The sequence below is a fragment of the Carcharhinus amblyrhynchos genome, chromosome 15, assembly GCF_965287045.1.
Source record: "Carcharhinus amblyrhynchos chromosome 15, sCarAmb.v2.hapA, whole genome shotgun sequence".
Taxonomy (NCBI): Eukaryota; Metazoa; Chordata; class Chondrichthyes; order Carcharhiniformes; family Carcharhinidae; genus Carcharhinus; species Carcharhinus amblyrhynchos.
Window position 1 is genome coordinate 61,160,159 of NC_137338.1, and position 144,179 is coordinate 61,304,337.

The window sequence follows — 144,179 nt, forward strand, 5'->3', positions numbered from 1 at the left end:
TCATCTATTCCCTAGTTTTGTCAGATCTCTGGCATCTGGTCACCATCCTTCTTGTCAGGGCAGCAGGTTCTCCTTGTTTACTCAGTCAAAGACCATCATTTTGCACTAAATCTGTCTTTACACTTTGTTGCTTGAAGTAAAAGGGTGTCAGTTGCACAAACCTTTCCACATTACTGAAATTCAGTCCTGGTGCTAATCCAGAAAATCTCAACACTCTCTCTAAGACATTGGCAATCTTCATAAAGTCTGGTGCCCAGGACTAGACACAACTGAACCCCAACCTGTTATTTACAATTATCTAGTATCACTTTGGGGAGTGAAATTGCAGGGGATAAAAACTGACAATAGTCAGCCCTATTTTCTTTGGCACCTTTTACGCATTCCATTCTCCACCTGACAATAAAAGTTAGAATGACCCCTGCTGCCATCTGTAAGATTTAACCTTTCATCATTTTATTCCAGTGTCTGAACACAAATAATTATTTTGGTAGATGTAGGGACAGCATGTGGGAACACATGAATATTTCTATTTCAAATGCCTGTCTTTTTCTGACTGTTTGTACTGTGGTCGTTCCATAGCAAATAACAGTTTGGACAAGAGAGCAAGGAATACATGAAAAACATTACTTTGATGGCGTAGACATCCTGGAGTATCCACATGAGATAGTAGACAACCGTCATTTACCAGAGATGTAGCTTTAAAGTGACTATGACTTGCAGGGAACTGCTTTTACAGTTGATAAAATACATGTATTGTGATAACTGGTGTAATTATCTTCATAAATGTTAACCAGTTAAATACTGAATGTGCATGTCTAATGCTAAAATGGCTCACTTTAATTCCATAAGACCATAAGAAATAGGAACAAATGTAGGCTATTATATCCCTTGAGCCTGTTTGACCATTCAATACTATCATGGCTGATCTGACATTCCTCACATTCACTTTCCTGTCTTTTCCCCATAATCCTTGATTCCCTTTCTGGTTAAAATTCTATCTATCTCAGCCTTAGATATACACCGGAACTTGCCCCCACAGCTCTCTGTGGTAAGGAGTTCCAAAGACTCACAACTCTCCAGGAGAAGAAATTCCCCTTCATCTCAGTTTTAAATTGGTGCCCCATTATTCTGAGACTATGCCCTCTGGTCCTAGACTCTCCTAAAAGAGGAAATATCCTCTCAGCATTTACCCTATCAAGCCCCTTAAGAATCCTATATGTTTCAATGAGATGACCTCTTATGCTTTTAAATTCCAATGAGTAGAGTCCCAATCTGTTTAACGTTTCCTCATAAGTCAATCCCTCCATACCAGGGATCATCCTAATGAACCTTCTCTGAACTGCCTCCAATGAAATAATACATTTCCTTAAATAAGAAAACCAAAACTGCTCAGAGTTCTCCAGATGTGGTCTCACTAGCATCTTGTACAGTTGCAGCAAGACTTCTCTACTCTTAGCCCATTAGCCAATTCTCTATCCATGTCAATATAATACCTCTGATACCATGAGCTCTTATCTTATGACTTAACCTTTTGTGAGGTACCTTATTGAATACCTTCTGGAAGTCCAAATACAACAAACATATCTGCTGGTTCCCCTCTATCCACTCTGTTTCAGACTTCCTTCAAAAACGTGAATAAATTAGTCAGATATGATTTCCCTTTTATGAAGCCATGCTGACTCTGCTTGATTAGATTGTGATTTTCCAAATATGCTGCTATTACTTCCTTAAAAATTTATTTCAACGTTTTTCCAACAATAGATGTTAGGCTAATCGGCCTACAGTTACCTACTTTTTGCCACTCTCCAGTTTTCAATCTAGGTGTCACAATTTCAGTTTTCTAATCATCTGGTACTTCTCCAGAGTCCAAGGATTTTTGGAAAATTACAACCAATGCATCCAATATCTCTGTAGCAATTCTTTTTGGATCCTAGGATGCAAGCCATTGGGGCGAGGGGACTTATCTCCTTTCGTCTCCTATGCAATCCAGCAATGTTGCTGGTACGCCATAAATGAGCCTCTTCTACTGCGGCTGGAGTAAAGGAAGATCTTGCATTTTAAATGAAACCATTCTAAACTTTTGGATGCCTCAGCTAATGAAGGACTACTTCAAGCGCATTGACTCTTGTAAAGGTAGGAAATTCAACAGACAATTTCCACTATGCAAACTCCCACAAAGAGCAATGTAATGATGATAAGTAATGTGTCTCAGTTGCAACTATATTTGGTATTGGTGTGACCACATCTGGAGTACAGTCATCAGTTTTGATCTCCATATTTAAGGAAATACATTATTTCATTGGAGGCAGTTCAGAGAAGGTTCACTTGGCTGAATGATGCTGTTCAGGACACCAGGAATTTTTTTTTTGAAGTAGCCTCATGAGATCTTTCTGGATTTGTGTTCAGGTATCTGAGTGGGACACAAGCTTCTGATTTACAGATGAGAATGCGATGGCTAAGCCACAGCTAACACCATTAAGTGAGAGGGTTTCCCACGGTTGCCTCAGAAACAAAAGCAGTGTCAATTTCTCATTTGATTTGGTTGCCCAAAAGCTGAAAATCTCAGTTGTCATATCGCTTGAACAGTTTCTTTGTTGTTGCCATCATTGCTGCAAATGTGTAATGTGTTAGCAAATGCAGGGACAGATAATGCTTATCTGAAAGGACTGCAAACACAACACCAATGTTTATGTAGCAGCTTTAATTTGAGTACCATGACCTAAGCTGCTGCAGAAGAGCTTTTTTTTTAATTCATTCATGAGGTGTGGCCACCAGTGGAAAAGCTAACTTTTCAACTTCTCAATCCGAATTGCCCTCAAGAAGACAGCTGTGAGTCACCTTCTTGAATTCCTACCATCCCTGTGGTGTAAATACATTTGCAGTACTGTCGTAGGAGAGTAGGGGGAGTGGGGAGGAAGAAGGTTTGACACTGGGTGACATGAGGAGGCATTAGGACAGGTGACCAAAACGTTAGTAAAAGCAGCAAGTTTTAAGCAATGTCTTAAAAGAGTGAATTTCAAAGCTTTGGGACAAGACAGCTGAAGGCACACACTTCAGTGGTGATGCAATAAAAATTGAGATTGGGCAAAGAGGCCAAATTGGAGGTGGCCAGATATCACAGAGGGTTGAAGAAGATGTTGCAGAAATGGCAAGGAACAGCAAAGATGAGAATTTTAAAATTGGAGCATTTGGCAGATCAGAGGCTAATGTAGAGAACAGGAGTTCAGCATTAATTGGGAATAGGTTTCAAAGGTTGTGTTAGCCAATAAATGGAGAAGGATTAGCAGATTGGATTTTAATATGGTGCCCATATTCAAAAAGGATGACAAAACAGACACCAGCAGTTCTGTGCAGTAATTTTACATCAACTGCACGTAAAATAATGTTAATAATAATCAGGAGTAAAGTTGAGCATTATCAGCACAATACTAACTTAATCAATTGTATTGTCATTAATATTCATCAGGGAGTGGGAGATGCAGCCTCACAAATCTTCTTGAACCTTTTAAAGGGTAATAAATCAATCAAATTGTTGTATGCCACATGGCATGTTCCTTCTAAGCATCTAAATAACTTTCAACAAGATTTCACGTGGAAGGCTCAAAATTGTGGAATTTAGAAAAACATCTTGGGAATAGATAAGAAATTGGCTGCAGAGTAGAAAGCAACAGAAAAGTTATGTTGTGGAGGAAATGGTGGTGAATGCAACAGCCTGGGTTTATTGTTGCAATCATCACAGCTTCTCGTTTACAGCAATGATCTGGATTCAAAAACTAAAGATAAACAAGCGACATTTGCAAGTGATACCAAGTGATAGAGGAATAGTGGAATTTGGGAAGTCAACTCAGAAGTTTACAAAAGGAATTCAACAAAATTTGGGTTGAAAAATCGCGAGTAAGCTTAATGATGAGTGGATCGAATTTCTGGAATGTGGGTGTCGCTGGCTGGGCCAGCACTTATTGCACTCGAGTGACTTGCTAGGCCATTTCAGCCACATTACTGTGGGTCTGATCAGGTGAGGACGGCAGATTTCCTTCCCTAAAAGAACATTAGTGAAGCAGGGACTTTTTTTTAAACGACAAAAGTTTTAGGGTCATTATTAGACCCCTAATTCCAGATTCTTTTTTATTTAATTCAAAATAAACCATCTACCGTGGTGGGATTCGAAGCCTGGTCCCCTGAGCATTAACCTAGACCTTTGAATTGCTAGTCCAGTGATAATTGCTTCTCTTTAAAGTGGAATAATGGCGGAGGAGGATCATGGACTGGAATAAGATTGGGTCCAGATGGTTCAAGTTTGCTGGTTGCTGTTGTCTTTGACAGTCCTTCTCTGCCTCTGCTTAATTGATGTTGCTGCACCAAATGCCAAAGGTGGGTATGGAACACAAAGAGAAGCTTCTAATTGTAACGAAGGCTCTGGCAGCAGAGATTCAGTGATTCATCAGCTTCTGAATTCCAGCATGCGAGAACCTGCTTCAGTTCCTCACTCGCACATCACTCATATGAAATGTGAAGATTAGCATTTTTGTGCTCACTGTATGGCATTCTACACCCCCAGCAATGGCCTTGAAAATGATGAACATGAAAGGTTATGCACACGATCAACGCAAAAGTGCATTACAAACTGAAAACTACAGTAGCAATTCTAGGACAGGCAGAAACTTGGCAGAAATGCCAGACTGTGCAAATTGATGGCAACTAACTCTCAATTCCTGGTGGCATTAACCTTTACACTGACAGCAATTTCTAACGCACCACTTGAAACATGCACCATGCTGACTGAAGATTAAATACATTCAGCCATAGGCAAAGTGATTGTAAACTAATTTGAGTACGTGAAATTTTTGCTGTTGGCTTTATTCTCTTGAATTATTCACTGCTATCCCCTTAGCATTCAACTCCTATTTATCTTTAACTTTCAATTTGCTTTCTCTGTTAGGCATTCAAACTGCTATTAGGTGCAACACGATTTCTTTCTGCAATTAGTTATATCAGATCTATGGTTCCCTTTCTTAAATATCATGAGGCTCTTTCGGTATTTAAAATTATATTTCAAATACAACGGTCAATGGTTTAAATAAGACAGTGGCCAAATAAAGTCTGAATGCAATAAAAATAGAATAGAATTCCTACAGCGCAGGAGGATGTCATTCAGCCCATTCAGTCTGCACTGACTCTCCGACAAAGCATCCATCCAAACTCTATCCCCGTAATCCTACATATTTATCCCTCTAACCTCCCTAACCTACACATCTTGAGACACTAAGGGGCAACTGAGCATGGTCCATCTACCTAAGCTGCACATCTTTGGACTATGGGAGGAATCCAGAGCACTTGGAGAAAAACAGACATGGGGAGAACGTGCAAACTCCACAAGACAATCACCTAAGACCGGAATTGAAATCTGGTCCTTGGTGCTGCGATACAGCAGTGTCCTACTGGAATTCACAAAATCATGGTTTCATCAAGAGTAAGTCATTTACTTATTTATACTAATAAGCATTGACTTCAAGTGAAATTAAATAGACAAATTTCACCATTAATCAAATATGTTCCAATTATTAAGAAGTGCCAGGCACATCCAGTAATACTGAACTGAACAAAAACAAAGGGAAATTAGAAAGATCAGATTTCTGTTGCACTGAAAATAATGATGTTGTCAAGCGAAATAATCATGCCAATGGTTGGCTCTGATTAAGATGGAACTTTGAAAGAAGAGGCTGAGTGCAGCAATTCTTCTAATCAAAACTGTAATTTCAACACTACAAGTACAAACACCACACAAGAAAGTTGGAAGTTTCCCAAGTGGCATGTCAAATATTTATTTTTATTGAGATTGGGTCACTGACTACCATTACAATCATATTATCCTAATTTGGGTTTCAGAGGATCATATGAAATCAAATCACCCTAGTTAGGTGGGGGAATGGAACTACTGCTGATAAGCATTCATGAAAAATTATTCACAGGAAGACTTTCTCCTCCTGCTCCATAATGTGCATTGCATTCACAAAATCGGTTCACTGCTCTGACCAATTGTGGGCACCAGCACACTTCAGGAAGAACATGAAGAGTTTGGAGAAATTTACAAGAATAGTTCTGGAGTGAGGGGTCACAGTCAGTTGGATAAGCTGAGCTAATTCTCCTTAGGACAGAGGAGGCTAAGACAGAATTAAATGAAGATGATTAAAAATCACGAAGGGCTCAGATTGAGTAAATAAAGAAAAGCTGCTTGCAGAGACTGAGGATTGATATTTAAGATGCTTGGGGAAAGAACAAGAGGTGACATAACGAAAAGCTTTATTTTAACACAAAGAACAGTTAGACTTGTAATGTACTGTCTGGTGGTAGGAACTGATTCAACAACAGGTTTCAAAGGAAATTGGATAAATACTCGAAGGTTAAAAAAGTGAAAATAAGAGGGAGGTGCAACTAATGGGACTGCTCTTTGGAAGCGCCAATACAGACTTGGTGGGTTGATTGGCCTCCTTTTTGATTCAATGAAGGCCTCGTGAGCATTTTCCTATTATATAGAATTTCTGTATAATACAGTGCCATAGATGCTGAAATTCCACAACAGAAGCAGAAACTATAACAGATGCTCAGGAGGTTGGGCAGCATCTATCAAGTGAACACAAGCCAGTTGATGCTTTCGTATAGACCCCTCCTGAGAACTGAAAGATAGCTCATTATATTGAATACTCGCTTCAATAGGAAGAGAGATAAGAGGGGATATCATTGCATAATCAGCACATATACTCACACTCAAAAAGGAAAACCTCTTGACTGCTAACATCACTATCGTTTTTATACTTCAAAAAAACCCCCAAAGACTTGAGGGAACACAACATATGAAAGGACAAAGGTCAAAAAGACAGCAGGAGGGGTTGACTAGCTGATGTGAAGCTACCCTCAGTAACTAACGTTCTTGCTTCTTGGGATAAAAGGTTGTGGGTTCATAGTCCAGTGCAGAGACACAAAAAGGTAGATGGACATTTCAATGCAGTATAGAGGATATACAGTTTTTTGGATGTGTTAAACTGAAGCCTTCTCTGCTTTCTCAAACAATTGCTTTCCCATGGTATTTTATCAGGAAGATCAAGGGAAAACGTTAGCTAATATATCTCCCATGGTCAATTGTATAAATACAAGTTTTATTTCATAGGCGCCATTACTTAAACCTATGTTGAAAGACAAAGGAAAAGTGGTTGTCTATGACTATGATTTTGGATGGGATAATATTGATTTTGTGCGAGAGTGTAAAATGGATGATAATGAATTGGCAGTCTGTTTTACGTCACTCATCAGTTTTATTTCTACTGAGGGAGACATAAAACAGGCAGCCAATTTGCTAGCACTCATTTTGTACATTGTATCCAAACATTGGGGAATTCATTGATTTGGCTATAATTCCAGGAGCACTGACCAGCTAAATATAAGTCATGCAGATACTCGTAAAGAACTTATTGAAGAATGCTTTATGAAATCTGACTTTGTAACAGGGTTTTACGTGGATAACCATAACAAGACTAGTCATACATTTCTGCAAGTAAAGCCATTCACGTATCGTCAGCATTCTGCCCAAGAGCTGGGTTAGTCATATGGAGCCAATGACAGTTAGGCCCTGTGGGCTCCATTTTAACCTTTAATGCCTGTACTTGAGGAAATCCAACAGTGCATTAGAAATAGCTAGCAATGTCACATTTCTACTGCTGTCACAGTTGTGAGAGGGGAGATGGAAGAGTAGGCCCTGCTAAGTGTTGCATTTCCCACCTACGAAAAAGATCAGCAAATTAGTTGATACTCCAGACATGTTTGGCTAGCCTGAAAGAAGTTGAAGCCATACCTTTGAGGACCACGATTGCCTTGGTTCCTAGCAGCTGTATCATTCCTGTGATGGAGGCTGTCTGCAGATATATTAGAAGCTTACGTAACTGACTGAGCCAGACCCTGCAGAGGCAATAATTCTCCATCAGCCAAGTGGCACGGCCTTCACATTGTAGCTGTTAGTTTAATGGAAGGTGCAGACAGTGTGCCTAAGGTGCTGTCTGGTCAGCCTTATTCATTCCTCGTCACCTTCTTCCAATATTTGCAATGAATCACTGCAAGGAATCTCAATAACTTGGTGATGATGCAGCCTCTGCTCTCCACCAGCAGACATGGAAGGTGGCACTGCTAAAGGTGCACCGATGCCACAGTAAAGGCAACAGTGAAATGGAGTAGCAGGTGTGTGAAGTGACCTCCAAGAAGTCGGCAATCACTATTAAAGCAATGAAGGCACTCTCTAAGAGAGGAAGTGCTTTGAACATTATTTGGCCATGGCTGGAGCTCTTCACTTTCACTGACCAAAGCCTATACAGGTTGTCATCTGCAATGAAGAAGCTCTTCCCACTCTTCATTCACCTTGTAGACCCTGATAGGATGTGCACACAGCAATGGAAGTTGTTTACAGCTGGAAAATAATTCATGGTTTTAAAAAAAAAGGCTCTTAATTGGCATTTTATTCATTCTATTTGCTTTCCTGCCAGACCTACGAAGATTAGGCTGATGCCGGAGTTGAGGGGGTTGAGCTATGAGGAGAGGCTGAATAAATTAGGCTTGTACTCGTTAGAGTTTAGAAGAATGAGGGGAGATCTCATTGAGACGGATAAGATGATGAATGGGATGGATAGGATAGAGGTGGAGAGACTCTTCCCGCTCAGAAAGGATAGTAGGACTAGGGGGCACAGCCTCAAGATAAAGGGGGGGCGGTTTAGAACGGAGTTGAGGAGGAACTTCTTCACTCAAAGGGTGGTGAATCTCTGGAATTCTCTGTCTGTTGACGTGGTGGAGGCTGCCTCGCTAAATATTTTTAAGACGCGGGTTGATGGGTTTTTGATAAGAGAGGGGATTAAGAGTTATGGGGAGAGGGCGGGAATGTGGAACTGAGCCACGACAGATCAGCCATGATCTTATTGAATGGTGGGGCAGGCTCGAAGGGCTAGATGGCCTACTCCTGCTCCTATTTCTTATGTTCTTATTCCCGCCAGCCTCAGAACTGCCCCAGTATCACCACTAATGTACCTTCACCATGCTGACCGCAACGGTTCAAGAAGGTGGCTCACCACCATTTTCTCAGGAGCAATTAAGGATGGACAATACATATCTTTACTCATCAGCAATTTCCAAGGTCCATGAATGAATTTTAAAAATCTCTACGTATATTGAGATATCTTCCAACCTTTTGCCTCTGTGTAGACCAATAACCTGAAAGGAGAAAACTTCCCAAATAATCTCAGTGGAAGGAACTGATGGACAAGATTCCATTCCTTAAAAGTATAATTTAAGCATGAATTAACAGGAACATTGTATTCAAAAAACCATAAATCACATTTTACAAAGCAGGGGAAGCAGTGACAATATAGTATTGGCATTGAACAAAGAACAACACAGCACGGGATACAGGCCCTTCGGCCCAACAAGCCCATGCCGCCATTTTAACATTATGATTCCCCCCTCCACTCAAAGGGTGGTGAATCTCTGGAATTCTCTGCCCGTTGAAGTGGTGGAGGCTACCTCGCTAAATATTTTTAAGACGCGGGTTGATGGGTTTTTGATAAGAGAGGGGATTAAGGGTTATGGGGAGAGGGCGGGAATGTGGAACTGAGCCACGACAGATCAGCCATGATCTTATTGAATGGCGGGGCAGGCTCGAAGGGCTAGATGGCCTACCCCTGCTCCTATTTCTTATGTTCTTATGTTCCACCCGTGACCCTTGTCTATGCTTATGGCATTCCATATTGAGGGAAGACTAATTTAGGGACAATTTGTTACACCAATCAGCCTAACAGCACATCTTTGGGGTGTGGGAGGAAACCGGAGCACCCGGAGAAGACCCATGCAAGTACAGGGAGAATGCGCAAACTCCCACAGACACTGGCCCAAATCCATGTATCTGCACAGCAAACAGTGATAGTCACTGAGCTGTCGTGTTGCCCACGACATTAGCCCAATGGATTTACGTTGGGCTAATAATCTAGAGACCCAGGATAATACTCTGGATACCCGGTTTCAAATCCCAGTATGGCAGATGGTGACATTTGAATTCAATAAAAATCTAGAATTGAAAGTCTAATGTTGACAATGAAACTATTATGAATTGTTATAAAAACTCATCTGGCTCACTAATGTCCTCCAGGTAAGGAAATCCTGGGCCGACCTAAATGTGACTCCAGAACAACAACAATGTGGTTGACTCTTAAAATAGGGATAGGCATTAAATGCCGGCCTAGCTAACTACACCACATCACATGAAAGAATAAGTTAAAAAAAAAAGCTCTTTTTCGCTTGCCTAACTTCCTATTCAAATGAATGCAACAACGATATGGAAGATCACTAGTAGGTAAGTATTATTTTCATTGTCCTCACATCGCTGTCCTGTGTCTCTAAACCATCGAGAATCAAGTTTACCTTAATAATAATACCTTTCTTTCTATATTTGACTATGATAAATCACAAGATTTTGGAATCACTGAGCTAATACATCTTTACATGGCTGTATGTGACTTGTTTATATTTTGCAACGAAACGCAGATTTTTCACAAATAAGTGGGGTGACTCTCCCATCACGCTGCGCTAAACAATCAGTGCAACAGGCCAGCAGAATCCTGTGGCGGCCAACGCACAAGATTCGCACATGCGTTCCTGCCACGATAGCGTCTCCCAGCGTTGGATTTCCACAGTGTCTGCTCTGCACCAGAAAGCAGTGGGAAGGTGGGTTAAGTATGTAAATCCTCATTTTAATCTAATTTAAATGCTATTAGCAGACTTGGGACTGAAGTCTCTGGGCCTGCTCGCATCTCCCCCCAACTGCCAGAGTGGTTCATTCCAGTGGAACTAGCTGCTCGACCCCACTGGAGTGGGGGTGCAAAAGAGGCGCCCCCGGGCATTGGCACCTAACCACTGCCAGCCTGTGCCCCCTTCTACAGCCCAAGGGGCAAAGTGCCAATGCCCAGGGGCACCTTAGCACTGCCCATCTGGCATGGGGCAGCCCCAAGGGGGAGTAAAGGGGTTGGGGGACTGGTGAAGCGGGGCCTAGGGGGAAATTAGTGGGATTGGGAGTTCCCACTGCCACTGTGCATAAGGACCAATGAGGGAAGGATGCAGGGCAGCAACTGGGGCAGGCTGGGGGTGGGGGGGGACAGTCAGTCTGCTGTGATGAGGGTCAAGACTGTGGGGGGAGGTCAGGTCTGTGGGGGAGGGGGGGTTACTATCAGGGGTCTGATCAGGTGAGGCTGGAAATCACAGTAGGCTGGGTGCGGGGAGGGAGGGGGCTAGCGATCGGGTCATTGTCCGGAGGTGGGGGGATGGTGGACGGAGAGCTGGACTTTCAGTGTTCACAGGGCTGCCCAGCGATTGAGCTGGCCAGAAATTGGGAGGCCATCAGTGCAGGGCCACTTGCGTGTGTCAATCTCAGCAGTGACAGATCGGCGCATGCGCAGATTTCAGCTTCTCCAGCAGGAATAGACCCCATCCCCTGAAATTTAATGATATTTCCTCTGATGGCTTCTGCAGTGCACACACCATGGGAGATTCTTCTCTGAATTCCCAGTGGAAAAAACAGCATGAATTGCTCCAGTTTTCTTGCAAATTCACAATTAGAATTTTCGGGGAGAATTCCACCCAAGATATTTGGAATTTCATTGAAAATCAACTTTTGTGAATTGTTCATGCAGTAATAGTCCCACCAAAATTCATTGACAATTTTGCCATGCGATCCGCAAGGAGAATTCATCGACTTACGAAATAGGAAATAATCTGAAATTCAAGTCAGTAAACTTGCAGCATTGACATTTTATTATGTAATACTGAAAAGACAGCATTTAAAGATTGACTTCATTTTTCACCAATGAAGGATTCCTGACAGCGAAACTGGCATATTAAAGATGCTGCCCTTGAGGGGCTGATGTCAGAAATGAAATAAAAGAAGAAAACTTTCCAGTTTGCACTCGTGGGGTCCCTCCCACAATTTTTCAGATGGCTGATAGGATATAGCTAATGGGGTGATTGCCTTCTGTCCATTCATTGTGTCCAGCATTATGAAGGGACATGATTCAAATCTCCCGCAGAGAATTTCTGAACTACTTTTAGGTGAGAGTAGATGAGATAGTTTTCTATTGTCTCCCTTGTGTTCTTGTTTTTACTTCGGGGTGACTTCTTACAGGTAAGCTCCAAGCAAGGCTAAAGGGCCCACCTCCTCTTAATAAAGTCAAGGGGTGAAAGAGGGCTGCTCGTACCGATTAGGTGTAAATGCATCTATTGGATGTCAATGCAACATTCAGATCCACTATCTGGGTTGTGTTGAACAAAGTTCTCCTTGATCCCAATCCTTCTGACTCAGAGCTGGAAATGCTATGACTTAACCAAACACTCACTCCTACAATGCAAGAATTTCTATGCAAGAAGTCAAGGTGCTTTAGAAAGTGCCAAGACACAGCAAAGTCATGCAGTCATATTCTATTCCAAGCATACATGATGCAAAGTGTGTCCCCACCACCTCTGACTCTATGTACTGTTCATCTTTCTAAAGCCATTATGTACCTTTAGAGTCCTTACAACACTTGTAGGACACAGGTTACATTGTTGAACTCTTGCCACACACTGAATTATTATAGCTGCATTAGACAGGAAATACGAGCAGTACGATATGTGAAGTGATACCTTGCTTCAGGATATAGTCATGTGATAAAATTGGACAACAATATCATCCTACTTTGAGAAAAGAGATGAAAGTGCCCTCCTAGCTGAAATACGCACTTGTCTGTTATACATATGGACTCAAAATTGGCTGAAACTGCAAATGATCCCCAAGGACAAAAAGGTAGAGGAACAAGAGTTGAAGAGATGGCTGCCACTGACAATGTCATTCCAATGGTGAAGTCTGGTGGCAGGTGTCCCTACAAAGATGTATTCTGTTACTACGCTCGTGTTCAAGAGCAATTAGAAATGGGCATCATACCCACATTCCATGAAATAATTTTTTAAAAATTTCTTTGGCATATCTTCTTTGACCTTTGAAAATTTTTAGTGGCATTTTTTTTTCAGGAAAGTTTGCTTTTACCCTCAAACAAATTAACTACAGTATATGTGAGAACTATTAATGGCAGTGCAAAGTACAGAGCAGGCAATTCACACGGTAATGGTAATTTTCATTGTGCAAAAGTGGTAAAATCAATTTGCTAGCTGTTTTACAGCTCTCCTATCAATTTCAACAGAAATGAAAATCAGGAGTCTGCCAACTTCCAGACATTGTTTCAGACAATCACACAAGGTCAAGATTACCTTTAAATTGTTTTTGTACAGGATCTAAGAACTTTAGCAAGTTATAAATTATTGTCATATCTAGTACAGGCATATTGTGAACTTTCAGTCAATACTCTTAAAAATTGAACACAAGCAAGTTATTAAGGTGGCTGCCACAAATCACATGAGTCTTTGCATTGGACTACAGACAGTACTAAATCTCTGATGAGTACAATATGAACATAGATGAGGGTACCTTACAGCCATTTCATTGTTTAAGGATAGACCAACACCTAAAGATTATGGGGTTTCCAGATTGTCTGTCTCTATGTTTCATACTAGACAAAAGGGAAGATCAAAACTCAATAGCCACTATCAATTTCCCATTGCATCATGATGGCCTCTCCTATCCAAACTAGTCTTGGTGGGCCTTATACATGTTAACCTAGCAGTTATGTGCTTGAAGCTTGCTTCAGGAACTGCACCCTTATTACCCCAGGATGCAGCAGATTCATTAATCACTAGCTGGTTTGAACACCAGACTTGTAACTGTTTGCAAGTCATCAAACAACCAAAGTCCAAAACCATTTTCCAGTTTTAAAGTTTACCCATAAACCAACCTCAAAGATGTTCAACCACAAGAAAACTCACAACCTGCTGTGAGCCCTTTGCTTTACAAAACCTTCAATTCAATTCTAAATCATTGAACCCATTCAGGAACTACCATGTGGAAATCATAAGCCAGAGATTGAATTAACTGTAAATATGCACTATCTTTACCTGTTTTCAATCTTTATGTGTGTGGTTGGTACACATATGTACTTGTATAAGACCAAATGTGTGATATTGCATTAATTCAGGATAAATATGATAGAATAAATAACCTGCATTATTTTTAAACTCATGAAATCTTGCTGCTGAGTTGATGGCTCCTGTGTAGGATTACCAGTGTACAGTGTACAGTTCAGGAGCTCTCTGAAGCCAAGTAAGCTGCCTGAAAATGCAATGGCAACACATTGTGGGAATGCTGCAAAAAGTATGCCAATGTACATTGAATAAGGGAAAGTTATAAGAACATAAGAACATAAGTTGCCTCTCGTGGGAGAGGGAAGGACAAGGGGACATAACCATGAAGTAAGAATGAGACGTATTAGGAGAAAAATAGGGAGAATTTTTTTTCTACACAAGAATTGAGTAGAAATCTGGAATTCTGTCCCCCAAAATAAGAACATAAGAACATAAGAAATAGGAGCAGGAGTAGGCCATCTAGCCCTTTGAGCCTGCTCCGCCATTCAATAAGATCATGGCTGATCTGAAGCGGATCAGTTCCACTTTCCTGCTTTCTCCCATAACCCTTAATTCCCTTGTCTGTCAAAAACCTATCTACCTGTGACTTAAATATATTTAGCAAGGTAGCCTCCACCACTTCAACGGGCAGAGAATTCCAGAGATTCACCACCCTTTGAGTGAAGAAGTTCCTCCTCAACTCCGATCTAAACTGCCCCCCCCCCTTATCTTGAGGCTGTGCCCTCTAGTCCTGCTATCCTTTCTAAGTGGGGAGAATCTCTCTACCTCTACCCTATCCATCCCTTTCATTATCTTATACATCTCAATAAGATCCCCCCTCATCCTTCTAAACTCCAATGAGTACAGACCCAGTCTATTTAGTCTCTCTTCATAATCCAACCCCCTCATCTCTGGTATCAGCCTAGTGAACCTCCTCTGCACTCCCTCCAAGGTTAGTATATCCTTGCGCAAGTGCAGCGACCAAAACTGCATACAGTACTCCAGCTGCGGCCTCACCAGTACCCTGTACAGTTGCAGCAAGACCTCCCTGCTTTTATATTCAATCCCCCTCGCTATGAAGGCCAGCATCCCATTCGTCTTCTTGATCACCTGCTGCACCTGCAGACTGGGTTTTTGAGACTTATGCACAAGGACCCCCGGGTCCCTCTGCACTGTAGCATACTGCAGCTTTTCGCCCTTTAAATAGTGATCCCTCCTACTATTATTTCTGCCAAAGTGGATAACCTCACATTTGGAAACATTATACTCCATCTGCCAGGTCCTTGCCCACTCGCTCAGCCTATCCAGATCTCTCCGCAGACTTTCCACACCCTCCGCGCAATTTGCTTTTCCACTCATCTTCGTGTCATCAGCAAATTTCGTCACCCTACACTCAGCCCCCTCCTCCAGATCATCTATATAAATGGTAAATAGCTGAGGCCTAGTGCGACAATTGGAGCATCCAAGACACAGTTTGCAAATCTATTATTTTTGCTGATGATTGCAGGCAGATCAAAGTGCAGTATTAAAGTTGTCTAGACAGGGCCATTCATTCACTTTAGCAGACCTATTGTGCCTGTGCATAGGGAGAAATGTGTTACTTTGATTGAACAATTATTCCCAACAATTTATCTACCATTATCATTATATATAAGACTCATGGCATACAGTGGTCAACTATAAGTGTTACTGATTTTAAAGAAGCAATGTAATCCAACAATTATTCTTTTCAGAGTTGTGGACTTTATAATATTAACAATAATTAAAACCATAATAGTATTGTGTAGAAACAGTTGTGTCTTTCTTTGGTAAAGTGCATAGCTGTTTCCATCTAGTAAACATTACTGCAACTGTGCCTTCAAAAATAAAGTGCTGAGTTATGTTTAATTCACATTTTATGTATCATGTCCATGCCAGCAATTATAAATCATTGCCAGTAACCCTTCAAACTCTAATCACATTGACATATGCTGAACATTGCAGATAAGTGGAGTGAAATCTGACCACTGGAATAGTTTAAGATTTGAGAATATTTTCAAAATATGTTGCATGAAGGATAAAAATGGTTTTACTCAATAGTCATTACTCATTTATCATCCTTATTAATATATTCACTTTTATCAATATCACAATAATCTCTACCATTATATATTTTAATAATACCCTGTTTCTTAACATCAATCTCTCTCCTCTGAGCTATTTATCATCTTTAGCATTTATTATCCTTTGTTTCATGCTCTTGTATCTCCTGTCTCCTGATTTGTGGTTTACATATTTTCCAATTAAAATAGATTAAATTTTCCATTACTAATCTCAAATATATTTATCTTTTGGCACATCAGATATAAACAGCCCTTTCTTCCCACAAAGTTTACCTGAACAGAAGATTGTCCCATGTCTATCAGTGGGGTAAAAACACTTCTAATTACTTGTGTCAAATGTGTTCCATTAAATACTTCTGTTTTCCTTTGTTCTGCTGATGTGCAGGGTGCTAGGCTTTGCTTCCTGCATGCTGTCACTGCACATTGGTGCTGGCATAGATCCACGGAGAACATTATTAGACCAGGCACTGGAGGGATGTATTTTAATATTAAATTTAAACCTGTATATTTTAATTTCAATCAGTCACACTTGAGTCTTGATTAAACCAGTCTTACACAGTGTCCAGTGCTGGTTAAATAGTATAATCAATGTCAAAATAGCACAATGTTAGAATGACCATTTAACATATTTTCTTTTGCTGGCATATTCATCAGCTTAACCATGCTCAGAGGCCTAGGATCAATTCAAATGAATTAAGCCCTACATGCTACCAATGGAAGCTACTGAGAAAGGTTATCCTCATCAGACATTTGAATCAAGACATTTGTTGGGACTCATTCACTGGAATGCAGCCACTGTGGTGTAAAAGCACATGTCATGCCTGGCAAGCTGGCTATCACCTATAAGTGACCACCCAGCTGATGAAGCAAAGTGTTTTCTAACAGGCCCTCTTGCTGCCTGTCCTGCATCTTCGTTGAATATATTTAAGTCACGGGGAGATAGATTTCTGATAGACAAGGGAATTAAGGGTTATGGGGAGAAGGCGGGTAAGCGGAACTGATCCACTTCAGATCAGCCATGATCTTAATTCGGGGCAGGCTCGAAGGGCTAGATGGCCTATTCCTGCTCCTATTTCTTATGTTCTTATGTTCAGGTGTTTTTGTTTAATTTGTTGATAGGATGTGAGTGTTACTGGCAGCACCTGTACTTAGATTTCCCTTGAGAAAATGTTGAACTACCTTCCTGAACACCTTGTCAGTCCAGTTCAGAGGGCAGTTAAGAATGCAATGCTGTTGTTCTGGAATCATATGTAGGACAGAGCAGGACGACTGGCTGATTTCCTTTTCTAAAGGGCACGAGTGAACCAGATGGTTTGACAGTTCATGCCCACCATTATTAATACTCGCTTTTGATTTTCAATGTATTTAATTCAATGGATTTAAACTTCAAGCTGGAGCACCTGGTGGAAACCCTTGCAGACATGTGGAGAATGTGCAAGCTCCACACAGATAGTGACTGAGGCTGGAAATGAACCTGGGTCCCTGGCTTTGTGAGGGAGCAGTGCTAACCTCTGTGCCACCCGTCCCATTTCCACCAGGCTGTTTCATTAAAATCAGGGTCACAGAGTTAGAGAACTCCAAGGAGCTATAGAGAACATTACAGAACTGTAAAGTTCACTGAAGTAAGAATCAGTTTGCAATACTTTGTGCTTATCTTGCAGAAAACTAAAATCACACCTTTTCAGGTTTGATTGTCATTCACACTTTAATTAAAAGCATCTAGGAAGCAAACAACCCTCAAAGCAACTTCTGCTAATTCTCTTCATTAACTGGTTAATCCTGTTTTCATTTCCTCGTTGGCTTTTTTTAAGTAATTGCAAATGAAGAATGAAATAAACTGAGGGAGCAATTGTAGCCTCTAATCCAATGAAGTGGGGAGATATAAGATTAAATGTAAGAGATGCAATAAAATTGAGATTTACATAGAAGATTGAGAAGTCATCATTTGAGGTAGGATGTTGAATAAATGTATAATAAAGGACCGTGAAAACAAGGCATGGCGTCAGGATTCCTGCTTATGTGACCATAAACGCCAATATGGACTGACTGATCTAAATGTACATTTTTGCACAGCAATTTGTAAGTCATTTGTAAGTCACGGTACTTAAAGAGCATTAAATTCCGCAATGTGTTTAATCATTTCTCTTTGCATTTACCCTCATAACTTTTAATCTCATTCATCACCAGATAATCATCAGAATCTTTCAACGGTTAAGAATTAACTGCTTCAGCTGAAGCCTACTCTAGATATCTGTACATCTGTGGGAGGAAACAACCAGCCCCAAGAAGGCAGCCAGCCAAAGATGAGTAATGTAAAGATTAAGTTTAAATAGATCTCCTGTAGTTTCCCCTTTTGTTTGGGAGGGAGATGAAAGAGACACTTCATAAATTGTTCCAGAGAAGATTTAATGAGCAGCATGGAATCCATGACAGAGCAGGTTGCACGTTGCCTGTGAAAGGACAAACCTATTGAGTAAAACCATCTTTATCCTTCATGCAACATATTTTGAAAATATTCTCAAATCTTAAACTATTCCAGTGGCCAGATTTCACTCCACTTATCTGCAATGTTCAGCATATGTCAATGTGATTAGAGTTTGAAGGGTTGCTGGCAATGATTTATAATTGCTGGCATGGACATGATACATAAAACGTGAATTAAACATAACTCAGCACTTTATTTTTGAAGGCACAGTTGCAGTAATGTTTACTAGATAGAAACAGCTATGCACTTTACCAAAGAAAGACACAACTGTTTCTACACAATACTATTATGGTTTTAATTATTGTTAATATTATAAAGTCCACAACTCTCAAAAGAATAGTTGTTGGATTACATTGCTTCTTTAAAATCAGTAATACTTATAGTTGACCGCTGTACGCCATGAGTCCTATATGTAATGATAATGGTAGATAAATTGTTGGGAATAATTGTTCAATCAAAGTAACACATTTCTCCCTATGCACAGGCACAATAGGTCTGCTAAAGTGAATGAATGGTCCTGTCTAGACAACTTTAATACTGCATTTTGATCTGCCTGCAATCATCAGCAAAAATAATAGATTTGCAAACTGTGTCTTGGATGCTCCAATTGTCCGCACTAGGCCTCAGCTATTTACCATTCATATAGATGATCTGGAGGAGGGGGCAGTTTAGAATGGAGTTGAGGAGGAACTTCTTCACTCAAAGGGTGGTGAATCTCTGGAATTCTCTGCCCGTTGAAGTGGTGGAGGCTACCTTGCTAAATATATTTGAGACACGGGTAGATAGGTTTTTGACAGACAAGGGAATTAAGGGTTATGGGGAAAAAGCGGGAAAGAGGAAGTGAGCCACTTCAGATCAGCCATGATCTTACTGAATGGCAGGGCAGGCTCGAAGGGCTAGATGGCCTACTCCTGCTCCTATTTCTTATGTTCTTAAACAAGATAATGAAACTTAAGGGGTTAATTGTCTATGTACAGTTTGCTAATAAGCGAGAGTGGGTATGGTTTCTATACAGTTGGATTGACATGTTCAGAAGAGATTAGGAATTGGCAATGTTGTTAATAAGAGAGGATTTGGGAGTAATGAAAATAAATTTGTACTGAGATGACAGGGCAAGTAAATCTATTTAAAATGGGAATCTGACATCGAGATAAGGACACGAACATGATGATAGACAACTAAAAATATACTACTAAAGGAAATGTCTCTCAGAAAATAAAGACCAACAGCAAATGTAGCTTCACAGAGAGTTGCTTGGTTGATCAGATTTAAGGTTTTAAAAAGTTAGAGATGTGCTGCAAACTTATGAATGAAATATCTGAAAAATTTTTTAATAGATTCATGGAGGACAATGGGCAAAGTATCTGGCAATATTTTATCATTTGTTCATTTCATTGTTAGTGGAACCTCATTGGACACAACTATACCCTTAATACTGCAAACTACTCTTGCCGTCTCCCAGACTCGAAAAGAAGCAGTCACTCCAGGAAGTGTGGAAAACATGCAGGCCTGTAGGGAGCCTGCGGTCCCAAAGCTCCACTCCCCATTTTGCTGCTTGCAAATGTCCAATCTCTGGGAAAACAAACGAGATGAACGTAGAGCTAGATTCACTTTCCAAAGAGAACTGAGGTATTGCTGTGTAATCTGCTTCACGGAGATATGGCTCACCGAACAGTACCCTACAATCAGAGGGCTTCTCAATCCATCGAATGGATTGAGCCTCAGGCAAGGGGGGTAAACCAGCACCTCGTGGTGCCTGGACGTAACAACTTCTCATATAGGTCAGAGTCACCTGACTTGAACACCTCAGATCTAGACTTCAGCAAGCAGTGGATATCCCTGTTCATCCATGGTTTCCGGTTGGGGAACACATGGATTTGCTTCTTTGGCACACAGTCTTCTACACACTTACCAATGAAGTCTGTTACTGTAGTGGTGTACTCGTTCAGGCTGGTCGCAGAGTTTTTAAATAATAACCAGTCCACTGACTCCAAGCAGCCTGGTAGGAGATTGGCTTCTGCTCCCTGGACTTAGAATACTTGATGCTAAAATGCCACCCCTACTACCTTCTGTGGGAGTTCACCTCCATTATTCTGACGGCAGTTTATATCCCACCCCATGCGGAAGTGAAGATCGCACTGTATGAAATATATACAAGAATGAATAGTCTTGAGACAAAATATTCCCACGACCTTGTTCATCGTGGCCGGGGACTTCAATCAGGCCAAGCCCAGGGGTGTACTACCAAGTTACCATCAACACATCTCCTGTTCCACCAGAGGCCCAAACATTCTTGACTACTGCTACATAAATATCAAACACGTCTACCGCGCTATCGCCCACCCACAATTTGGCAAATCAGACCACAAGGCTGTGCTCCTGCTCCCAGCCTACAAGCAAAAGCTGAAGCGGGAGAATCCATCAAGGAAATGTTGTGCAATGTTGGTCTGAGGAATCAGATGATGTCCGATGGGATTGCTTGGAGTCAGTGAACGAGTCGGTATTTAAAAAATCTGCGACCAGCTGGAACGAGTACACGCTACAGTGACAGACTTGATTAGTAAGTGTGTAGAAGACTGTACCAAAGAAGCAAATCCATGTGTCCCAACCGGAAACCATGAATGAACAGGAATATCCACTGCTTGCTGAAGTCTAGTTCAGAGGCGTTCAAGTCAGGCGACGCTGACATATACAAGAAAGCCAGATACAATCTAAGGAGATCCATCAAAGGTGCCAAAAGACAGTACCGGACCAAGCTAGAGTCCCAGGCTAGCCACACAGTCCCCCACCGATTGTGGCAACGTCTGCAAAACATAACAGGCTATAAGATGAAGGCATGTAAAATCATCGGCGCCAACGCACCCCTCCCTGATGAGCTCAATGCATTCTACACCCGTTTTGAGCAAGAAGTCAGCAAGAGCACCCACCCTGGAAGCTCTGCAGGAAGGGGTCACCATCGTAGGTGTCAGAACAGCTTTCCCGAAGATTAACCCACCAAAAGCAACTGGTCTGGATGGGGTACCTGGATGAGCACTCAGATGCTGCGCAGATCAGCTAGCAGAGGTATTTACAGACATCTTCAACCTCTCTTTACAACAATCTGAGCTCCCTATCTGCTTCAAGAAGACAACTATCATCCTGGTATCTAAGAAAAACCAAGCAGTGTGCCTTAATGACTATTGGTCAGTGGCTCTGACATTCATCATTATGAAGTGCTTCGAAAGGTTACTCACGGCACAAATCAATTCCAGCCTCCTGGACTACCTGGATTCACTACAGTTTGTCTATTGCCACAACAGGTCCACAGCAGACGCCATCTCCCTGGCCCTGCACTCAACCTTGGAACACCTAGATAACAAGGACACCGATGTCAGACCCCTATTTACTAATTACAACTCAACCTTCAACACCATTATTCCCATGAAACTCATCTCTAAACTCCTGGGCCTCGGCTCCTCCCTCTGCGATTGGATTCTAAACTTCCTAACTCACAGATCACAATCAGTAAGGATAGGCAGCAACACCTCTTCCTCAATCATCCTCAACACTGGTGCCCCACAAGGATATATTCTCAGCCCCCTATTATACCCCTTGTACATTTATGACTGTGTGGTCAACTTCCCCTCCAATTCGATTTTCAAGTTTGCTGATGACATCACCATAGGGACAGATCTCAAACAATGATGAGACAGAGATAGAGAATCTGGCAAACTGGTACGGCAACAATAACCTCTCCCTCAATGTCAACAAAATGAAGGAGATATCATCAACTTCAGGAAGTATACAGGAGAACATGCCCCTATCTACTTCAACGGGGATGAAATAGAAAGGGTCAAGAGCTTCAAGTTTTTAGGTGTCCAGATATGCAGAATAAGAGTTTCCAGGGTCTCACCCACTGCAAACATGGGCAATAACATTGCACTGTGCTATCCACAATATCATTCCTGCAGAGGACCAGGACTGAGCAGATTAGATATTAAAATATTAGAATAAGACACAATGTGCCTTAGATTTAACTTTTCTGCCACATTTAAATCTTCAGCTAAAGGAAGGGGAGGAGTTGTTTGATGAAGGTAATTGCTTTTCTCACACTGCTCATGGGCCAGGAAGAAGAATGAGCTTTCAGTTCCACAGTGATGCTGCGGGCCACTGCTGGATATGGTTTGCAACCTCCCATTCACCTCTCCCACCCACTACTATCCCAGGGCTTATCCATGTCTGGATACAAATTGGACCAGATACATTTTTCTGTGGCCTGACCAGTGAGCTGCATTGGGGTACTTGATTGGCATCTGATAATACCTGGGGACCAAATCACAGCATGGCTTAAGCCTTCATTTTTTGGTGGGAACATTGCCAATGTACCACCCATCAACTCTGCCCCAGGTTTCAATGCAAGGCTAATTTCCCAGCCAAATTCTTCTCCCATATCATGCTGAAACCTCAAAATGGCAATGACAGTGTTGCCATTGATTGAATTTGAGACATTATTCATCAGTCATTAGTTAATGCTTTCAGCTAATTTGATACCAGAAATGAAATGCTCTTTTCTCAGGAGATACTTGTGATGAAATTGTCGGCTTTATCTATGGATTATTATTTCTGAAAACTAATGCATAGAATGGATTTGTTAATTTAATATTCTTACAATGTTCAAAGGGCGTCATTTCTTAAGTTCCTTCACAAGTAGAATTTGAATCATTGTATAACACAATAAAGAGGATCTTATTTGCAGCATTATTTGAGAAGATTCTAGCCTCTTATGAAGCTTTGTTCTATCTTTAGCAACCATTTCTCCAGCTGCCTAGGCTTAACACTCTGGAATTCTTACTCCAAAACATTCTGGGCAAGATTTTCCAGCCAAGCTCGCTCCGAAACCGAAAAATCCCTCCCGAGGTCAATGGACATTCCCATGGTCTGCCCCTCACCTGCTACGATTCCCGTGACAGGCGGAACAGGAAAATTTGCGTCTCTGTGTCTCTATCCTCTTCTCCTTCCTAATGACCCCTTTTAAAACTTAACTCTTTTGCCAACTCTTCTCCTTCCTATTAAAAGCTCCTTCATTGGCTTTGTGTTTCCATCTCTTTCTGATTAAATCCCCGCTGTGAAATGCTTTGACACAAATTTTGACATTAAAGTTATTATATAAATGCCATTTAGTATTTTTGTAGTGAGAATACAATTTATTCTACCATTTTTCAATCCATTTCATCACTGCCATAAGTTACTGTGCAGATAAACAATCAATGCAAAAGCAATTAATATGAACATTAGCTTATAAGCCATCACAATAGAGGAACAACAAGCACTAGTAAAGAAAATAAGTCTTTACCCTGTGCTTTTATCAACATCACAAAATTAATTATGCCGACTGACAACCTAATTTATCCAAGCTACACCTGAGAATGCAATTCCTTTCTTAATATATCAACCGTTTTTTTTCCCTTTGTGCATACAGGATTGAGAGGGGGGAATTCATCTATGGTTGACATGAATTTTGCACAGAGAACATTCCTTGCGCCCAAAACCTAATCGAAGTTGAACACGAGGCCTAAACAATTGGGGTTAACTTCCTGCTGAAAGTGTCATGCCCAGAACTAGTCACAGTATTCCAGGTGTGATCTAACCAGTACTTTATATAAATGAAGCATAATTTCTATTCCGTGTAATTCTAGTTCTTTATATATAAAACAATCAGCGTTCCTTTAGCCTTTTTGATTATTTTTGTACCTGTACATGACATTTCAATGATTTGGGAATCAAGTAGATAAGGTTGTCAAGAAGGCGTACGGTGTCTTGGCGTTTATTGGTAGGGGGATTGAATTTAGGAGTCGCAGCGTAATGTTGCAACTATACACTACTCTGGTGCGGCCGCACTTGGAGTACTGTGTGCAGTTCTGGTCCCCACATTACAAGAAGGATGTGGAGGCTTTGGAGAGGGTGCAGAGGAGGTTTACTAGGATGTTGCCTGGTATGGTGGGGAGGTCCTATGAGGAGAGACTGAGGGATTTAGGGTTGTTTTCGTTGGAAAGAAGGCAGCTAAGAGGGGATCTTATTGAAACATATAAGATAATTAGAGGTTTAGATAGGGTGGATAGTGATAGCCTTTTTCCTCGGATGGAGGAAGCTAGCACGAGGGGGCATGGCTTTAAATTAAGGGGGGGTAGCTACAGGACGGATTTCAGGGGTAGGTTCTTTACTCAGCGGGTGGTGAGGGATTGGAATGCCCTGCCTGCTGCAGTTGTAAATGCGCCTAGTTTGGGGGCGTTTAAGAGATCTATGGATAGGTTTATGGACGAAAAGGGATTGGTATAGGATTGGTATAGGTCATTGTTTTTGTAACTGGTCGGCGCAACATCGTGGGCCGAAGGGCCTGTTCTGCGCTGTAATGTTCTATGTTCTATGTTATGTACATAAACCCACCCAAAGGTTCTTTGGGTCGCTGCTTTCTCTGACTTTTCATCATTTAACACTCTGCTCCACTTTTAAGTCCAAGTGGATAAACTCATATTTGCCCACGTTAAAATCCCTTTGTCACATTTTTGTCCAGTCACTTAATCTATCAATATCTCTTTGTAACTTTATACTTCTAGCTACACTGTCTACAATGATGCCTCTATTTGAGTCATTGACAACCTTGGAAATGTGGCTTTCTGTCCTGTCATCTAATAAATATATTGAATAGTTGAGGACCTAACACCGATCCTTGTAAGACACCAGTAGTCACATCCTGCCTCAGAATAGCTGTCCCATATCCTTACTCATTGGGTGGAATTTTCCCGTCTGCCCACCACAGGAATTGCAGTTGGGGAGTGGGATCCATGCAAAGGTCTATTGACCTCAGGCAGGATTTTCTGGTCTTGAAGTAAGCATGCCTGGAAAACCCTGCCCAAACTGACTCCTGCCACTCAGTCAACTTCCTGACAATTTGCCTTCGTATTCCATGAACATCGTGTCAACAACAGCAGTCAGGAGTGATGTGGAGAAATGAATAGATTCTGTTTCTCTCTGTGGAAAAGGGTGAATTGAGGTCCAATTGCAACCCCAAGAACTGTGTATTGAACAGGGAATGCAACACAATGCATAAGGAGTGTCACTGTCATTCCTATTTCCTAACAGTCGCTTGGAACACAAGACTGCAAAGTATCAGTCTGAAAATTACAATTTCCATCGATTGCTGCTTGTGACCCTGAAGGTTTGTGAGAATTAGTGATGCTGGAATAAGAGACATCTTCACAGGAGACAGCAGGAGGGATGATACGAATGAAAGAAAGCTTATATATTGGGAGGCAGGACATTGCAATTATATTTACTATTCAGAAGATTGAGTGAATGAATCACCAATTGTATGCTTACTGAACAAACTATTGAAGTATATTGAGCGATAAATAGTATGGCCAGTAAAATAGTTGCAACCTGGTATCAGTGTTCACAGTATGTAATTCTGTCCTACTGTGAACTTAGGGACAAGAGTCTATAACATCTCCTCAAATGCATTGACCTCAATAAAAGCAGTTCAAATGGGACAGCTACATAATTCTCCCTTATTTCAATTTATGCTGGAACTTGCTGTCTTATTGCTATCATTTATCTTATTTATGCAGGAGTAATTACATCAATTTCAAATGACAAAAATTTCCATTTTTATATTGCATTTAATGTAGTAAAAGTTAACAGTCCCAGGATATTTTATAGGAGCATTTTCAAACAGAATTGGACACAAAGACATGTAAGGAAATGTTAGGATAAAGGATCAAAAGCTTTGTCAAAAAGGCAGGTTTTAAGGAACAGCTTAAAGGATGAAATAGACGTGAAGAGACCAAGAAGTAATTCCAAAGCTCAGAATCACAGGATCTCTACGATGCAGGAGGACGCCAGTTGGCCCATTGAGCCTGCACCAACAACAAACCCATCCTATCCCTGTTAACCCCCCCGACATTAAGGGACAATTTAGCAGAACCAATCAACCTAACCTGCACATCTTTGGAGTGTCGGAGGAAACTGGAGCGCCTGGGGAAAACCCACAGAAACACGGGGAGAATGTGCAAACTCTATACAGACTGTTGCCCGTGGCCGGAATTGAACCCAGGTTCATGGCACTGTGAGGCAGAAATGCTAAACATTGTGTCACCATGCCATCCCCAGAACTTAGGCACCCGAAGACATAGCCCCTAGTGGTGGAGAGACTGAAATGAAGGATGTACAGAAGGTCAGATTTAGAGAAGTGCAGATATATATGGAAGTTTTACAAGTAGAGAAGAGATTACAGAGATTTCATGGGATGTGGGCACCGTTGGCTGGGCCAACACTTTTACTGCCCATCTCTAATTGCCTTTGAGAAGGTTGTGGTTGTAGCAACTTTAACAAGAAGTTGGCCTCTTGATGTATGAGCTTCCTGATTGAGATAACGTTTGCCTGCCCAATAATCAGGAAGTCTTACCTGTATAGAGTGTCAGAACTACTGATGCTCCGGAATCTGACTTTGTATCTGAAGCACTCTCAGAAGTGGTTTGAAAATAAAGGGATTCTGGTGAAGGGACACCGGCCTCTGAGGAGTTATTTCAGTGGAGAGCCTACTTCTTGAGCTGTCCATGTAAGTGCATCCACAGTGTTCTTAAGGAAGGAGTTCCCGGATTTTGACCCAGCAGCAGTGAAGGAACAGTGATATGTTTCCAAGTCAGGATGGTGAGTGGGCAGGCGGGGAATTAGCAGGGTGGGGGGAGGTGGTGTCCCTGTGCATCTGTTACTCTCGCTCCACCATTTTTGTGGACTCCTCGGATGTCCTAATTAGGTTAAAATTATCTATTATCTTTAAATTGAGAATTTAACTCAAGGTCCTGTCTGACCCTCCAGGTGAGTGCTAAAGATCATATGGCACCTTTCCAAAGAAGACCAATGGAGTTGTTGATTGGGCCTCAAACCATAGCTTCAAATCAGATCATCTGTTCATTCTCACACTGCTATTTGTGAGGCCGTGGTGTGTACAAATTAGCTGCTGTGCATTCTGTATGTGTCTTCCACATTACAGTCCAAAAGAAAAGTACTTAGTTGCGTATAAAGTACTCTATCATGTTGGGAAGTCTGCCAAATAAAGGCAGCTTTTTCTCATCCTTGGGAGGAATAAAGATTCGGTCAGAATAAGAGAGGGGCACAGAGGCAAAAGTTTAAGAGACGATTGAATGCTATAATGGTAAACTGTTTGTTTCTTTAGATGGTTAAGTCAATACAAGTGGTCTTCCTCATTTACCTATCTATTTTTTCCTCATTCATATTATCTAATAATGTTCTGAATGGGCTTTTCTTTTTGGCATGCAACGGCTAATGAAATTTAGAAAAAGTAATTAAGTTGATAACGCATCTTTTTTAAAATTTTTTTTGTGTGGTTCGAGTTGTTCCACTCTTGCGAAGGAAGATGAGAAACTTTCATCTCTTTAAAAGGATTTGCCTTCAGGGTGAGAGAGAAATAGCACCTCCAATCAAAGAAAGAGATGGGCAGAGAGAATGAGAAACAGGCTGGTGAAGGAAGAGAACATTGGAAAGAGCAGCTTAAAGTCAAAGTGTGATTGTGAAAGAGCCCTGGAGAACACAGCTTGTTCCCGATTCCCACCTTTGAGTTCTGCCAAAAATATAATTAATGCAGCTGTGAGAAAAACACTATTCCAAACCCTACTACAAAGTTAATTCATTTCCTGATATATTAGAAACTAAAATATGACTTACATCAGTTGGAAAGCAGACCTTCATTTTATCAGATTGGAATAGTTCCCTCAGCATGCATCTATGTCCCACTTACTGCTGGCTCAAAGGTATTTAGAATTGGTTGAGGGAGTTTGCTGCAAAATATAAACATTACAGCAGTCTATTTACATAATGTAATCATAAAGCTCCCTCACTTACTGATGGCGAAATCAATAAAGAGAAGTAAAATGTGAGACTTGTACAGTGTAGCCGCTAAGCATCCTACATCCAATCCATACTTTTAAAGTTGTATTTGAGGCAACAGAGCAAGGGGAGATGGTGGTATAATGGTGAGGTTACTGGGCTATTAATTGAGAGACACAGGCTAATGATCAGGGGATGGGGTTCAAATTCTAACATAGTAAAGTAAATTAGCAAATCTGCAATTCAAAAGCTCCTCTCTGTAATGGTGACTATGAAACAATTCTCTTAATCAACCTACTACAGATCTTTAGGGAAGGAAATCTGCCATTCTTACCTGGTCTGGCCTACATGTGATTCCTGACCTAAAGCAATGTGGTCGACTATTAACTGCCCCCTAATTGTTGTGGCAAGCCTCTCAGTTCAAAAGCACTAGGGGTGGGCAACAAATACTGGTCTTGCCAGAGATGTCTGCATCGAATGAAAAATAAAAAGAGGAATGTCTTCCACCTAACTTGTCAATGAGTTAATGTGGCCAAGGACTAGTTCATATCTAATAGCAAATATCTAGTTTTTAATTGAAATAATAAGCAATTGGAGCCCAACAATTACAGTATTATTAGAACTGAAATGCTTACCATCAGATAAGAAAGAACTACACTGACACATTAGATTTTAAAGCTGTTGACTTTCAGGGCTTATGAAACCAGTGTTATAAACAGTTAATGGAGTGCAAAAACAGTTCGGAGATTTGCATCAGAAAAAGCAAGATATTTAGTGATTGCAGGTAAGATTGCTAATAAAATTCATTAAAGAGAAAGAAAAATCTATACATTTAAATATGGATGTAGCCTTTGTGACATGAAAAGAGAGAGAAATTAGTGTTGCATATTTGATATTTCTTTGTAAATTTAGAAAAGATTCCTGAGGAGGTTGGAGATGCTACTCACAAGGAAAAATGTGGCTGCTGTTATATTTCAGGAAACCTTTAACCAGAATCAATGATTAATGGATCAGGTAAATGAAACAAAAAAGTGAAGCATTTTTGTTTGTTAGATTATTTCTCAGATTCTTTCTTGCTGGTAAGCAGATACGCAGAAGCTAAGTTAAATTATTGTCAACTATTTCTGACAGTTAAAGTTTAAAGTTTATTTATTAGTCATGAATAGGCTTACATTAACATGCAATGAAGTTACTGTGAAAATCCTCTAGTTACCACACTCCGGCCCCTGTTCAGGTACACAGAGGAAGAATTTAGCATGACCAATGCGCTTAACCAGCATGTCTTTCGGACTGTGGGAGGAAACTGGAGCACCCGGAGGAACACACACAGACACAGGCAGAACGTGCAGACTCCACGCAGACAGTGACCCAAACCGAGAATTGAACCCAGATCCCTGGCACTGTGAAGCAGCAGTGCTAACCACTGTGCCACCCATGCCACTGTGCCGCCCATGTTGGAACGAACGCAAATTAAAGTTTGACTTCTTTATACAAATACAGCAGGGTGTAGTTCAGAAAGATTTGATTGCTGTTGTTGTATTTGAATGGCACTGTTCAATGGGTCGGATTTTCCCACTGGGAAATGGGAAACAGGAGCCAGGTTTGGTTTTGCCAGAAACCCAGTGGGAAATTAACTAAAATTCTCAATGTTGAGCCTTTACTTGATATGGAGATAAGTTTCCTGTCCAACTAAAGTTACTGGGGGTCAGTTTCAGACACCCAAAGGCAGCCATCACTGAGGCTGCTACTTGCCTGGAGGGAGAGAATCTGTGCCAAATGCCTTCCATTGCACTGCAGGGATCTGAGTTGGCACTGGGGAGCTGGAGGGCAGGCACTTCAGAGGGAAAAGACAGTATTCCTGCAGGGTGACAGAAGGCCACCTAGCAGAGGGACACCTCTCTATTCAGTATCATATCCCTCTGCCTCCACTTCCACCTCCTCTCTTATTTCCAGCACCTCCCTCAAGGTCCACACCACTCTGTAGGGCCATATTATACAGGAGGCATTGCCAGTCACCTCCTGACCACACCAGACACCAAACCCAATACCCTTGGAGGCCAGATTCCATAGACTCCATTGAATCTCTATAGTGCAGAAAAAGGCCATTCAGCATCTTACCCAGGTCCACCCCCTGCCATATCCCTGTAACCCCATGCATTTGACATGGCTAATTCATCTAACCTCACATTTTTGGACTGTGTGAGGAAAGTGGAGCACCTGAAGGAAACCCACGTAGACACGGGGAAAATGTGCAAACTCCACACAGGCAGTCACCCAAGGTCGACATCGAACCCGGGCCCTTAGTCAACAGGCCACAGTGCCCCACCAGTTGGGACCCTGATGTGTTGGCAGCATTAGTAAAGAGAGTATCAGTCACCTGGGTGATGCTCCAGTGTGCCACAACCTGTGAGATGCCACAGAGGTCCACATTGATGAGGGCACAGATGTTTATGACCATATTCCAGGAGAGTCACAGATTCCTTCGGTACTGGTTCTCAGTCACCTCCAGATAACTTTATTGCTAACTGTAGATCCTATACCCAGGATAATGTCAATTTCTGCTTTGTGTCCCTTGTTCCTTTCCCCTAGTTTCTTGATGCCCAGTGTTCTGCCCTCCCTGTGTAAACTGTTGCTCCTCATCTTCAATGTGCTTGATTTCTGAGGGTGCAGCACCCATTTCCAAATGCTTTGGTACTCAAGTGGAGTCCAAACCATCCTGTACAATGTCCATGTGACCCCTGAACTGACAACCAGGCTGATCAATTATGAAGAGAAATAAGAGACAGTGACCAGGATGGTTAAGATGGTGGGTGTGGGATGCTGGTGACCATAAAAATGGTGGGAGGAGGAGTCAGGGGTGGTAATGGTGACAATCAGAGTTTGAGTGGGGATGGTGCTGGTGACCATAAAAGTGGGGACGTATCTATTGATCGTAAAGTGTGAGAGAAACACAGCCTTCTGTGGTAGAGAATTCCACAGGTTCATCACACTCTGTGTGAAAAGGTTTCTCCTCATCTTAGTCCGAAATGGCCTACTCCATATCCTGAGACATAAGAACATAAGAAATAGGAGCAGGAGTAGGCCATCTAGCCCCTCGAGCCTGCCCCGCCATTCAATAAGATCATGGCTGATCTGTCGTGGCTCAGTTCCACATTCCCGCCCTCTCCCCATAACCCTTAATCCCCTCTCTCATCAAAAACCTATCAACCCGCGTCTTAAAAATATTGAGCGAGGCAGCCTCCACCACTTCAACGGGCAGAGAATTCCAGAGATTCACCACCCTTTGAGTGAAGAAGTTCTTCCTCAACTCCGTTCTAAACCGCCCCCCCTTTATCTTGAGGCTGCGCCCCCTAGTCCTACAGTCCTTTCTGAGCGGGAAGAGCCTCTCCACCTCTATCCTATCCATCCCATTCAACATCTTATATGTCTCAATGAGATCCCCCCTCATTCTTCTAAACTCTAACGAGTTCAAGCCTAGTTTATTCAGCCTCTCCTCATAGTTCAACCCCCTCAACTCCGGATCAACTGTGATCCCTTATTCTAGATGGTCACCACCCCCATCCTCTCCACACCCCCTCCCCACCCAGCCAGAGGAAACAATATTCCTGCCTCCTATCTGTCCATCCCTATCAGAATTTTATACGCTTCAATCAGGTTCCCTCTCATTCTTCTAATTTTGGACACCAACCTATTATGTGGGACTTTATCAAAAGCCTTCTGAAAATAAAAACACATCTCCCATTTCTATTGTATTAGTTATGTCTTCAAAGAACACTAGTAGGTTTGTCAAAAATGATTTCCCTTTCATAATCCATGCTGACTTTTTCCAATCCTGTTGATGTTTTCTAAGTGCACCGTCATCACATCCTTTATAATAGACTCTAGCATTTTCCCTACTGTTGATGTTAAGCTAACTGGGCAAAAGGCACCTGGCTCTCAAGGGACATGGGACCAGTCAAAGTAAGGGACAATCTCTTAAAATATAGGAAATTGCTAACTTTATTCTTAATGCACCAACTTTAATTTCAAAGGATTAAACCCTTTAAACTTAAAATATAATTAGTTTCCCTTTTTGAACAGTTTCCACTTCAAAGATTACACCTACACATGGTCATTGCCTCCTCGGAACTGCTCTGATTCAGACAGCTGTGAAATTCTGGTAACTTTTGGGTCGATTTGAAATGTTGTAGGGGCGGGGCTTTCGATCAGTCCACAACATTGTTAGGTGGTCTCCATGTAGCCAAGTTCCAATGCCCAGTATCTCCCTGCACTCTTGAAAATTGAAAAGGGCAGAAACTGAGGTGGGACTTTCAAAAGCGCAACGTCGCAGCCACTGTTTTACTGGCCCACCTTTATTTATACCCTACTGAAGCAGGAAAATCCAGCCCAACGTGTTTGCCACAGAACAATGAAACAAGCCCTTCTATTCAATTTAAACACCAAATTCAATTCATAACAGTGCGTAACCAAGAGAAGTGAAGATCTTAATCAACTTTACTTTCCATAATATTTAACATTTTGATTGATATAATCAGGCACTAACTTTGAGCAAAAGATCTAATTCCATCAGAAGTAAAGACCTATTAAAAGCTATATGGTAGCAATTCCACACATAAAGAAATGCCAGTAGATCAAGAATCAATTGCAGTTTGAGAAAATCACATGGCAACACCTGATAAACTCCAATAAGTTGATGGACAACAGTTCTCTATTTGAATCATAGAATTACTACTTCTCAGGAGAAAGCCATTCAGCCCAACATGTCTGCACCAACCTCTGAAAGAGCAATACTAACCACTGTGCCACCATGCCAACCCTTGGGAGTCATTCTATTTAACTAGTTAATGGGCCACATGAAGCTTCATTTTGATGCTTAGCAAATGTGATGTTCACTTACGGGAATAATCAACAATGCAGAACCCAAGAAAATCTAGAGTAAAAATGTCAGAGATACCAAATGGAATGCAAAATTTGGCATTGGAGAGTAAATTAGCTGACAAGTGGCAAATAGTGTACATGCAAGGTATTGCAGGAATCAGTGTTGGAAAACTTCATGCATGCCTTCCTGCACTCTTCATTGAACAAGGATTGATCCTCTGGCTTTGGAGATGATGGTAGTGGGGCAAATATGCCACGGCATGAGATTATAGACTATACAATCTTGCTGCTGATGATGATCCAAAGTGCCTCATAGATGCCCAGTTTTGAGTTCTAGACCTGTTTGAAGTCTCTCCTAAAAATATGGTGGTAGTACCACACGACATGATAAAAGACACCATCAATTTAAAGATGGGACTTGGTCTCCACAAATGGACAATGCGATGGTCACTCCTACTGATACTGTCATGGACAGATGCATTGCGGCAGGCAAGTTGGTGGGGAAGAGGTCAAATACATTTTTCTCTCTTGTCGGTTACTTCACTCACCACATGCCACAGACCCAGTCTAGCAGATGTGCCCTTTAAGAGGATTCAGCCTGCTTGGTACTATCAAGCCACTCTTGGTAATGGACATTGAAGTTCCCGTACCCAGAGTACATTCCATGCATTTGTCACTCTCAGTATAGTGCTGTGTCATCTGCCACCTCTGGTGGGTTGTTCTGCCAATGGGACAGGACATGGTCAGGGATGGCGATGGTGGTGTCTAGGACATTGTCAGTAATATATGATTTAATGAGAATGAGGTCGTTGCTTGCCTAGTCTATGGACAGCTCTCCCAATTTTGGCACAAGCCTCCAGAGTTAGTTAAAAAAGACTTTGCAAGGTCAACAAGGTATGTCATTGTTATTTCCAATGCCTAGGTTTGTCCCAGTCGGGTGGCCCATTCATTTTTGTCCCCTTTTGAATTTTTGACACAACTGAACAGCTTTCCAGCTCATTTCAGAGGGCATTTGATAGTCAACCACATTGCTGTGGTTCTGGAGTCACATGTGGGTCAGGTCAAGTAATGACAGCATATTTCCTTCCCTAAGTGACACTGGTAAACCAGATGGATTTTTGTAGAAATCAACAATGGTCACCATTGTTGTAACATAATGTGCATGTAACTTGTAAGAAAATCTATCTTAAGCACCTATCAATCACCACAGCCCTAACAGAGAATATAACGTATAAGTCTCTGACTGACTTTGTACAGTTAACATTGTCTTAACTTCAAATAAAGAACCCGTGTTAATGTTTGATGAATTGTTGTCATGTTTACATTGTACATATTAATGTACATTTATATCAAATACAAGAACATAAGCGCCATTACTGAAACTAGATTTTTTTAAAATTCCATATTTATTAATTGAATTTAAATTCCTCCAACTGCAATGGTTGAATTTGAACCTGTATCCCCTGAGCAATAGCTTGCACCTCTCAGATTACAATACACAGAAGCTCTTTCCATTAGGTATGCTATTGTGTTCTTAATTAAATTAAACCTTCAGATAGATAGAGAATGAACAACAGAACCTTGGCCTTTGAGTTAAAGCAGGTTTCTGTAAAAATCACCTGATGCTTTCTTCCAAGTTTAGTCCTCAAAATAGTAATTATTTCAACTATTCCGCTATTCTAATGTAACAAACTGAAATAATGTTGTGTGAAATGATGTATCAAAGTCTTGCAGGAAGCATTATAAAACATGTTTTTGTCAGCTCCATCACATTTCCCAAATATGAGGGCAGTTGTGCACAATGACAATAAAACACCACAAAGTTCTTTGTGCCACCCACACCTACAGTAACAAACACTATCTTCAATCCATCCATTCGTTACAGGAAAGAGTTGGTACACATGGTGAGTGAAGAGGAACGAGGAGAAAATTGTTGTCATTCAATTAAATTCAGGACAGTTGATATCTTTTTAAACATTGATTCATACATAGGGTGTGGGCATCGCTGATGAGGTCAGCCTTTATTGTCCTTGTGGAGGTGGTGGTGAGTTGCCTTCTTGAATTGCTACAGTCTTTATGTTATAGGTGGACTCTAGTGCTGTTAGGGAAGGATTTCCTGGATCTTGAACTGGCCACAGTGAAGGAATGAAAGTAGAGTTCCAAGTCAAGATGGTGAGTGACTTGGAGGGGTTGGTGTCGCCATACATCTGCTGCCTTTAGCTTTTGAGGTAATAGCACTCGTGGGTTTGGAATCTTGTCAAAGTCGCCTTGATGAGTTGCTGCAGTGCCTCTTCCAGATGATATGCTCTGCTACTATATATCGGTGGTGACGGGAGTAACTGTTTAAGGTACTGGATGGGGTGTCAATCAAGTGGGCTGCTTTGAATTGGATAATGTTGAGTTTCTTGACTGTTTTTGAAATTGCATGCAACCAGGCAAGTGGAGAGTCTGTCATAACACTACTAACTTGTGCCTTGTAGGTGCTGTACAGGTTTGGAGGATTAGGAGGTGAGTTAATCTTCATAGAGTTCTCGATCTCTGATTTATTTATATGGTTAGTCCATTTCTGATCAATGGTAACCCCCAGAATGTTGACAGTGGGGAATTCAGCAATGGTTATGCCATTAAATGCCACAAAGAGTTGGTTAAATTCTCCCTTGTTGAAGATGGTCATTGCCTGGCACTTGTGTAACAGATGTGGTACTTGCCATTTATCAGTCCAATCCTGAATATTGTCCAGGTCTCGCTACATATGGACATGGACTGCTTCAGTATCTGAGCTGTTGCTAATTGTGCAATTATGCATGAATGTCTAACTTTTGACCTTATTATGGAGGGGAGATCATTGATGAAACAGCTGACGCTGGTTTAGTCGATGTCATAAATCTGAGAAACTCCTCACGTGATATTCTGGCACTGAGATGATTGATTTCCATTTCAAATATCACCTCTCCTTGTGCTGGCTATACCTCTAACCAGTGGAGCATCACCACTGTCTCCACTCAACTCCAGTCTCCATTCCGTTTGGTTTCATATCCATAACTGGAGAATCAGTTTGAGAGATCCTTTGTTTCAGCCAAGGGACTAAGACTTTGCAGGATCTCTCTCTTTCTCTAGCAGACCCTGAAAGCAAGCAGTCATGGAGTGCAAAGAACCCAGGGTAAGAGCCAATGCATGGAGACTATGGAAATGCCACACGGTCTGGTTGACTAGGAAATTTTCCTACTCTGGCTATCTGCAATAAGCATATCGGAAGGAGTTATGGACTGCTGCTCAAACCGTTTGACCACGTTATGATCACATTTTCCATGACTCAAGTCCTGGGGTGTGACTCAAAACTAGAATTTCTGACTCAAGGATGCTCCTTACTGTACCAGAGGACTTCACAGGATCTATCTATGCAATCAGTATGCTAGCTAAAGATCAATACTTTCTGGAAATATTTAAGAACGTGTGGAACAGCCTTTACAATTTGGTAGTCTCTCCAGGGGAATCCGCAACATGTATTTATTGGAGTTCTATGAGGATGTGTCTAGGGCGGTGGATAGAGGAGAGCCGGTGGATGTGGTCTTTCTTGATTTTCAGAAGGCGTTTGACAAGGTACCTCACAAGAGATTATTGCAGAAGGTAAGGGGGCATGGAGTTGGGGGTAGGGTGTTAGCGTGGATAGAGGATTGGTTGTCAAATAGGAGGCAGAGAGTGGGGGTTAATGGGTGCTATTCGGATTGGCGGTTGGTGACTAGTGGAGTGCCCCTGGGGCCTCAGCTATTTACTATTTATATAGATGATCTGGAGGAGGGAACCCAGTGTATGGTGTCGAAATTTGCTGATGACACCAAGATTGGTGGAATGGTAAATTGCGCGGAGGGTGTGGAGAGTCTGCAGAAGGATCTAGATAGGCTGGGCGAATGGGCCAGGAAATGGCAAATGGAATTTAATGTTGGCAAGTGTGAGGTGGTCCACTTTGGTAGGAATAATGATCGGAAGGACTATTACTTACAGGGCGAAAAACTGCAGCAGGCGACAGTGCAGAGGGACCTCGGGGTCCTTGTGCATGAGTCGCAAAAACCCAGCCTGCAGGTGCAGCAGGTGGTCAGGAAGGCGAATGGGATGCTGGCCTTCATAGCGAGGGGGATTGAATATAAAAGTAGGGAGGTCTTGCTGTGGCTGTATAGGGCATTGGTGAGGCCGCAGCTGGAGTACTGTGTGCAGTTTTGGGCGCCGTACTTACGCAAGGATATTTTGGCCTTGGAGGGAGTGCAGAGGAGGTTTACTAGGCTGATACCAGAGTTGAGGGGGTTGAGCTATGAGGAAAGGCTGAATAAACTAGGCTTGTACTCGTTAGAGTTTAGAAGAATGAGGGGAGATCTCATTGAGACGTATAAGATGATGAATGGGATGGATGGGATAGAGGTGGAGAGGCTCTTCCCGCTCAGAAAGGACAGTAGGACTAGGGGGCACAGCCTCAAGATAAAGGGGGGGCGGTTTAGAACGGAGTTGAGGAGGAACTTCTTCACTCAAAGGGTGGTGAATCTCTGGAATTCTCTGCCCGTTGAAGTGGTGGAGGCTGCCTCGCTAAATATTTTTAAGACGCGGGTTGATGGGTTTTTGATAAGAGAAGGGATTAAGGGTTATGGGGAGAGGGCGGGAATGTGGAACTGAGACACGACAGATCAGCCATGATCTTATTGAATGGCGGGGCAGGCTCGAAGGGCTGGATGGCCTACTCCTGCTCCTATTTCTTATGTTCTTATGTATTTGCACAGTGTCCCAAGTTGGTAGTGTGATGACATACTCTCCACTTGCCTCGTTGCATTCAATTCCAAAAACAGTCAAGAAACTCAACACTATCCAATTCAAAGTGGTCCACTTGATTGACACCGCATCCAGTACCTTAAACATTTACTCCCTTCACCTCCAATATATAGTAGCAGAGCGTACCATCTGGAAGAGGCACTGCAGCAACTCATCAAGGTGACTTTGACAAGATTCCAAACCCACGAGTGCTATTACCTCAAAGGTTTTGACCAAGTTGCAGAACATCACGGGAATATGGTCTCTCCGTGGCAGGACTTTAATTAGCTATGTTTCTAAACTCAATCCTAACTTCAATCATGAATCCTCTGATTCAGGATGGAGCAACTTTGCACTCTAAGGCTTTGGGTCTTGGGCCAACTTGGTTAGAAGATCAGATAACATGACATTTCACCAAGTGGTGCTGGCTAGATATCAGAGGGAATATTATGCGCAGAATGAGGAAAAGCCAAGGAGAGGTGAGATAAGTGTATCTCAATGTAACACTGCATCAGCTCCACACGCTCAAATAACTCCAGAATTATCCCTAAGGCCAGAGATCCAGCTGGGTGCCTAGGACAAGGAGATATTGGGCCGATGTTATTAGGCTGGTACCATCTCTGGAGGCAGACATAAATACTATTACACATTCAATTCATTTCCGTCACTTTTCCATAAGATGCCTTGAGATCACACTGTAAGAAAGCAAAAGATACAATCACACTCTTCCACTAAGGAGATGTGGCCAGCTTGTGGGAGGTGAAATGGGGGGAATGGCTAATCACATCTACACGCACAACCAAAGAGTTAGTTAAGCTGGTGTCCAATGTATAAATGCTATGTGTTCTGAACATTACGTTAGTCACTCAATTATATTGGTCAATTTTATTTTCTGTTTCTGCAGCTCTCTCTAAGAGATGCATGAACATAAGAACATAAGAAATAGGAGCAGGAGTAGGCCATCTAGCCCTTCGAGCCTGCCCCGCCACTCAATAAGATCATGGCTGATATGTCATGGCTCAGTTCCACATTCCCGCCCTCTCCCCATAACCCTTAATCCCCTCGCTTATCAAAAACCCATCAACCCGCGTCTTAAAAATATTTAGCGAGGCAGCCTCCACCACCTCAACGGGCAGAGAATTCCAGAGATTCACCACCCTTTGAGTGAAGAAGTTCCTCCTCAACTCTGTTCTAAACCGCCCCCCCTTTATCTTGAGGCTGTGCCCCCTAGTCCTACTGTCCTTTCTGAGCGGGAAGAGTCTCTCCACCTCTATCCTATCCATCCCATTCATCCCATTCATCATCTTATATGTCTCAATGAGATCTCCCCTCATTCTTCTAAACTCTAATGAGTACAAGCCTAGTTTATTCAGCCTCTCCTCATAGCTCAACCCCCTCAACTCTGGTATCAGCCTAGTAAACCTCCTCTGCATTCCCTCCAAGGCCAAAATATCCTTGTGTAAGTACGGCGACCAAAACTGCACACAGTACTCCAGCTGCGGCCTCACCCATGCCCTATACAGCCGCAGCAAGACCTCCCTACTGTTATATTCAATCCCCCTCGCTATGAAGAAAGGAAACACATTATTTCTGAATCCAATACAAGGTGATACGTTCATCTTATTCTAAGATCTGTTTTCTCCTCGAGCATGGTGCCATGAACTATCAACACTCCTTAGCAATCTCGAGAGTTTTGCATGTTGCAATTACTATTGGAACTGCTTCTTTAGATAGGAATCAACAAGGATGCCAAAGCTGGAATTTGTGTACTAAATTCAAAGCCAAAATCAAATTATCATTCATAACCATTGAAAATTACCAGACTTTTATCCTTAACTCACCAAGTTTGATGGGATCCTTTGGAGACCCCAAAAAGAATAGTGAGGGCTGCCACATCATGGCAGGATACACGGTGACTGCGGTTTATTCAATCACAGCACGTCAAATCCTCCCCTGATTAAGTCGGAAAGTGAAAGGAGCTGACGTGGGATTCCCAGTCGCAGCAGGAGTTCCTCAGGATAGTGTCCTAGGTCCAACCATCATCAACTACTTCATTAATGACCCTTCCTCCATCATAAAAGCAGAAGCAGGATGTTTGCTGAGGATTGCACAATGTTCAGCACCATTAGCGACTCCTCAGATACTGAAGCAGTCCATGTCTAAATGTAGCAATGAGCCGATAGGTGTAAAATCACATTTGAGTCACACACATGTCAGGTAATGACCATCTCAACAAGAGAAGATCCAACCACCTCCTCATGGCATTCAATGTTGTTACCATTGCTGAACCCCCATTATCAACAACCTAAGGGTTATCATTGATTAGAAACTGAATGGGACTTGCCAGATCAGGTGTTGGATTTGGAAGTTGGTGTGCATTTTGGTGATAGTGACCACAATTCGGTTACGTTCACCTTAGTGATGGAAAGGGATAGGCATGAACCTCGGGCCAGTGGTTTTAGCTGGGGGAAGGGTAATTATGAGGCTATTAGGAGAGAATTAGGAAACATAGGTTGGACTAGGAGATTACAGGGATTGGGAACGTCCGAAATGTGGAGTTTTTTCAAGGAGCAGCTACTGCGAGTCTGTGAAAGGTATGTCCCTGTCAGGCAAGGTGGAATTGGTAAGGCTAGGGAACCGTGGTGCACCAAAAAAGTTGATTCGTTGGTTAAAAAGAAAAAGGAGGCTTATGTTCGGACGAGACGTGAGCACTCGGATAGTGCACTAGAGAGCTTTAGATTGGCTAGGAGGGAGTTGAAGAGCGAGCTAAGAAGGGCTAAAAGAGGACATGAGAAGACTTTGGCTGATAGGGTTAAGGAGAATCCTAAGGCGTTCTATAGGTATGTCAAGAACAGAAGGTTGGTTAGGGCAAGGTTAGGGCCAGTTATAGACGGCAGAGGGAAGTTATGTGTGGAACCGGAGGAGATTGGTGAAGCATTGAACCAATATTTCTCTTCGGTGTTCACGCAGGGGGACATGGATATAGCTGAGGAGGACACTGGGTTGCAGGGGAGTAGAATTGACAGTGTTACAGTTGATAAGGAGGATGTGCTGGATATTCTGGAGGGTCTGAAAATAGATAAGTCCCCTGGTCCGGATGGGATTTACCCCAGGATTCTCTGGGAGGCAAGAGAAGTGATTGCAGAGCCTCTGGCTCTGATCTTCAGGTCGTCGTTGGCCTCTGGTATAGTACCAGATGATTGGAGGTTAGCGAATGTTGTCCCATTGTTTAAGAAGGGGAACAGAGACTTCCCCGGGAATTATAGACCGGTGAGTCTCACTTCTGTTGTGGGCAAGGTTTTGGAAAAAATTATTAGGGATAGGATTTATAGTTATTTGGAGAGTAATGAGTTGATTGGAGATAGTCAGCATGGTTTTGTGGCGGGTAGATCGTGCCTTACTAACCTTATTGAGTTTTTTGAGAAAGTGACCAAAGAGGTGGATGGGGGTAAGGCAGTGGACGTGGTGTATATGGATTTTAGTAAGGCGTTTGATAAGGTTCACCATGGTAGGCTTCTGCACAAAATGCAGATGTATGGGATTGGGGGTGATCTAGGGAACTGGATTAGGAATTGGCTAGCGGATAGGAGACAGAGGGTAGTGGTTGACGGTAAATATTCATCATGGAGTTCGGTTACAAGTGGTGTGCCTCAGGGATCTGTGTTGGGGCCACTGCTGTTTGTGATTTTTATTAATGATCTGGATGAGGGTATAGTTGGGTGGATCAGTAAATTTGCTGATGACACCAAAGTCGGAGGTGTGGTAGATAGTGAGGAAGGGTGTCATAGTTTGCAGGAAGGCTTAGACAGGTTGCAGAGCTGGGCCGAGAGGTGGCGGATGGAGTTTAATGCAGAGAAATGTGAGGTAATTCACTTTGGTAGGAATAACAGATGTGTTGAGTATAGGGCTAACGGGAAGACTTTGAATAGTGTGGAGGAGCAGAGGGATCTAGGTGTATGTGTACATAGATCCCTGAAAGTTGGGAATCAAGTAGATAAGGTTGTTAAGAAGGCATACAGTGTCTTGGCGTTTATTGGTAGGGGGATTGAATTTAGGAGTCGTAGCGTTATGTTGCAACTGTACACAACTCTGGTGCGGCCGCACTTGGAGTATTGTGTGCAGTTCTGGTCCCCACATTACAGGAAGGATGTGGAGGCTTTGGAGAGGGTGCAGAGGAGGTTTACCAGGATGTTGCCTGGTATGGAGGGGAGATCCTACGAGGAGAGGCTGAGGGATTTGGGGTTGTTTTCGCTGGAAAGAAGGCGGCTAAGAGGGGATCTTATTGAAACATATAAGATGATTAGAGGTTTAGATAGGGTGGATAGTGATAGCCTTTTTCCTCTGATGGAAAAATCTAGCACGAGGGGGCATGGCTTTAAACTAAGGGGGGGTAGTTATAGGACAGATGTCAGGGGTAGGTTCTTTACCCAGAGGGTGGTGAGGGATTGGAATGCCCTGCCTGCTGCAGTTGTAAATGCGCCTAGTTTGGGGGCGTTTAAGAGGTCTGTGGACAGGTTTATGGACGAAAAGGGATTGGTTTAGGTTAGTGGGTCATTGTTGTTGTTTTTTTTTAACTGGTCGGCGCAACATCGTGGGCCGAAGGGCCTGTTCTGCGCTGTAATGTTCTATGTTCTATGTTCTATGTTCTATATAAATACTATGACCACCAGAACAGGTCAGAGACTAGGAATTCTGTTGCAAGTATCTCACCTCCTAACTCCCCAAAAGCTTGTTCACCATCTACAAGTCATAAGTCATGAGTGTGATGAAATATTCTCTACTTGTTTGAATGAGTGCAGCTTCAACAACACTTTAGAACTTGACGGTATCTAAGGCAAAACAGCCTGCTTGACTGACTTCTCATCCACCAACTTAGACATTCACTCCCTCTATTACGGATACACAGTGGCAGCAGTCTATACCAGTTACATGATGCATTGCAGTAACTCACCAAGACTCCTTAGTCAGCACCTTGCAAACCCACAACCTCTGCCACTTAGAAAGACAAGAACAGCAGACACATGGGAATACCACCATCTGCAAGTACTCCTCCAGGCGACACACCATCCTGACTTGGAAACATATCACCATTTCTTTACTGTTTCTGGGTCAAAACTGTGGCACTCCATCCTTAAGAATACTGTGGGTGTACCTGCATCACATGGACTGCAATGGTTCCAGAAGGCAGCTCACTTTACTTTCTCAAGGGCAATTAGGGGTGGGCAATAAATGTCAACAACATCCAGTCAACAATACCCACATCCCATGAATGAATGAATAAATAAAGAATGGTAAAATAAATCTGTCAGGTAAAAGGGAAAGTTTGGCCTCTACAAATCACTCTGGTCTCTGGAGCACACATTCCCTCAACATCTGTCAAAAATAACACAGATATTTTTATGTAATATTTATTATGAAACGTCCCTAGGGGGCCTTACACGGGATTATTTGTCAAGTAAAGTTTGACATAGAGCCATATAAGGAGACATTGACTGAAAGTTTGGCCAAACAGATAAGTTTTAAGCATTGTTTTAAAAGAAGCGGAGAGAACTGGAGATTTTAAGATTAGGAATTCCGGGAGATTAGGGACGTAGGCAGCTGAAGTGGAAGGGAGGAAATCAGGGAGTTACAAGAGGCCAGAATTGGACACAGATATTTGGGAGGGTCGCGGGGCAGGAAGAGATTAGAGCGATAGACAGAAGCAAGGCGATGGAGAGGTTTGACAGACAGGCATTGCTTCGAATGTAGAGATCCTTCTCCACCCTCTGTCCACATACAACCTACTCCGAATATACTATGTCAATAATTTCTCAGATAGGTCAGCGCAGACTCCCATATGGGAGGATTAAAAGGAAGATTTAAATGTTGGGTTGGGGGAAAGGCATTGAAGGAAGAGACTGCCAGAGAGTATATTGACTATGGAGGGAGAATAACGTATCTTCAAGCTCTCCTGCAGCCTGGGACGCTGCCAGTTTAGTGTGTGTAAGGGGGAGGGTGGTGAATAGCTGGCTCCTTCGGAAGCCGGTGATTTATTTCTCCAGTAGGTGGCTGGTTGCTCCGTGCATGAGGATGAGTTTCGCTGCTCTCAGTGTCAAGTTCCTTCATGCACCCCCGATTTAAACAGCGAGAAGTGACGCCAGTGCGGTAAAGGCTTTGCACACGTCTGCTAGCCCGGGAGCTCCCAGTTTAAATGTGGCCGCGGCTACTGTCCTAGCCACACTGCAAACAACAGGAAAAAGGCGGAGAGCAGGCAATGGGAGGGGGAACGGAAAGACACCGAAAAGCTTCACCCAGTTGCTGCTGCTGACACCGGGAAACTCGTCTCAGTTGAGAGGAACACAACACCCATGAGCTTGTTTCCCAGAACTTCTGTCTATTCTCCAGCCAAGGAGCACAATGACCGAGGACAACTTCTCCCACCTGGATTGGGAGTTACTGGAGTTGAACCAGTCCCTCCTCAACGGCAGCCTGGCACTCGAGCCCGATGCCCAGGGCTTCCCCTTCCTCTATGCCGTCCCCGCCGTCTACGGGCTCATCATTCTGGTCGGGCTGGTGGGCAACGTGACGCTCATCAAGATCTTCTGCACGGTGAAATCCATGAGGAACGTGCCCAACATCTTCATCACCAGCCTGGCACTGGGAGACCTGCTCCTGCTGCTGACCTGTGCCCCGGTGGATGCCAGCAAGTACGTGTCCACCGAGTGGCTGTTCGGTCAGGTGGGCTGCAAACTGATCCCTTTCATCCAGTTAACCTCGGTGGGGGTATCCGTCTTCACCCTGACAGCGCTGAGTGCCGACAGGTAGGTTGACCTCCTCTCCACCCCACCCCATCTGAGGATGCCTTTTCAACCCTAGCTTCACCCAAGTTTGGAACACTTCGCTAGATTCAGAAGGCGGATAACTCCCCCTCCCGGGTGCTGTGTACTTTTCTGCCCTAGGTAATTTCAGTCTGGCAAAGTGTTCAGTTAAACTAAACTACCGCAAGTTTTTAGACTTCACCCCAGCTCCAGTGTTTTCTTTGTATCAAATGTTATGGTGATGTGTTGTATCATTCAGGTAGGAAGCATTGGAAGGCGGGTGCTGGGGAAACTTGCTGGAGGAGTTTGGAGAGGATCCCCAAAGATCTCCACACCTCTGGTCTGAATGAAGGCGGTGTGTGTATTTGTGTGGGAGAGTATTGTCCCGGACTGGAGTCTGGGGCCGACTGACAGTGGGTGGGTGATATTATGCTTGCGGGATAATAGGAAACCCTTCAAATCATATATTCATCTCCTGTATATTCATTTCAAAAATGGGCCAGTGGTGAAATTTCAAAGCGTTGAATGGAAAACGACCCCATGTGAATATAACTAAATCGAATTCCCTCTAAAAGATTTCCCATTCCGCTGGTGCAGTGGTCGGAAGCGGCTTGGTCACGGTTTAAACTGCTTGAATCCATGACCTGCACTCAACAACCTGATCATTCTCTGCCCACACTTCCAATTTACATTACAAACGTTTGTCGAAGTTCCACGTTGCATTATTTGCACTTTGCCATGGCAGGACAGGTGAAGCAGGCGTGTTGTTTTTTGGAGTGATGGAGCAGCAGTTCCGGCTCCCCAGCAAGTTTCCTTCAATCAACACTTGCTTGTTCACAGGAGCCACTGTGACTGCCACTCACCCCTACCACCACCCTCGCTACAACAAAACCAACCAATAAAATCAGTTATTGTGATTTAATGGTGACACCGGCTCAGTCTGATGCACATGTTTACAAAGCTGAAATATGGATCAAATCATCCATGCTTTGAAGAGAGAGAGAGGGCGATTGATGCAAACGCCTGTGTAATTACGAGGTTATGTAATTACATTGACTCAAGCTCCGGCAGCTCCAACAGGTGTTTTCATGTTGTTTTGGTTGCTGTCACTGGGCCAGATGCAGTGGACAGGTTTGCCAGGATGTTCTATCCGTCAGGAGTGGAGATTCAGGGCAAGGTGAAGTCAATGGTATGTTCCAAGGGCCAAAAGCAGACCATGCTGGAAAATCTCAGCAGGTTTGACAGCATCTGTGGAGAGAGAATACACCAAGGTTTGAGTCCGGATGACCCTTCATCAGCGTTCTGAAGAGTCATCCAGACTCGAAACGTGAGCTCTGTTCTCTCTCCACAGATACTGTCAGACCTGCTCAGATTTTCCAGCACTTTCTGATTTTGTTTCGGATTCCAGTATCCGCAGTCATTTACTTTTATTTTGGTATTCCCCAAGGGTCTGTGCGGCACCGGCTTTTATTTATCACATACTTGCACGGTTTGCCCAATAGAGTCAAATTTGCTGAGAACACAATATTCCCGTGTAGTTCTAGCTGAAATCTTACATTGGTTTAGATGCTGTGCATAATTTGATCATATAATAATGTAAACACAGTGGAAACAGTGCAGTATAGATTCATTGAGAACTTGCCGAGTGCAGATAAGCAGTGAAATCTCAGAAGCCAAGATTCTTCCCACCGGAATGAGTGAGGCGATAGCCGATAAATTTGAATGGTTATGATAAGAAAATTAGATTTTTTTAACATCGCCAGTGAGATGGTGTAAAAAGCACAACTTTTAGCTTAGACACGAATAATAAATAAACTTTAAAAATAAAGGAGGGCTGGGGGACTTTAGGGAGAGGTTATTTGCTTGGATCATTCTCTGGTCAAAGTAGAAACTGTGAGCGCTTTAACTATAAAGGGAATTAAATAGTTGCTGAAAAAAAATAGAGTATGGTACAAGAAGTAAGGACGGGCAGAGGATCTTGGCATTTTCAAGCTAACATCATCAAAGCAATCGAAGATGAGCGATAAACAGCCTTGTCTGCCCCCTCATTCAATAAGAAAGGGTTGATCTTGACTTTATGTAATGGTCCAAAATAGGCAATAGGCAAATGACTTATGTCTATCGAAGTCAATGGGACAGCTGCAAAACAGGCTGTTGGTTCCTGTTCCGCTCTCGCACGAGATCAAGATCCATCCGCTAGCTGTGACTTCCTCAGTTGTTGACAAGACTGCATTTATAATCATGATAAGCATACTTGTTCATTTTATCCACATTGATTGACACTTTAATGACATCCCTGTTTGGTCGCAATATCTTGCAAAGGACAGACAGGCTATCAAAACAAACATTCCACCCTTTCCTCATGTGATTGAAATAAAGCATCATGACAGAGTTTAATGGATTAAGTTATGCAGGCTATTCTGAACTCAACATTTGCTAAACATTTAATTCGAAACAATGCAAAAACATAACTTTGCTTCAATCAATATACTAGAGAATTCACTTTCTTTTCAAAAAACAATTAAAGTTTGTTTATTAGTATCAGAAGTAGCTTATATTTACACTGCAATAAAGTTACTGTGAAAAGCCCCTTGTCGGCATCTGTTCGGGTACACCGTGGGAGGAAACTGGAGCACCCGGAAGAAACCCATGCAGACACGCGGAAAACATGCAGACTCCGCACAGACAGTGACCCAAGCCAGGGATCGAACCCAGGTCCCTAGTGCTGTGAGGCAGCAGTGCCAGTATGCCATGTCACCAAGTAGCATCATTAGCACGTTGTTACATAAAGACATTGCTCCTCATGGCACAGATACATATTCCTGGTTTAAGCAGAGAAATACTTCAATTACACATTTAGCGTCAAAGGGTTTCAGGTTTATATATGCATTTGCGTGAAAGCAATGATCTCTCTCTAGTTGATGATCTGACTCTCCAGCAGATTAAATATCTAGTCAGGAGACTTTCTCTGGTAGGTGGTCCCCCCTCAATTTAGATGTACACTGGGCCGTTTAGCTGCCAGGAACATTACAAATGTACTTTTTCAATGCGCAATGTTTGAGAAGTGTCACTGCCATCTGTGCTATTCGGATATTCGCAATGAAGAGAGCTCTGCATGTGTGTCTTGAGCTTGCACGCAACAAGCTCCTTATCATTTAAGTTCAGCTTGAAGTGCAGTGAATTGCACAGTTTGAATTCTGTAGCTGAATCTCGCACTGCTAAGACCATGCCCACAGTTTGAGTTCCACGAAATAGGAACAGAAAACCTGGAAACACTCAGCAGGCGAGACAGCGTTTGTTTGGAAATAGAAAGTCTGATTTGCTGAGTGTTTCCAGCCTTTTCAGTTTTCAAACGATTTTCCTTTTGCTTTGTGTCTGACTTTTAAGATTTCACTCCATTGATGGCGACATGCAAACACGAAAGCTACGATTATGCGGCAAGGGGATGGTTACTTTGAACATATTTATTGGTCTGGGATGCATAATTTAATTAAGACACACACAGCAACATTGCGCACAAGACTGTGTGACTGCGCACGGCGAGGAACTGCTGAGTGAATGCAAACAACGCATGTGAAATTCATCCCGGCAGGTAGCTTCACACTGTTTTGGATATGCACTGACTGCGGTGTAACTCTGATGACAGAGGGCATCGTGCAAATTAATTTTAAATCTTTTCGTCCACTTTTCACAAATATTAAGAAAGGAGTTCGTCAGGAAGCTTGGTGCGACGTACAATCAGCAGTATAGCTTGGTTGGTTGGATATCTTGACAGATATCCATCTCAGAGTAGTATATACCTAATGGTCTTGATGATACAACAAAGGGCTTCTTGTCTTATCTGAACCCTGCTCCTCAGGCTAAGCGCTGTGGAAACTTTAGATGCTGCAATTTTTTTTGAAGCATATGCACTTATAAGAACATAATTATGAACTAGGAGCTGGAGTAAACAGTTTAGCTGTTGGAGCCTGCTCCCCCATTTAATACAATCATGGCAGATCTCATCTTGGCCTCAAGTCCACTTTCCTGTCCATTCTTCATAACCCTTCAATCTCTTACCAATTACAAATCTGTTTATCGCCTCCTTAAATTTACTTAACGTCCCAGCATCCACTGCACTCTGGGTAGTGAATTCTGTAGATTCATGACCCTTTGAAAGAAGTAATCTCTCCCCTGTTTTAAATGTGCTATCCCTTAACCTAAAACTATGATCTCGCATTCAATAATTTCCCCACAGGAGAAAGCACCTCTACATTTGTTTTGTCAATCCTCTTTGTTATCTTATATACCTCAATTAGACCTCCTCATTCTTTTAAACTCCAGAGAGTATAGGCATAAACTACTCAACCTCTCTTCAAATGATAACCCTTTCATAGAACTGTGGAATCCCCACAGTACAGGAGAGGCCATTTAGCCCCCTCAGGTCTGCACCAACTCACAGACAGAGCATCTTACTCAGGACCTCTACTCCACCCTATTCCTGTAAACCTGTGCATTTACTATGGTTAATCCCCCTAACCTGCATACTTTTGGACTATGGGAGGAAACTGGAGCACCTGGAGGAAATCCACACAGACATGGGAACAACATGCAAACTCCACATTGACAGTCACCCAAGGCCAGAATTGAACCCAGGTCTCTGGCACTGTGAGGCAGCAGTGCTAACAACCATGCCACTGTGTCACCCTCTGGAATCAATCTAGTGAACCTTCTCTGAACTACCTCCAGTGCAACTACATCTCTTCTCAAGTGTCAGGACAAAAACTGTACACAGTATTCTAAATGTGGTCTCATTAATACTTTGTACAGTTGCAGCAATACTTCCCTACTTTGATACTCAATTCTTTTAGCAATAAATGCCGAAATGCTTGATGCTCAGGTGGAAAGGGGGAAGAGAAGAACAGGATTAGTAATTGGGGATTCCATAGTTAAGGGGATAGATAGGAGAGTCTGTGGGAACGAGCGAGACTCGCAGTTGGTATGTTGCCTCCCAGGTGCCAGGGTCCATGATATCTCTGATCGAGTGTTTGAGATCCTTAAGGGGGAGGGGAACCAGCCCCAAGTTGTGGTTCATGTAGACACCCATGACGTAGGTAGGAAAAGGGACGGGGATATAAAACAGAAATTCAGAGAGTTAGGGTAGAAGCTTAGGGCTAAAACAAGCAAAGTGGTTATCTCTGGTTTGTTACCTGTGCCACGGGATAGCATGGAGAAGAATAGAGAGACAGAACATTTGAATTCGTGGCTAAAGGGATGGTGCAGGAGGGAAGGGTTCAGATACTTGGACAATTGGGGCTCATTCTGGGGTAAGTGGGACCTAATATCTTGGGGGGGAAATTTGCCAATGCTATTCAGGGGGGTTTAAACTGATTCAGAGGGGGGATGGGAACCTGAACTGTAGCTCCAATGTACAGGAGGATGAGAATAGGGAGGTCATGGATAAGGTTTCTAGGTCACAGCAGTGTATTGGCAGGCAGGAGAGTGGTTTGAAGTGCGTATACTTTAATGCAAGGAGCATACGCAATAAGGTGGACAAACTTGCAGCCTGGATTGGTGCCTGGGACTTCGATGTTGTGGCCATTACAGAGACAGGGATAAAGCAGGGACAGGAATGGTTGTTGCAGGCTCCGGGGTTCAGTTGTTTCAGTCAGAGCAGAGAAGGTGGTAGAAGAGGGGGAGGCGTGGCATTGTTAGTCAAGGACAGTATTACAGTGGCAGAAAGGACGTTGGATGTGGACCTGTCTATTGAGGCAGTATGGGCTGAGATTAGAAACAGGAAAGGAGAGATCACACTGCTGGGAGTTTTTTATAGGCCTCCAAAAAGTTCCAGAGATGTGGAGGAAAGGATTGCAAAGATGATCCTGGATAGGTGCAAAAGTAACAGGGTAGTTGTTATGAGGGACTTTAACTTTACAAATATCGATTGGAAAAGCTATAGTTCAAGCACGTTAGAGGGGTCAGTTTTTGTCCAATGTGTGCAGGGAGGTTTCATGACACAGTATGTAGATAGGCCAACAAGGGGTGAGGCTACATTGGATTTGGTACTGGGTAATGAACCAGACCAGGTGTTAGACTTGAAGGTAGGTGAGCACTTTGGTGATAGTGACCACAATTCGATTACGTTTACCTTAGTGATGGAAAGGGATAGGCACATACCAAAGGGCAGAAGTTATAGCTGGGGGAAAGGTAATTATGAGGCGATGAGATGAGATTTAGGATACGTAGGGTGGAGTAGGAAATTGCAGGGGCTGGGAACATCTGAAATGTGGAGCTTATTCAAGGAGCAGCTACTGCGAGTCCTTGATCAATATGTACCTGTCAGGCAGGAAGGAAGTGGTTGAGCAAGGGAACCGTGGTGTACTAAGGGAGTCGAATCTCTGGTGAAGAGGAAGAAGGAGGCTTATGTAAAGATGAGATGTGAAGGCTCAGTTAGGGCACTGAAATTAGCCAGGAAGGAGCTAAAGAGAGAGTTAAGAAGAGTTAGAAGAGGGCATGAGAAGACTTTGGCAGATAGGATCAAGGAAAATCCTAAAGCTTTCTACAGGTATATCAAGAATAAAAGATTGGTTAGGGCAAGATTAGGGGCCAGTCAGAGACAGCAGTGGGAAGTTGTGCGTGGAGTCTGAGAGATAGGAGAGGCACTGAATGAGTATTTTTTGTCAGTATTCATGCAGGAAAAAGTCAGTGTAGTCGAGGAGAATACTGCAATACCAGGTAGTAGACTAGACGGGATTAAGGTACATAAGGAGGTGGTGTTGGCAATTCTTAAGAGTCTGAAAATAGATAAGTCCCCTGGGCCGGATGGGATTTACCCTAGGATTCTCTGGGAGGCTAGGGAGGAGATTGCAGAGCCTTTGGCTTTGATCTTCATGTCGTCATTGGCTTCAGGTGTAGTGCCGGAAGACTGGAGGATAGCAAATGTTGTCCCCTTGTTCAAGAAGGGGAGTAGAGACCATCCTGGGAATTATAGACCAGTGAGCCTTACTTCTGTTGTGGGCAAAGTTTTGGAAAGAATTGTAAGGGATAGGATTTATAATCATCTAGAGAGAAATGAATTGATTAGGGATAGTCAACACGGTTTTGTGAAGGGTAGGTCATGCCTCACAAACCTTATTGAGTTTTTTGAAAAGGTGACCAAAGAGGTGGATAAGGGTAAGGCAGTTGACGTGGTGTATATGGATTTTAGCAAAGCGTTTGATGAGGTTCCCCATGGTAGGCTATTGCAGAAAATGCAGATGCATGGGATTGAGAGTGATTTAGCAGTTTGGAGCAGGAATCGGCTAACTGATAGAAGACAGAGGGTGGTGGTTGATGGGAAATAGTCAACCTGGAGTTCAGTTACAAGTGGTGTAGCTCAAGGATCTGTTTTGGGGCCACTGCTGTTTGTCATTTTTATAAATGACCTAGATGAGGGTGTAGAAGGATGGATTAGTAAATTTGCTGATGACACCAAAGTTGGAGGAGTTGTAGACAGTGAGGATGGATGTTACAGTTTGCAGAGGGACATAGATAAGCTGCAGAGCTAGGCCGAGAGGTGGCAGATGGAGTTTAATACGGAAAAATGTGAGCTGATTCACTTTGGTAAGAATAACAGGAGTACAGAATATAGGGCTAATGGAAGGACTCTTCGTCGTGTTGATGAGCAGAGAGATCTCGGGGTACATGTGCATAGATCCCTGAAAGTTGGCACCCAGGTTGATAAGGTTGTTAAGAAGGAATACTGTGTGTTAGCTTTTATTGGTAGAGGGATTGAATTTCGGAGCCGTGAGGTCATGTTACAACTGTACAAAACTCTGGTGCGGCTGGACTTGGCGTATTGCGTAACGTTCTGGTTGCCGCATTATAAGAACGATGTGGAGGCATTGGAAAGGGTGCAGAGGAGGTTTACCAGGATGTTGCCTGGTATGGTGGGAAGGTCTTATGAGGAAAGGCTGAGGGACTTGAGGTTATTTTCATTGGAGAGAAGAAGGTTACGAGGTGACCTGATTGAGGCACACAAGATGATCAATGGATTGGATAGGGTGGACAGTGAGAGCCTTTTACCTCAGACGGTGATGGCTAACACAAGGGGACATAGCTTTAAATTAAGGGGTGGTAATTATAGGACGGATGTCAGAGGTAGGTTCTTTACTCAGAGGGTAGTAAGGTCGTGCAATGCCCTGTCTGCAGCAGTTGTGAACTCGCCAACTTTAAGGGCGTTCAAATGGTCAGTGGATAGGCATATGGATAACATTGGAATAGTTTAGGTTAGAGGGTCATTAGATTGGTTCCACTGGTCGGCGCAACGTCGAGGGCCAAAGGGCCTGTACTGCGCTGTAATGTTCTATGTTCTATGAAATTCCATTTCCTTCATTATTACTTGCTGTACTGGTTTACAATTTTTCTGTGATTCATGCACAAGGACACCCAAATCACTTTGCACCAAAGCACTCTGAAGTTCTTCTTCATTCAGATAATAAGTTGCCTCTCCATTTACTGACCAAAATGGATAACTTCACACTTACCCACGTCAAACTCCATCTGCCACATTTTAACCCATTCACATATACTATCCATAGCCATTTTTACATTTTTTATTTCTTTATCGCAACTTAATGTTGTCTATAATTTTGGCTATAGTACCTTCTATTCCTAGATCCAAGTTATTAATATGGATTGCAATTAGCTGGGGCCTGATGATTGAACCCTGTGGCACACCACTAGTTACATCTTGCCAACCTGAAAAATAACCATTTTTCCCACCTCTCTGTTGGTTAGCCAGCTTTCAATCAAACTAACAAAATACCCCTAACCATGTGATCTTACTTGTGTATTAATTAACCTTTTATGCAGCAGCATATCTGAAAGTCCAGATACACTACATCTACAGGATTCCCATTATCCACTTGACTTGTTATATCTTTGAAGAACACTAGCAAATTAGTCAAACATGATTCCCTTCACAAAACCATGCTGACTCTGATGGACTGTGTTTTAACTTTCCAAATGTCCTGTTATTACTTCCTTCATAATGGATTCTAACAATTTCCCAACAACAGATCCGTAGTTGCCTACTTTCTGCCTCCCTCCCTTTTGAATAAGGGCATTATATTAGCATTTTCCTAATCCATTGGAACCTTTCCTGCGTCCAGGGAATTTTGGAATATTATAACCAATGAATCCATCATTTCTGCTGTCATTTCCTTAAAGACCCTAGAATGTAGGCCATTAGGCCGTGGGGACTTGTCTGCTTTCAATCCCAATAGTTTTCTCAGCACATTTTTCCTGTTGATGACAATTATTCTAAGTTCCTTCCTTTCTATTACCTTTGCATTACCTATTACTATTGGGATGGTACTAGTGTGTGCTCCACCCTGAAAACTGAGACAAAATACTGATGTAGTGTCTTTGCCATTTCCATGTTCTCCAGTGTTAACTCCTTGGTCACATCTTCCAAAGGGACCAACATTCACTTGGGCTACTCTCTTCTCTTTGACATAGCAAAGTTTGCTATCCTTCTTTATATTCTGTGCTAGTTTTCTTTCATGATTTATCACAGTTATTTTTAGTAACAATTTGTTGATCTTTAAAATGTTCCCAATCTTCCAGCTTGCCACTGGCCTGCACAATATGGTATGCCTTCATTTTTGTCTTTATGCTACCTTTAACTTCCTTGCTTAGCCATGGATGCTTCTTCCCCTTCTAACTACCTTTCTTCCTCTCTGAATAATATTTTAGTTGGGATGAATTGAATATCTCCATAAATATCTGCCACTGCCCATCAACTGTCCTATATTTTAGCATTCCTGTCTAGTCCAGAAAGGATGTCCCGAAGCATGGTACATTGGGGAGACCATGCAGACGCTACGACAACGGATGAATGAACATCGCTCGACAGTCACCAGGCAAGACTGTTCCCTTCCTGTTGGCGAACACTTCAGTGGTCACGGGCATTCAGCCTCTGACCTTCGGGTAAGCATTCTCCAAGGCGGCCTTCACGACACACGACAGCGCAGAGTCGCTGAACAGAGACTGATAGCCAAGTTCCGCACACATGAGGACGGTCTCAACAGGGATCTTGGGTTCATGTCGCACTATCTGTAACCCCCGTGACTTGCCTGGGTTTGCAAAACCTCACTTACTGTACTGTCTGGAGACAATACACATCTCTTTAAACTGTGATCAGTGCTCCTTCCACTCACATTATCAGCCACTTCAGGTCTTGAACAGCAGGTTAGGTGTAAGGATTCACATTCTAATCAGTAACCTCTAAACTGTCTGTGCTTTATATGCTCTGTCTGAGGCCAGAACTCTCCATTCACCTGACGAAGGGACTAACCCCGAAAGCTTGTGAGTATATTATCAAATAAATAGGTTGGACTAAAACCTGGTGTTGTCAGACTTTTTACTGTGTTTACGCCAGTCCAACGCCGGCATACCCACATCAGTCCAGTAGGGCCAAATCTGTACTCATGCCTATGTAATTAACTTTGTCTGGGACTCTAGTTTCTCACTCTCAAGCTGAATTTGAAATTCTCGCAAGCAATGATTGCTTTTCACTAGAGGATCCTTAACTACGATCTCATTAATTAATCCCCCCTCAATACACAATTCCAGAATAGCCTGCTGCCTGGTTGGTTCCACAACATATTGCTCTCAGAAACAATCTCTAATACATTCAATGATCTCAAAGCGATCCCTGTCAATTTGGTTAATCCAGTCTACAGGCATATTAAAATCAGCCATAATTATTGCCATACCTTTCTCACAAGCCCCCAGTATTTCCAGGTTCATAGTGTGCCCCAATGTAGAATGAATGTTTGGGGACCTATAAGTTACTCCCACCAGGGACTTCTTTCCCTTGTTATTTCTTATTTCTATTCAGAATGACCCTGCATCTTGATCTCCCTTCAAGCATCATCCCTTTTAAATATATTTAAATATATTGCCCAATTCATGTTTGTTTCTATTCTGTACTGTCTTCTATTATGTCAACCCATTTCCTTTATTGTAAATATACTAATGTAATTTGGGTAGGACATTTGCAGTTCATTATAAAGATTAATAAATTGGCTTACACATTGAAAACCTGCATAGGCAACTTCTAACAATAATCAGAGTGAAGCAATTTCAAACTAGCAATGAGAATTTGTAAAAACATACAGAAAACAAACATATTGTTACTGCAAATCCTAAGTACATTTATTACAGTGTGGAGAGTTTGTAAAAGCATGTGTAAGATATACAAGCACATTTTATTACTTCAACTATCTTTAAAGACCTGATAATATGTTAGGATTTTCTCTTATATTCAAATGCTGGTATATCTTCAGGAAAATGGGAATTTTATCTACTACAAGAATGCACCCCTGACCTCAGCTAATATTCTAGGTCATTTGTGTTGGGAGGAATACATAGATAGATAGGGACAGAGGTTGGCAGTGGCAGCTCTCGAAACCGAGCAGTTATGTAATGTCTTTTCAACAGGGTGCTAAACAAAAGGGCCATGTCTGCCCTTTCAGGGTGGGTGCAAAAGATCCCATGCTATTTTAAAGAAGAACAGAGGAGTTTTCACTCATGTCCTGGCCAATAATTAACCCTCAAACAACACTTAAAGTAGATTATCTGATCACATTTCGCATCACTGTTTCTGGGACATTACTATAGCAAATTGGCTGCCAGATTTCTTGCATTATAACTAACTACACTTCAGGTGCAAAAAAATTGCATAACCGTATATACAAAATAAAGCCAGTCGCCTTCATGCTGGTTAAAAATCTACATATTAGACTTCAGTTTTGTGGGTTTTCTAACCACTTAACTTTTAACTTCCCGATCTCCAACTTACATGCTAACTCTGGATGTTTGAGATATTCATGCATCCCTGTTAATGAAGAACTGCTCTGTTACAAATAACATAGCTCAGTCCTTCCATTCTACTGCAATGTGCTCACCCATACAAGAGCATACAAGCACCCTTTTTGTCCTACAGGAAGTCCCAAATATAGCCAAGAACCAGCAGTTCAGCTCCTGAAGAATTTCCCTGACCAGATCACTGATGTTAGATCAGGCAGATGTCTTCACTTGCATGGGAAATATCTATTAGACATCAGAGATATCAAAAGTTCAGTTGTGATCTGCCCCTTTGGTTAATAGTGCCAGTGGCCTTGTGATCTGTCCTTTCAAACTTCAACTTCTGGTTTCAGGTTTCGATACACAATACTGCCAATTGTCCACTACAGCTATAACAATAAACAGCAACTTACATTTATACAGTGCCGCTAATGTAGAAAAAATAACTTACATAGATACTTCACAGGACTGTAATCAGGCAAGAGTTAAGACTTCTTGAGATTTAAGAATCAAAAAATATGATTTCAGGGCTGTTGGCTAAATACTTGGTCGAAAAGGTAACTTAAGTGAGTATCCTAAAGGATGTCAGAAATGTGGAGGAAATCCAGGGATTAGTTAGCTGAAAACACAATCATGCGCAATGGAACAAAAAGTGGAGGATCACCATACAAGAGGTTAGTGTTGGAGAAGAGATTTCTTGAAAGCTTGTAGAGCTAAAGAAGGTAGGGAAGAACAAAGTCATGAGGTGATTTGAACGTAAGATGAGAATTTTAAATTAGAGGCCTCGGGAGACCAGCAAAGTGATGTAAATGAGCAAGCATTGGGGCAATGGCTGACAATGACTTTGTGTATATCAGTGTACAAGCATTAAGCTTGGTCTGAACATTAATACTGGACTGGATTCCAGCAGTGAAGTGTGAGTGACAACCCTTGACATAAAGCCAGCATTTTATTGTTGAAGCAAGAACTTTTAACAAAATTGAAGTCAATGGCAATCAGGAAGGGAACTCTGCAGTGGCTGAATCATGGCTAATTCAAAGGAAGATAGTTGTAGCTGTTGGAGGTCAATTATCTCAGCCCCACGATAATGCTGCAGTCGTTCCTCAGGGCAGTGTTCCAGAACCAACCATCTTCGTCCCTCCATTATAAAGTCAGCAAAAGGGATGTTCAGTGATGATTGCACAGTGTTTAATTCAATTCACAAGAACTCAGATTATGTAGCAGTGTATATCTAGTAAGGTCCAGGTTTTGGACTGATAAGTGGTAAATAACAGGCGTGTCACATAAATTTTATATACACAACAAGAGAAAGCCTGACCACCCCATAACCTCTGATGATTTTGTTGACTATAAACTCAATTGGACCAACCATACAACCTTATAAGCACTAAGCACAACAGACAATGGGAATTCAATGGCAATTTTATGTCAGTTAGGTCATCTCCTAATTTCATAATACCCCTCTATCATGTGCAAGTCATAAGTCAGAGGCACTTGGATGTGCACAACTGCAATAAAAGTCAAGGTGGCACAGTGGTTAGCATTGCTGCCTCACAGTGCCGGAGACCTGGGTTCGATTCCCAGCTTGGGCGAATGTCTGTGTGGAGTCTGCACATTCTGTGTCTGCGTGGGTTTACTCTGGGCGCTCCGGTTTCCTCTCACAGTCCAAAGATATGCGGGTTAGGTGGATTGGCCACTCTAAATTGCCCCTTAGTGTCAGGGGAACTAGCTAGGGTAAATGCATGGGATTACAGGGATAGTGTCTGATGGGGATTGTGGATGGTGTGGATTCAATGGGCCAAATGGTCTCCTTTTGCACTGTAGGATCCTTTGAAATTAAAATCTATGAAATCTATAACCCAGAACAAATCATCCCACTTGATTGGCACCTTCATTCAGCAACTTAAACATTCATTCACTCCACCATTAGCACACTGTATCAGCAGTGTGTACCATCCACAAAATGTACTGCAGCAAGACTTTCTGGGCAGCACCTCCCAAACCCATGATCTCTGACATCTAGAAGGACAAGGACAGCATATGCATGGCAATGCCATTATCTCCAAATGATAATTCAAAGCACACACCATCCTGGTTTAAAAATATATCATTGCTCATCATTGCTGGGTCAGAATCTTAAACTCCCTGCCTAACTGTATTGGGGGAATACCTTCACCACAGGGACTGCAGCAGTTCAAGAAGAAGACCTACCACAAGCCTCCTAAGGTCAATGAGGGCTGGACAGTCAATGCAGGCATCATCATCCCCACATCCTAAAAATAAATAAAGTAAAATGGCATTGGGATTAGTTTACATCTTGTTATCTATCATTACTATGCAGTGACAGATAACAAGTGAGCATTTATCTTGAAGATTCCTTGATCAAAAAGCAAATGTGATTATAAATCAGATAAATCCTTCTTTCTTACTCAAAATCATCTTTCATACTCTACATACTCACTGCCTCATAATTCTGACACAGTTTGCCTTTGGCAAATTGCAGGGATACAAGGCAAGTACTACCTGAAAAAGAGTTATGAGCTGAAGGTGATAATAGATTCATTTGTTTCGGCTAATATTAATAAACTGTTTGAATCTTGAATTTTTATTTTGTGCATCATGACAAAATGTGAGCCCTTTGCTGAATATAATGCAGTTACTCGCTCACAGTTGTTAAGCTCAGATCGTGTACCTTGCCACTGGTAAAATATAAAATTACAAATAGATAATTCAGTGATCCCGGCACACTGCGCTACACACACTTTGAAGTTTGTGGAATGCTGATTGCAGCCGTCAGCCAATCGCCATTGGACAATACTATGCAAAACATCCATTTGTTTTCATTTCTGAATATATACAAACATGTTTTCCATGCCATTAAATCACTATACAGCATACTATGCTAGGCAAATCCAAACATGAGATTTAAAATCTGTCATATTAAAACAACCATGATATGTGAGAAGTAACATCTCAACAAATTTTACATTTCCCATTCCTTGCTTTAGTGGAAATATTTTAACTGATTCTCATAAATTAGTGGAAGAGGCAATTCATACATATGCGGGTGAATATTGCGCAGTATGATCCCAAGACCCATATATTCCCTGATGAGCATGATTGTACAGGAATACACCAGGAGAGAACAATATCAAACTTTTACCTTGCTTTGTTCTTCAAAAGAATGGTTGACAATTCTCATGAAATATACATAAGCAAATGTTCCAGCGCTGATCACATTGACTGCTATGATTCCTTATGAAAGTGGTGCACATCAGAAGCATTTCATTGGCTGTAAAGAGTTTTGGAACATCCTGAGGCTACGAGATGTGTTGTATAAATGCATCTTCTTTTGTTTACTCTCAAAGTTATTTGATGTTCTAAGGTGAATGCAACAAGGAAGATTATGCTTAAACTGATAATATTCGTTGAGGAGTTGATGGTGGATGAGGAAATAAAGTGGTACATATTGAATTTCCGAAAACCTTTGACAAGATACCACACAGGATACCATTAGAGAAGATAAAGGATATGAAATTAGGAAAGACTAGCAAATTAGATTAAAATCTGTTTGGAAATGATCAAAGGAAGAATGGGAATTAGAGGGCTTTTGAAATAGAAATGAGCTGCAGTGTCCTACAGAGTTCTGTTCTCAGTCTGCCTCAATTTAATTCATTAAACTCTAGGTGCAGTAAATAATTTCAAGGACCAAAGGTAATGTTGCTAAAATGATGGATGGGCACAAAAGTGGCAGAAAGCATTCAATGTCAGTAAACGTGAGGTGGCACATTTGTTAGAAAAATAATTATACTCTGAACAGGGAAAGAGTCTGATATGGAAGAGCAGAGGGACTTGGGGTTTCATATTCACCAGATATTAAAAGCAGCATCTGAAGTGGATAAGGTTTAAAAATGCTAATGGAAATCATAGTTTAAGGGCAAGAGGTTTCAAACATTAAAGCCAAAATGTAATGGTGGATCTATGTAATTCATAATGAGATTATATTTGCAGTACTGTGTGTTTTCCAGTTCCAAACTATAGAAAGAGTATTGTAGCAATAGAGCAGTTACAAATTCATTAAAATGTTGCCTGATATGAATTCTCAGGGCTACGAGGAGATTTGATAAAGGTGTTAAGATGCAGTAGATGAAGAAAAATTGAAGAATTGATTACGAGAGAGTACAGATTTAAATTGATTGGTAAATGAACCAGAGGTGGCATGAGGAAAAACATTTTTACACAATGAGTTATCAGGATTTTGAATGCACTGCCTGCATGTGGTGGGTACCAATTGAGTAGTAGCTTCAAAAGGGAATTGGATAACTCATTGAAAAGGGGAAATTTAGGTGCTACAGGGAGAGAGTTGGGGAATCAAGTCTAACTGGAATGCTCTTCAAAAAAAATGGCACAGACTTGATGGGCCAAGTGGTCTTCCTTCACAGTGTGCTATTTTATAATTCTATGAAATACAAATTGAAAAATTAGAACAGTTTTCATGAGAAAAGAAGAGATTAGTAAGTGTCTTTATCACAGTGTTTAATAATAGGAAAGCATGGGACAGTTTTTGGCTATTGTGGGGTCTACAGCAAGGAAACATAGATAAAAAAACAAAAGTGGATGTAAGAGATTTAGCACCGTGAGCAAGAGAAACATTTTTACAGGGAGGCTTGTGTGGCTGTGAAATACACTACCAGAATTAATGATTGGAATCAAGTTGTATTCACATTTAAGAATAAGTTAAATGGACGTTGATATGAAAGAGGTATAATGGGATATGGGAACAAGGTGGATCATGTGGTGAATAAGCACCAACACAAGCTGATTGGGCTTAAAGGTCTGTTTAAGTGTGTTAATATTTTTATAATTCTAAGTAATTCAATACAGTTTTGTACAAGTCATTGTACATCAATCTTACCAATAGAACCCTACAAAATCCCAATATTTCAATGGAATGAAATTACAACCATGACGACCTTTTCTGATGACCGATATCATTTTGTTACTTATTGCCTTCAGCCTCACTGCTTTGAAGACAAATATGTGATAAAAAGTAATTGGTTGATTTTTCTGTATATGCTGTATCATAACAGCGCAGCATCACAGAATAATGTTTCATGTAAATAATGTTCTGATGAAAATAATGTTGTAAGTTTTTAACATTTGCTTTAAAATGTCAATGCATTAGCGAAATAGCCAAATTTCTTGTATTGTTCATTTATTTATGAAGGTGTAAGATGTAAACAATTTTCTGTTTCGATTTTCTGTTGTTTTGTGCTGCTGATTAATCTAGTATAGAAGATGGGTTACAGACTTAAGTATATTGCCCACACTAATCTTTAGATGCAATCATTAGTCATCAGTAACATTCAGTTGAACAGATTAGATACGTCAACTGAATTAATCTTTCTTGTACCTTTCCATTTTAAGACAAATCAATATGAGCATGTTTCCTTGCAAAGAGTTGATTAATTGTAGCTTTATTATCAGTTTAGCAAAGGCTATCACTACAGATTATTTTTCAAAAGCATTACGGGAGACAAATCACTTTCCAGGTGTCAATTTTATCCCATGTATACGCTAACATGGAGAAATTTATGAAGTTTGCATTAACCAAGTATTTGTTCCACTGTTTTCTCAAAGTTCCTCTCTTGTAGAAGCTGTGTAGCCTACAGATGCAGTTCCCAGGATAATCACTAACAGTGCCTTAGAACATTTCCCAGACATGGAATCATAGTATTATTGAACCAGACAGCACAGGAGATCATTGTTCCAGCATGCCTTTGCCAGTTCTTTGAAAAAGCCCCACTCTCCCATACTTTCTCCAAAGTCCAGGATTTTTTCCCTTTCAAGTATTTATCCAATTGTCATTAAAAGTTACCAATGCACCTGCTTCAGGGTAGTTCATTCCAAGTCATTACAGCTCACAAAAATCTCTTCATCTCTGCTCTGGTTCTTTTGCCAATGATCTTAAATCAGTGTTCTTTGGCTGCCTACCATTCCGCCACTGGAAATAGTTACTCACTATTTACTCTCACCAAAATCCCTTAGAATTTTGAACAACTCTGTTAAATCTCTCTTTGATTTTCTGTTTGTCAAGGAAAACAATTCTAACTATTCTGTTATATCCACATATGATAGTGCATGTATGGTGCATAATAATGTCTCGTGTGAGAATAATAGAACCCTACAGTGCAGAAAGAGACCCTTCGGCCCATTGAGTCTGTACCGAACACAATCCCATCCGGGCCCTACCCCCATATCCCTACATATTATACCCACTAATCCCTCTAACCTACGCATCCCTGGACACTAAGGGGCAATTTCTTAGCATGGCCAATCAACCTAACCCGCACAGCTTTGGACTGTGGGAGAAAACTGAAGTACCTGGAAGAAACCCAAGCAGACATGAGGAGAATGTGCAAACTCCACACAGACAGTGACCTGAGCCGGGAATCGAACCCAGGACCCTGGAGCTGTGAAGCAGCAGTGCTAAGCACTGTGCTACCATGCCGCCCCATGGCACATTAGTGGATTGCATCAGGAAGCCCGGTTGTCACATAGCTAGTGATGTCCATGATAAGCATGTTTTTTACATGTGTAATAACATGAGAACAACATCCAAAACTAAACCAATAGATGTCTTGCAGGAGAAGGTGGGCAAGGAACAGGGACACGTGATTTAGAGATTGGAAGGCACAGAAGACAGGAATTAATATCACCCTTATCCAGGGAATTGGCTGTCACAGAGCATCAGTGAACAGGAAGGTTGTATCTCAGCACAAAGACTGCTGTTGTAAGACTTTAAGATTAACACTTCACGATTTGTTCAGAGGAGGCAGAAAAACACCAGAACGCTGAATCTATATGCCAGACTGTCCACCTTTTGGACACCAACAGAAGACATTTCTGAGTTAGCTTGTTACGAATGGCAACTTGTGTCGGATTTATAATACAGAAAACATCCTAAGTCATTTCACGGAGGCATAATCAAACAAATGGATACCGAGCCAAAGGAAATATTGTGGGTTGGATGAATTGGTCAAAGAGGCAGATTTTAAAGAGGAGCGAGAGGTCAGTCAAGGAAGGAATTGCAAAGCATGGGACTTAGCTGGCTGAAGAAGCATCTACCAATGGGATCGTGTGGTGGTATGCCACTGGATTAAAATACTGAAAACTGACTCTGTCACTGCACAAAGTATGATACAGATTTTTGTCTTGCACAACTGCAGAAGCACAGTCGCTGATATATTTTTTTCCAATCCTGTCACCTCCATGATATAGAACATCTTGTCCTGTCTGGATATAGGCACTTATGTGTACCTGCACATAGTACCAGCAGTAGAATATACATGATAATTATTCCAATATCATGAAAGCATGTGAGTAATAGTTTATAGGATGTGTTCGTGACACTACTCTTCTTGAGTAATTATGGAAAGTTCAGTTTTTCTAAGGAGAACAAAGACTTTCATCACAAACTTTTTTTTTTAAACTTCTTTTGTTAGTGGCTGATGAAACCCCAGACTCTCTTCTTCCTGCCAGAGTAGCCATGGAAACAAACATTTCCTTTGCTGCAACCACTCCACCTCAAAACCATGGCCACTGTTATGGGTTGGGGCTCATCTAGACTGTTAGGGCGAACGCCCAGAGGAATCCCATGACAAAGTGAAAGTCCATCACTGCCACAATGGGAAATAGTTTCAGGGCAGCATGGTAGCACAGTGGTTAGCACTGCTGCTTCACAGCTCCAGGGTCCTGGGTTCGATTCCCGGCTCAGGTCATTGCCTGTGTGGGGTATGCACATACTCCTCGTGTCTGCGTGGGTTTCCTCCAGGTGCTCCTGTTTCCTCCCACAGTCCAAAGATGTGCGGGTTAGGTTGATTGGCCATGCTAAGAAATTGCCCCTTCGTGTCCAGGGATGTGTAGGTTAGAGGGATTAGTGGGTATAATATGTAGGGATATGGGGGTAAGGCCTGGGTGGAATTGTGTTCAGTACAGACTCGATGGGCCGAAGGGCCTCTTTCTGTACTGTAGGGTTCTATGATCTATGATCTAAGGCAGCTGCTGCATCAACAGCATGGGCTGCCTACCATCTCAAAAGAGTGATAGAGTTTCAATGAATGAAAACAATATTCCTTAATGATCTGAACCAATCTGAACTTATCATACAAACACTCAAACATATGAACAAGGAACTGAGGCAAGTCATTTAGTCCCTTGAGTCTATTCTGCCATTTAATAAGATCATGGCTGATCTGATAGTAACCTCTAATCTGCAAGCTGCCTACATCTATCACCCCTAACTTAACAAAAATCGATCCACCTCTGCCTTAAAAATATTCAAAGACACTGCTTCCATCGCCTTTTCTGAAAGAGTTCTAAACACTCAGATACTCCGAGCGAAACAATCATCTCCATTTTAAATGGCCGGCCCCTTTATCTTTAAGCAGTGACCCTTAGTTCCAGATTCTCCCACAAGAGGAAACACTCTCTCCACATCCACCCTTGGTCAATACCCTATAGCATCTTATATATTTCAATCAAGGGAAGGAAATAAATAACTTGCATTGATATAGACTCTTTAAGAGCATGGGATGTCAGAAATGAACTTTAAAGTATTTTGTTATCAGCAGTCAAGTGTTGGCATGCAAGAATGCCAATCAACTGTCAAACACCAAGGTATTACCAACAGCAATTAAATAAATGTGTTAGTTGAAACAGAACTGTGCCTGCTACAATATCTTTTGCATCCACCTGGCTTAAAGTCTTATCAGAAAGATAGCAACCTTCTCAGCTAGCTGAGATTATGTGCTGCAGTCTCTGAGTGGGGCTTAAACCCAAGACCTGCTAACTCGGAGATTAAAATGTTATCGCTAAGCCAAGCCTGACACCTTTTCCATTTATGATCTACTCTGATACTTCATCATTGATTCCTGGGATGGCAGGATTCAAAGAATCCCTACCACGCAGAATAAGGTCATTTGGCACATCAAGTTTGCACTGACTCTCTGACAGAACATCTTACCCAGACCCTATCCATGTATCCTCACATATTCATCCTGCTAATTCCCCCTGACCTACACATCAATCTAATTTGCATATCTTTGGATTGTGGTAAGAAACCAGAGCACCTGAAGGAAACCCACGCAGACATGCAACCTCCACACAGTCACCCAGGATTGTGATTGAACCTGGGTCTCTGGCACTGCGAGGCAGCAGTGCTAACCAGTGTGCCACCCATTGTCACGTAAGGACAGATTGTATCAATTGGGCCTATGTTCTCTGGAATTGAGAGGGGATCTAATTGAAATGTATAAAATTCTGACAGAGCTGGACAGACAGAATGCAGGGATGTTGTTTCCTCTAGATGGGGTTCCAGAACAAGGGGCCACAGTCTCACAATATAGGGTTTGTCATTTAGCACTGACAGAGGGAGAAATGTCTTCACTCAGAGTGACAAACCTGTGGAATTCTCTACCACAGAAGGCTGTGGAGGCCAAGTCATTGAATATATTTAAGAAGGAAACACAGATGATTTCTTAACCGTAAAGGCATCAAATGGTATGAGGTGGGAGCACTGGAGCGTGGCCTTGATCATGTTAAATCGCAGATCCGGCTTGAGAGACCATTCTGCTTCTATTCTCTATGTTTCACAGTGCTTTTCCTGGTTAGCATGATGCTTTATTTGGAACGTGTGGCTTGAAAAATCCTCATTGATTGTTGCCTTTACAAATCTATTTGGCCATATATATTGTCAATTTCAGCTCTCTAATGGAATCATGTATATGCTTTGTCCACAGTAACTTTTATTGCTTACTTATGATAATGTCTGCATCTGCCTGCCCGATCATTCTGATCAGCGTTCACAAAAGTGTCTTCGTCCATGTGAAGGGCTGCTTCACACTTTTCAATGTTTGCTTACATATGTTACTGAAGATCAGACAGGTTTCGGGGTACATTCATTGAACGTTCAATGCTATTTTGAACATCTTCTGTTCTCTGTCCTGACATTCCTTAAACGAGCAATGTGAAGGCGACATGACGTAGGAGCAGAAGTGGACTATTCAACTCATCGAGCCTGCTTCATCATGTGCTGAGATTGTGACTGATCTGATAATCCTCAATTCCACTTTCCCGCCTTATCCTTGTAACTCTCGATTCCCTTACTGATTATAATGATGCAGACATATAGCCTGAGGAAGTTGGCAAAGAATGTTCTGGGTCCCTAAAACAGACTTTTCTTTGCACATTATTGCATCTCTGTCACAGCTAGACTTGTCCATTGTACATGTTAATTCCAGTTAAATGGTTTGATCGATGCTTCATGAGTGGGTCAATGCATTTATTGCTATAGCATTTTAATAGGTTAATCAGTGTTACAACCACATCAATCTTGCAGGGATCAGAAGATTGCTTTCTTGTGAAGATGTGATAAGTGTGCAGTACTTTAATACGAATTTCATATACAGATACCATCCTCCTCTGACTATTTAATTGCTGTTTCAATAAAAACATCAGTGCATCATTAACTCTGTAGAGAACCTCTTATAGTGGTTTCAGCAACACATCAATGCACAGCAGAACCCTTTATAAAGCACTGACTTGGACCGAAATGGAAAATATGCTGCAGGGGATGTTTGATTTTTCCCTTCTCAGATACATATGAGCCCTCAGAGTACACATCAGAGATGGCAGATCTAGCGCACAACTTACTCTGTGTTGAAAAGATGAAATTTGGATTCGTGCTTTGAGTGGGAATGCCAACAATTCTGCTTCTGTTGGAGAAACTCAGCAGGTCTGACAGCATCTGTCGAGAGAGAGAACAGAGACAATGTTGAGTCTGGATGATCCTGCGTCACAGTTCTGACAAAGGGTCATTCTGACTTGAACCATTGGCTCGATTTTCTCTTTCTCTTCATAGCTGCTGCCAGACATTTTGGGATGAATTTTCCCATCCCATCTGGCACAGGAATCGGAGCGGGTGAGGGGCAGACCATGGAAAAGTCCACTGACCTTGGGCAGGATTTTCCAATTTTGGGGCAAACAGAAATTCCCACCCATTGAGTTTCTCCAGCATTTTCTGTTTTTATTTCCGATTCCAGCATCCACAGTATTTTGCCTTTATCCTGCTTTTGTTGTTAGCTTTGGAGTGCTGTACCTGCTGCTCACTTCCTCAATTTTCTAAGAAGTCTCACGACATCAGGTTAAAGTCTAACAGATTTATTTGGAATCATGAGCTTTTGGAGCACTGCTCCTTCATTAGGTGTTGTGAGATTTCTTACTATGCCCACTCCAGTCCAACACCGGAATCTGTACCTCAACTTTCTAATACTTGGGTATCCAGAGATTGTGGGGGTAGGGGGGGACTGAATGTACAATTACAGACTAAGAGAAAGCACTAATTTGGGAGTAATTACATTGATGTTAAGCAAAAGTGATCACCTCAGATTATTCACATTGGGCTGCACTGAATACATATATATTGTAATTTATTTGTGTAATTATTCCAATCTGCCATCAGTATTACTACATACTATTCATTTATTCATCTTGCAGGTATAAAGCTATAGTCAGACCCATGGACATCCAGACCACCAATGCCCTGATGAAAATTTGTGTGAAAGCAGCCCTTATCTGGGTGTTTTCAATGCTGCTGGCTGTTCCTGATGCTGTATTCTCTGATCTGCGTTCCTTCTACGACCCCCATATCAATAAAACATTTAAGGCATGTGCCCCATACCCGCATGGCGATGAGCTGCATCCTAAAATCCACTCCACGGCATCCTTCCTGATTCTCTACGTCATCCCACTCTTCATCATATCCGTGTACTATTTCCACATTGCCAAGAACTTGATCAGGAGTGCTTACAACATTCCAGCAGAGGGCAATCAGCACATTTTGAGACAGGTAAGCTCACAGATTTCAGACTGATGAACTCCAGAGGTGATGGTACTGTATTATAATGTGATGAAGGCCACTTCGAATCAACACTGCGAGCATGAAAGCCTGCTTGAAATCAATCATTACAGCCGAACAAATCAATTTCCATTCACTGCACTGTAAAACATAATGATCACGGCGAGTACCAATCCAGCTTACAATTAACATTTTAGACTAGAATCCTTCATGTGAACTTAAAGGATGCTCATGCTCGGAGTGATGTTTCTAATGTATTCAAATACTGGGGGCAATTCTCCCCCAAAAATTCTAAGTGTCAAACAGACATAAAGATGAATTAATCATGCTGGGTTTTTTTTCCTGTGGGATTTACAAAAGAATCTCCCACATTCTGGGCCCAATTTTACCATTTTGATTCTAAGTGCTGAATCTGGGCGCAATTCAGATTGGAAGCCTGTTCCCAGGCATCCTCATACACACTTAGCCTGAAAACAAATCGTGAGTCTGAATTACGCTGTGCGTGGGGCTTATCGCAGCCGAAACACTGCTGCTCCGATCAGAGCCTTCAACTGCGCGGGTGCAGTGAGAAAAAAACTAGAAAAGCGCTCCCCTGTCACATCACTCCTGGGCCGCAAAAAGCAGATAAAGCGGTCCTGGAGCAAAAGAGTGGGAGTGATGGCCCCCGCAGACATTGCCCCCCTTATCACCCACCCCCCTGCAATCCAGACCGATCGCAATCCCCTGCCCCCACTTTCCCTCCCTATCCATCACCTACAGAGTGGCAGTGGATTCCCCCTGCCCCTGCCTCCCCCCCCCCCCCCCCCCCCCCCACCCAACCAGAGATCTCTGGCGTCCCTCCTCCCCTCTCCCCCCAACCAGAGAGTGATCTGGTCCTCTTCTTCCCCTCCCACCCCCACCAGAGATTGATCGGGCCTCCCCTCCCCCTCCACCCCCAGAGATATATCTGACCCGTCTCCTCCTCCCTCCCCCAGCAGAGAATGATCTGGCCTCCCTCCCTCCTCCTCCTCCCCCCCTCCCCCCCCCCCCCCCCCCCCCCACCACAATCGGGCCCCAACCTACCATCAGGCCTCACACTCTTGGCACTGCCCCATGCCCGATGAACAGTGCCAAGGTGCCCCTAGGCATTTGCACTTTGCCCCTTGGGCAATGTCAGGGGCTCAGGCTGGACACTGCCAAGGTGGCAATGCCTGGGGGGGGCGGGGGGTACCCCAACTCTCTGGGGGGCCTCAATTGCCTCCCTTTCACTCCAGCAGGGTGAGGCTGCCAGCTCCCTGTTAGTGGGGAGCTACTGTAAACCCTGTTGGAGTGAAATACACCTGGTGGGGTGGGGAAAGGCTAGCAGGCCTAGAGACTTCAGTACCAGGCTTACTAATGAAATTTATATTATATGCAAATCATTGCCTGCATATGTAATGCAGCTCTGCACCAATTTCCAATGCAGAACTGATGGTGCCAGAAATCTGGTGCTGGGAGACAGGCTCAGGGCCAGACACCCAGTACAGGTCGCACAAGTCGGGTGTCAGCTGAATCTCCTGGCCCGCTGTGCGACCATCTTTAGCCAGAAATGGCGAGTAGGTGATGAATTCCAATAGCACCACCCAAGACAATTAAAGCAACCCACTCGATTGCAACCCCATGCACCATCTCAAACATTCACTCTCTTCCCCCACTGACACACAGTAACAACAGTGTGTACCATCTACAAGATGCACTGCAGTAACCCAGCAAGGATTCTTCGAAACCTTTGACCGTTGCCACTCAGAAGGACAAGGCCATTGGAAATATTATGTCATTCCTTTACTGTCATTATGTTGACTAGTTGGAACTGTCTCCCTTGTAGCACTGTGGGTGTATCTACACCACAAGGACTGTAATGGTTTAAGAAGCTCACCACCATCCTTACAAAGGCAATTAGGGGATGGGCAATAAATACAAGTCTTGCCATGGATGTTCAAATCATTTGAAGGAATAAATAAAATATTAAAGGGGGAGAAGTCTGCTGGAAAAGTTCCTTGCCTGCAACTAGTAGAATGCGGTGTATTCACGAAGAATGGTGCATTTCTATTCTGCAGTTGGAAGGATGGTTAGAATGGCCTCCCACATTATATAGTGCACAGCACGCCACTCGAAGATTTTCTGGCATATCTATTGGTGAGGAGTCAACTTCACTTGTCTAATATCCAACGAGTGATTGTCCTCCTAAGTGTGGACAATCCCTTTGGGATTGAAATAGCTCCAACATGTACATACTGGCAATGCACTTGTGAATTGGCTGCTTGAAAGAAGCCATTCCATGCTGTTGTTTCCTACACTGCAACAGTTACTACACTTCAAAAGCTGCTGAAAGAGCAAGAGAAGACTTGATTGAAACACACCCAACCCTGGGGAGTCTTGACAGGGTGGATGTTAAGAGGATGTTGCCTCCTGTGGGAGAATCTAAATTGACCATAGATGCATAGGTTAGAGGGATTAGTGGGTAAAATAAGTAGGAACATGGGGGTAGGGCCTGGGTGGGATTGTGGTCGGTGCAGACTCGATGGGCCGAAGGGCCTCTTTCTGTACTGTAGGGTTTCTATGTGTGTGTGAATCTAGAACCAAGGGTCACTGTTTAAAAATAAGGGGTTGCCCATTTCGAACAGAGATGAGGTAAAATTATTTTTCTGAGTGTTTAGAACTCTCCTCCTGAAAAGGTGATGGAAGCAGAGCCTTTGAATATCTTGTAGATGGAGATGGGCATATTCTTTGTAAGGATGGGGGTGATCAGTCACCAAGAGTAAGTGGGATGCAGACTTGAGGTTACTATCAGATCAGCAACCATCTTACTCAATGGCATAGCAGGCTCCAGGGGCTGAATTACTAACTGCTGCTCGTTATTCAATGTTGATTAAAATAATTAATTGCCTGTGAAGTGCTTTCTAATGTCCAGCGATTGTGGAGCGTATTACAATAATGCCAGTCTTTCTTTTCTTTTTATTGTCGATGACTGCTTTGCTAGACGGCTTAATAATGGGAGAGGGTAGCCAATTGGTGCAACAGCGATTCCACCCGTTTGGCTCCCAAACACTCTTGTGCCAGTCTTGTAATTGTTAGGGTGGCTATAGATGGACATGCAATTGGAAGCTCTTCAGTGTTTTATACTGATAAACAATGTGGCTTTAATGAGTTAGCTTTAAATAGTGCCATAGCGTACACTTGGGGATTGCGCAACTATGGACTTGTGAACCTGTGTTAAAGCTCATAAAAATCACAGAAACCTTACAGTGCAGAAGGAGGCCACTTGGCTCATCAGGTCTGCACTGAAAACAATCCCATCCAGGCACCACCCCCATGATGCCACACATTTACTCCACTAATCCCTCTAACCTCTGCATCCCAGGACACTAAGGAGCAATTTAGCATGGCCAATTAACCCAACCTGCACATCTTTGGATTGTGGGAGGAAACCGGAGCACTCAAAGGAAACCCACACAGACACAGGGAGAGTATGCAAACTCCACACAGACAGTGATCCAACACCAGAATCAAACGCAGGTCCCTGGAGCTGTGAGGCAGCAGTGCTAACCACGAGCCACTCTCTGGATTTGGAGAGATAAGCTCTGCCCTTATGTGGAGAGAGCATGCATTCCATTTTGGACAAACTGAAACTGTACAGGCATAGATTTCTCAATAGTTTGTTTCCAACACTCCAAATGGATTCCAGGATTCTATGTGTCAGATCAAAACAAATTGGAGGCATGCATGGGATGCTTGTTGTGGGGGGGTGGGGGGGAGGGGTGTGTGATGGGAGGGAGTGGTGCAGAGAAATGAGCAAGACTTCCCTTTGTGTATCCACATTATAATATCACCTGCACTACACATAATTGCGTGAACTGGGTTAGCCCCTTGCTACAAATCTCTTCAGTTTATTTCTATTGAAATTACTGGAACCGGAAATCAGGAGAGATTTTAAAAAAATTAGTTCATCTGACATATCCCTTTTACACTATCGCCCAATATCAAAATAACCCCTGATCTGTTTTTAAATTGTAAGTAACAGTGTGTATTGCAAAGGTGTACAAATTTAAACCACAATCAAATAAATGATGCACCAAAAAGGAATTAGCAAAAGAAAATCTAAAGTTGACAAAATATTTCTAAGTGTGATGACTGGAGATCATCAAAAGTCAGAGCAGGGAAATTGGAGGATTATTTTTAAGCTATGACCTGTGAAGAGAATTATGGAATACTGGCACTGCAGTGGTCTAAATATTAATAATGAATTCAGCACTTCGGTAACATTTTTAGATGTTCTTCTGACTAGTGCTAGTAAGAAAGCCATGAATTAGGAAGACTGGGTTATAGATTAGCCACTGAAGAGAATAAAATTGCTGGACTATGGGGAAAGGGCAGGAGAGTGCGACTAGTTGAGAGCTTCTATGAAGATCTGCTATGGACCCGAGGTCAAGTGGCATATGGTGATGTAACTATTTATGAATCTATGATTTTATGGAGACAAAGAGGGAGGAAGTGTGGAATGGGACATGTAGAGAACAAGCTTGTTGGTGAGATCTCATCTGTAGGGAACATACTCATTTTTGGATCCTATCGCATGGTAGGTTGTTGCATAAGATTAAATCTCAGGGGATCCTGGGTGAGGTAGCTAAACGGATACAAAATTGGCTTGATGACAGAAGACAGAAGTTGGTTATAGAGGGTTGCTTTTCAATCTGGAGACCTGTGACCAGCGACGTGCCTCAGTCCTGGGTCCACTGTTATTTGTCAGTTATATGAGAATATAGGAGGCATGGTTAGTAAGTTTGGAGATGACCCCAAAATTGGTGGCATATTGGACGTGAAGGTTAACTCAGATTGCAAAGGGATCTTGATCAATTGGGCCAGTGGGATGATGAATGGCAGATGGAGATTAATTTAGATAAATGCGAAGTATGCATTTTGGTAGATTGAACCAGGGCAAGACTTACTCAATTAGTGATAGGGCTTTGGGGAGAGTTACAGAACAAAGAGATCTAGGGGTACAGATTCATAGCTTCTTGAAAGTGGAGGCACAGGTGGACAGAGTGGTGAAGAAGGCATTTGGCATGCTTGGTTTCATTGGTCAGAACATTGAATACAGGAGGTTGGGATGTCTTGTTGAAGTTGTACAAGACATTGGTAAGGCCACACTTGGAATACTGTGTACAGTTCGGGTTACCCTATTATAGAAAAGATATTATTAAACTAGAAAGAGATTTACTAGTATGCTACTGGGATTTGATAGTTTGAGTTATAAGGAGAGGCTGGATAGACTAGAACCTTTTTTTCTGGATCATCGAAGGCTGAGGAGTGATCTTATAGAGGGGCATAGATCAGCTGGATAGTCAATATCTTTTCCCAAAGGTAGGGGAGTCTAAAACTAGAAAGCACAGGTTTAAGGTGAAAGGGAAGAGATACAAAAGGGTTCAAAGGGGCAATTTTTTCACACAGAGGGTGATGAGTGTCTGGAACAAACTGCCAGACGTAGTAGCAAAGGCGGTACCAATTTTGTCTTTTAAAAAGCTTTTAGACAATTACACGGGTAAAATGGGGAAAGAGGGATATGGGCCAAATGCGGACAATTCGGATTAACTTAGGGTTTAAAACAAAAGGGCAGCATGGACAATTGGGCCAAACAGCCTGATTCCTTGCTGTAAACCTCTATCACTCTAATTCAAACTCAAATCCAACCCAGTTTATTTTGGTAAAAATCTCTGCTGGCTAAGAGTTTGGATAGTTTCAATTCAGATCCTGGTGAATGTGAGCCCACAGTCATGAAGCTGCCCACAATTTGGCTTAAATTGGAGATGTTACATTGAAATCACAGGATAGCTTATGCATAAAATTGAAAACCGTGATTAGTGATGCAGCAAAGAAGATCGGATTCATGTACAAGTCCTCTTGTTCGTTATTCCAGGTTTCACTTTTACTAATATCAATATTAAAATGGCCAATAAAGAAACTTCATATGACTTATTACTGCAATTGTAAGGTCATCCGATGCAGTCACATCTCCACAATTGTTCAAAAATCACATCTGAGATCTGACCATGAATAAATTGACCAAATTTAACCAGTCATTTCTTCTCCTGATCCAGGAAAAGAACATTTAGCAGAAATCTGAGCTTTCCCAGTTGTCCCATTACTCGGTCACAATTGTTGAAACCATGTTTAATGTTGAACTTTAAATGGTTTTCCTTCATGACTGCAAGCTTTGGGCCCAGTTAACTAGATTATATGCGAATGTATGGAATGAAACGGATTAACAAGACTGCAATTGAAATAAATGGTGCTGACACACAGATACAAAACTTGTCCATGGAGAGCAATAAAATACAATCCAAACATTCTGTTCTGAGTCAAGAATATAATACTTGAGCTGTGTATCACTAAAATTTCACAATGCAGCAAAGATTCTTGATGTGCCATACCACAGTGAATTCTAATGGCAATAACAAACGTCCAAGATTATTATCTCACTGGAGCAATAGATTCCTTCAGGAATGCACAGCACACTCCCTCATAAAGTACCTTTCATGAGCATATTTGTATAAGAAAGACTTGGTGTGTGAGAAGTCACATGTTCCATTAAGCTTTACAGCAATGCCCAATACAGCACTCAGTAGGCAACAGGCCAGTGAGTTTAGGAAGTGCTGATTTCAGCATTTAATGCAACAGAAATTTCAAGATTACTGTCTTAAAACTACATTGGAGAGTGCTGGTAAAGTCTGGGGAGTGCAGTGAACAAATATTTTGTGTGCTTTGCATGTGAATCACCATTTATTCAAATATCCAAGGCAGCAAGGTTGTAAATCTGCAAAATACCACTTTTATAGTTTGAAATCTGGTGACGTTTACAAGAGCTGTCATTTGTTAAGAATGTGTGGAATAAGGTAAAGCTCATATTAATCATGCCTCTCAGAAACATCTCAAAGTGCGTCACATCCAGTAAAGCAACTAGCATGAGATGGTGCACTGACAACTGGTATGTTGAAAAAACATGGGAGCTCATTTATAGCAGGCGTCCTACAGAAAGTGATGAAATCAATGATAAGTCTAGTTGAAGAAGGAATGTGTCTGGTTTACTGGAAGTATTTCTTTCTCTTTCTTAATGTCCCATAGGGCATTTAGTATCTAACTGAAACATAGAAAATAGGAGCAGGAGTAGGCCATTCAGCTCTTCAAACCTACTCCACCTTCATTATGATCTTGGCTGATCATCCAACTCAATATCCTGATCTCACCTTCCCCTCATATCCTTTGATTTTCTCTGCCCCAAGAGCGACACCTAACACTTTCTTGAAAACATGCAATGCTTTTGGTCTCAACTGTTTCCTGTGGTAATGAATTCCATAGGTTTACTTGTGTGAAGAAATTTCTCCTCACCTCAGTCCTAAAGGGTTTACCCCGTATTCTTAGACTATGTCTCCTGGTTCTGATGCAGTAACCATCGGGAACATCCTTCCTGCACCTACCCTGTCTAGTCCTGTTAGAATTGTTGGTTTCTGTGAGATCCACCCTCATTCTTCAGAACTCCAGCAAACATAGTCCTAACTGACTCAATCTCTCTTCGTGCATCAGTCCCACCATCCCAGGAATCAGTCTGGGAAACCTTCTCTGCACTCCCTCTTGAGCGAGAACATCCTTCCTGAGATAAGGAGACCATAACTGCACACAGTGGCCTCACCAAATCCCTGTTTAATTGCAGCAAGATATCCCTGCTCCTATTACTCAAATAGTTTCACAATTCTTATTCTCATTCTCGCAATGAAGGTAAAGGTTCTCCTTTACTACCTGCTGCACCTGCATGTTTATCTTCAGCATCTGGTGTACGAGGACACCCAGGTCTCATTGCACATTGCCTTCTCTTAATTTATAGCTATTCAGAAAATAGTCTGTCTTCCTGTTTTTGCTACCCAAGTGGATAACCTCATATTTATCCACATTATACTGCGTCTGCCATGCTTTCACCCACTTACTCAACTTGTTCAATTCACACTGAAGCATCTCTGCAATTTACCATCCCGCCTCACTTCATGTCATCTACAAATTTGGAGATATTACATTTGGTTCCCTCATCTAAATCATTAATGTATTTTGTGAATAGATGGGGTCCTAGCACTAATCCCTGCAATATCTTACCAGTCACTGCCTACCATTTGGAAAATGACTCGTTTATTCCTACTCTGTTTCCTGTCTGCCAATCCATCTCAGTAGACTATCCCCGATCCCATGTGCTTTAACATGCTAATTTCTTATATGGGACTTTGTTGAAAGCCTTCTGAAAACCCAGATAAACCACACCCACTGGCTCACCCTCATCAACTCCACTAGTTATATCCTGAAGAATTCCAGTAGACTTGTCAATTATGATTCCCCTTTTGTGAATCCATACTGACCCTGTTCAATCCTGCCACTGTTTTGAGTGTTTCACTATAAAATACTTGATAATGGCTTCTAGAATTTTTCCTAGTATTGATGTCAGGCTTACTGGTCTATAATTCCCCGCTTTCTCTCTGCCTCACTTTTTAAATTGTGGGGTTATGTTAGCCACCTTCCAATGTGTAGAAACTGTTCCAGAATCTATAGAATCTTGGAAGATGACCACCGATGCATCCTCTATTTCTGGGGCCACTTCTTAAGTACTCTGAGATGTATGTTATTAGGCCCTGGGGATTTATCAGCCTTAAATCCCACCAATTTCCCCAACACTATTTCTCTACTAATACTAATCTCCTTCAGTTCCTCCTTCTCACTAAATCCTGTGTTCCCCAATATTTCTGAAATGTTATTTGTTCCTCCTTCATGAAGCCAGAACCAAAGTATGTGCTTAGTTGGTCAGCTATTTCTTTGTTTCCCATTATAAATTCCCCTGTTTCTGACTGTAAGGCACTTGGATTTGTCTTCATCAATCTTTTTCTCTTCACATAATTGTAGAAACTTTTACAGTCAATTTTTATTCCTCTGTCTCCTCCTTGTTAATCAATCCCTTGCTCCTCCTTTGCTGAATTCTAAATTGCTCCCAATCCTCAGGTCTGTTTTTTTTCCAGCCAATTTGTATGCCTCTTCCTTGGATCTAATACTATCTCTAATTTCCCTTGTAAGCTATGGTTTGGCCATCTTTCCAGTTTTACTTTTGCGCCAGACAAGAATAAACAATTTTTGCATTTCACCCATGCACTCTTTGAATGTTTGCCATTGCTTATCCACTTCAGCCCTTTAAATAACATTTCCCAATCCATCATAAAGCTGAGCCACTTAAATGGGCAAAGTTGGAGAAATAATGACTTTAATTTAGTTTTGACTTTGTAATGACTTTACTTCATTTTTTTTCTCCCATTCTTTAGTTCCCATCCAATTAAGATGGTGCATAAATTCTTGATCCTACATTTGTGTCATTGACTTTCTGTGAATATCCTCCAGGAAGCGCTCTAGAGTGAGCTCTGATTGTCCCACAACATTCTATTTAGTACCTTTCTTAAAATAAATCATTACTAACTTTTCTGTTCCTATGACTTTGCTCCTTCAGTAGCTTCAACGAAATGGGGACCCTCATGTTACTCATAGCCAGCAATCTCTGGGAACTGGAGCCTCTGAGGAGCTGGTTGTAGCAGTGATGGGTCAGTGGTCTCTGTCGGGATGGTTATATTAGTTGGGATGGTGGGTAGGATGCAAACATGCTAACATCCTACAAGAGGGCAATTCATTTACAAATGGGAAAGCATGTTTGACGAACTTTCTGGAGTTTTTTGATAACAACAGTTCTGATAAAGGAGAGGTGGCTTATCCATTCAGTGACTTATACTACCAGACCGTAGGATTGGCTAATAGGCAGAAAGCATAGAGTAGGAATAAATGTGTCATTCTCACACTTGCAGGTTGTGACAATGGGATACCACGAGGATCAGTACTTGGGTCCTATTTGTTCACAATATACGCTAATGATTTGGATTTGGGAATCAAATGCAATATTTCCAAGTTTAAGGATGATACAAAACTAGGTGGGAATGTGCGTGGTGGGAAAGATGCAAAGCAGCTCCAAGAGAATTTGGACCAATTTAGTGAGTGGCCAATAACATGGTAAATGGAATACGATGCTGAAAAATGTGATGGTATTCACTTTGGTAGGTGGAATAGATATGCAGAGTACTTCTTAAATGGTCAGAGATTAGAAAGTGTAGATGAACAAAGACTCCTGGATGTCCTCATCAGGAAGTCACTGAAAGCTAACTTGCAGGTGCTATTAGGCAGGTTAGTGGTATTTTAGCCTTTAGTACAAGATTTGAGTAAAGGAATAGTGAAACATTGCAACAATTATGTAGGAGCTTGGTTAGACCACACCTGGAGCATTGCATGTAGTTTTGGTCCCCTTACCCTAGTAAGGATATTATTGCAATAGAGAGAGTGCACCAAAGGTTCACCAGACTTGTTCCCAGGATGGCGGGACTGTTCTATAAAAAGAAATTGCGAAAACTAGCCTGTATTCTCTAGAGTTTCAAAGAATGAGAGATGATCTCTTTGAAACCTACAAAATACTTACATGGCAGATGCAAGTAAGAGTGGGGAGTCTAGAACAAGGGACCACAATTTGAAATAAGGGGTAAACCACTTATTTCAAATTGTTTGAATATGTTTAAAGTAGAACACATTTGAATATGTTTAAAGTAGAAATTGATAGATTTCTAAATGCCCATTATCTAAAAGAGTATAGAGATAGTGTGGGGAAAAAAAGGCATTGAACTGGATGATCAGCCATGATCATATTGAGTAGCAGAGCAGGCTCGATGATTTGAATTGCCTATTCCTGCCCCTATCCTCCTCTGAATAGTGTCAGTCTCTTCAATGGGGATGTTCTCTATTTCAAAGTGGAGCACATGATTGATTGAACATCCACCAGCGAGCTGTTTGAGATGCAACTCACGGATCTTCGTCTTCTGAAATATGATCCACCTCTCAGGTGCCTTTCATGAGCTGTGGCTGTTTTGAGGGATTTAGTGGAAAAAGAGAAGGGACAGAATGGTACTGAGAGACTGCAGAGTAGCAGATGACAGGGATCACAACGCAGCTTGATGTGATCAGGTTGCCTGAAAGTACATTTGACAGCAACTTAGGACATGCTGCAGGGAATGGTCAGAGACCATGGTCACAGAATTTCCCAGTGTCAAACTCTCCAATTCCTAGCCTTAAAATCTCCAATTCTGACATGTCCAGATGGACATTTGTTTCCAGTCCCTCATCCCACTATTTTAAAGGTCACCATAGTCCTAGATGACCAGAGGCTGCTCTCCCTTTTGAGGGAAAGAGCCAACTGATGTGAATTTAACCTGAAGATCACTACGCCTCAGGCAAAGGGCAAGGTTGAGAAGGCGGGGCCATCATGAGTAACCTCAGCCGGTACAGGAATTGAATCCATGCTGTTGCCGTCACTCTGAATCACTAACCAGCCATCCCGCCAACTGAGCTAACTGACCCCCTTGACATATTCGTCTCATGTCTGGTGGGCTTAGTGTTTAGGATGCTCCTGTTTGGGATGGCCTTGAAGAGAACTTGCTTGGAAGAATCCAGCTGGAATTCTCACAAGGCTTCAGAAGCCTGGGGGTGGGTTTTGCCTGGGATTCACGCTAATGTTGTTTTTCATTCTCACAGCCGAAAGTGCAATCTTCCAGTGGAAAATGCCAATTTGCTGACCTTGGACTTTATCTCAGCAAATGGGTGCATTTAACAGGTCATTAGCAAAATCTGCCTCTGAACTTGAAATCAAATCCAGATGCTAAAATACCCAGGTACTCAAAATGCATATTTTCCAAGCAGCAAATGAGTTTTAAAGTCACAGCCACCCTCTCAAAAGCTGCCCAGTGTTAAAATCTGGGGGCTGTTGTCTCTTTAAGGCAACCAGGCAATGTATTTGTTACCTGGGAGTGAGCTCAAATCAACAGCGATATTTTTGGCAGGCTAAATGAAAACTTGTGCAGTGGGATTTATGATTTGACGCAGCGGGCTGTGATCTCGAATCATTACCTTGGTTAGTATTTAAGCTCATGCTTGCTTTCTGCGTGAATTTGAACAGTTTCCGACAGAGCTGTTCAATGGATCATTTCACAGCATCAGAGCACTTTGATTCAATCTGTAAGCAAACTGCCAGCAGCACACAGTATCGGTCCACCCAAGTGGACACCCTTCCTGTTAAATAATCACTAGGGCAGCGTGGGCAGCAGCTGTCGTTGTCTAGACTCTGACTCTTCCATCTATTTGGCTGAAGACTGAAATTACTAACTACAGATCGCAGTAGGGAAGCTTGTGTTGGAAAAGAATATACACAGAAAGTCTGAGGTGATTCACACGAACACACAGTTGTAAGATAAATAGATCAGACCTAAATAGGGCACAAATAGGGCCAACGGGTTTGATGTAGTATTTATGTAAGAAAAGCCATAAATAAACCCACAATTCAGATTATTCTGAAAAAAAAATGAAGATTTCAATTATAGAAGGAGGACAGAATGGATAGTCGGAGCCTTTTTCCTAGTGTAGAAGTGTCAATTACTAGGAACAAGATTTAAGATAAAAAGGGGAAAAGTTTAAAGGAGACGTGAGAAGCAAGTTCTTTATACAGAGGGCGGTAAGTGCCTGGAATGCACTGCCAGAAGAGGTGGAGAAGCAGATATAATAGCAACTTTTAAGAGGCATCTTCAGCGATACATGGATAGGCAGGGAATAGAGGAATGTGGACCCCTAGAAGCAAAACGTCTTTCATTTAGAAAGGCGTCATATGTCAGTGCAGGCCTGGTGGAGCGAAGGGTCTGTTCCTGTGCCGTTCTTTGTTCAGCAATTATAGGGATAAATAAAGACAGATTTGATCATATACATTATGGAACGAATCATTGCAGAAAGTTACTGGAGAAAAGGTAGATATTAAGCATTTACATGTTCCTAGTATAAAGATGAAGAGCAGTAATGCAATTTTATTGCCCAGTTCTCAGATCCACACTCCTGCTCAATGCTGGGACCTTGGTAACCCTTGGTACTCCAATATATTGGAGATCAAAGGAAATTTCTGCAGACCTGTGGCTGTGTGCTAGCTGGTTCATTCCAAAACACAGCAAGAAGTCTCACAACACCAGGTTGAAGTCCAACAGGTTTATTTGGTAGCAAAAGCCACTAGTTTTCAGAGCACTGCCCCTTCGTCAGGTGAGTGGGAGTTCTGTTCACAAACAGGGCATATGAAGACACAAACTCAATTTACAGAATAATGATTGGAATGCGAGTCTTTACAGCTGATCAAGTCTTATAGGTACAGAAATGTGAGTGGAGAGAGCGTTAAGCACAGGTTAAAGAGATGTGTATTGTCTCCAGACAGGACAGTTAGTGAGATTTTGCAAGTCCATCTATATGATGACGCCAACAAGTTCCATCCCACCATCAGACTCATCACGGACTACGCTCCGGAATTGGTTGCATTCTTGGACACACGCATCTCCATTAAGGACAGTCACCTCAGCACTTCACTGTACCATAAGCTCACGGATAACCTCACGATGATCGACTTCTCCAGTTTCCACCCTAAACAGGTTAAAGAAGCCATCCCCTATGGACAAGCCCTCCGTATACATAGGATCTCCTCAGATAAGGAGGATCACAACAGACACCTCCAGACGCTCAAAGATGCCTTCATAAGAACAGGATATGGCGCTCGACTCATCGATCGACAGATCCGACGTGCCACAGTGAAAAACTGCATCGACCTCCTCAGAAGACAAACATGGGACTGGACAGTACCCTTCATCGTCCAGTATTTCCCCGGAGTGGAGAAGCTACGACATCTTCTCCGGAGCCTTCAACATATCATTGATGAAGATGAACATCTTGCCAAGGCCATCCTCACACCCCCACTTCTTGCCTTCAAACAACCACACTATCTTGAATAGACCATTGTCCCCAGCCTTCAGGAGAACAGTGACCCCAACAACACACAACCCTGCCACAGCAACATCTGCAAGACATGCCAGATCATCGACATGGATTCCATCATCTCATGTGAGAACACCATCCACCAGGTACACGGTACATACTCTTGCAACGTTGCATACTCGGCCAACATTGTCTACCTGATACGCTGCAGGGAAGGATGTTCCAGTGCATGGTACATTGGGAAAACCATGCAGACACCAGAACAAAGGATGAATGAACACTGCTCGACAAACACCAGGCAAGATTGTATTCTTCCTGTTGGGGAACATTTCAGCGGTCACAGGTATTCAGGTAAGCATCCTCCAAGGTGGCCTTCACGTCACACGACAGTGCAGAGTCACTGAGCAGAAACTGATAGCCAAGTTCCGCACGCATGAGGACGACCTCAACCAGATCTTGGGTTCATGTCACACCATCTGTAACCCCCACGACTTGCTTGGGCTTGCAAAATCTCACTAACTGTCCTGTGGAGACAATACACACCTCTTTAATCTGCGCTTAATGCTCTCTCCATTCACATTGTCTGTACCTTTAAGACTTGATTAGCTGTAAAGACTCGCATTCCAATCATTATTCTGCAAGTTGAGTTTGTGTCTTTATATGCCCTGTTTGTGAACAGAACTCCCACTCAACTGACGAAGGAGCAGCGCTCCAAAAGCTAGTGACTTTTGCTACCAAATTAACCAGTTGGATTTAACCCGGTGTTGTGAGACTTCTTACTGTGTTTGCCCCAGTCCAACACCGGCACCTCCACACCATTCCAAAACTACGGTGGAAGTAAGTGCATGAGGAGCACACATAGTACTTATTCCACAAAATTTGCTTCTAACTGATGCTTTAGTGCTAAACCTGCAGGCTGCTGGTTTAGCACATCTAGGCAGGTTCAAATTATGGTCATCAGCAAACTTGTACGCTAAATTTGACTTTCAAACAGGCACGTCTCATTAGTTAGTGTCTGCTTTCACACCTTAACCAAAATAAACAAACATGCACACACAGATATAGCATCGTCCAATTCCCCCCACTCAGATTCTGAAGCCAGTTTGCAAGACCCCAGTGACAATATGATCATTGTCACCTTTGGGGATGAGGGTTGGATGGGGAAATGAGACATTTCACTAAGCACAAGGAAGCAAGATTGAACATTAATAGTCAAACTGCCAAACAAAATCTGTTCCTTCAGTCATTCCTGTACAAGAATGACTGAAGGAACAGAAATAAAAGGTGTTCTGGGCTTTAGAAAATGGCCCATTTTCTGGTCAAACAAGGTTTGCAAATTCAGTTTTAATATTCCAAGAATTAAGAGATACTTCAGTCATTAATGTTTGCAGCATGAAGATAAAGCGGAAAAATGTATCTTGACATTTCTAATTTGGTGTCACCAGTAAGCAAGGAATAAACTTTAACTTTGTTAAAAGAGTGAAGGGCCATAGCTTTAAAATGTTTATCTATAAAAATGGAGCAAGTTTGTTTTTATCAGAGTATGTCTCAACGGGGGGTTAGGATTGTCTATCCTGGGAGGGAATTTCTTTCATTAAAAAGATATACAGCAGATACAATTTAATGCTGATAAATGTGGAGTAATGCATTTTGCTCTCTCCAACGTGGGAGAAGCAATATATTCTGAATTACAAAGGATTACAGCACAGAACGAGGCCATTCATCCTCCCATATCTGTGCCTGTTCCCCACCAGATCAATTTATCCAGTGCCACACCCCTGTCTTCTCCCTACAACCCTGCACACTCTTCTTTTAAGATAATAATCCAATTCCCTCTTGAATTTCTCAATTGAATCTGCCTCCACCATACTCTTAGGCAGTGCATTTCAGACTCTAACAACCCGATACATGGAAAAAGGTTTTCTCTCATGTTGTTATTGCTTCTTTTGCCAAGTACCTTCAATTGTAAATTATCTGTATCCTCTTGTTCTCAATCCTTCCACTCCTGATGTGAAGGTGCCAGTGTTGGACTGTGGTGGACAAGATGAGAAGTCACATAAGACCAGGTTATTGTCCTGTTGGAATATAACCTGGTGTTGTGTGACCTCTTATTTCTTTCACTTCTAGGAATAGTTTCTCATCACCTACACTTTTCAGATTCCTCATGATCTTGAATACATCCAACAAATTTCCTTTCAACCTTCTCTTCTCCAAGCAAGGTAATCCCAACTTCTCCAATCTATCAACGTAATTGTAGTGACACATCCCTGGGACCCTTCTTGTGAATCTTTTCTGCACTCTTCCTGTGCCTCTCTTGAAGTGTGGCATCCAGAACTGGAAGCGATAGCCCAAGTTGAGGCTGAACCTATGCTTTTCTACACAAGTTTATCACGACTTCCTTGCTGTTAAATGGTACAATTTTGAACAGTGTGTGAGAGCTGAGGGACAAATCTTTGTAGGTGGCAGGGCAAGTTGATAAGGCAGCTAAAAAGAATATGGAACATACTTAGTTATGTAAGTGAGGGCATTGAATGCAAAAGCAAGGGTGTCACATTAAACGTCTGGCTAGGCTCCAGCAGGGTTATGAATGTCAGGACACTGGAGGGCGCAGAGGAGGTATAGCAGGATGATACCATGGAGAAGACAACTCAAGTATAAGGAGTGATTAGAGAAGTTGGGATTATTATAAAGTCACTCCTGCACGACTCTGAATGACTGATTCAAAATTGAAGGTAGCTTTGGCCTCAGAGCGTGGCACAAGGACACAGTGTGGAACTAAACTCTAAATTATAACCAATTATCAATAAACAAAAATTATCTGGTATTTATCTTAGATCTTTGTGGATAAATTGCCTGTTATATTTCTTACATTCTAATATAGCCTACACTTCATAAGTACTTTATTGTCTGTAAAGCCCTTTGAGTTCAAGAAATGTGCTTTATAAATGCAAGTTCTGTCCCCTCTTACTTTATTAAAAAAAATAAATAGATATAGCTGATTTGATTTGATTATCACATGTATTAGCATACAGTGAAAAGAATTGTTTCTTGCACACTACACAAAGCATACCGTACGTAGAGAAGGAAAGGAGACAGTGGAGAATGTAGTGTTACGGTCAAAGCTAGGGTGTCGAGAAAGATCAACTTAATGTGAGATAGGTCCATTCAAAAGTCTGATGGCAGCAGGGAAGAAGCTGTTTTTGAGTCGGTTGGTCAGTATTTGAAAACTCTGTGACCAGCCGCAATAGCTGCATACAATGAACTAGTTTGTGTATGAGTATATTATGTGTTGCTGTCATTGTCTGTTGTGTATAGTTTTCGATTTACTCCTTACGGCGACAGTACATTTTTGGAATCATTGGTCCTGTAACAAGCTGTGACTTCAGGGCCAGATGGAGAATCAGCTGCAGTGGTAGGGTCCTACACAGCTGGACTGTGATGGGGGATTACACCTCATCCCAGCATTTAAATTTTCCAAAACATTTCAATTTAAGCCAGCACATTATTGCAGCTGATCCTGCCGATCTCACTGAAGTCTGTGCCAAGAAAATCAGATACAGCCTCTGAAACTCTTGGGGTGCTTAAGCTGATTTCAACTTCTGAGGAGAAAAGCGTCGTAAGTCAAATCATGCAGCTACAAGGGACACTTCTTGTCTAAATAAACAGCAGTACTGTAAGTTTGTGAATTTATTTATTAGTGGCACAAGTAGGTTTACATTAACACTGCAATGTAGTTACTGTGAAAATCCACAAATCGCCACACTGTGGCGCCTGTTCACATATCCTGAGGGAGAATTTCGTATGGGCAATGCACCTAACCAGCACGTCTTTTGGACTGTGGGAGGAAACTGGAGCACCCGGAGGAAACCCGCACAGACCCAAGCTAGGAATTAAACCTGGGTTCCTGGCGCTGTGAGGCAGCAGTGCTAACCACTGTGTCACCATGCCACCCATGAAAAGCTGTCCACTATAAGAAATGGATTTACTTGTGAATGGGTTTGTTTTGGAATTTATTTAATCCTTTGCAAACCAATTGGCAATCTGATGTAAAGGAATCTCTTCCAAACAGAACCATAGAATCCCTCCAGTGCAGAAAGAGGCCATTTGACCCATTGCATTACACCGACTCTGTGACAGAGTCATTCATGGACTTGGCTCATACATCACGCTGTGGGTGATAGTGTACTCAGTCCCATGTTAAACCTTTTTAAATCAGGCCCTGATTTTACATCCTTTCCCAAGTTTCCATCCAACATATTTACTATGCATTCCTGTTTTTCCAACATATATACATTATTTCTATTATCGTTTCGCCCTCTTCAAATCTGTGTTTACAGGTTCAGGGTGGTCTAGAGGCTTTACAATTCTCCTATATTTTAACTTTTTTCTTTAGCTTCTGAGAGCTTTTGTGTTGTTCTGTAAGATATTGTTTGTAGTTAACTACTTATAACTATAAATATATATATACTGCAAATATGTTAAGCTACAATCTGTCTCTATGCTTGCATCTCTACTTGTCTCTGTCCACTACAAAATTGCCCTCTAGATTTGGGTCAAGTGTTCCTTTACAGCACATTGTAGGCAGTCCTATGTTAAAACCTTCCTATGCCAAACCTTTATACTACAATGAAAGTATTTTATCTTGTTAAGGATATCGGGGGTTTGGAGCAAGTGTGAGTAAATGAAGGTGTATAGATCAACCATGATCTAACTGAATAAAGGGATTTGTTTAAAGTTAAGTTTATTAGTGCCACAAGGAGGCCTACATTAACACTGCAATTAAGTTATTGCGAAAATCCCCTAGTTTGGCGCCTGTTTGCATACATTGAGGGAGAATTTTAACTTGGCCAATCCACCTAACCAACACATCTTTCGGACTCAGCGCCCAGAGGAAACCCATGCAGACACGGGGAGAACATGCAGACTCCACACACACACACACACACACACATACACACACACACACACACACACACACACACACACAGTGATCCACCTGAGAATTGAACCAGAAGCCCTGGTGCTGTGAGGCAGCAGTGTTAACCACTGTGCCCCCCTACTGTAATCTGTAATTTTATCTTAATAACACACACTCTTGGTTCTCTCAGTTATCCACTCTATCTGCATCCAATATAAATGGAACCAATATTACTGATCATCTCCTGCAAATTAATTTTGGAAATATCAAGTGCTGTGGAAATTGGAAATAAAAGTGGCATAAATTGAGTATAGAATAAAACATGGGGGAATGTAAATAATGGTGCAAAATCTGGCTGTCACTATGCAGGCCAGAACAGCTATACAAAATATAAGTAATACCCGTAGACTTAATAGAAGTATTACCTATTTGCACCTTAAACCCATATCAATTACAGATGATGTTCTGAATGGATAAGCCTGCTTTTATTTTAAACAGATGTAACTTAAAATAGCAAGGAAAGAAATATCTTTTACAAATGTGTTACGAACTACTGAAAGGACTAACTCCCTGATCAGTACTCATGATGGGGTACAGTTCCTCTGTAGGACCACAAATCACAAAATTATGGGTGCACGTTCCTGATCTAATAATTTAAACAAATGGTCCCAAAATTTCCTGATCTAGTTCCCTGGGAGTGCTAATTTTTGTTTGAAACACCAGATTGGGGGGATCAGTCCTTATATATTTGTACAAGAGCATCATTGACAGTAATCTCCAGCTGTGTACCCTTCTGATTGAATTAAATAAATCTGCAGCGCCTCCTGGCCATGCTGTTTATAGCTTATCGATTTGCTGCTCTGTCACTCCAACCTCCTGTTACTGCAACCTCCAGTGACACTATTTCATAAACTGTTTGTGTAATTTACGTCATGACCAGGTGACAAGGGATGAGCTGGCTCCCCTCTATTCAACCTCCTTGGTTGGTCACAACAAAGGTTTAAGTTTCTTTTTCACAAGAGCACGTCTTTTCCAAACCAGAATGTATTTAAACAGCGAGCAATAAGGAGACACACAAGGTCTCCTTGAGTCAAGGAAAGAGCAAATTTATTGAAAACACATACACGCGTGTGCACACACACATTACAAGATCTCAGTTGGCTGGTAGGTTTCTGGTAGAATTGGCTTCTTCTCAAATCAAGTATGCAATGAGGAACGTGTCAAGGAAGTTTACAAGGAAAAAATGCTTCTAAAGAATGCTTTGCTGCGTTGTTCCAGACAAAATTGCACAAACTATAGTTTATTTAAACACATTAAAATTATAAATTATTTTAAATAGATTGAAAAGCACCTAAACGCATCGTAAACTAATATCTGACGTACCTTAGGTTATCACTTACATTTTTCAACATCAGAAGGACTATCTTAGCAACCTGTCATATGTTGGAAAGTCTAGACAGCTCCCAACCTTCCTCCAATGATACTCTTATTCCAAAAGAGAGAAGGGAGAGAAACCTGCAATCTGATGAAAGTTTGATTCCCGGCTTAGGTCACTGTCTATGTGGAGTCTGCACAGTGAGAAGTCTCACACCAGGTTAACGTCCAACAGGTTTATTTGGTAGCAAAGATCACTAGGTTTCAGAGCGCTGCCCCTTCATCGGGTGAGTGGGAGTTCTATTCCCAAACAGGGCATATATTTTGTAAATTGAGTTTGTGTCTTTATATGCCCTGTTTGTGAATAGAACTCACACTCACCTTGACGAAGGGGTAGTGCTGCAAAAGCTTGTGGCTTTTGCTAACAAATAAACCTGTTGGACTTTAACCTGGTGTTGTGGGACTTCTCACTATGTTTACCCCAGTCCAAAGCCGGCATCCCTACATCATGTCAGGAATCTGCACATTCTCCCTGTGCCTGCGTAGGCTTCCTCCAGGTGCTCCAGAGATCCAAAGATGTGTGGGTTAGGTGGATTAGCCGTGCTAAATTGTCCCTTAGTGTCGGGGGACTCGCTAGGGTAAGTGCATGGGGTTATGGGAATAGGACCTGGGTAGGATTGTGGTCGGTGGGGACTCGATGGGCCAAATGGCCTCTGTCTGCACTGTAGGGATTCTGTGATTCAACTGTGTCACTTCTCATCTTTCTCAAGTGGCTAGGCAGCCTTACCTTCACCCATCGGTATTTCAAAAGGTTTTAAATGTGTCTGTCTGTGACATCCGGTGTTTTAATATCTGGTACTTTGCATTTATAACATCACTTCCGTAAACAATTAAGAGTTTTGATGTGTATTTAGATTATAGGAAATGTCTCCTTCTTCACACTGCCCTGAAGGTGATTTCTTTGTTTCTCACCTTCACATTGGAATGTGACTTTTCATTTTGAGCAGTTTGCTCTGTCTCCGATCAAATTACAACATTTTCAGTCAGCTGAAAATCATAGTCAAAAATAGAGGGGCATCGTCTCATGGCATTAAAAGAGGGGGAATGGTGTGGGGAAAATAGCTCGAGTATCAAGAATGAAAGAAAAACAGGTTTCCAGATGTTGGGGTAAGTTTAATAGTTAAGAGCAATTTGATAGCAAAATTATATTCCCAGAATTCTCTATGCTTGTACCTTGCTGTTAATCTTTTTGGAAATTCTTTTTGCCAGTCTTGTTCTATAATTATCGCGGTAAAGCACATTGGGATAGTTTACTACCTTTAAGTAACTGGATGTTCTGCAAGTTATTGTTGAGGGAGTGAATGCTCATCAGCAAAAGTCCTGGAAGAAAGCACTTCCCAGTGGCAAGGGCATTGAGTCATCTCAGGGTCAGCCATCACGTGGGCGCACAAAGCTTCCTCTGCTCTATTCTAACAATTCACCTTGATCCTGGCCTCAGCACACTCTCCAGTTCCAAACTACTACCATCATTTCATGCAGCAGTTATTCCTGCTCTTTTTTGTGTGAATGGACCAAATTAGAGGAAATTGTAAGCAGCTCATGTTGTGAAGTTATGTCTATTCCCATTTCTGCTCTCATGTATTTCATTTTAAAAACTTGCTTCATGCAAACCCCTTACATTCAGCAGAGAGAAATTTTCAACCTCGGCTGCATTTCAATCCAGGTTTCCGGCCTGCTTTCTGACTGCCTCACGCTATACCCAGTCAGTTTTATCTCGCTACTACTATGGAAAACAATTAATTTTTTTGTGTCTGTGTTGTTATTACATCTGGGTGCAGCTAGGTCACAAGCTTCTCCCCTTGATCTGAGGCTGATGAAACATTTTATCAGAGCTTTTCCCTCAGGAGATTAAGTGAGCAAAATAGAGTCGAAAATGCAACATATGTTGTGTGCTTTGTGGAGGCAATAAATGTGGTCTGGCTGTCAATTCTTACTAGTCTGGGACATATGCGCACTGAACAGGGTGGGGGGAGTGGGGGAGAACTGATTATGCATTGCTGCCTGGAGTTCATTACTTTGTGGTCAGCTTGACATATATAAAAAAAGACTCATATCAACGTAAGGTACACTAGAAAGAATTATTAATAAAGTTTGGTTTAATTGGTATCGCACACTGGGATATACTTTATGATTTAGCATTCTTGGCACAGAGCTTCGTATGACAGCTGCTGCTGGGAATTTGGGTGCAGGGATCAGTATATCTGATTCAAAGTCTACCTTATCTTTTTATCCATTCATTTTAATGACGAGAAAAGCATAAGCCTTGTGACCAAATTCCCTCAGTGAGGAACATAGGAATAAATGGAAGCCACTCAGTCACTCCAGCCTATTCTACAAATTAGTAAGATTAGAGTGATCTGCAGCGCAACCTCATTTATATGTCTTTGCTGCATTTCCCTTGAAACTCTTACCTAACAGTGATCTATCTCTTTCGTGGAAGGTCTGAATTATTGCAGAGTCCACAGCCTTTTAGGTGAGAGGCTATAATTTTTTGTAGTATTGTTAGCATGATATATTTGCTGATTTTGCTCATGAATGACATGATTATAATTTAGGATTATATTTCCTTGTTCATGGTTGATTTACCAGCAGACATACATAATCCATCTTTTTTCTTTTCATAGAATCCTTACAGTGTAGAAAGAGGCCATTTGGCCCATCAGGTCTGCATTGACTCTCTGACAGAGCATCTTACCAAGGCTCTATCCCCATAACCCCACATATGTAAATTAAGGGGATTAGCGGGGTACATATCGTGGGACACCAAGGGGCAATTTGCCATGGCCAATCCACCTAACTTGCACATCTTTGGAGTGTGGGAGGAAATCCACGCAGACACGGGGAGAGCTTGCAAACTCTACACAATTACCCAAGGCTGAAATCGAGCTTGGGTCTCTGGAGCTGTGAGGCAGCTGTGCTAACCACTGTGCCACCATACTGCCCTTAAAAAAAATCTTGTCAACTCCAAATGATATAAAAAACTCCAAAACTTAATGAATTTTTTTTATACCAAGCATGAAATATTACCCTGCAATGCTGGAGACAATGTTTTCAAGTGCAACAAAATACAAGTTTCACAATTGAAGTACTGCTTCACGGTTCTCCTGTTGATTCACTGGATAAGCACACGATGTAGAATTGAAATCTTTTGACTTGAAAAGCCCCAGGGTCAATCCTGGTCTATGCCAAGTTATACAGTTTCAACTACCATTGCAGTAGAAGTGCAATTTCACTGTTGTGCTCTCAGGCAAAGGAAAGTGATAAATCATCCAAGGATTCTGGCCCACATTGCCAAGGACATGTGTGGGAGAAAACAGGATGAGGCCACGGTTGCAATTGCCCACAATGATCGAGTAGGCTGCTAAAATCCGTTGCCATGGATCAAATGTCCAATGAGGACTTTCTGGGAAGTACAACAGAAAAAGGGGGAGAATCTTACGTATAGTAAATGGAAATCTGCCCTCTTCCTGCTTTGATTTTCGGAGACGTTTTATACACAGTGGTGGGCACCCCTGGGGCCACACATTGCCCTCCTGAATACTGAGTGTGGCCCGTGAGACATTTTGTTGACTGCTGTCCATTTTCAGGGTTGCCACATTCCACTGATTTCCATCTGTCCAGTTTTTTTCCTCTTGGTATGACTGAAGTGAGACGCAGGTAAAGCAGAGACAAGTGAAGTGAGGTGTGTACTGATTACACACATCGTCTGCGAGAGCCATGTGATCCTTTTGCATCCAAAGTGTAAATATTTATTTTGCTCTTACCATTTGAAGTTGATGAAAGTTCTATTAACATATAAATGATTAAGCATTTTCTATAACTGATGAAATATTCAGCTTGTATTGAATATATTTCAGCTTATTCATAGTTGGTGAGCAAACCTGATTTCAATCTTACAGCCCATTGAGATGAAGGAGGGCCACTCATGCAGCACTCACTGGCCAAGATTGCCCATCACTGTTATATGGGTTTATTTGTCAGACACTGCAAGGAATCTTCAAATATCTCACCCAAAGAATGTTTTAACCTATTTGTAATTATTTGAATCTCTTTGATGAGTCTTCATCACTTTGTCTCTGTAACTTTGAGCACACTCACTTTAGTCACTTCAAATTTCCATGAGCCCTCTTTGATCAGAATGAGAAGCAAGGTCTCGCTTCTATCTGAACCTAGAGTTGATGCTACCTTTTTAAATGTTATGTCATTCATTATTAATGGGGGCTATTTCAATATGTTCCCAACAAAATTCCAAATTGTCAACAAAATAAGAAATAAAACCTTGTTGCAACATTTTATTTCACAATCAGAACTGGATTACTACAAATCATTTTATGCAGTAATTCATAGAATTGAATGGAAAACAGCAATAGGATCTTACTTTGGACAAATGTGATGTTGTTGATTTCTGTTGATCCGTTAGTTTTGTTTCATCAGTCCCTAAGCTATGTTTCAATGATCAGGAAGTTGATTTTTGGATCTCATTAAGGTCAGTCACATTTATCCGATCTTTATGTAACTTCTTTTATGTCTCACTCATCTGTATGTTTTAACATCCGAAACCTAATGCCTGTCACATGGCATCATTCAGAGGGAACATGCCTGAAAACACAGGGATTAATTTTAATACTTTCCCAATCAGCAGGGCGATGTTCAAATCGGGTGGCTTTGTATCTCATTCTTTCGCGTTGATAGGTTAATATATGAAGCCAAATGGTATGTTAGCCTTTATAGCAAGGGGATTTGAGTGTAGGGATAGGGGTGTTTTATACAATTGTTTAGGCCATTGGTGAGGCCGCACCTGGAGTATTGTGTGCAGTTTTGGTGTCCTTATCTGAGGAAGGATGTCCTTGCTGTAGAGGGAATATAGCGAAGGTTTACCAGATTGATTCTGGGGATGGCAGGTCTGTCATGTCAGGAGGGATTATGTAGATTAGGATTATATTCATTGGAGTTTAGAAGAGTGAGAGGGGATTTCATAGAAGCTTATAAAATTGTAACAGCATTAGACAGGGCAGATTCAAAAAGAATGTTCCCGATGGTAGGGGAGTCCAGAACTAGGGGTCATAGTTTGAGGATAAGGGTAAACCTTTTAGAACTGAGGTGAGCAGAAATTTCTTCACCCAGAGTGCTGAATGTGCGGAATTCACTACCACAGAAAATAGTTGAGGCCAAAACGTTGTGTGATTTCAAGAAGAAATTAGATATAGACCTTGAGGCTAAAGGGTTCAAGGGATATGGGGGGCAGGGGGGGAGTGGGGATCAGGATATTGAACTTGATGATCAGCCATGATCATAATGAATGGTGGACTCAAAGATCAAATGGCCTATTCCTGCTTCTAGTTTCTATGTTACTATGATACTCCATTTGACATCCATTAATTTTGGAACTCAGTGAAGTGCCCCCTGAATTGTGGGGGAGCCTCATTACCAATTGGAAAGCAGGATCCCACAAGACACTTCAGTGGCATTTTAACCCATGTCTAGCAGGGCTGCCCTCTGCGGGCATTTTGCCGGGTAAAGCTGTCAGAAGCCAATGTGACTCTCAAAGCTAATTCTAAAATATTCATTAGTCGGGTAGGAGGATTTAACTGTGCTTGCAAATAAAGCCCTTTCTCCTGTGCTGTCTCAGTTCCTCCCAGTCATGAGATCTTCTCAATACTTCCTCGCCCAGACTTACATTGCTGTCAATAGCCGGCCTTTGGGAAACCCAGTGTTTGTCACCCTGCCAATCTACTGTCACATTTTGCCCAAAATAAACTGGCAGCAACCATGACATATTCAAAGAAGTTTAGATAGTTAAAATCTACCTGGCATCTGGCAAAGCTTCCTTGCATTAGTGTGGTTTCATCCCCCAACCCAAGAGTTAAAAGCATCTCTTGAGCATCCCTTTGAAGCATTGTATATCAGTTGTGTCTCATTTCCAAATTGTCATGTATCTGCAGGACAAGAGTTACTGCTCATATCAAATATCTACTTAAATATGAAGTGATGAGTTAAATTTCCACTCAACTTATAAAGTAGCCAAAAATACTCATAAGGAGAAGAACATCAGCAGAAAACTAAAATTCAGATACCACGTCAGCTTTCTAGTAATAGCACTTTTCCAATTAAATCCAAGTTAAATCTCACAGAATCCAAGATGAGGTAGCCAAATGGATATAAAATTGACGTGATGGATATAAAATTGGCTTGACTTGAAGACAGACGGTGGCTGTAGAGGGTTGTTTTTCAATCTGGAGGCCTGTGACCAACAGTGTGCCTCAGTGATGGATCCACTGTTATTTGCCAATTACATTAATGATTTGGACGAGAATTTAGGAGGCATGGTTGGTAAGTTTGCAGATGACACCAAGATTGGTGGCATGGTGGACAGTGAAGAAGGTTATCTAGGATTGCAACGGGATCTTGATCAATTGGGCCAGTGGGCTGACAAATGGCAGATGAAGTTTAATTTAGATAAATGTGACATGATGCATTTTGGTCGATCGAACCAGGGCAGGACTTACTCAGTTAATGATAGGGCATTGGAGAGAATTACAGAACAAAGAGATCTAGGGGTACAGGTTCAGAGCACCTTGAAAGTGGAGGCACAGATGGACAAAGTGGTGAAGAAGGCATTTGGCATGCTTGGTTTCATTGGTTAGAACATTGAATACAGGAGTTGGGACGTCTTGTTGAAGTTGTACAAGACATTGGTAAGGCCAATACTGTGTGCAATTCTGGACATCCTATTATAGAAAGGATATTATTAAACTAAAAAGAGTGCAGCAATGATTTATTAGGATGCTACCAGGACTTGATGGTTTGGGTTATGAGAGGCTGGATAGACTGGGACTTTCTGGAGCCAGGGGGCTTTGGGGTGATGTTATAGAGGTCTATAAAATAATGAGGAACATAGATCAGCTAGATAGTCAATATCTTTTCCCAAAGAAAGGGAAATCTAAAAATAGAGGGCATACATTTAGGGTGAGAGGGAAAGATACAAAAGGATTAAGGGGTAACGTCTGTTGTAGGTAAAATGTTAGAATCCGTCATCAAGGAGGAAATAGCGAGGCATCTTGAGGGGAATTGCTTGATAGAGCAGACGCAGCACGGTTTCGTTAAGGGGAAGTCGTGTCTGACAAATTTATTGGAGTTCTATGAGGATGTGTCTAGGGCGGTGGATAGAGGAGAGCCGGTGGATGTGGTCTTTCTTGATTTTCAGAAGGCGTTTGACAAGGTACCTCACAAGAGGTTATTGCAGAAGGTAAGGGGGCATGGAGTTGGGGGTAGGGTGTTAGCGTGGATAGAGGATTGGTTGTCAAATAGGAGGCAGAGAGTGGGGGTCAATGGGTGCTATTCGGATTGGCGGTTGGTGACTAGTGGAGTGCCCCAGGGGTCGGTGCTGGGGCCTCAGCTATTTACCATTTATATAGATGATCTGGAGGAGGGAACGGAGTGTATGGTGTTGAAATTTGCTGATGACACCAAGATTGGGGGAACGGCAAATTGCGCGGAGGGTGTGGAGAGTCTGCAGAAGGATCTAGATAGGCTGGGCGAATGGGCCAGGAAATGGCAAATGGAATTTAATGTTGGCAAGTGCGAGGTGGTCCACTTTGGTAGGAATAATGGTAGGAAGGACTATTTCTTACGTGGCGAAAAACTGCAGCAGGCGACGGTGCAGAGGGACCTCGGGGTCCTTGTGCATGAGTCGCAAAAACCCAGCCTGCAGGTGCAGCAGGTGGTCAGGAAGGCGAATGGGATGCTGGCCTTCATAGCGAGGGGGATTGAATATGAAAGTAGGGAGGTCTTGCTGCAGCTGTATAGGGCAGTGGTGAGGCCGCAGCTGGAGTACTGTGTGCAGTTTTGGTCGCCGCACTTACGCAAGGATATTTTGGCCTTGGAGGGAGTGCAGAGGAGGTTTACTAGGCTGATACCGGAGTTGAGGGGGTTGAGCTATGAGGAGAGGCTGAATAAATTAGGCTTGTACTCGTTAGAGTTTAGAAGAATGAGGGGAGATCTCATTGAGACATATAAGATGATGAATGGGATGGATAGGATAGAGGTAGAGAGACTCTTCCCGCTTAGAAAGGACAGTAGGACTAGGGGGCACAGCCTCAAGATAAAGGGGGGTGCGGTTTAGAATGGAGTTGAGGAGGAACTTCTTCACTCAAAGGGTGGTGAATCTCTGGAATTCTCTGCCCGTTGAAGTGGTGGAGGCTGCCTCGCTAAATATTTTTAAGTCGCAGTTTGATAAGCGAGGGGATTAAGGGTTATGGGGAGAGGGCGGGAATGTGGAACTGAGCCACGACAGATCAGCCATGATCTTATTGAATGGCGGGGCAGGCTCGAAGGGCTAGATGGCCTACTCCTGCTCCTATTTCTTATGTTCTTAGAATGATGAGTGTTTGGAGCAAGCTGCCAGAGGTAGTAGTAAAGGCAGGTACAATTTTGTCTTTTAAAAAGCCTTTAGACAGTTACATAGATAAAATGGATATAGAGGGATATGGGCCAACTGTGGGCAATTGGGAGCTTAGAGGTTACAAAAAAGGGGCGGCAGGGACAAGTTGGACCGAAGGGCCTGTTTCCATGCTGTAAACCTCTATGACTTTGTTTACAGAACGTTGCCTATGGCAACTGACACCCACCAAACATGTACTTCAAAAGTACAAGTACAGCATGTTGAGATGTCACTTTGACCATTTACAGATCTTTCTTTTTATAAATAGTATTAGTAAGCCACACTGGTGGGTTATATTTTACAACAACCGAGTGCAATTCTTTAAAGCAGAAATTTATTACTTTTTTAAAAAGGCGCAACTAAATTTGGGAAGGAAATTTCCAGCCCCTTGCACCGACAGGATTTTCTGGTCGTGGTGAAGTCAATGAGCTGTTGATTGACTCACCACATTTTCAAGCCTTCTCCCAATGCATTGGATCCATAAACCTCTGCCTTTGATGTTTTGGCCTCACACTCCCTTCATTCCATATCCAGCCACCCATTAAAAAGTGTATTTATAAATGTTACAGTCAGTTTAATAATGGTACATTTTTAAAAATCTATAACATGTTCATAACTGGTACTGTTACACAGAGAAATTTCAGTGCTGTAAGCTGTGAGCAAACTTCACTATAACTCGGTCATGGATTAACAGACTGTAAAGTTGAACTGAGGCATTATCCTTTCAGGCAATTTGTTTTATTTTGGAATCTGACACTTCCGTTTATTGAAGAATTGCTGACCTCAAAATAGGTCAAATTATCCTGTGAGATGTTGTACCAGGCAAAAGAACACAATTCTTGACTTTTTAAACAAACTTTCAATTTTCTCATGTCAAGTAGGATCTGATTAAAACCAAGTTGAATAATATTTCTCAATGAAGTGATAAATTAGTTTATATTTTAAAGTTTATTTACTATTGTCGTAAGTAGGCATACATTCTCACTCCAATGATTGTGAAAATCTCCTAGCCACCACACTTCAGCACCTATTTGGGAATTTAGCATAGCCAGTGCATCGAACCAGACAGTGGAAGGAAACTGGAGCGCCCGGAGGAAACCCACTGAGACACTGGGAGAATGTGCAGACTCCACACACAGTGACCCAAGCTGGGAACCTGGATCCCTGGCACTCTGAGGCAGCAGTGCTAACCTCTGTGCCACCATATCACCCCATTGACTCAGATAGTTGACTCACAATCAAAATGTGAAGTTATTTTACTAATTATTTAATGCAACCAATTACTGCTCAGGCAAATAGATCCTATTGTTATGTTCTGTTTTCCTGTGGGACATTGGAACAGGATCACTGACTGAAATATGAGAAGGGGGATTGTGACACCTGGCCACGATATGGGAACAGTGGTGGTGACCTCTGGTTGGGATATGGAAATGGTACAGTTGGGTAGGATATGGGAACAGGAACTGTGACTTCTGGGTGGGAAGTGGGAATGGGAATTGTTTCACACTCGGGCATAATGTGAGAAAGGAATTGACAGACCGAAGAACACTTCTTGGGACAGAGAACAGGATCTGAGAAATATGAACTGGGGTTCAAACAGAAACAGTGAAGCTTCATCTGAGGTTGGACATGAACTCAGAGATCGAGGTTCATCAAAACTGTAGAATCTGTGAAGCCAAGCCTTGGAAACATGAGCTGTGTTAGCAACCAGTGAATTAATTTATATAGAGGCTAATATAACTGAACTAAGACAGCCACTAAACACTAGTCATTAGTATCTACAACAATCAGTCTGTTTTATAATAGCCAGTAAAGATGTTACCAGATGACACTTGCATCAAAAATGACAGGCAGAATCTGGAAGTATTTTTTCCAGAGTGACAGTTGCAGTGAGAAAACTGGTGTTGTGGCTCTCCAACGTAAGAACTGAGATTTCTCTCCTGATTCTCTGGTGCACAGAGAATCTGGGGGTATGGTTTTTGCCATCCCTCAAGTGGGGCAGGACCTGATAGAGCTGTCAATGCTGGCCGTTCTAAGGTCGTGGTGACATTTGGGTGCCTCCCCAACCCACGAGCATCGGGGTTGACCCCTCCCTACCAACCACACACGCATCAGGATGGCACCCCCACCCCTAGACACGAAAGGTGAGTCCCCCAATGGGGCTCCTTAGTGCCCCCATCCCTGGCAGTGTCAGATTAGCATACCTTTGCTCCCACGGTGGATGCCTCATGCCTGCATCAAGTTTTTAAAAACCTGTGCTCTATAGTGATACTTGTAGAAAGGACAGTAACCTCATTACATCATGGACAATGGGCACATTAAAGCAGAAAGCAGGAGCTTGCCAGCGGGAATCTTGTTTCACGTCTCTCACGAGATCTTGGACCATGCTGCTGTTTATGTTAAAGAGCTAAAGCAGATTCAAAATTGCCCCACAATATGTTTTTCAGAATCCAACAGGTAAACTCACATCAACGGGCAGCACGGTAGCACAGTGGTTAGCACTGCTGCTTCACAGCTCCAGGGACCTCGGTTCGATTCCTGGCTTGGCTCACTGTCTGTGTGGAGTTTGCACATTCTCCTCGTGTTTGTGTGGGTTTTCTCTGGGTGCTCCAGTTTCCTCCCACAGTCCAAAGATGTGTGGGTTAGGCTGATTGGCCGTGCTAAATTAACCGTAGATGCATAGGTTAGAGGATTAGTGGGTAAAATATGTTTGGATATAGGGGTAGGGCCTCGATGGGATTGTGGTCGGTGCAGACTCAATGGGCCGAATGGTCTCTTTCTGTGCTGTAGGATTTCTATGGTCAACAAGTTCCTGATCTCCTACCATTTGCTCACTCACTGTGCTGACTATTCAAGTGTAATCACTCTCCGAGATTGTCCTCTGATTTATTTAATAAACTGCAGTGGACCTTAATTGCATTGTTCGTCAACAAATTACAAGTGATAGGCTTCAATATTGTACAACAGTCCTGCTTTACTGCTCACAACAGGAGAGGTTGATCCCACAAGACAATTTGCATTTGATGAAGCTTTCATCCAGCACTCACTTGCTGCCATCTTGGAAATCAAAGCTCCAGCTGATGCCACCTCCTAACCTCACCCAGCCAGTGTGCAGCAACATGAAGGGCACTACCTCCACCCAAAACTACTTAGAAGCATCATCGACTCATCTCTGATTGATTTCTACTGACTCTCATTACATTCAGAGAAGTGTTTGGGTTGTTTTCAGGGCAGTTGGGAAGGCATGTAGGCAAGGCAAGGCATCCAAGGCATGTAAAATCACCGTCTCCCACGCACGCCTCCCTGACGAACTCAGTGTATTCTACGCCCATTTTGAGCAAGAGGTCAGCAAAAGCATGCTCTCCACCCTGGAAGGCCTGGATGAACCTGTATCTGGGGTCACCATCGCAGATGTTAGAGCAGTTTCCTCGAAGGTCAACCCACTGAAAGTGACTGGCCCGGATGGGGTACCCAGATATGCCCTCAGACCTTGTGCAGATCTGGGGTATTCACAGCCATTTTTAACCTCTCTTTACAACAATCTGAGGTCCCTATCTGCTTCAAGACAACGAACATCATCCCGGTACCTAAGAAAAACCAAGCAGCGTGCCTCAGTGACTATCGGCCGGTAGCTCTGACATCCATCATTGTGAAGTGCTTCGAAAGGTTAGTCATGGCACAAATCAATTCCAACCTCCTGGACTATCTGGATCCATTACAGTTTGCCTACTGCCGCAAAAGGTCCACAGCAGACGTTATCTTCCTGGCCCTGCACTCAACCCGGGAACACCTAGATAACGAGGACACCAATGCCACTCTCCTATTTATTGATTACAGCTCAACCTTCAAGACGTTATTCCCACAAAACTCATCTCCAAACTCTGTGGCCTGGGCCTTGGCTCCTCTCTCTGTGACTGGATCCTGAACTTCCTAACTCACAGACCACAATCAGTAAGGATAAGGCAACAACACCTGATAAGTGCAAGGTGATTCATTTTGGTAGGACAAACTTGAATGCAGATTACAGGGTCAACAGCAGGGTTCTGAGGAATGTGGAGGAACAGAGAGATCTTGGGGTTCATATCTACAGATCTCTGAAGGTTGCCACTCAAGTGGATAGAGCCGTAAAGAAGGCTTACAGTGTGTTAGCGTTTACTAACAGGGGGTTTGAGTTTAAGAGCCGTGGGGGTTATGCTGCAACTATACCAGATCTTGGTGAGACCACATTTGGAATATTGTGTGCAGTTCTGGTCACCTCACTATAAGAAGGAGAGAGTGCAGACAAAATTTATCAGCATGCTGCCTGGTTTGGAGGGTAGGTCTTACGAGGAAAGATTGAGGGAGCTGGGGCTTTTCTCTTTAGAGTGGAGGAGGATGAGAGGCACCTTAATAGAGATTTATAAGATGATGAGGGAGATAGATAGAGTGGACACGCAGAGACTATTTCCTCGGGTGGATGTAGCTGTTACTGGGGGGGTATAATTTTAAGGTTCATGTTGGGAGATATAGGAGGGATGTCCGAGGTAGGTTCTTTACTCAGAGAGTGGTTGGAGTGTGCAATGCACTGCCTGCTGCGATAGTGAAGTCGGACACTTGAGGAACTTTCAAGTGGTTGCTGGATAGGCACGTGGAGCATACCAGAGTGATAGGGAGGCGATAGCTTGATCTTGAGTTTGGACATTGGGTTTGGCACAACATCGAGGGCCAAAGGACCTTACTGTGCTGTACTTTTCTATGTTTCTTTGTTTCTATGTAACACCCCCTCCACGATCATCCTCAACGCCGGTATCCCACAAGGCTGTGTTCTCAGACCCCCTACTATACTCCTTATACATCAATGACTATACGATTTTTAAGTCTGCTCATGACACCACCATAGTGGATCAGATAGCAAACAATGAAGAGACAGAGTGCAGGAATGAGATAGAGAATCTGGTGAACTGGTGCGGCAACAATAATCTCTCCCTCAATGTCAACAAAACAAAGGAGATTGTCATCGACTTCAGGAAGCATAAAGGACAACATGCCCCTGTCTACATCAATGGGGATGAAGTACAGCGTCAAGAGCTTCAAGTTTTTAGGTGTCCAGATCACCAACAACCTGTCCTAGTCCCCCCATGCCAACACTATAGTTAAGAAAGCCCACCAATGCTTCTACTTTTTCAGAAGGTGAAGGAAATCTGGCAGACTCTCTCCAACTTTTATAGGTTTTTCACAGCTTGGAATGGCTTCTGCTCTGCCCAAGACTGCAAGAAACTATAAAGGGTCGTGAATGTAGCCCAATGCATCATGCAAACCAGCCTCCATCCATTGACTCTGTCTATACTTCTTGCTGCCTCCGCAAAGTAGCCAGCATAATTAAGGACCCTACACACCCCAGACGTTCTCTTCTATCTTCTTCCATCGGGAAAAAGATATAAAAGTCTGAGGTCACGTACTAACTGACTCAAGAACAGCTTCTTCCTTACTGTCAGACTTTTGAACGGACTTAACTTGCATTAAGTTGATCTTTCTCTACACTGTAGCTATGACTGTAACACTGCATTCTGCAGTTTTGTTTCCCTCTCTATGAACGGTATGCTTTATCTGTATAGCGTGCAAAAAACAATACTTTTCATTGTGTGTTAATACATGTGACAATAATAAATCAAATCAATTAACATTGGTGCTGTCGTCAGGGAATGCTGTGGCATGCGGTGGCACTTGGTCCTGAATTCAAGGATTCTATGCAAGTCACTTGCTCCCAGACTTGTCTGCATCTCCCTTGAAACACAGCAGGGAAAATGAGCAAAAGTGACACAGAGCAGGACAAGCTGCTGGAAGGGAGAGGAGAGAAAGAACAGTTGTTGGTTGGAGGTCATTTCTGCCCAGTTTGTTTAGAAAGCAGTTCTCCTGCCTAATCCTCAGTAAGGAACAGTTTGAGACATCTCTGCTTCATTAAAAAGGGGGTCACAGAAATTTGCACAACTTCAACAGGACAGAATTGCCAGTGGCTTTACACGTGACTATGACCGTGGACACTTATGCGTCTGGCTCTTCCTGGGCTGGAGCTGATGATATTGAAACATCTCCCAGTTTGCCATCACAGTGGTTAGCACTGCTGCCTCACTGCTGGTTTAAACAACAACTCATGAACATTTACACACTTAGAAAATGGCAGATCCACCTGCCCCAAATGTGGTTATCCCACTTCCTGAAGAAAGCGCTCATGTTAAAAGTGAAAGTATGCAGATTTACATGCGCTTCCCAACACACCGAGAATGTCAGTTGTTTTGATGTCGTGTTTAAGATCTCCCTGTAGGTGCCATTAACATACTTAGTGTCAATTGAAGCTGGTCACTTGGATCATTTTCGTTGTGTCTAACTGAATTGGCAAATACCAACTGGACCTTTGATTGGATCATGATGAACTCCCTGATTAAAGAGTCAATTGATGGACCAATCAGGGAGTCTTTTCCTTGTATTTAACCGGGTGTGTCAGTTCCTCTGCCCCTTCCGAAGGTAGACTGCTGACTGATAGCACTCTGCGTATTGCTGTTGGAATTGTAAAAAAAGAGATTTTGGTGAAGGGACTTCCGCCTCCAAAGACTTACTGCACACTCCATCACTCGGTATTTCCAACTCCTCATCACATGTGTACAAACATTATTTCCCCCCCATGTTGCCTCTGACTGTTTTGCCAATTCCTTTCAATCTGTTTATCTTTACTACTCCATTTAAACACCTTCGCAAAGCACCTCAATAAAATCCCCTCAACCTCTTTTACTCGAGGGAGATCAACCTCGGCTTCTCCAGTCCATCCACGTAACTGTCAATCCTTCATCCCTGCAACTATTCGAGTAATGTAACTTTTAATTCCTTTGAGTGAAGTTTCTCAAATTGTTTGTCCTCACTTTCATTTTACTGTTATTTTCTATTTAAATATGAAAAAAAAATTGGAATTGAGCCTTCAAGGGTCACCTCAGCTCAAGCTACACACACCTTTGACCTTTGTTGCTCAGCAACAGCAGTCGAAGACGGCTGACTGGTGACCGTTGCCACTGGAAACAGCCGCTCAGCAACCGGATTCCTTGTTTCATTGCGTGCTGGGCCGTTGATTCATTTCTTACAGGGCTATGATTAAAAAAATACAGAGATTGCCGCAGAAGTGGCTATTAGAATGAGAGAATAGCAATTTTATTTGCGCCACAAGAAAGAATATAATAATTCAGATCAAGCCTCAGCAATCCACTGGGGGATTCAGGTGGAGGCAGTTTTTAACTTTAAATGGAGAGAGGTAAAAAAGGTGATGATGGAGGATCTGCTTAAAGGAAAATCAGGTGGGCTGCATACTGGGTGGTACATCTACTATGGCCAAAGAAGCTGACAGGATCTATCCCCAGAAGAATTAATAGTCTCATTGATATGGTTGTGTGGGCATAAGAGATAGGAGCAAAATCAGGCCATTTGGCCCATCTCGTCTGCTCCGCCATTCAACCATTGTTGGTGATTCTCATCCCCATTACCCTTGATCCCCTTATCGATCAAGAACTGATTAGTCTCTATCTTAAAGACACTCAATAACCTGGTCTCCATAGCCCTCTGCGGCAATGAATTCCGCAGATTCACCACCCTCTGGCTGAAGAATTCCGTCCTGATCTCGGTTCTAAAGGAGCGTCCATTCATTCGGAGGTTGTGCCCTCGAGTTCCAGTCTCTCCGTAAGTGGAAACATCCTCTCCACGGACATGGTCTGCTGAAGGAATGGACTTGATGAACTGGGCGCCATTACTTTCTTCCATGCCTTTTTGTGCTTTACTCAGTCTCTTTATGCAGATTCAATATTAAGCGGAGTTATTTTTAGTGCTCACACTATAGTCCTTAAGCTTCATACAAATGACTGCTATTGCTTTAGAAAGATTCAATCTGTCCATTTTGTTTTATTCACAGATGGAATCCAGGAAAAGACTTGCAAAGACGGTGCTGGTATTTGTATGTTTCTTCGCAGTGAGCTGGCTCCCCAGCCACATTATCTACCTATATCGTTCATACCATTACAGACAGGTGGACACCTCCTTGGCGCATCTGGTTGGCAGCATCTGTGCCAGGATTCTCGCATTCAGCAACTCCTGCGTAAACCCGTTCGCTCTCTACCTGCTGAGTAAGACCTTCCGAAAGCAATTCAACAACAATCTGTTTTGCTGCAGGAGCCATCTCCTCATACGTTCAACCAGCACAGGCAGGAGTACCACTGCTTCCCGAATGACATCCCTCAAAAGCACAAACCACTCAGCGGCAAGCTTCAGCCTAATCAATGGGAACTTTGTTCAGCAGGAAGGTTATGTGTAGAGGTGAACTGAGCACACTTTTAAACAACGTACATTTTCAGCAATCACAATCATGCCCACAGGTCTCAGTCTCAGAGGAGAGAATATAGAAGAGAATGATGCGTCCATGGGTTAATGGGAGAAAGTTACAGGTCAGGTAGAAAGGGTGTAAGCTGTTTTTGTGTCAAATAAATAAATAATAAAAATGTCTTTTCAGATGTTTGGAACAGCGATGATGTGCAGTAAGCCCTCTTTAGTAGCAGGGCATCCATCAGGGATGCTAATGGTGTACCAAAGATATGCCACAAAGGTTGTGGTTTGTCAGATGTGGTCTCAGGGCAACTTGTGGGAGACAAAAAAGAAAACCAGTTAGCGAGAGGTTTTTTTTACAGATGGGGAATTTTGACTATGGTCTAAAAAATAACATTAAAGATTTCCTAGTATTTAGAGAGGCTCATTATACCTAATGTTATGGTGTATCAGATACCTGTAATTCAACTGGAGGATTCAGGAACACGGTACTTTGCGAGAACACCAACCAATAATGCGAATGATAAGCATGTGGCACAGTAACACAGTGGTTAAAGCTGCTGCCTCACAGTGCCAAGGATCCGGGTTCAATTTCGGCCTTGGCTGACTGTGTGGAGTTTGCACATTCTCCCCATGTCTGTGTGGCTTTCCTTCAGGTGCTCCAGTTTCCTCCCACAGCCCAAAGATATGCAGGTTAGATGGATTGGCCACGGTTAAAAAAACAATTGCCCCTTAGTGTCCCAAGTTGTGTAGGTTAGGTGGATTGACCGTGACAATTTTTGTGGGGGTGCAGACTTGATGGGCCAGATGGCCTCCTTCTGCATTGTATGATTTTATGAATGCCACTGATCTATGGGATGTGGATTGACACTGAAAATGGCACACTGATTTATAATTTCAATCGAGTAGAAGCCAAATATTGTCCCAAAAGAGAAGGGAAGGGACAATTATGGCTATGTTGATGTTTTCCTGAGGCAAATGGAAAGAAAAAATAACTTAACTAGCTGAGGTTCCTTCTCTCTGCGAAAAGGGAAGCAATGTTATCACATATGTGTCTGTGTTACATCCAATTTCTGGTCACACTCCTGTTGGAAAATGATTCTATATGATCCAACAGTAAGGAAAGGCTTGCCCTCAACTATGGTGACCACTGTTGTCAAACTGACACTGTGTTGAAAGCTTATGTTAGAAAATGGCAGTTGTTGCGCTGGCAAATGGTCAGTGATCATATATTGGTGGCCCAGCAAGCCTTTCTGATTTCAAGAGAGAAGCAGTGACAGAACAGGAAGGAAAGTTAAAAGGAACTAGGATTATGGTCTTTCAGAAACCTGTTTTTTTTTAATTTCAAGGTTGTGATATATCAGAGACATGCGTTTGAACAGGGGTTGGGATGTCAAGCAGTATTATAGTGAGAAGCTCATAAATCTCCAGAAGTGTCATCTTGGAAATGTTCACTAATATTGGGATAGGATTTATTGGGATCTGCCTTTCAAAGTAGGGAATTATGTTGAGTTGCTTAAGGCTCAGAATCATGAGTGCTTCGGAGATTTTTTTTTTACACAGAAACAGGCGGACTTTACAGTTGGCAGCGGTTGGAAAATTTTAGTAAATATTGCTACAGTTATCTTTGACTTCCAGTGTAAAACCACTCTTTATAATATTTAAGTGTTCTGCCAATGACAATATGCTATTTTTTAAATAGCAGTTCAAAAGGCACTACCAAAACAAGGAGAGGAAATCAGTTGGCTGACTAAATCATAATAAACTTAATTTGGAAAAAATCATGGGAATAGAATTCCAGAAGTGTGTTTAGAATGGAGACATTTATTTTTGTCACTTCAGCATGCACACAGTGATATTTCTGATGTATTGATCGTGGCAAGTAGTTTCAGCACCAAACCAATGCTGGCATATTTGGTACATCCGGACAGCAATGGGACAATATTATGATGCGATGCGTGCCAATTAAAACTCATGGAAATGAAGTGAAGAAACTGATGGGATCCTCACTGCCGAGTGGAAAATCCAAAGGTACACCTTCACCAAATTTCAGGACACCCTGTTGTGATATTGATTCCAGTCCGATCTATACGATGCAAATCTCTATAGTGCTCAGTCATGTCACAGCGCACAATGTTGTAGATGAACTGTCATGTTTGAACCTGGAGATTATCCTAATTTACTTTAAGCAGATTCAGGTCTCTACAAAAATATCGCAAAGAATAAAAAAAGGGGGCAGTACAGTGGCGCAGTGGTTAGCACTGCTGCCTCACAGCGCGGGGACCTGGGTTCAATTCCCAGATTGGGTCACTTGTCTGTGCAGAGTCTGCACGTTCTCCCCATGTATGCATGGGTTTCCTCCAGGTACTCCAGTTTCCTCCCAGTGCGAAAGGTGTGCTGGTTAGGTGCATTGGCCATGCTAAATTCTCCCTCAGTGTACCCGAACCGGTGCTGGAGTATGGCAACTCGGAAATTTTCACAGTAACTTCACTGCAGTGTTAATGTAAGCCTACTTGTGACATTAATAAATATACTTTAAAAATTGCATCTATCCGCGAGCAGATGAAAGTGGTATCTGAATAGACAGGCTGGTCCTGTTAATTTCAGGTCTCCTTTGTTTGAAATAAATTTGAATTATCTCGCTGTTCAATTTAAACTATTTTAATGTAAATTTCATTCAACTGATATTTTTAACAAAGTAACTTTGAAAGAAAGCAAATAGGTTCTAATATTAGCAAAACAAGTGAATGGTCCAAAGTGGCCTTAAGGTTGTATTTCATTTGGAAAATTTTTTCATTGGGTTAGGAGGAATGTCAAATTGCACAAAAAAAAAACTGAAGTTTTCAGCTAGGAGAGATGTTTGGCCATTTGGGAGGGGGTGGAGGGGGGAGGTGATTTTAAGTCCACGTTCACTGTGCGAATGCCGGCAGAGGCTCAAGATCCAAAGTTGATGTTCTCACTGGTCAGAAGGCATTTTCTGATCTTCCCTGCCCCTCACCGCGATGTCATTGGATTCAGACCTGTTCTAGACATAAGCCTGCTTTACATTTAGTGTCATATATTTAAATGCTGTTAACCTGTCCTCCTGCACTATATTGGCACAAACCGTGGTTTAAAATAGGTTCACAGAGGTGGCCTGGCAATGCCCCTTGGTATAGATCGGCACTGTCAGTTTGGCACCATACCCATGCCAACCTGGCAATGCCAATCATCTAGATGTAGTAGTGGCTGGGAGCGGAGGGTGGAGTTGTGGGTGCCAGCGACGGCCGGTGGAGGGGGAGGGAGGGTGGGTGCCGACTCAGACTGTGTGGTGGGGGGGGGTTAGGAAGTGAGGGAAATGATCAGTCGGGGGGAGGGTAGGGAAGAAGGTGCCAACTCTGATCAGGGCTAGGGAGGAGAGCCTGGCACGGTGGCACAGTGGTTAGCACTGCTACCTCACAGCGTCAGGGACCCATGTTCGATTCCCGGCTGGGGTCACTGTCTGTGTGGTGTTTGCACATTCTCCCCGTGTCTGTGTGGGTTTCCTCTGGGTGCTCCGGTTTCTTCCCACAGTCTGAAAAACATGCTGGTCAGGTGCATTGATCCGAACAGGCACCGTAGTGTGGTGACTAGGGGTATTTCACAGTAGCTTCATTGCAACGTTAATGTAAGTCTTACTTGTGACTAATAAATAAACTTTTACTTTAACTTTACCTCCATGGGTGGGCTGAGAGGAAAGCTTATACAGATTATGATCAATGTGCCCTTTAAAGATGGCTCCGTGATCTCCGTGTAACCAGGTTTTGCTGACGTGTTTAGGCCCCGTCTCCCTATATGACAGCGTGAAACATTTGAATTTTTTAGCAGTGTCGTAAAATCTGGAGAGAAATCTGGCAGGTTTCTCTGGAGAGAAACATGCTGGTTTTCTCACTGGAAACAAACTCTGCCATTTTTTGATAAGATTTAGCCCCCCATTTCCTGCTATTTGATGTGCTTTCATCCATGTTGTGCTTTTTGTTCAAGAAGCCAAAATAAAGTTATCTGTGTGGAAGCACACCAAGCACCCGTCTTCCTACTGGGGGATATGAAGCACAAAGATTCTTCTCCTTGTTAAATTGTGCAAGAAACTTTGAGATTAATCAGTCAGATAATCTAAAGTAAATTCAATACTGGAGACAGCAGTCATGGGAATCAGATAAGAGCAATCGGAAATATTAATGGTAGTCAGTGCTAACCATTTTTCCCAACTGTTTAGAGATAGAAAATCCAAAAGATATACATCAAAGGTTTGTGCAACTCCATAGACACAATCATAACAGTATAAAATTAACAGACTTGGTAAACAGGCCAATTAAACACAATGGCACTTTCCCAATGTTATATTCTATGTATTTTAATATTTTGGATATTACAAATGCATGACACTATCATGCCATGCTTGAGTGATAACTTCACAACCAAACCTACAGGCCCCATTCCAATGCTCTCAATCTAGCATTTTTTGGAAGTTTGCTGCCATGTCTGCATGCTCGTGTTATATTACATTTAAGGACCAAACAGTTGGCTGATTGTGCTATGTGTAAATAAACTATTTGGAGACTTTGAATATTTCACTGCTTACATATATTCAAGTCACGGAGCTAAACAGTCCCATTGGATCTGCTGAGACATTCGCCCAAGAATTAGTTTATAATTGGGGAATCTCCAAATAGCTGCCAGTTGTGGATGTGAGAGGTTGCTCACATGTCAAAACAACACATTAAAATTCTCTGCAATGCTTATTGAAGATGGGGGGGAGAAAAAGCAAAATAGCTTTTCTTTGTAATAATTTCCCACATGGCTCATTGGAGAATATACAACCGAAAGAATTATAGTGCCTTGTTTAATCCTTAGTAAGGAAGGACTTCGTAAGTTTTTTGTGCCTTTGTGCTTGGTGAGTTCTGAAGCTTCTCTGCCACTTTGGGAATTGATTTGCATGTTGCTCCATTGCATAGTATTTGGAAAATTTCATACCGGAAAAGGAAAATTGTCTTTTCATTCTGGTTCGTTAAACAAACTTGATGCTCTGTGCTAGCAATGGAATATGATGTGCTAACAATGGAATATTATGTGTTATTTCTGGAATACCATGTGTTACCTTTTTATTTCAGTCTTAAAATGTGGTCCTGATTCTGATCGTAGTTCACTGTGATGCCATTGTACAAACAAAAGCATTAGCATGCACGGTTCTCAACAATATGCTTCTTTTGAACATTAGTTTGCCAGCCATGACAATCTAAATGCCTGCTTCATAAGATCATTGTGATAACCTGTAAATTAATTGTATATATTTGACTAAAGTAAGGCAGGTGAAGCTGTGTACATGCAGATTGTGATATCAAAGTTTGTACTGTTGGTTTTGCTGGACCTAATAATCTCTGACAACCAAAAGTATAAATATATGATTTTCTGTTTGAATTTATAAATATTCCAGTCAGATTACATTGTAAAAGTAATCACCAATTCATAGTCTTTTCATAAGCGTGAAGGATTCATGCCTTGCTGGTGTGCTAAGATATAAAATACAAAGTATGATTGAAAAAGGAATCCTTTCCTTCGAAAAGTAAAGTGGGATTTTCTGGATGGAACAGCAGATTTCACGGTCCTTTCTCTCATATGATGATTTTTTTTCCTGTTATCTTCATGAGATTTTAGCGTAATACTTTAGGTCTTAGTCACTCATGACCAAAGTGTAGAATGCACAGATACTCTGTGCTTCAAACAGCTCCTGGACTCACTTGCCCCCTAGGTCTGTCTCTGAATAGGAACGTAAGAATTAGGAGCAGAAGTAGGCAAATTCAGCTCTTTGAGCCTGCTCCACCATTCAATCAAATCATGGCTGGTCTCTTCCTAGTTTCAACCACCCCCCCACCCCCACCACCTATTGCCCCATGTACCTTTATCCCCATTCCTATAATTAGAAACACATCTGTCTCCGTCTTGAAACCATTCAACGATTCAGACTCCATGCGCTACGGTAAACCTCCTCTGAACTACCTCCAGTGCCACCACATATCCTTCCTCAAATAAATAGACTAAAGCTGGACACAGTACTCCAGATGTGGTCCTACCAACACCCGATACAATTGCAACAACCTTTCTCTAATTTTATAGTCCAGTCCTTTTGCAATAAATGCCAACATCCCAATCTGACATTGTTTAATTTGTACTTGAAGCTGATTTAACTTTAGCCACTAGTGAACTTCATCACGGGACCCCTGACTTTAACTTCAGTCTGTCTAAACAGGCTCCTCCCCAGCCTGTTTACAATCAGGCCAACTGCCCCAATCTTTGTCAAGCCTATGAAACTCGAATTCCCTCCTTTGAATACTGCTTGCAGATTGAAGCTCATTCCTCCTAGCTGCCTTTTCCTCTATGTCACAAATCCATCTTGGGCCCTTCTCTCTCTCGTCTCATCCTCTTTTTGTGACCCAATTGTGCTTCCTTTCATTCCCCCTTCTCAGGCATTTTTAACCTCTCATGCCCGAATCATAGATCATAGAACCCTACAGTGCAGAAAGAGGCCCTTCGGCCCATCGAGTCTGCACGGACCACAATCCTACCCAGGCCCAACCCCCATACCCATCTCTACCTCAACTCTTCACCATTCCTCCATCTGCCTAAACTCCTTCTGCTGTCTCAGACTTGACAGCCTCTTGGACAAGTGGACTAGTTTGCTTGTGTACAATCCTAATGGGAATATCAATATTTGACACAGTGGGTACAAATCCTTTTTTTAATGAGAGAAGGGCCATTTTCCTCCTCTCAGTGGTTAAAAAGAAAGTCTGCTAGCATACTCGTAAGAATACATTGCTTTGGAACATTTTCCAAGAAATTGCAGAGACAAAAAGCCATCAATTCCAATGAGAAAATAAATGTCACACTCCCCCATATTTATCTGCCCAAGATATATAGCCAGCATTGTAAAGTGAATCACTGGTTTATATCCCAGTTCTGTATTTTGTACAAAATAGGCTCCAGGACCCAAAGGATCCAAAAAAAGTCAACCATTATTCATGGTTGTGGAAAGACAAAACTTTATTTCGAATATCTCCAACCTTGCTTCCCATCATTTGCTTCGCTGGTCTTTTACCAGAGGGTGCCAAATGTGACAAACATGGTGTTGATACATTCAACCGCTATGGTTGTCGCATTGTAAAGGTAGCATGAACCTGATAGTATTTCGTGTAAACAGTTCTGTTCTGCAACAAGGTTTCAATGAGCAGACAGAAGATAGACAATATTTTAAGATGTGCAATAATATATAGTTGGTTTGAAATTGAGGGAATATTATGGCTGGGTTTAAATTCCTCCCGTGATAAGGGCAGGATTTACAAAAGTAACTAATGCTGAGAAGTTGTGGCCTACGGTTAAATTATTCCTTTAATCTCCTATTGGTTAATAGTTTAACTGGTACTAATTTTCCTTGTAAGCCTAGGAATTCTTATTCCCATCTTTCCATCGATTTCCCTGTACTGCAATACTTGCACTGACCTCCTTTGATTGCAGGTTCATTTTATAGAGATCTCAATTGAGAACAGGTAAGGCTTTATTCATAGGTTCAACACTGACCAGCAATTGGCTGTAACAACGCTGACCATAACACAAAGTGAAAAGATTTAAAATTATGGCAAAGAACCGGATTGTATTTTATAATGAGGACACCAGGACGTACAGTATAAAAACAATACATAACAATGTAGCAGTAGAATTTGGAAAACAAGTCAAATGTGATATGCTTTTTATGAGTTTTGTGGACGCATGCCACTCAAAATGAATTTATTATCTGTGATTCATGGCTTCCTTCTGTGTCGCCTTTACCTCGTGTTCTTTGTGGTTTAACACAGAGATCAATGTTTAAGACCGCTGTGGTTGTCGAATTGTAAAGGTAGCATGAACCTGACAGCATCTCTGACAGCCGTGCTTTGAATGGGAAAAGCTATCAATACAAGTATCTCTCTCTTGTTTGCAGTTTTATCTTCTTATGAGACTATTAGTTGCTAAAGACATTTATTTTTTTCACTCCAATCAAAACTAATATATATAGAATCAGAAAGTACCTTTATTGTTTGAAAACAAAACTACGACAAAAAAGTATTTATTGCCATGAATATTGTGTACATGTCGTAGACCAAGTGGTTATTGTCATACAATAGTGAATCAATAGCATTGCATCTGACTTGTGCTTATTATTTTACAACTATTTGCACTGAAGTGATGCAGAATGTTTTGATGCTTTCTTGTTTACATTGTGCTTTGTTTTGCCTCAATAAAGGAGATAAAGTCACGTGAAGTGACATCCATGTGTCACACACTTACCTTTGCAGTTGGGAAGAGTTATTAATCTGGAAGGTGCCAGCGCTCCCAGATGTCCTTTCTTGTTGTTACACACACATAATCTAATTTCCCTACAAGTTTACATACTCCATAATGTCTCTCTTATATAATTTTAGCCAAGGTGATACATTTTCATTCACTGTTAAATGTGACTCCAAAATAGGTTGAACCTGGCAAACCTTGATCATTCAACATATTCAAAGCTATAATTGCTCACTGTCTCTTAAACCAGGCAGGGCTTTCCAGACTTGTATTTTACATAGCCACATAAACAGTTGATATCACAAGAGCAACGGCACTCAAATATCAGAAGTAACCTGTGTTAAGTGATATAAGAATGGAGAAAAGAAAAACAGGAAAATACTTCTACTCAGAAATTCCTGGTTGTTTCTTGCATTGTGCAACTGTGTGTTCAGGGGAAACCTTGGATTGAAGATAGGGGTGAGTTTGAAGGCAGGCACGGTGGCACTGCTCAGCCACCTGGCTCTGGACTATTGTCAGGGAGGTGGTTTCTGTGAGGAGGTAGGAAGGGTGGTGGGCACCCACCCACCTATAGCAGCTTTCCAATTAGGCCAATCACAAGGTCAGTGGCAGTTCTCTTTACATGCTGCCTGGGTTTTCCCGGCAGAGGGCTGGGCCCTCCCCCATTTGGTCCAGTCGTTGGAGAACATCCAGCTTCTTGTTAGTGTCTGTAAACAGAACTGGTGCCAAATTGGCCTTGGGCAACCCGCATATGAATAACATCGAGGAAATCAACAGCATCCAATTCAGCATTTACTTTTTACGTTCTTTTCTCCAATTTTTGTGATTGTTTTTCAAACACTTTCATTTTATTCTTACAATTCAGAGAATCATACCACACCAAAGGTATCCTTTCACCTACCATACCTGTGCCATTCATTGAGAAAACTAGCCAATTTTATCTTATTCACCTGCTTGTTCTGCTCGCCCTGAAAATCACACCTTTTTAAGTATTCATGCTATTTTCTTTTGAAAGTTATTATTGAATCTGCTTCCCTTTCAGGTTCTAGATCATTTCAAAGCGCCACATTTAGAAAAAAAACCTCTGATTCTCTTGCCAATAATCTTAAGTCTGGTTTGGGCATCAGCTGTGGCTTAGTTGGCAGTACCTTACATCTCAAAGTCAGGTAGTTGTTTGTTCAAGTCCCACTCTGATGTGGAGATGCCGGCGTTGGACTGGGGTAAACATAGTAAGAAGTCTGACAACACCAGGTTTAAGTCCAACCGATTTATTTGATAGTAAACTTGCGCGAGTTTACTATCAAGTGAACCTGACGAAGAGTTTAACCTCGAAAGCTTGTGCGTTTACTATCAAATAAAACGGTTGGACTTAAACCTGGTGTTGTCAGACTTCGTACTGTGTTTACCCCAGTCCGACGCCAGCATCTCCACATCATGACTTCTGTTTGGATACACAGAGAGAATTTAGCATGGTCAATGCACCTAACCTACATATCTTTGGACTGTGAAAGGAAACCAGAGCACCCAGTGGAAACCCACGCAGACATGGGGAGAACATATAGTCTCAGAAGAGATAGTTATCCGAGGCTGGAATCGAACCCGGGTCCCTGGCCCTATGAGACAACAGTGTGAACAACTGTGTCGCCCATCCACATTATTCATAATTTTAAACACCTCTTAAGCTTCCCCTTCTCTGACATAAAAATAACAACCCCAACTTATCTACTTGCAAGTGAGGCATTCATACTCCACCTATTGATATTCATTTAGAGCTAAAATTCTACCAAGACAAGTATCAACACACCCATTAAAACAGGAACCCTAGGAATTTTGCATGAGGACATTAAACACAATGGAAAAATCAGCAAAAAATCTATCATCTTCTTGGAAAGGCCATTACATTCAAGTTGTTGAAGGTCAAGCTTTCCAAATGTTTACGTGTCCAAGTAGGAGGAGAATCAAACAACTAATTAACTCATTGCCTAAGTGCTTGGGTTAATATTACCAATGCCATTGACCATGAATCGAACCCAACCTGGTAACTTCCATCAAATCTCAACAGAAGGCAAAAGACACTTAATTTGCAAAATAGCTGCGAACACAGATTAATGAATTAAAGTATCCTAAAATATCTTTTGGGGATAAATGTTCTTCTCTTAATGTAATGAAAGTTTTGTTACATCAGGTTCCTCGGCTCATACAAATTTTAGGACTTGCTAGGATGGACCCAGTCTGGGTCCATTAATGTTAATGAAGGGACCTGCCTGCCAATACATCTTAAGCACTTAATCAGCAGGCATATTTCCATTTCCTACCTGTGGAGTAAACAACATCTCAGTTGGAATTGTCCAGTAAAGATTTGACATTGTCCCTTTTAGAGAATCGGACGTAGAGAGCTGAGTGATGCATGGCTAGCTAGCCAAGGTCATTTGTCAAACCTGGACATAACACAAAATCCCTACAGCGCAGAACAAGGTCATTCAGTCCATCAAATCTTCACATATCATCGGAAATATAAGTCTATCTCGGCCCGATCCCCTACACTATCATTGAAATTCCTCACATTGATCATGGTCAATTCAACTAACCTGCACATCTCTGGACTGTGGGAGGAAGCCGGAGCACCCGGAGGAAACCCATGCAGACTCAGGGAGAACGTGCAAACGCCACACAGACGGTGACCCGAGGCTGGAATTGAACCCAGGTTCCTGGTGCTGTGAAGGAGCAGTGCTAACCACTGTGCCATCCATGGTCATATTTGTTGTCAAACTCAACTCACAGAGACCACAACTGTTGACACAAAGCTGAGTTTAAGGAGTATGGTTCTGCTGCCTGTAACGATAACCAAGGTAAGGCAAGAAACTCGACCTATTAAGCGTGGAAATCTGTTCATATAACTGCAATGATGTGGAGACGCCGGTGTTGGATTAGAATAAACACAGTGAGGAGTCTCACAACACCAGGTCTAACAGGTTATAACTGCATCCAGGAGAACAGCGAAGCTAAATGACTGCAATGTTGAACTTTGCATTGAGACCAATCAAGAGATAGCCATTCATATATTCCATCATAGGTTGTAAAATCTTTGTAAGCCTATACTCTCTTGTTCTCCGTCAGCACTTGTGTGCGCGTGGACCTACATAAATGTGTAAGATCTTCTTACTGGAATTGAGATTGTCTTGTTTTTGTTTCGCTCAAAAATAGTTTCAATAAACCAACCTTGTTCATTATTTAAGCTGTCTAAGTAATTCTCCACAACCTTGACACATGAATAGTGGGACACATCCTTTCTAATTCTTGAAAAAAAAAACAAACCCCCGTTACATTAAATAAGGCGTGGGCGAATAGAGGAATCATTTCAATCTTCCTCACAGCATTGCAACAATATCACTGAAGGAATCCATGGTAACAAGGCTGCTTACTTTTATATCATCAGAAAACATGGATATGTGGCTTTCTTTCCTGTCCTCTGAGTTATGAATAAGCATGGTGAATAGCTGAAGGCCCAACACAGAACCTTGTGTGGCACCACAGGCACAAATTTCATTTCAGGGTTACCACTCCAACGCAAGGATCCAAAGCAGGTCCTGACCCTACTCAGTTTTGGAGATATTCATGACTCAAAACGGTTGTCAAAAGAAGGTCAGATGAATGGCCAGTGAGCATGGATGGCACCCAATTAAGGATTTCAGGGGGGCGCCAATAGGAGACTCTTCAGCACTGAGAACAGCTGCCTGTCAATGCAGGTAAGACAGAGAGAGAGAGAGAGAAAAAGAGAGAGAGGGCATTTCAAGATCGAGACATCTTCTTTTGACAAAATTTTGACAATAAAAATGCTTCCTTACAGGAGTTGCATGCAGTTAGTTTAAATCGAGAGTTTTGTGGGTTTCCTCCGGGTGCTGTGGTTTCCTCCCACAGTCTGAAAGGCATGTTGGTTAGGTGCATTGACCCGAGCAGGTGCTAGAGTGTAGCAACTAGGGGAATTTTATAACAATTGCAATGCTAATGTGAACCTTACTTGAAACTAATAAGTAAACTTTTACTTTTAGGGAGCACCTTGTGAAAATGGCTCTTTCATAGAATCCCGACAGCACAGGAGGAAGCCATTTGGCCCATCAAGTCTGCACTGACCAAAATCCCACCCCAGCCTTATTCCCATAACCACATATATGTACCTTGCTAATCCCCTGACACTGGGGTCAATTTAGCATGGCCAATCAATCTAACCTGCACATCTTTGGGCTGCAGGAGGAAACTGAAACACCCAGAGGAAACCCATGCAGCCATGGGGAGAATGTGCAAACTTTACACAGACAGTGACCTCAGAAATTGAACCTGAGTCCCTGAGGCAACATTGCTAACCAGTGTGCCCCAGTCAGTGGCTAAAGATTTTCTGGGTGTGGAAGAGGTCATCCAGATGGATTTACAAAGGGTGGTCAAGACAAAACATTTGGATTTGGCAAATCTGCTGACGTTGACTTGCCTCCTGAAAGGGTGAGGAAGAATAGAGATAAATTCAGCGATAGTTCAGCATTTAAAATTGCCAGAGACACGGTCTGAATTATTGGAATTGGTTAAAGTTCAATTCCCAATGAAACAGTTGCAACAAGAAAAGGAAATGAGTCAGCTTGAGTTAGAATTAAAAAGCAAAGGTAAGAGAGATAGAGACAGAGAGGGACGAAATTACTACTTGCCTGCAAGCATTACATAGCCCGTTGAAGCAGTAAGGAAGCCTTATTGAGATCCTTTTGGTGGGCAATGGTTAGCACTGCTCCCTCATAGCGCCAGGGACTTGGATTCGATGTCAAACAGACTTGGGTGACTGTTGTGTGGAGTTTGCCTGTTCTCTCCCTGTCTGTATGGGTTTCCTCCAAGCGCTCCAGTTTCCCCCCCCACAGTCCAAAGGTTAGATGGGTTGGCCACGCTAAATTAGTGTCCCAAGGTGAGGGAGATCAGCGGGATAAATGCTTGGGTTAAGGGAATGAGGTGGGGTGGGGGTAGTGGGGCGGATAAGAAGCTCTGTCAGAGAGTTGGTGCAAACTTGATGGGCCAAATGGCTTCCTTTTGCACTGTACAGATTCTATGCACTAACAGCAATTGCAATGCCATGGCTTCTTGAATACCAAAATAAGTGCCTGGTGGGTGTTGCTGCAATGGTGGCCTTAACACTGACCTCATAACAATGGCTCATAACATCAACTGAACAGTTAGTTGTCCCCTCAACTGAAAGAAATAATCAGGTGACAAATTCTGCAGAGCAACAGAGAGAGAGAAAGCCTCGAATAAAATAAAGGGCATGGAAATGTCAACAATGTCCTCAGATAGTTACTTGTTAACATGAAGGGGAAATTACTTTACAGATGTACACTTGGGTTTTTAGATGAGAAAGAATAAATCTCTCCCTCAAATTCTCCCACATTCTTCCACCAGGTAGTTTCATTTCCCAAGTGTTTATCCATTTTCAAGATCTGACATGCGAGAATGTCGATGTATCCACACAAGGCGCAGCATTTGACATTTTCCTCATTAAGAAATTCCAGGAAGCAGAAACTAGGATTTGAACAAATGCCACGGTTTTCAAATATGTTTTCTGATGATAAGGAAAAGGTTCACTGAATGCCACTATGATGTGAAGGTAAGCCTTGCTGGATTTTGGTTCATCTCTGCATACTATTTTTCTGTCCCATCATCTGTCATCTCAACGAGTTTGAAGCTTTTTGCATGAATTTCTTTGCTCATTGACTTTGTAGAGCTGTGAATGTGCTTTATTAGAAGCTGATGATTACAGTAATCACTGCACTGTCCAACTTCTTTAGAGTGCATTCCCTCAATACACATGCACAACGCAACATTAAATCTTCCTACAATGCAATAATTGAGTGAGTAAATCTTAATCCTCCTCATAAGCCAAAATAAAAATTGCAATTTCTTTATGTCTCTCAGAACTCAATCCAATAGCCCCAGATTTATTTTTATCCTTAAAGACATTGGGTGGAATTTTCCCATATTTTGGCAGAGTGCAGTAGCGGGAGGGAAAACCAATGTGTACACCGCCAGCGACCGTGGCGGGTTTTCACGCTGTATTTTTAGGGGCTTTGAGAATAAAACCTCCGTAGGTGTTATGTTGCCTCGGTGGCAGACGGTCTCACCCCGCTATCAGCTAAGCACCTCTGTAAGGGGATGAACACTCATTTGAAAAGCTTCCCCAGCACTCCCCAAAGCTGTGCAAGGTCAAACACAGACAATGACTGTGAAGAAGTCTGCCCCTCGATTTCCAGAAATCTCTCTCACCAGACTGCTGGAAGCCGTGGAGAAAACATTGTAATGCCTTATACCCATGCACAAGGAGATTACAAGCACAGTCATCAACCCTGCATGGCTATAGTTAATTTATTAGTGTCACAAGTAGACTTACATTAACACTGCAATTAAGTTACTGTCAAAATCCCCTAGTCACCACACTCTGGCACCTGTTCGGGTACACTGCAGGGGAATTTAGCATGGCCAATGTACCTAATCAGCACACCTTTTGGGCTGCGAGAGGAAACCGGAGCACAGAGAGGAAACCCACGCAGGCATGGGGAGGATGCGCAGGCTCCGCACAGAAAGTCACCCAAGCTAGGAATTGAACCTGGATCCTTGGCATTGTGAGGCAGCCGTGCCACCGGGGGACAGTGGAATCGCTGACGAGCTGGTGCTTACCACGTTCTTGTCTGTTCTGCCAGGGTAAGTACACTTCTCATCACTCTCAATGCCAACATTCACAAACAATTACACTTCCAAACGGAACTCCCTCAATGCCAGCTGAAGAGAAACACTCGGTCTCTCACTCCCACCTTCACCTCCCAAGTGAGTCATCTCCTCATCACCCACCCTGCTCCCATTCACCATCCACACATACCAGGCATCTTTACCATCTGCCTCGGCACGCAGCCTGTTTACACTCTCTCCATCTGTTTTCATGCAAAACAAGCTGGCTCACAATAAAAGGGCTCGATCACAGATCAATGTCCAAGTTAATCCTCCCAGGAGTCCTCCAGCTGGCTGGGGAGGAAGGTGACTGGCTCTGCACTGAACATGAGGTGGACACCAATAAATTAAGTGAGGATCCAGGACACCACCAGCCATCACATCAAAGTAATGTGAGTCCTGTCTCTTCTATCATTTGCCCCTGCCATACACTAATGCCATCTCCCTTCTCGTGCAGGCACATTGGGGTAATGGCCCAGGGTCTCTACCAGCCAGGATCAAGCGTCCACATCCAAGAACAGCTCAGAGTTGTAAGAAGCAGAGATCAGGGAGCTTTCACAGCTTTCACTGCATGCTCCACCAGTGCAAAGACACACACAACTCATTAGGATTTAGTATTAGAGAGGTCTCAACTGGTGAACATCTCACTCACAGCAGGTGGAGACAAGAAAGTCCCAGGGTGCCAGCGAGCAGAGCATTGGTGGAGTTCAGGAATCTGCTCAGTCCCAGTCAGGTGACATGCTTCTGGACACGGTCATGTCGCAGTTGCTGGGGCTCCACAGGCAAAGTCAAGAATATTAGGAAGGGATGTCAGCTACACTCATGGGTTAAAAGACAGGATGGAGGAATTTTACTGTCCGCTGTCCAACAAGATAGTAACAACACAGCCAGGTTGGCAGCCCCAGTGGAGAGCTTGGCATAAAACGTGCACTCTTCGGTGCGTGGCACACACTCCACAGTGCAGGCACATGGGCGTGCATGAGTGCCAATGCCATTTAGGTGGGTGGGCTTCTCAGCCTCACTCCAGCTGCTCTTTTATCCCAAGGAGGATAGAGGGGCAGAGGCCCTTGGACAGCCATAGGAAGAGAAGTTGGTGCAAGGCCCAAGGCCACCCATCCAGGTGTCTGCAGGCACATCCAGCCCATCCAAATCTCCTCTTCCTGTGACTGAATCAGTTGCAGCCCCACAGGCAATGGCACACAGCAGTAACCTGAAAGCAGGCCGGGGTCTTCCAGTCTCAGCCATTCAGAGGGCACTCGCCGAGCTAATCACAGACATCTCAGATTTACAGAGATCTTTTCCTTCTACAGTCTTTTAACCACACTTCTCGTCTTTTTGACTTGCTTTCCTACTCCCTGCAATCTTTCTGATTCCTCGATTTCATAAACCATAATCATAACCATGAACCATGAACCATTTCCTGAACCACAAGAAAACAAATAGGAGATCAAAGCCAGGGACAATATTTCACAGAAGTGATATCTCACCCTACCCCGCACTCCACAACATCCCCCATATCTCCACCTACCTTGACTGGTGAGGCAGTGAAATTCCTGCTTTGCTTCTTTCAGGGAAGACCCACCATATCATCTGCTATTGAGGCAGTTGACATCTCAGCAGTGGGCCATCCCCTGCTCCCACCCTAACACAAGAAGCACCAAGAGTTGCCAGCCTGTCAGAAGTTGACAGCTCTATTGAAGAGCAGTGCCATCAGGATGGTGGTGGCTGCTGCCGGTATTACACCTACCTGAGGTGTAAGATTGTCCAGGTAGACTTCAGGCCACAGCTGAGTGATGGTTAAGGCAAGGGTCACTGGAAAGGGATGGATGAGTGGGTCAGCAGAAAATAAATTGCGGTGGCTCACGGTGGTGGGTCTCCTTCCCGATGCTGGCTCCCTCAATCAGACACTGAAATACTTCGAACGAAGGGTGCCACCTTTACCCCCATATCACCCCCCACCCCAGGAATCTGCAGGCAACTGTGCATGAATTTTCTTGCCATGCTCTGCCAATTGTACCACTTGTTGTTGGGTTAATACTAGTGATGGTGGGTGAAGCCCTCAATGAAGGCATTACTGCCACGGACTTAATTGGATTGAAGATTGGATGGTGGTTGGATCCCCAACTAGCCTCAACCTACCTGATTAATAACCACCCACCAAATCCATCATGGAGGGCATTAAATACCATCAACATCCAGGACCTTTACAAGAGAATTTGACTTAGGTAGAGTCTGCTATCTTTATGGTTCTTTTGAACAATTGCTGTAGTAATCAATGGTAAAGTAGTCGTTTGAGCTGGACCTGAAAAAATATTAGGTCAAACTGAATGCTGAAAGTTAATCGTGATGACCTTTGACAAGAAGCAGAAACAGTGAGGAAAATTTACAATTTCTGTAAAATGTTTTTGGAATCTGGAATTATTTTTATGAATGTTTAAAATGGATTAAGTGTTCATATCAATTGTCAAGAGATCAGTTGTAATTTTGTTGAATAATTAAAAACTACTGGTCTCAATTAACTGGCAACCCTTCCACCTGTCTACAGTACCAACAGGAAAGAAGTTAAGATATAGAAACCGTATGACTGGTAGACATAATTTTTTTTTATTTATGAGTGTCACAGGTAGGCTTACGTTCACACTGCAATGGAGTTACTGTAAAAATCCCCTAGTTGCCACATTCCAGTGCCTGTTCGGGTACACTGAGGGAGAATTTAGCATGGCCAAAGCATCGAACCAGCACATCTTTTGGACTATGGGAAAAAAACCGGAGCACTTAGAGGAAACCCACACAGACACAGGGAAAACATGCAGACTCCACACAGAAGGTGACCCAAGCTGGGAATCAAACCCAGATCCCTGGCTCTGTGAGGCAGCAGAGCTTACCACTGTGCCACCATACCACCCAAGAGTTGGCAGATACAGGAGAGCTGTAGGCAGAAGGTGATTATCACACAGATGCAGGCTCAAAACAAGAGCAGCTCAGAGATACAAAGAAGAACACAGAATTTGTGCGAGGAGAAGATAACAAAGTTCTCTACATGAAGGTAATTTTCAGTTTGGCACAAAGGAAAATAGGATTCCAGAAGTTGTGTACAAGGAAGCCAAAAAGGGACTGAATGCTAAGAATTAATATGAATAGCTCGGTTGTGTGAAAGAGCTTGTATCAGTGAATCAGTTCATGATCAAAGTGCTGTTTATCAGTCGTTTGAGAAGGAACTTGAGAAAGGTTTTTTTTCTAAAAATATACTTAATCATAAATCTGTGACAATATTATAATCATTCCAAAATGACCCTCACACACAAAAAGCGATAATATTCAGGTTCTTTACATACATCAAATAACATTCTGAGATGCTTTAATACAGTCAAGGAAATCTTTCAGACATTTAACAATGGTCTTACAAAAAGTTACAGTGACTTTAGAGCTTGTCTATATAGAAAAACTTGCACTCCACGTGCTCCTAGTAGGCCATCTAAAAAGATATGAGCTGATTGAGAGAAGCATGCACCATATCCATAATAACCATAGAATTCTTACAGGAGGCCAGTTGGCCCATCGAGCCTGCACCGGCCACAATCTCACCCAGGCCCTATCCCTGTAACCCTACATATTTACCCTGTTAGTCCCCCCAGTACTAAGGGCAATTTAGCATGGCCAATCAACCTAAATTGCATATCTTTGGACTGTGGGAGGAAACTAGAACACCCAGAGGAAACTCGCACAGACACGGGGAGAATGTGCAAACTTCATATAGTGTGAACCACTGTGCCCCCCACCCCCATACCGGGGACCTCAGATGGAATACACTTGCTGGTGAATGTGACTTGAGAGCCAAATCAATTTCGTTAGAATGACAGAGCAATTTCCCATCCCACATTTAAGCAGGGAGTGATGCAGACTCATGTGATTGTGTAACACGTGTCTATTGTTGCATTGGCTATATAAAGTCAAATTTACCTTTTTATTTGAAATGTGATTTTCCTTTTAATCCAATCCAATGTTGGTTCTGATCCGTGTTAAAGTAAAAATCATTAAAAGTGAAATCTTGTTGGTAAATTTGTTTTATAATTCCCCCCAGAGAATCATAACGCAGTGAAATATATTTAGAGTGTAGTTACTTGGTGATTTAGGTGAATTGACCCAAACAGGTGCTGGAGTGTGGCGACAAGGGGAATTTCACACCGAGTTCATTGCAGTGTTAATGTCAGCCTTACTCCTCACTAATAAATAAACTTTAACTGCTGTAATGGAGGGAAACGCAGCAGCCAATTTGTGCACAGCAAGATCCCATGACCCTCAATGATATAAATAACCAGGAAAGAGGTTGCTGTTTGATTAAAAAGAACATTTTGTTCAGGATATAACTCCATAAGACCATAAGAAATAGGAACAGGAGTACTAAAAGAGAAAATGTTGGAAAATCTCAGCAGGTCTGGCAGCATTTCTGAGGAGAGAAAAGAGTTGACGTTTCGAGTCCAGATGACCGTATGTAAAACTTGACAATGGGTCATCTGGACTCGAAACGTCAGCTCTTTTCTCTCATTACAGATACTGCAAGACCGACTGAGATTTTCCAGAATTTTCTCTTTTGGTTTCAGATTCCAGCATTCACAATAATTTGCTTTTGTCCATTAGGAACAGGAGTAATCCATTTTGGCCTCTCAAGCATGCTCCGCCATTCAATAGGATCGTAGCTGATCTGACACTCCTCCCGTTCACTTTCTTGCCCTTTCTCTGTAACACTTGATTCCCTTACTGATCAAAATCTATCCATCTCAGTCTTAATCATACGCAAAGACTGTGCCCCCCAGGTCTCTGTGACAAAGTGTTCCAAAGACACTCAACCCTCCGAGAGAAGACATTCCTCTTCATCTTAAATTGGCACCTCTTCATCCTGAAACTATGCCCGCTGGTCCTCGACTCTCCCATGAGGGGAAACAACCTCTCAGTATTTACCATGTCAAGCCCCTTAATAATACTATATGTTTCAATGATATCACCTCTCATGCTTCTAAACTTCAATACCAACCTGTTTAATGTTTCTTCATAAAAAAAATCCTTCCACACCATGTGGATCACCCTCATGAACCCTCTCTGAAATGCCTCCAATGAAATAATACATTTCATAGAATCCCTACGGTGCAGAAGGAGACCATTCAGCCCATCGAGCCTGCACCAACCTCAATCCCACCCAAGCCTTATCCCCTTACTAATCACCCTAACTCTAAGCGACAATTTAGTGTGCCCAATCCACTTAACCTGCACATCTTTGGAGTGTGGGAGAAAACCGGAGCAAATGCAGACACGGGGAAAAGATACAAACTCAACACAGACAGTCACCCAAGGCTGGAATTGAACCCAGGTCCCTGGGGCTGTGAGGCAGCAGTGCTAACCACTGTGCCGCCCCTATTTTATTCAACAAGGGGACCAAAACTGTTGACAGTACTCCAGATGTCTGAGAGAACTCTGCTTGACTTCTTTGAATGATCTTTTCAGTTTAATATCCACTGCAAAGGAAAGATGATGAAAGAATGCAATAATCCCATTGCACCAGTCAGGCCAGGTGTTGCAGATCTTTGCTTTATTTGAAACATATGAACTAGCAGTTGCTGCATTGAAAATGCACTGTGGTGAATAACATTATGATTCTTTGGCAGCTTTCATATTAACTGACAGGAAGATCACCCTCAAATGAATTCTGTTTCATTAATAAATGAAGAGCTATCCAGCTGAAGAATACAGTCCAGGGTGTTTTTCTGTGTGGGCATGAAGCTGTGAATAAAGCCACTGCCTCAGAATACCCTGCCAGTTCATAAAACCAAGGCTGCCACTGCCCTCTCAAGTAGATATACAAGAACTTATGGCACTAAGAAGCCTGGGAGCCTCAGTTTAACATTTATCCGTCAACCAAGGTCACCAGAGAAACATTAGATCACTGTCTAACATGCTGTTTTTGCCAGCTTGCTGTGCACAAATTGGCTGCCACAGTTCCTACTGGCTACATGTCAAAAGTCCATCATCAGTTGTAAAGCACTTTGAGATATGCTGAGGGTGGAAAAGTTGTTACATAAATGAAGTTCCCTGTCTCTTACTTTAACTGACTTCAAGTGCACCATCGATTCCCCAAACTACAGCAATCAAGGGCACAACTACAATTGAAGTCAAACAGCAAAAAATATTTGCTGACATCTACTTATATGTCTGCAGATTTAAGCTGACTGGATCACATTTCTGTAAAGTGTCACTTAAGTTGAGTTATATCCATCTTTATTAAGCTTGTCCTCGCAACACAGTTATGGAAGAAAGTCAGGCTCAGTTTGTGTACCCAGCCACTCTGAACAGGGCAGGAAAAAGTAAATGAACGTTAAAAAATGTCAACTTTTATATGATTTGGAATGCAGTTAAATTCCCTTGTCATTGTTGGACTTCCCTTGAACACATTATTGGTTTTGAATGTCTAATTCAATTTATTATATCGAAACATTTTATGATTCTGAAAACCTCAATCCAGTGTGCCACTAAATAAAAGCAAATTACTGTAGATGCTGGAATCTGAAACCAAAAGAAAAAATGCTGGAAAATCTCAGAATGTCTGGCAGCACCTGGAAGGAGAGGAAAGGGCTGATGTTTTGAGTCCAGTTGACCTTCTGTCAAAGCTCAGCTCTTTTCATTCTTTCCAGGTGCTGCCAGACCTTCTGAGATTTTCCAGCATTCTCTCTTTTGATTTGCGTGTGCCTCTTTCTTTTACAAAGAACAAAGAAGTTTTAAGTTGATTTTTATCTAAAATGCATGGCTTTTCGATTCCAGCCCCGTAACAAAGTGATCCATGTCTTAGGTATGCTCCGTGAAGACCACCTCAAGATTCTTCACCACATGCAGGGATAAAGTTGGGCATGATACTACACATCCAGACGTACCAACACAGAACACAGTTGTAGAGTGAGGTTGTTTGAGTGCCTTAAATTCTCCAGTAGCAGTCTCCAAACCAATTAATTACCTAAAATGGAGGGTTGAGAAAGGGAATGGACTGCCATGGGAGTTAATGTCAGAAAACGTGAAGAAGTTACCAAAGTAACTGGTGATGAATTGATAGTGGGGGCTGGGGGGGTGGGGGTGGGGAGAGAAATTGAATGTATTGTGAAATATTATAGATACCAGAAACTGGGTCCAGCTCATTAGGTCACATTGTTCTTTCCAGTCCAGTAAATTTCAGTGATGTTCCACTTTCTCACCAAGACCCCGTCCTATAGAATTGTCCACCACAGAATCCAGGTTCAAACCAAGCATGCATATTCAAATGAATATTTAAAGATATTAATCTAATTCACACCCTTGCTGGACTTGAAACAGATTACATCGGGTGCAAGAGCTGGGAGAATCCCAAATTGGGTGCTTGCCAACACTAACCAAACTACAGACCCTCCCCTGTGATTCTCAGTCCCAGCACAATGAATGTGCAAGGCCAAAGAACCATACCCAAAGAATTTTAGTTTCTTTACCCGGTTTCTTCTTTCCCATTAAAAATTATCCATTCTCTGTTTGCAATGAACCCATATTTGACTTTTCTTTATTCATTCATGGGACATGGGCATCATTGGCTGGCCAGCATTTATTGCCTATCCTTAGTTGTCTTTGAGAAGGTGGTGGTGAGCTGCCTTCTTGAATCGCTGCAGTCCATGTTGTGGGTTGACCCATAATGCTATTAGGGAGGAAATTTCTTCACGAACCTTTACCTTTTAAATATCCAAGAAACTTTTATAGTCCGTTTTTATGCTCCTCAATAGTTTCATTTCATAATCTACTTTTTCTTTCTTTATAAATTTTTGATTCGCTTTTGGTGAATTTTAAAATATTCCCAATCCTCATTTACTTGTATTTGCAAGTTTATTTGCTTCTTTCTTTGATCTGATAGCATCCATAACTTGTTAACTCTTGTTAACTATATTTGTATACCTTCCTACTGGTTTTTTTGTGCCTTAAAGGCATGTAAATTTGTTGCAAACCATCTAATTCTTTAAATGCTAAGTCTTGGTTTGCCATAGGTTTTTAGTCTCAGAATGATTACTTTGCAAAACAAGGCACATTTCCGAGAGGGCAAAGGGAGCCAGAGAGGCACATAGCATCAGCCAGCCTGTGTTCGGTATAGCACTGTCTTGTGTTCTCTCTCTGCTGCCTTGTAAGTGTCCTTAAAGTACCTTTCTGTCTGTATATACTGAAGAAATTCTATTAGTTCATATCTGATGCTATTAGATTTTCAGAACAGGTAATCTGATTTTGATGCCTCATTTCAGAAACATTTGAAAATTCTCAGGTTGGTGTAAAACCAACAGGAAACAGGGGTTGACTGTTTTTATTCTTCCTATTTGGTGGAATGCCAAATTATGTTTTCTGGACAGTTTGATCATTGTTGGGTTCCAGTTGTTTAAAAATACAGCTAACAAAGAGAAAAAAAGAGACATCCTTGTAACAATAGTCAAGGAGAGGCAAGATCTGAATGCTGGGATGATTTTCCAGCCCTTTTATGTTTCCAAAACATAGGCCAAACTCAGTAAGGACAATAGTTTTCATAGAATCACTAGAATACAGAAGAAGGCGATTCAGCCAATTGTGTACCAACCACAATCCCACCCAGGCCCTATTCCCATAACCCTCATTTACCTGCTAATCCCTCTGACACAAGGGTCAATTTAGCACGGCCAATCAACCTAATCCATATATTTTTGGACTGTGGGAGGAAACCGGAGCACCTAGAGGAAACCCACGCAGACTCTGGGAGAAAGTGCAAACTCCACACAGACAGTTTGAGATGAGACCGGAATTGAACCTGGGTTCCTGGCACTGGGAGGCAGCAGTGTTAACCACCATGCCATTGTGGTTAGCACTGAAGAATCAGGTAAATTTCCCCACTCTTAACAATGCCATTTTCCTTTCTCAGATTTTTCTTCTTAATTCTTAAAGATGGAATGCTGAACCCATATTTACTTAATTATTAGCGTAAATCTCTGGATTACTAATCCTGTAACGTAAGTACTATCCTATCATGTTCAGGTTTAATGTAGCTTCAGTTGAATCCATCAGTTAATTCAATGCTGAGTTAGTCCTGTTGTTTGTGATCAGAGACCAGACTTGTGTCTTTCTTTTGGTATTTGTGTGTGTTATGAGTAATACTGTAGAAGACATGGAAGAGTAAGAAAAGTACAAGGAAGGGTGAAGTAAAAATGGAAACTAGGACAGAAAAGACAGGATACCAAAAGAAAAGGCAGGTAAAATTGAAGAAAATGCTAAGATGTTTTATATTACTTGAAGAGCAAGAGGATAATTAAGGAAAAGATAAGGTCTAACAAGAATGTACATGGTAACTTGTGGGTTGATGCAGAAGATGTGGCCAGAGTACTATGTCTCCATCTTCACAAAGGAGAAGGTGAAGCAGACACTCCAGTTAAAGAGGAAAAATGTGAAACATTAGATAACAATAAGCAGAGTGAGAGAAGAAATACTGGGGGCCCTGGCATCCTTGAAGGTGAATAAATCACCAGGGCCAGATGAATTGTATCCCAGGCTGTTACAGGAAGCCAGGGAGGAAATAACGAATGCTCTGAAGATCATTTTCCAATCTCCACTCTATATAGGTGACATCCCAGAGGATTGAAGATCTGTGAATCTTGTCCCATTATTTAAAAAGGGATGTGAGGAATAGGTCAGAAAACTATGATGGGCAAATTATTGGAAAAAAAATCTGAGGGACAGGATAAACTACCACTTAGAAAGGCATGCCTCACTGAGGGATAGTCAGCATGGTTTTGTTAGGGGATGAGTTTACATGTGCATAACTAAATTAATCAAATGATTTGACGGAGTAACGAGAAATGTTGATGAGGCAGCTGCAGTGCAAGTTGTTTACATGGATTTCAGTAAGTCATTAAACAAGATCCCAAGTGACAGACTGGTCAGAAAAGTGATATCTCATGGGAATCAGAGAAGGTGGCAGGTTGGATCCAAATTGGCTCAGTAACAGGAACCAAAGGGTAATGGTGGATGGATATTCTGTGATTGGAAAGTGGTTTCCAATGGTGGTCCACAGGGCTCAGTGTTGAGCCCCTGCTATTTGTTGTCTTTATTAATGATTTAGACTCAGATGTAGAAGGCATGTTTGGGAAGTTTGTAGATGACAAAAAAATTGGATGTGTAGTTGATAGTGAAGAGGATAAGTGCTGATTCCAGAATTACATTAATGGTTTGGTTGAGTAGGCGGAGAAGTGGCAAATGGAATTCAATCTGGAAAAGCATGAAGAAATGCTTTTGGGGAAGGCAAACAAAGCAAGGGAAATCTCAATAAAAGAAAAGATATTAAGAGGGATTGAGGAACAGAGATCTTGGAGTGTATGTCAATGTGTCTTAGAAGGTAACAGAGAAGGTGGACAAGGTGGTCAAAAAAGCATGTGGAAAGCTTTCCTTTATTGGGTGAAGTATTGATGTAATGTGGAGTATTTGGAAAGCATTAATGGTATTAGCTAAAGCCAGGGTGTGTTTATGAAACAAAAGCACACTTAATAAATCTGCTGAAGTTTTTTTTGAGGATGTAACTAACAGAATGGATAAGGGAGAGTGAGTGAATGAGGTGTGTTTGGACTTCCAGAAGGCATTAATAATATCCCTCATTAGAGTTTAGTGGACAAAACATGGGGTAAGGGGTAATGTTGTGGCATGTATTGAGAATTGTTTGACGGATATGAAAGGAAGAGTGGGAACAAATTGATTTTTTTCCCCCCAGTGACAGGCAGTGTTTGGTGCGTAATTTGCCAATGATGAAAAACTGGACAGAATTGTGATTTGTGAGGCAGATGCTAGGAGACTTCAAGGTGATTTAGACAAGTTGAGTAAGTGAACAAACACATGGCAGATGGAGCACAATGCGGCTAAATGTGAAGTTACACACTCTGGTGTAAAAACGGAAAGGAAGAGTGTTATCTGAGTGGACATATTGGGAGGTGTGGGCATACAAAGCGATCTGGGTGTCCTTATACATCAATGAAAATGGCGGGGCAGGTGCAGCAAACAATTAGGAAGGCAAATGGTATATAGGCCTTCAATGCAAGAGGATTTGAGTTCAGTAGTAGAGGTGTTTTACTGCAGTTATACAGGGCCTTGGTAAGACCACATCTGGAGTACTGCATGCAGTTTTGCTTTCCCTAGTCAAGAAAGGGTATACTTGTCACTGAGCGAGTGCAGCGGAAGTTCACTCAGCTGATAAGATGGCTAGCGAGATTGTCCTATGAGGAGAGATTGTTTCACCTGGGCTTGGATTCATTGGAATTTAGAAGAATGAGAAGAGAGCTGATTGAAATGTAAAAACTTCTAACAGGGCTGGACAGACTAGATCAAGACAGTAAGAAGTCTCACAACACCAGGTTGTTATGAGACTTCTTATTATGTTTACCCCAGGCCAACGCCAGCATCTCCGCATCAGACTAGATCAAGACAGGATGTATTCCCTGTTGGGGAATCTGGAACCAGGACATACAGTCTCAGAATACTTGGTAGACGACATGACTGAGAATGAAAAAGGGTTTCTTCACTCAAAGGGCCCAATTTTACCATTTTGATTCTAACGGCTGAATCTGGGTGCAATTCAGATCTGATTTGGAAAACTGCTCTCAGGCACCCCCATACATACACAGCCTGAAAACAAATCACAAATCTGAATTGTGCCCGAAACGATCGGAGCTTTGAACTGCGCACGCCTGGTGAAGAAAAAATTTGAAAAACACGCCTTTGTCACATCGCTCCCGGGTTGCAAAAAGTGGATAAATTGGCCCGGGAGTGAAAAGTGGGAGCAATGGCTCCCACAGATATCGTCCCACCCCCACAATACAACAGTCCTCCTTATCCCACCCCCTGCTACCCAGACCGATCATGACCCTGTGCCCCACTTCCCCCTGATCGATCGCCTGTAGAGTGGCAGCGGTCCTCCACTCCCTCCCCTTCAGAGATCCATCTGGCCTCCACCCCCTCTCCACCAAGGATGATCGCCTCCCCCCCCACCCCCAACCAGAGACCTTCCTCCTCACTCTCCCCTCCCCCACCAGAGAATGATCGGTCCTCCCTTCTCCCCCTTCTGACCCCACCCACTCCCCCCACCCCCAGAGAATGATCTGATCTACCACCACACCCCCCTCCCCCCCACCCCCCCCGACTCCCTCTCCACTGATCTGAATCAGAGAGTCACTGGAAGCTCTGAACTTACCTCTTCAGAAGCTGGAGTGCCTGAAACAGACCTTAGTCGAGCATATCTGTTTTGTGCTGAATCTGGATGGGTGAATGTGATGGTAAAGGGGGAAATGCTGATAAAGTTGGGCGAGCAGCCCATTAATTCAATTTAAATACATGCAAATGTAGACATAGTTTCTATGTCTACATTTAACTGTGTAAATTGCTGGTTCAGCCACAGCTGGAATTTTGAGTACAACTCTGGTCACCACATTATGGGAAGGACGTAACTACTTTGGAGAGAGTAAGAACATAACATAAGAAATAGGAGCAGGAGTAGGCCATCTAGCCCTTCGAGCCTGCCCCGCCACTCAACAAGATCATGGCTGATCTGTCGTGGCTCAGTTCCACATTCCCGCCCTCTCCCCATAACCCTTAATCCCCTCTCTCATCAAAAACCCATCAACCCGCATCTTAAAAATATTTAGCGAGGCAGCCTCCACCACTTCAACGGGCAGAGAATTCCAGAGATAAAGAGATAAACGGGCAGAGAATTCCAGAGAGTACCAAGAAGGTTTACAAGATGTTGCCACGAATTGAAAATTGTAGTTAAGAGGAGAGATTGGATAGGCTAGGGTTGATTTCCTTAACATTACAGGAGACTAAAGGGTGATCTAATTGAGGTGTACAAACTTTTGAAGGGCCTAGACAAGATAGACAACAGAAAGATGGACACCCCTCTTTCTCATCCTTTAAAACTTAAATTTAAATAATCTTGCAGCCAGGCTACCACTGTGAGGATACCCTCTTTACAAGCTGCTCCTGCGTCCAGACAAATGTGAGGGTCACTAGACCTGTCTAAAGCCTCCTGCATACCGCGCAGAATCTACCTGCAGGCACCTAAACTGGCAACTGCCACATATTGGGAATCTGAAGATGGATTAAAAAATTCCAGTCGACTGTCATTGATTGGCCTTAATTGGTTCTTACTGAGCTGTGAGCCTCCACACAAATGTCCTGAAGGTGAGATGGAGCTTTGTAAGCAGCACACTGTCTGGCTGGGCTGTTGTTTGTCTCTGCCCTCCTCCTGCCCCAGGCAGAGACCAAAAATCCAACTCACTAGATCAGTCGTGCAACACAACCCTGAACTGAAGGAATTGAATGTCATAGAAGGAGAAATTCAGAAGATATTGTGATCTATTGTGATACAGAGACATATAAGATAATGAAAGGGATGGATAGGGTAGAGGTAGAGAGATTCTTCCTGCTCAGAAAGGACAGCAGGACTAGAGGGCACAGCCTCAAGATAAGGGGGGGGCAGTTTAGAATGGAGTTGAGGAGGAACTTCTTCACTCAAAGGGTGGTGAATCTCTGGAATTCTCTGCCCGTTGAAGTGGTGGAGGCTACCTCGCTAAATATATTTAAGATGCTGGTAGATAGGTTTTTGGTAGGCAAGGGGATTAAGGGTTATGGGGAGAAAGCGGGAATGTGGGACTGAGCCACTTCAGATCAGCCATGATCTTATTGAATGGCGGGGCAGGCTCGAGGGGCTAGATGGCCTACTCCTGCTCCTATTTCTTATGTTCTTATCTATAAGAAAGCGATGATAATGATGATACACCAATATTCTCACAAGGACATTTACATCAAATGAAAGGCTTCATTCAAATTTATTGCTGCAAGCAAATTCTGTCAGTCTAGCATAAATCACATTCATCTAATAGATCTACCTGAAGAATATTATGTACATTGAAAGTTATTAGTACCCTTGTACACCTCTTCATATATTGATAAATCCATGAATTATTCATTTTAAAAAATCAACAGTAATATTTTCAGATGTGGTGCATCTGATTTGACCACTGGCATGACAGTTATCTCTGCTGCCTCATGGTACCATGGACCTGGGTTTGATTCCTGGCTTGGGTCGCTGTCTGTGTGGAGTTTGCACATTCTCCCCGTGTCAGCGTGGGTTTCCTCCTGGTGCTTTCCTCTCACAGTTCGAAAGATGTGCTGGTTAGATGCATTGGCCATGCTAAATTTTCTGTGTAACTGAACAGGTGCCCGAGTGTGGCGACTAGGGGATTTTCACAGTAACTTCATTGCAGTGTTAATGTAAGCCTACTTGTGACACTAATAAATAAACTTAAAGCACATTGTTTTCATTTTGTTTTTGAACCTTGCAGAAAGATTTAGAGAGCAAACATTTGATCCAGAGTTGATGCCATCCACATAAAACTGGGCTGGGAATTCCTCAAAATATTCTTCAACAAATTAATTTATTATTCAATAAATTATATATAAACATGCCAATGTATCAAATCTTCACATCATTCAATTGTAATGAATCAAGAAGGGGTTCAGGATGTTATCCGACTTTTAATTTAAACACCTTGCAAGCATTCAAATTTAATGAGACAAACAAGGATAGTAATTCAATTTATTTAATACCTGTGGTAACCGTAAACAGTTGCAACTCATTAACTCTTTACTGAACTTTAATTCTCAACTAAACATCAACTCTCAACAGAACCTTTAACCCTTAACCGCACATTAACTTTAACTGAATATCAACTTTAATTATTTAATGGAAAATAGATACTACTGAGTTTAGAGGAAACTTTGGCCAAGAAATGTCCTCAATGTAGGATCGATCTTCTTCTCTGAAGCATTCTTCAAGGTTTATGTCTTGCGACGGTTAATCTGTTCCAAGTTATCGCTGCCAAACAAGGCTGCAGTGTAATTTATCTACAAATCCTCCACTTACTTCCAGAAGACATTCTGTCATCCAGCCAACTGTATAACCAGAAACCGATCACATCGTTCAAACATCCAATGAAATGATTTGCAAACGACTCTATTACTCTTAGTTAAAACCATGTGCTCTATGCATAACAGTAATAAATCAAAGCCACATTGAGTCAATGTAAACAACTCTTATTTGAGCAACATAGGCATCTTTACATCACAGCTCCCAGACCAGAACCCTGACCCAGAACAACTTTACGACCTGCATCTAGTTTAATTATAAGTTAACCAAAAATCCCAGCATTTTTTCTCAGCCAGAAAAGCTTTTTTAAAGTCACTATTGCCATTATTGTTGTTAAAGCATTGTCGTAGCCATTTTTTTCTCCATCCACAAGGATATTTATTCAGACCAAAAATACTTTCTCTTCTCTTAAAGCATGTGGGCTTCACTGGCTAGGCCAGCATTTATTGACCATCCTTAATTGCCCTTGAAGTGTTGTTGGTAAGCCATCTCAGTGAACCACTGCAGCCCATATGGTGTACGTACACCCACAGTACTGTTTGGGTGGGAGTTCAGGGTCGAGGGAAGCTCACCACCCTGTCATCTTGGGTACCTGATCTATATTCCCTGGACAGAGGGATTTGAACAGATGATCTACACTGGGTAAGCTACCAGTATGTTAACTGGCACCTTTCAGGTGGCAGTGCCATTAAATAGATGCCTTCTTCAACTGAAGATGGACCAAAGGAGGAGGAGAAAGTCTGGGGGACAAGATCCCTAACACTTTGATTAGAGAGTAGAATATTGTCATCAGTAGCTACTGAGAACAACACACTGTGTCAACCTTCTGTTCATCCTCTGGAATCAGTACACCACTCTCAACTCTTAGGGTTGTATACATTTTCCATCTACTTAGTTGATGCATCATATCTAAATTGCTTCTTCTTAACAAACCATCTCAAATTAACAGTTGATTGCCTATCTTAGGTATCGGTGGTCCATGAATTCAAAATCTTACAGATTGGTGTCAGAAGGGGGATCCACAGCAACTGTGGCATCAATGAAATTTGAGAAGCAACAGCCTTAGTCTGAAATTTTCCCTCCCTTCCCACCAGTGAGATCTTCTGGTCCTGTTGGGGGCAAATCCCTGCGACCGGTTCCTCCACAGTATACAGTGCTAGCCACAGGAAAAGGCATCGTCATCGGGATCAAAACAACCCACCACTGGTCTATGGTAGGCCCCCTCCACAAAACATACCACTGGGGAGGTGGAAAATTCACCCTCACATTGTAGTTAAATGCCTGGAGTAGTTTTAAGTGTTGACAGGAATCACAATAGCATTGGCATACGCTGGGGAAAAAACTGATAGACAGTATGGCTGAAAAACAGAGACACCTGAAGCAGGATATACTGAGTGGTAAAGAGGAGTGCAGTAAGTTTACAAGTGTATCTTTGATTGGTTTTCTGAAAAGGGACAGAAAGGAAAGATTAAGTTGAACGAAATCCAAAATAAGTTGGTCTACAGTGTGTTTGCCTTCCAGTTGAATAGTAAGTTCAAGAAGTTTAGGCAAAAGGTCAGTGAGTCCCAAAAGAAGTTGACCTATTTAATCAGTTATGCTGGCAATAGAAAGCACATGAGTGTGTTGTGTTATACATGCTAAAAAAATAACTAGACCGTTGAAGTAACTCAGGAGATGCCTTCTTCGTCCTTTTTTCAGAGCTAAGCAAGGATTCAGGACATTTCAAAGTCGGCATCGAGTGTGAGGAAGATGCCCCACTTAGTTAAAGAGCCTGAAGCAAGCTAAATGGTTAAAACTGGGAAGATCACACAAATCTTCAGATTTGGAGAGGAATCATTGGACAGAAACAGATAGTAAGAGAGATGTTTCACCAAGTTGAAGAGCCACAGGGCAGAGCAGAGCAGCAGAAACTAGCCAGTCACCTGTGAGAAATGGTGTCTCGAAGGTAATGTGCCCCATCCCCTTTCTCCTCATGCCAAAGTTGGACATTTTTAAGATTTCACACCTCAAATTAAAAAGCAATGATTTTAAACAGATCCTCCTAGCTGCGTATTCTCTAGGATTAAAGCCAGAATGGACAGGGATACTCACAAGGACCAGTTAAATCAAACAGGTCCTCATGCAGAGTATTTCCATGATTTACTGCAAAACTCAAAAGGATACAGTCAACATTTAATGTTAGTCAACTCTAACTCTCCACTGTCACATCAACCATCCTTATCCTGACCCTATGAAGGAGCACCTTTAGTCAGCTGAGTGTATACCCTATATTCGAGTCAAACCATTGTTAAAGCAGGATGTTGTTCACAAACATTCTGAAAATTAGGTTTGAGGAAGAAGCTAAAAATGTTGGAAACAATTGACAATTTAAAATGCTTCGAGTTTCTGTGCTGAGAAAAGGATTTTTAAAAAGAGTTTATAATGTACTTGTCCAGCTATGAACAGGCTCATCATGTTGTTCCTAAAACATAATTATAAGCCTGAAGTCTTGAAGAAGTTTGGCAAGAGTCCAGTTTGATGGAAGTTGTAGATTAGAACTTAATAAAGCAAGTTTAAAATTGAGTCTGTTCTTCTTTATTGGGAATTTTTTTTACAATTACATAAAGTGACACAAATGTAGCCATGCTTTTCACCTCCAAACAAACAGTGAAGTTATCCCTTTCTACTGACAGTTGTTTCTTACGTTCAATCACACAAACTTTAAATACTAAATATAAATTTATGAATATGATTGGACATAAACAAATCAGCCCATGAGCTGATTGAATGGCAGAGCAGGCTCAAGGGACTGAATAGTCTATTTCTGCTCCTAATTCATGTGTCTGTGGCTTCTTTTTTACTCCATTCTTAAAGTTACAAAGCCAATGTGCAGAGAGGACCAGCCAAGCCCAAATCCATCTCCTTGCTTGCCCCAAAAACCAACTTACATCCAATTCATAGTCCCCACAAGAGAGACAAACAAGATCCAGGCGAACAAAAAAAGACATTGCATCTCATTTTGCAGTGGGATAGCCTTGGATGAGACTAGAGAATCCCATTTCCCACCACCCCCCCCCATCCTCCAACATCTCCATTTGGCACTGTTTAGAGCTTCTAAGCCATTTGGCCATTCACACCTTTTATTCTCTCTGGGGACAGCTATTAGCAGTCTTTCCCCCTGGTTTCTATGGATATGGCTCATCTTTCATTCTCTCCCCCTGCAGTATAAATATCTCCCAATTTCTATGCCTTTTAGCTTTGATAAGAGGTCATCTGGACTTGAAATGTCAGCTCTTTTCTCTCCTTACAGATGCGGACAGACCTGCTGAGATTTTCCAGCATTTTCTCTTTCCATTTAAGTCTATGATCGGGATTCTCTGACCTCATCCACGGCTGGAACTCTCCAGTCCTGCTGCTGTAAATGGAGATTTGCCTAAGCATCAAATTCTCCATTCTCATTGACAGTGGGGATGGGGTATCCGACATTGAAGAATTCCAGCCTATAACCCCTAATACTTTAAAGAGAACTGAATTTGATAATCTGACCACCATCCAAGATGTCGGGATTGTACAGGAAGAGATAAGCAAAGATCCTGAGACAGAGATTCCTTTGATCTTTGAGAAGATTACTTGAAAGTCAGGAATGGTGCATCTTTTGAAAAGATAGCAAGATCCCAGATGATGACGTTGATTAGCAGAATGCAAAGCACAATCCTTATGGATCTGCTAAACCTTTGATAAATGCAAAACATGGATTTGCGAGAATGGGCAAAAAAAATACCCATGATGGTGTAACATGCAACGGAAGCAACACAGCCCAATTAGAAAATTTGAAAAGAAAAACGACTGAAGGCTACATCAAACAAGTGGGAAAATGTGTAAACATTACTTACAAATGTGAAATTTCAACAGAGGATGAAAGAAGGAATTGGGATACTGGGGTGAGTGTGCAGAAGTAATGTGTTACATGTGAAGTAATTGACATGCAAGAGTGAATGGTGACATTGCAATGAAGTATAAGCCCAAGACTTGCTCAGCTGTTTGACAAACAGTGTGACATGGTAAATATGGCCTGCAAAATAAGGAACATGTTTAAATGACCAAGGCACTGAAACGTGCTCCATAGAGAAACTGGCTTTAAAAAAAATCACAATAGTCATGGTCAGAAGGAGTAATATTCAAGTACAAGGTAACTAAATTTTGGGTTGGGACAATTGAAGCTTAGGGAGAAATAAGAATTATCTACAAAACAGATATAGGTGAAAAGAGAGAGCTGGCGAATTGTGCAAGTCCATGCATTATCTGCTGTGTTAATTATACGTACTTATGTGATTTTGGCCCAGAAACAGCCTGCAAAGGAATAAGGAAAATCATTGAGTGAGGTGATCATGCCAAATCAATCATAATTATTCAATTCTAGTTCTTTAAGTATGTTATCTACAATATGTTATCAGGAGACTGTTAATGTTTTAGAAATACATTAGCTAAAAATTAGTTATGAGAAGTTGAGATATTTCCTTCACAATGGCAGAGTTCTAAGAAATTAGGGCCTTTAATTAAAATAGTGTTCTCTGCATAGGATAGAATTCTTATAAGATTAATTTTAGCACAGCATTGATTCTCTATCCCTTTGGAAAGGCAATTTGTAAATAGGCCAATAATTTTGCACAGTAGCTAGAAATGTCAGGGTCAGTTGCTTCAGGTTTCCATGTTACCGCTCTTAAATTGGTAGGATGACACAGTCTGTACTCCTTTATCAGTGCAAGTGCGTGGAAAGGGGATAAAATGACCCTCAGCATGACCTAAACTAGAATGTTGACTTTCAACAGGCTGACAAACCATAGAGAGGGGGTGGCGAGAGCAGTGGAAATCGCCTCCCATCTGATCTTGGTTACCTGTCCCATATCCACTAGTCAGCAGGTTTTGAACGGGTGATTGACACTGAGTAAGCTACCAGCCCCCAGAAATAAAGTGCCCGTCAGGCAGCTGACCCCTTCACCAGTGGGGGAAGAGGAGGAGAAGGAGTGTTGGGGGAGGGGGGGGTGAGATCCCTAACATTTCAACTAGAGAGCAGGATGCTGCCATCACAAGGGCCACATACAAAGCTTAGAGAGAAATAAGAATTATCCACAACATGGATACTCTTATGTCAATTTTTCATTTATCCTCTGGGATTGGTAAACAGCTGTCAATTGTCACCGGCGGGGTGGGGGGGCTGCATATATTTTAGTTTAATTAATGTATCATATCTAAGCTGTTGCTTCTGAATTAACCATCTCAAAGTAACATACTGTCGACTGCCTTTCCTAGATATCTCTGAGCACCCCTCTGAATGCAAAATCTTACAATTAAGTCACAAGATAAATTGCCTTGGGATAAATAAGATTAAGGAGTTGAATGCGTGGCTGAAAGGATGTTGTGGGATAAATGGGGTTTGACTCATGGGGCGCCGGCACCAATACAGGGGAAAATGGAAGCCGAACCATTCTGGGATCATTATTTCAGTAAGTTATCTAACTAGGGCAGTTGAGAGGGTTGTAAACACAATAGTGGAGCAGTGTGATCATGAGAGGCGATGTGGTAGATTAAAGGGAAAGGCCAAAACATAGAGCAAGGTAACAAAAGATAAATGATAATCAGAGCACATCATGAAGGGAAAGAGTACACAAACTTAGAGCGTGCCAGGAAATAAGGGCAACCACCTGCCAGACAAGAAGAGTAACAAAGTCATAATCAAGCTCAAAAGACACTTTGCCACACATGGCACCCATCAGAGGATAATCATGGACAATGCTCACCACTTAGTCTTCTGTTTCAGAACTTTGCACACATATGGGACTTTGAGAGCATGTTACAAGTAGCCCCCTATGCCCACAGTCCCACAACCTGGCAGAACAGGCAATACTCTCAGTCAAGTACCTACTTGAGAAGTGTGCCTGAGAGAACACAGATTTCTATCTTCCACACCTCAGCTTGCAAAATGGGCCTAAACAAGGTTTTCCCTCATCAGCACAAGGACTACAATCCCCATTTTGCAGCCAAACATCAAACAGCAACCTGGGTGGTGCCCTCATGCAGCACTAACTCAGATGGAAATGCTCACAGACTCTGCCCTTTATCACCTGGTTGAACAGTCAGGATCCAGTCCCCACACAGCCACAACAAATTAGTGGTGGTACACAGCCATGCTCTGCAGCCAAACCTGGTAGCCTCGGACAGTGTCCACTACTTATGAAACCAACGTCACTTATTGTAGATATCAGAACCAGCACAGCAACCACCTTAGTATCCCAGCCAAATAGCCTATAATCCAGGCCCCCTGCACTATTAGAAGTAGAGGTTCCTCCAGAAGTCGATGCCGTGAGCCCTACAGCCACTGGGCATACCAAAAGGGTGCCTGCTCCAGTCCACACTGAGGACATCAACACAAGAGCATCTCCAACATAGCCAATTGGCACAGATACACACTCAGTGCCTGTGACTAAACCAAATACAATTTCCAGGACTATGTCATGGACTAGTCCACAACAGGTTTTTGTTTTTTTAAACAGCAAAGGTGGATGGAAGGTGACATGATGGACTATGCATCAGCTGCACCAACCTAATCTGTGTTTTGCACAATGTAAATGGTTATGTGTTATTAACCTGTTCAATTTATATATTGTAAATAGCTTGAATGCAGTAACAGTTCTCGCACACAGTTATACCTCAGTACTACTGCCTGTCCCAACTTAAATGGGGAAGATGAAACTAAGAGAGCACATGGATACAGCTACTCAAAGGCAGAGTTCTCCCTGGTGCATGGACAGTGTTACAGCGTGTAAGAGATGTTCAGAGTACTTAATAACCTGTTGTTGTTAGAAGTCCTTGGTCATTATAACCCAACACTTCCACAATGTTGACAAATTTAATGAAACATTCTGGCAGACTAGCAAGAGTTAACAGATTCACTCCTTTTCCAAAACTCACGGAAACTGAGCATTAAAAATAATATTTTTCAAATAAATTTATTCATGTTATTCAAAAACTTTTCCACTTAAAATTCAAGGTGCTTCTACGCTTCACCTACTCACTCACATTTAAAAAAAAATAACAGTTGTGGATTATAATAGATTCTAGCAACAAGCATCAATTCAGACACATTCAAGTTAACCTTGCATGTTGTCAGTCCAGGGAAGTAAATCAATGGGTGCTCACAAATTAGGAAATTAAGTGCAAAGGTAACAAACAGTAAAATATCATTCACATGTCTGGGCAATGTGCATATGACCCATCAAGAAATGTTATGTGTTTAAATTGTTTCCACCAGGGGCTAAGATAGGCTGCTGTCATGTAAAAGCTTTCATGTAAAATACAAGGAAATAAGGGGTAACAGAGCTTCTATCCAATTTTACCAAAAATGATAGCACCAGGTTGATCTTTCTCTGATAGACTTCACCACAGATTTCTTTGTGACTTGGATCTCTTTTTAGATCCACCTTCTTCCTTTTTGTCAACAAAAGGAGATACTTAAACATTCCATGCAGCTTATCTTGCTTGACATTGAAATTCATTCATCCTAAGTAAAACTTGACTTTTTTTTTGCACAGAAGATAAAAGGGAAAGACAAGCTGCGATTTTTCTCTTATAAATATATAATGTTGTAAGCAAAGGCTTTGGCAAATTAAACGAATGGACAAAATTATGACGAATGTATCTTTATGTGAATAAGCCTTCATCTCATTCCTGCCAGGACCTCTTAGTCCCTGGTTTCTCACACTGTTCCGATAAAGCTCAACATAAGACGGGGGAACAATATTTTACAGTCAACTAGACACTTCACAGTTTTGTTTAACATTGAGGTCACGCAGGGTGGGACTTGCTGGCTGCACTCATCCTGAAACCAGAAAATCCTGCCCAAGGTCAACATAACCATTCCATGATCCACCATGTGATTCCCACGGTGGGAGGGAAGAGAAAAGGAGATGTGTGCTGCTTTTTGAATTGGGGATTCACCATTGGTTCATGATTGGTGTGGTGGTTCTCAACCCTCAGGTTCTCCACATCTCAGCCATAAAAGCCTTTACCTCTTTGATAGAACTTATTCTCTGTAATTCTACTGTCCATACCTACTTCATTGAGATCACCAATCTCCTGATTCTCCCCATGTAGAGGCTGCCTGGTTTTCTGAGTGTTTCCAGCGTTTCTTGTTTCTTTTATTTCAGTTTGGCATGATTTTTTTTTGCTTTGAATTATCTGCTTGAAAACTTCTGTGCTAACAGTTTCAACTGTTGTTTGTTGACACAAACCCATGGTCTTTATTACTGTTGGACAAAGTGTTACTATCACAG

At 42.2% G+C, this 144,179-nt stretch overlaps 1 protein-coding gene across 1 annotated transcript; it reads left to right on the forward strand.

Annotated features, from left to right (window-relative positions):
* Nucleotides 1–44,372: 44,372 nt before the first annotated feature.
* On the forward strand, nt 44,373–105,958 carry grpr (gastrin-releasing peptide receptor). Its single transcript, XM_080203308.1, has 3 exons — nt 44,373–45,008; nt 68,394–68,745; nt 105,397–105,958. The coding sequence occupies exons 1-3, from the start codon at nt 44,605–44,607 to the stop codon at nt 105,793–105,795; spliced, it is 1,155 nt and encodes a 384-aa protein (XP_080059434.1). The 5' UTR covers nt 44,373–44,604; the 3' UTR covers nt 105,796–105,958.
* Nucleotides 105,959–144,179: the final 38,221 nt, after the last annotated feature.

Excerpts from the sequence above, each read along its gene's own strand:
- grpr (XM_080203308.1), top strand. The coding sequence starts at position 44,605 with ATGACCGAGGACAACTTCTCCCACCTGGATTGGGAGTTACTGGAGTTG. Across the intron at positions 45,009-68,393 it reads ACAGCGCTGAGTGCCGACAG|GTATAAAGCTATAGTCAGAC; the intron begins GTAGGTTGACCT and ends TTCATCTTGCAG. Across the intron at positions 68,746-105,396 it reads ATCAGCACATTTTGAGACAG|ATGGAATCCAGGAAAAGACT; the intron begins GTAAGCTCACAG and ends TTTTATTCACAG.